Source organism: Neolamprologus multifasciatus, chromosome 7 (assembly GCF_963576455.1).
Source record: "Neolamprologus multifasciatus chromosome 7, fNeoMul1.2, whole genome shotgun sequence".
Lineage (NCBI taxonomy): Eukaryota > Metazoa > Chordata > Actinopteri > Cichliformes > Cichlidae > Neolamprologus > Neolamprologus multifasciatus.
Window position 1 is genome coordinate 53,259,908 of NC_140445.1, and position 119,041 is coordinate 53,378,948.

Here is a 119,041-nt window from a genome sequence, read left to right on the forward strand (position 1 = left end):
TTGATCGATAAATCAACATCGTGCCTGCCTGTAAAAGATTTTGTTGGTCACCAAAGAGGAAACCCTGGATTGTAAATGTCTTTTGTTTTTTTAAGTGGGGTTTCATTTACTCAAGCTTAAAATGTAGTTTTGTTTTTCAAATGGCAAATGTTGGAAAATGTTGCTGTGAAGTAAGGTAACACAGACGCTTAGCTTGAACTGTATGTGGATTAAAAGTACTTGTGTGCACAGTGAGCATGAAAAATCCCTGGTTATGTGAACTACAAATGAATCACCGCTTTGTTATTTTCCTCTTATGCTGTGCAAAGAACTTAGCGGATGAGCAGTGTCTCTTGCTGTGGACACTGCACACTGGTCCTAGTTGTTTCCACACAGACTCCAATTGTCATGATAAGACAGCGCAGCCACGCTATGGCTAGGGGTCAGATGGATCCTGGAGCAGACATAGCTGTGGCGTGTGGCTGAAGTGAAGTCGACAAAAAAAGCTGCAGGCAGTGTAGAGAAGGAGGAAGATGTCAGTTTTGTGGCTTTCATTTAATATTCAGTCCTGTTACTAACCAAATGTATAGCCACTTTTAAATTCAGCTTATATCCCCACTGCTGGCCGTGGCGTTAATATGCCTATGTTCGCGAGGAAGTCAGCAAGAGCAAAACAAAAGGAGCATGCAGCACAGTGGAAATGTGGGCGCAGTGTTGCTGCTCGGCGAGAAAACAGTTAAAGGAAGATGAGCGGTGGAGGTGGGTTGTGAAGTTGCCTGTGTTTGGCTCCAAGGAGCAGTGAGGAGAACGCCCAGGCAACAGACACCAGAGACAGCTCGCTGACCTGCTCTAAACCAATCCCCCCCCTTTCTTCCCTCTTCCACCTCTGGAGCAGCTAGCAGGGGCCTCAAGTCCACATCCAAACTAAACACACCAGACTGCAGCTGCATTCATGCCCTCTGTAAACCGAAACATCACCTCGTGCTGCGAAATGTCTCTGAAAGCGGATCCGAGGAATTCGTGATTTTGGTGTTGTGCAACTGTAAGCATTTGTACTTCACTAAGAAGCCCACAAGTCAGCAAAGATCTGAGACGGAAAAGCTTCGTTTGAGAGTCGTGACTCGTGACTGAGGGAAGTGATGGGGGAGGGTTGGTGAGAGGGAGAGGGAGAGAGCAGGAGAGGGAGAGAAGGCAGCAGAGTGCACATGTAGAAGCAGGTTGTGATTGGTGGATGAAGGGGGAGGAGAGAATGAAAGGGGAAATGGGAAGCATCCTTTTAAACCGAAGGCATTCTGTACCAAAAATAGGGCGCATCTTATCCACTGCAGACATATTTTATCTAGGTTTTTTTTTTTTTTTTCATAATTACTGTTTTAGCCTGCAGAGGGTTGAGCTTCCTCTATAGCACCTCAGGTTGACAATGAAAGCATGAAAAGCATGAAAAGGCATGAAAACATGAGCATTCAAGGACACACATGCTGCACAGATGTTTGGCTGGTGACAGAGTTGTTTAGCAGTTAGTAATCAGTCTGCATTAATGGCTAAAGCTCTCTCAAATCTACATTTACATTTATGGGATTAGTCTTGCTTTTTCATAACATGCTGATAATTTTAAGTATTAATGGCACACATTGATTTATTGTCTTTCATCATGTAAAACTAAACACATTTAAGTTTGTCAACAGGACCTTCTTATGGCAATATAGCTATCAAAGTTGAGGAGACATTTTATCAAACCTCCACTTTTACCAAAGACCTACATTGCTGTGCTAAAGTCTCGAGCCACCCCTCAGGAAATTGGAAATAGATGCAATGATTTGTGCAGCACGAATGGAAATACGGTATATTAAGCAAAAACAATTCTAATGAGCCTGAAAGACAATATTTGAGACAAGCAAATCCATTCTTTAATGTAACCTGAACTCAGTCAAGCTTTCTCGTAATGTATTTAAGTAGACTTCAGGAATAGTTCTCCAGGCTTCCTGAAGGACATTCAGAGCTCTTCTTTGGATGTTGGCTGCTTTTGTTACAATCTCAGTTAAAATGATCCCACAGTGCTACGATAATGTTGAAGTCCAGACTCTGGGGAGGCCAGTTAATGACTGATAGTGGTTCATTGTGTGTTTTCTACCCAGTTTTGCTTTTACTCCATTGTGATGCTAATTGTGTTCGATCAAAATCTGTCACTATTTTTCTGTATTAATAATTGTATAATTACCCAACACCACTGGCTGAAATGCAGTTCCGAACTATGGCAGAGCCTCCACCATGCTTTATAGATGACTGTAGACGCTCCCGGCTCCAACTCTCTCCTAACTTCCTCTGTACATTTTGATGGTGATTTGAACAAAAATTGTAAATATGGATTCCTCACACCATAAGACCTGTTGCTACTAATTTTCAGTCCACCTCTTGAGTCATTTTGTCATGTTCGCCCTGTTTTCCTTCCTTAAGAAGGCCTTGTTAACAGCCACCAGTCCACTGAAACCATTTCTTATGAGGCTTCAGTGATGCTTAGATAGATCAGCTGAGGGATGCATGCCACATGTCCTCTGTCAGGTCTTTGCTGGATTTTTTTCTAGTTCTTAAGGACATACCTTTTAGATACTGTTCATCTGCTGTAGATAGCTTTTTTTTAGGCCTGCATCTTCTTCTTTCTTTCCCCACTTGAGATGTGCTTTTTTAAAAAGTGTATCTGGGTTAGAGTGGAAATATTTATGCTCGTCTGTGAACTGGGATATACAGAGCATAATGAAGTATCCACAGACACCAGGACTGTAGAGTGTCACCGCCCATCTTTCACCAAAGCTTAAAAACCCATTTTTTGGTATATTGTCTTTCCATTGCAGGCATTTACATAATTTTCATCTCACTTTTGAAAGCACTAAACAATCAGAATAACCTTAATAGGGAGGTTTGAAAAACCTATGGCTGATTTTTAGTTTCAATGCATTTAATATAAGTTGCTTTGAGCAGAAGCATGCATATATATTTATACTTGTTGCCGTAACTTGCTACCAAAGCAAGTCCATGTTGTAATATTTGTAGAGGTGACATTGCTTCATGGTAACCTTTGAAATGTTTCTCATTCGGGCGACTTCATGACAGTGCTAGATGTGAACAGATCCTTTTCTGTTTCTTTACAGATATCCCCTAGCTTGACCTGACAACAGCTGGAACAAGTCAAGTGGACAGAAGATATTCCCGCTACATAATCCCACCCGGACAGCCGAACACTACTCTTAACAACAAACCAGCCAGTTAGCAGACGCATTAAACTTTGACCAGTCAGGGCTTCAGCTAAATGGCTGACAAGCAGATCAGGTAAGGTTACAGAGGTTTGGAGCTGTGGCTTTGTTTTTAATCTAGTGACCATCCACATTTGATATTTTTGTCTTTGTGTTTATGGTTGTTACCTTCATCCAGTTTGCCTGCCAAATTGATCAATGGGGGGATCGCTGGCCTAATCGGAGTGACCTGTGTGTTTCCCATTGACCTGGCCAAGACTCGGCTCCAAAACCAGCAAAATGGATCTCGCCTTTACACCAGCATGTATGACTTTCTTTTCTTTTTCCAGCTTTAATCCACAGTAGCCTTGTGTAGTGTCACTCGGCCTATCAGGCAGCTCTTCAACTGACATACCACAACTGTTGTGCTTGTGTTACAGGTCAGATTGCCTTATTAAGACCATTCGGTCAGAGGGATATTTTGGGATGTACAGAGGTAACGTGAAGATTTTTGACTTTGTATGTGATTAATGTGTAAACTCATTTAAATATAAGGTAATAATTTTTCTAACCTGTGTAGGCTTGTGTGCTTGAAGCACCTCCTGTTATGCGCGTATCAAGTCTGTTTGGTGTTCACTTAAACAATGTTTTAATAGTTGATGCTTTTTAGTGTAGTTGGCAGGGACATGGATATCTGCACAGAGCACAGAGCCTCACATTCACCCTCTGATGATGAAATTTATGTCACTCAGACCTAAGTGTATCTTTGCAGATGTGGAAAGTCTAACATGAGATAACATGGGGAGTGGTGGTTTTTCATGTGTCTTTTTTAAGACACAGATTTAAGAAACATAGATTTCCCTTTATTAGTTTTTACGTAGAAAATATAACAGTGTTTTTTTATTGATCCAAGAATAGAAATCCCATGTGGCAAAATAAGAACGACACAACAACCAATGACAGTCACACACATGAGTGAATAACAGTCACTCTTACAAAGGACAAAGGGAAACTGAGGCTATAGATACACACATGAGGTAATCAGGGAAGTGGAAACACTAGGGTAACAAGAAACGGATAAAACTAATTAAGACAGTAACAAAGGAAGTCAAACCTACAACAAGGCACAAGAGGAAATAACTAAGAAGGGAATTACCTGACAGAGATAAAGACTTAAAAAGTTACAGGAGGATGCTGGGAACGCTAGACTAAACAAGATCAAAACATAAACACTTTTAAATACCAGTGGAAACCAGGTTACAGTAGTAACATGTACTAAAGGCTAAACATACAGCCATTACAATAATCAAGAAAAACCTGGTACACAAAGTTAAACAACAACAAAACTCACAAACTGTAGAGAAAAAAGAGAGTACTTAAATACTTATTTTCTTCTTCTTCTTCTTTGTGTCTTACTTTCCTTCTCTTCTATTTTTATCCTCTCAGGAGCTGCCGTGAACTTAACGCTAGTCACACCGGAGAAAGCCATCAAATTGGCTGCAAACGACTTCTTCAGGCATCACTTCTCCAAGGATGGGTGAGAAATGAAAGTGCTGACAGGCAGATTGACACTTGCCCACTCCTCTAATTCCCACTGTAATTAACTGGCGCGTTTACTAGCATATAACCTGACATGTTAGCTGTCTTTAGTGTCACCAAGGCTCCAGCTAATCCCCCATTTTCTGTAATCTTCTCAGAGGCACCGAGCACTTCACACTGGCTTGTTAACCGTTTGGTTTCTAAATACAGAATTACATGTACGTGTGAAATATAATTGGCACACAGTGGAATCACATTACATACGCCAAAAACCGATCACAGTGCGCTGCTGAATAAAAAATCCACCACGAGCACTGTCTGTGCAGACAACCCTGGAGCTCTCTGGGGCATCCGTCTCCATCACTATGGAGACAAACATGTAGGCTGATGAATGATTGACTTGTCTGGCCCACCTGCTCGCCTTGTGAATTATTAATCTGCCCTTGTGCTTGACATGTTGATATGGAAGACAACGATTAGCATCACCAGCACTAGTGGTTACAACTCCTTTTTCGAGGACTGTGGAAATGAAGTTGTCTGGCTCTCACACTGTCAGTCTAGTGTCTGCTTTAATCTGATTGCGCTTTTACCTTTTGCTTCTCCAGAAAGATTACTCTGTTCAAAGAGATGTTGGCCGGTTGCGGTGCAGGTACATGCCAGGTGAGTGAGTGAGGCGCTTCTTTAATTGCATCCTCCTGTTCTCCATCTGGAACACCCAGCTTTAACACTGCCAGTGTCAGATCACATCCAAACTACTGGACCTCATTTGTCTCTGCCTACAGCTGGAATTAACCACAGCCACCTTTAAATGAGAGGTGGTAGTCATAAAACATACTTGGGAGTTTCTCACTGCAGATAGTGTTATCTGTGATCTGAATGTGACCTGTAATATTCCTTTTTAGTGAATGATTTCTAATCACTGAGATGCTGTCCCGTTAGCAGGCTATACTCTGGCAGCTAGACATGAGTGATCAGATAAGACTCTGTGAGAGTGCTCAGCCATGTGCGCTGAGTGAGTGAGTCAGAAGGAAATGCCTGTTGTCAATGAGGCCAAAGGCTTCAAGCCTGAGGAATGTGATTAGATTAAGTGTAGCAGACCTTGGATTAAGATTGCACCTGAGAACATGACCATCTCACCCGTAATCCAGTTAACTAGTTACTACTGTGTGGATTAGAGAGGAAAACAAGAGCTGGCATTTAACTAATGGATGAAATTAGATTTACACTGCACTTGTTTTGTTACCCCTCCACTTTCTGTATTAATCAGTCGTTTCAGATTAATTTGTTCACAGTCTGTATATGTTGACAGTTCATATGAAACCTTTATTTTGCTCTAATTGTAGGTTATTGTCACAACTCCTATGGAGATGTTGAAAATTCAGCTCCAAGATGCTGGGCGGATTGGTAAGAGGAGATCTAATCTAGCAAATACTGCGTTGTTTGTGACATTGTGTAGTAACAGTGGCCTCATGTGGTCACGTCAGAGATGACAACAGTCTTTTTTTCTATTACAAATCCAAAATGTTTGTTCATGTATACCTGCTCTTAGCATCGAGTGCTTGAACTTTTCTTTTAATGTTCCCTGCAATTTGTAGCTGCTCAAAGGAAGCTGATGCCAGAGACAGTGGCAGCAGGTACCGTGGAGACGAAATCCCCGACAGCCATGCAGATAACCAGACAGTTACTGAAGGAAAAGGGCATTGCTGGGCTGTATAAAGGCCTTGGTGCCACGCTGCTCAGGTAAAACAGATTTGGCAACTGTACTTTTGTAGTTTTAGTGAATTTCTCAGAACTTAATGTCATGGTTTTATTTCTCTGATTTTATAGGGATGTTCCATTCTCTATTATCTATTTCCCCCTTTTCGCCAACTTGAATAACTTTGGAAAAAGAGGCGCAGAGGGCCCTGCTCCTTTCTATGTTTCGTTTATATCAGGCTGCGTTGCGGGAAGCACGGCAGCTGTGGCTGTAAACCCCGTTGATGGTGAGCAGTGGCACTGAGAACACTGTTTCCGCAGTCTTTGCACTGATGTTTGATGTTATACTCACCTGAACTCACTGTGTTGCAGTTATAAAGACTAGACTGCAGTCGCTGACCCGAGGAAACACAGAAGACACGTACGCTGGAGTGACTGACTGCATCAGGTGACCTAATTATGCTTTTACAGCACGTGCAAAGTGCTATGTACAGTCACCCGCCATGTCTGCCGGTGCTGGATGTGTTTTTGGGTTAATCCAATGTTTTCCTGTTTGTTCCCCAGGAAAATCATGCGTAACGAGGGTCCATCAGCCTTCCTGAAGGGAGCCTACTGTCGAGCCTTGGTTATCGCTCCTCTGTTTGGCATCGCCCAGGTGGTCTACTTCCTGGGCGTGGGTGAATTTATCCTCAGCTTCTTGCCTAAAAAAGACAAATAAGGAGCACCTCCTTTCTGCCTTTCCCTCCCATAATGCATTACACCAACTTCGCGAAGATTCATCCCATACCGAAAGAAGTTTGTGATGGGTCCGAGCGTGACCACTAGTACAGATTGTTTTCAATTTTTTGTGTTGAATGTGTTCAAATCATTCAGGAGGGAGCCTTAGTTTGCCAAGCTGCCTATGGCGGCACAAAAAAAAATCCAGTTGGCAGGTTTAGCCAGCTCTCTGGAAATAAAGCCACAAATATCAGCTTGTTTTAAGTTTTAAAAAGAATATCGCTTTATAATTACAACATTATACTTATCTTTTTGAATATGATTGTTAAAGTTTTAAAGCAGATGTACTGCCCTCGGTTGCTGCAGTTCTGCCACCCAACAGTACCAAATTTTAGTCTTTAAGTGACAGATGAAATCTTACCAGTTGGTTTGAAACTATAAATTATAAATGATGATGATCAGATTAAAAATAAATGCACATTCCTTACTTAGGCAAGTAGAAGAATATTAGTCCTGTAAAACAAAACAAAACAAAACAAAAACACAACCTTCCCTTAACCTTATGTCTTAAAAGGTAACACACAACGAGTTACAGTAACACAGGCCTCTGTTTCAGACAAAGACCGAGGCAACGTGTTGATGTGATACCAGCACAATCGCTATGATCTTTCCATAGGAGCCACATCCCTTCCTGTAAGTGGTTGTAATGAACCCAGCCATTCAGCTCTGAGCACACTTTGATTGCCATGGCTTTTTAAGTAGATCAGGTTCCATCTGATGCGTTGCACTACCACAATGGTTCAACTGTTGCCCCCCCTCCACTACGACTATAGCTTTGTTTCGTGGCTGCACACTGGACTGAAGCACCAGTGTGAGAATCGGTGCTCAACTACAAACTACATGCGTAAACTTTGTTTGAACTTTGACGGAATCACAAAACAGCTGCGCCCTCACGCCTTTTTATGGGTCAAGCGCATCGCACTCCTGCCCACATCCCAATCACTGATGTCACAGCGGGGGTTTAGTTAGCCTTTGTCAGGCGACCGAAAACACCTGCTGTGACATCACTGATTGGATTGCGACCTAAAGTGCTGCTTGCTGCACTTTAGGTCACGTGATGCACGGTGGATTCAGACGGACAGCATAGCTGTGAACACTAAATGAGCTGAAAGTAATTCTAATGGAAAGCTAACAATCGGTCAGACCTCACCTCCTGAGATTTATGAATACAGTCATCCATTGTGGAGCCAGTAAGTCCAGAGCATTTCATCCTCACATCAGATGCAGACCAAATTATTTTTGTTTACAGATGAGTTCATATTCAGTTTGAATTCTTTATCCAAACTTGAATTCAATGGCAGGACCCAAAGAGCTAAAAATCCTATCAGAAAATCACACCAATGCGTTCTCAGTGCACTCGATGATTTTGTTTTTAACCAAACATCTGTTTATTTGCTTTAGAGGGTTTTGTTTGCTTTAAGCTGCGAGGGAAAGCAGCCCTGTTGTATCTTGTTTATGCATCACGACACTGAAGCGCTGCCATTGGTTTATCTCACCGGAGATCAAGGTGACTTTGAAGTGTATTATTCCAATCACATTCCCTCCTTGCTCCCACCGTTCAAGCAGCTCGTCAACTGCACTGTTGCACTGAAGATACACGATGCAACTTTTCAGTGTATTTAATTTGTGGGAGTGAGCTTTATTTATCGATATTCCTTTCTGTGGGCAGTATAGCACTATGTATTTGTGTGTTGTTTTTCTTTTCCTGTGTCAAAGTGTCCACCTTAACTATATTGTAAACATGCAGATGATATGAACTTGACGTTTTAGGATTTATTGTTTGTTTTGTAAATGATGGCTTTTTTGCACACCTACCTCTCCAGCTCCCCTGTCAATTCATGTTGTGGTGATTTTTATGTTTTATGATGATGTGCACATATCGAATGAAGGAATATTAACGCCGGACACATCATATGAACTTAAATGCAACATTTTAATGAGATTTTTTTCTTAAATGTTTGCAGTGGGGAACACTAGTGTAGTTTTTTTCTTTTTTCTTTTTTTTTTTTTTGGGGGGGGGGGGCATTTCTGCCTACTGTTATTGTTTAAGTGTGGGTCAGCCTGTTTCATCAACTAGGACCAAATGAAGCATCGGCGATAGAGGGAAGTGTCTTTCGTTTTAAGTTAACGACTCGCAGAAATACTTAAAGAGTTCTAAAAATTAAATGTGAAAGCCGACAGAGACCTGCTGGCATCGGATGGTAAAGAAAATCTGTCCGTTTTGAATGGTGCTTCTTTCATGAGGTGGCTGCAATATGACAGTGGCTGCACTAACGACCAAGGCCACACTGACTGAATCACTACGAGCTAATCTCAGCGTTATCAATGTCTTAACTGAAAGCCATAGGTCAGTGAGGAACATCATCTGGCACCTCCAGCCATGTTGGCAGATAATAAGATGGCCCGTCTGCTCATGTGAGCTTGGCTTCATAAAGTACCGCTGTAATTTTTCATTTTTTTTTCTTTTCCACATTCCAAGTTCATTTCGTATTTGCTGTTATTGTCATCATGTAATCAATGCCTACGTTTGTCTCGTCCAGATTTCCTTTAAAAGCCCACCCCTCCCTCGTTGTTCTCGGATTGTTCCCATCTGTTTTTTTGCCCAAACTTTGAACTCACTGCGCAAGTCAATTTTCTTTAACCCTGCTGTGAATTTAAACTGACCTTGTGCATTAGGTTTTTTGTGTGTATGTGCGTGTGTGTCTGACGGTGTAGTGGTGTAGTTGATGTGTAGTTGTTAGTGTGACACCGCGGTATTTTTCTCTTGATTCTCTTGATTGTCGGTCCAGTGCCCTCCCCCCTCCCGTTCTTTCTATCTGTTGCCCTCCTCTGCCATCCAATCTGTCCAGCATCTGTCGCCAGGGTGCGGGGCTAACACAGAGGAGCTTTTAAAACACCAAATGTACGACCCGGAGTGTATACAATCAAAGAAAGCACAAAGGATCATTAGGCACAAGAGACCCGCTTTGGATACTCGAAATCTTGGAAATCCATGTGCTGCTTTTGCAGACGTGATTTATTTAGTCTTGATTTATTTCTGTGCAGAAGTCTTGAATGAAATGAACATGTCAGCTTATGTATGTCTGTAAAACTGGATCCATAGGGCTGAGACAACAGGTCATTATAAGAGACCCAACGTGATGGTGTTCACTATGTCAGCCGTCACCAGTTATCCACAAATGTATATCCCGTACATATTCTAAATGAATCTAATATAAGAATGTAACGTAGATGAGATGTATTATGAATATAGTGAAGAGTTTATTATGTTTTAATCTAAAGATTTGTGCTTTACACATTCACCGAGAAATTTCACGAACCAGCTCACTGATATGCAATAAGTAAAGCCACACACACACACAGACACTCAGTAGGAAAAAAGTAAACACTGAACACCATCCGTCAGTCACAGGAAACACGGTGTATGAATAATGCAGCTGGGGGGACCTTGGAGGCCTTTTGGGGGGTCTGAGCTCATTTCACGGCCTCTGTTCTCTTCCTCCAAGAGGAATTGTGCATTATAGCACTTTAGAAATCGAGGACCCCCCACCCCCGCTGTCCACCTACAAAGTCTCTCTATGACATAGAGAGTGTTTATGAATATGTGGTGAATGACACGGTTGTTTTAGACATGGTTTACAATGCAATGGAAAATAAATAAATTGTGTTCCCTGTCACAATTCGCTGTTAAATAAACTCACTGTCCTGAAATCTCCTGTTGTGGTTGTCTGTGTGCTGAGTGTCACACTTTTTCCAACTCTCATTATTGTGGTCCGGCGGTCGTCCGAGAGAACACAGAAGAACTGACACAGCGTTTTTTTTCACGTGTAATACTGCTGTGAAGACTAAACAGTAGGACTATGTTTTGAAGACTACAAGGATGACATTGTGGCTCTTCGGGGCACGGGAGCAGCTGTGACTGCTGTTATGGTTTTTGCCCGATGAAGCCACCAGGTGTCAGTGTGGGGTCGCAGTAGAGCTGTGGTCCTCTAGTGGGAGTGGGAAGAGAGCAGAACAGCGCCTTATACTACAGGTGTATGCTAAGCTGGGGTGGTGTGGTAGAAAATCACGCGCTCCGATCTCACTCACTGTTTCAGCTTTCTTTTGTTAGTCTCTTACAGCTGTGGCAGAGCTTATAGGCAGCTGAGCCTCTTTTAACTGAGCTCTTTGTGGTTGCACTCGCTGAATAAGGTCTGTCTATGTGTTTAGAACTTGCATGATAGGAATAAGTGCATTTTCTTGTGCAATTTAGCCTAATGTTTGGAGTTTAGGATTCCTGCTTGTCTCAGCAGAACATATTCATTATTAATCCCTTGCTGTTTGCAATGAATTTAACATTTTGTTCATGGCATTAGTTCTCTGGGTGCTATTTTGCAGCAGCCTGCAGCATTATTACATCATAGCACTTTCATACAGCCCTGCATGCACACCACACACACCCCGCTCTCTCTTTTTCTGTATGTCTTTGTCTTTGATCTTATTTAGGCAGAGTTAGATTTCACATTGAATGCTGTTCCTCTCTGAGAGACTCCTTTCCTATCCACTCCAGTGTTTACACGCACAGCAGATTAGCTGAAGGCTCATTTTACCACAATGACAACACTTTGAAATACAGAAATAAGCACCAGCTACTGTTCTTTTCCTCACTCGAGTCCTTTTCATGTGTCATGACTAAAGCTTTCTACCGTGAACTATTATTAGCCTTTCCTGCTTTCTAACAAGAGGATGGGAGAAGGTGGAGGAAGAGGTGGTCTAAGTTGGGCTTGATGGGAAAGGATGATGAAGGAAAGAGGAAATCAGAGGTGGAGACAGCAAAGGACCATCTACAGAAGGAGCAGAGAGCCGGAGGAAGGGAGGGGATGACGGTGATGTGTATATAGGTCACTAAATCAATGGGAATCAGGTTTTTGAAGGGGAGAGAAGGGGGTATTTATAGATACCAGTGGAGACAGATGCATCAGTGACAGGCACAATGCTGCTGGGAGCACAGGGGCGGGGGGTGGTGGCTGTGGCGTGGGGCAGGGGGTGCGAATAGACTGTGGTCAAATTAGCCTGTGGAGAATTCTCCTAACAAATGGCAAAAAGATTCTCAGGTCGTGAACAAATAGCACGAAGCGCAGTGGAAAACAAAATATAATCAAATGGAAATCACTGCAGGATGCTCTGAGCAAATGACCTTCGCAGCTCTATTGACAAAACGCAGGCAAACAGTTAGTTGAGGTATTGCAAATGCACACAGCATTTGCATCTACAGTACAGCTCTTCTCATATCCTATTGAATTTCTAATCTGTGATATCAGAGGGCCACGTGACGGAATAGAATATTAGCTTTCTATTTTGCAGACTTGTGTGGGTAACATTCACATTTATTACTCAGGCGATCTAAGAGTCTCTGATAGGCTGTGAAGTACAATAACATACCGCAGGAGCTGCTGGGAATTGGTGACCAGTGTCCATTTTAATGATAATTTGTTTTAAGATTTAATGCCATGGATTAATTGAACTACTTCTATTTTTTTTTTTACAACATCTACTGAGTAGCAAATGTTTTGATGTGGGCTCTATGGTTTAGTTTTAATAACTGTCATGACTTATCCCATTTATTTTATAATGCTCCAGCTTCATGCGACAGGAAGTTCCAGCACAAATTGGAAATTTGCTCAAAGAAAGGGAAAAAAAATAATTGAAAATGTTTTAATTTGCTTTCTAACTGGCTTTTTCTAGAACTAAGTCAAGGTCATGGACAAACTGTTCCTTCACCACTTCCTGGGCTGCCAATGGGTGATGTAAGGCAGGCTGAATACCGAGTGGTAAAATAATCAACATCTCATTTCTGCATTTAGTAATGATTAGCATCACTGTTGATTAAATATTTACTTATAACTTAAACAAATTACATGGAAAATTAACATGTGATCAGATTACTTAAAGTCAGCATTTTGGGCATGAACTTTTTCCTGAGTGGATCCAATCAGTTAACGTTGGCATCAACGAATAAAAGCTTGAACTCTACTGGAGAAGGAGGCAGTTTTGCTTGATAAATGGCTTAAATGAGGATTTAGTTGTCAGCTAATCATTTCACCTGCATTTTACATGCACAACCTATGGCCATTCTAATAAAAGAATCATTGGGCATTTACATTTTTAACCCATTAATCTTCTGATTAGGATAATATATACATCTTGGAACCACTGTGGAAACCCATTAAAAAAGAAGTCTCCATCGGTGGGCTGTGACTGCACTCCCCTTTACGCGCACAGGCACATTTTTAAATATGATGAACACATGCAAAGCAAGCGAAATTAAAAAAAAAAAAATCACACGTGGCAGACTTCTTCACACTGCTGCAAAAGTCACTTTCCCCATTTTGTCCTCTGAGCCACAGCGCACGGTGGTTATTAGAGAGAGAGAGAGAGAGAGAGAGAAGGAGGCAAGGAGAGGAAGAGCGGGAGGGAGGGAGATAGTGAGAGTCTCAAACTGGTTAGCCTACCTATCCACTAGGAGGAGAGAGGAGAAGCTGTTGAGGAGAGCAACAAAAACAATAAACAGCTACTACTACGAAATCACATCCGCGGAGCTCACGGTACGCGCCGGAGGAGTACGCAAACAAATACCTGCGATCGCGTTTGCCTCTGAGTGAAGTAACAGCCATGTATCTGAACAGGGAAGAGGACAATAGCAAAGGTAAGATCCCGTCAAGAATTGTGCACCTCTGTGCGGAGGGAGAGAGCGTCCTGTGACAGTTTCAAGGTGTTTCATTTCTGACCGGCTGCTTCCTTTTGAGGTGACTGGCACGAAAAGGTGGTGGTGTTAGGGAATGAGAGAAGGGGGTGTACCCTCCCGCCACCCCCCAACCTCCTCGTTAACGTAATTCTTCTCAACAAGCCCCATCTCATCCTTTGGCATGGACCGGGGATGCTGGTGAGAAGTGTGGGCTGTCATTATGTAATATCTGTGCAGTTAATTGCCTCCTAGGAGAATCTTTAGCCCATTCCTGCATTTCTACCAGTGCACCATTTGAACCATCAATTGTGAACCTGTTGTAAGCACATCTACTTTGTCATATGCATGGATTTGCCAGCGTGCATTGCGTTGTGTTGTTGGTGCTTTCGGGACATTTGCAACAGCTACTTAATAAGGGCAGCATAACACAAGGTCAAAGCCCTTAGCTACAGTGAAACCTGTGTGCATGTATATGTGTATTTATGGTGTGCCTGACATCCTGCAAGAAAAAAAATTACTAATGGGCTGCAGCTTATTGCTTAACGGGGAGAGACAACCGTGCAGCCGCTAGAGGGTTAAAGGGGGTACAAAGGAGGAATATTTGAGTAATCTCTCCCACGTGTTTTTGAGGCGTGATTTCTTCTCTCGTCGGGTGCCCAGAAGCACACTCGACTCGCGTCCCCTGCCGTCACCAGCAAGCATAAATATAACTCTCCCGGGCTGAGAGGTAATGCTAATTACCACCTAAATCTTCAGGTTATACGGAAATAACACCTGCTGCTTTTTTATTATTATTTTTTACCGAGGACAGGGGGAGGGGAAGTGACGGGACGTGCTGAGAGGGGTGGTGGTGTAAAAAGAGCAAAAAAAAAAAAAAAGAGAGAGAGAGAGAGAAGAAGAAGAAAAAAGAAGCAGAGTGGGAGGGCCCGTTTTTTTGTTCATTTCCCTGTGATGCGAGATAATGTGATCCCCAGCACACATGCAAGGACCACAACACGACGTACTGTACGGGGATGTGTGGCAGCAGCATCGGCAGCACCACTGGGGACGGAGAGAGATGCTGGCTTTAGAAACAATGATGCAAGTGAGATCAGCGAATAAATGCGGTGTCAGAAACAGCAGAAATATGGGCTTGATTACACAGGACACCCCCCCCCCCCCCCAACACACACACACACACACACACACACACACACACACACACACACACACCGCCCACGCCTCAGAAAAAACCTTCAACACTAGACACTTTGGGGGAATCTGAGAAGACTGAAGCACCTTTAAAGTGATGTGTCTCCAGAAAAAAGAGAACTGATGATAAGTCACAGTAAAGCAATGTACGCCTCCCCACCTCAAAAAAGTCAAGGGGTCCCAATAGTGTACAAAAACATGTCGTTTTTTTGGGGGGGGGGTCATCTCACCTTTTTAAAATTCACACTGATGCAACAAAATTCACTGTTTTAATTATTCTTGCTGACATTAGCGTGGAGGGTTCCCAGTTGAGTGTGAAGCTGCTTAAGCATGCAAAACTGGACTGGACATGACTTTAGTGGCCAAACCTATTGACACCCACTGGTGAGTTTGGACCCTTTTTGGGGGGTGCCTAAGCACATCTAAATTTCATCATAGCACAGCACAGGTTACAGCTAAAGGCAACTCTATTACTTATGTCCAGATATATAAAGTGGCACTACAACTTTTTAAAATTGCTTAAAGTACAATGGACTAGCTTTGTGTGATTAAGATACTGACAAAAGCTATTATCTGCTTTACTACATATTGTTCTTTAACTCTGGAAAATTATGGTCAACATAATTGAGCCTTTGCCTCAGGTTTTATAACTGAAGTGCCCACCCCAAAACCAGTACAAGAACTGTGATTATTCATTCTGAGTCATTCTTAAACAGTACAATAAGTTGTGTCTTATTAGACTGCAGTTGAATTTAGGTTTGCAAAGGTATAAAGGAGGAAAGGAAGGAAAAGGTTTGATCCTAGAATTGCCCCTGCTGACAGCTAAAGGTGGTGAGTTTACATCTGAATTTCCACTTTGTTTATTTTGGGGTTGTTGTTGTTGGTGTATTTGTTTTTTAACTGGGGCTATAGTGTGGCTTTAGTGTTTGGATGCCAGATTGGATCCCTGCGGTACAAAATGAAATGTCTCAAGAACTACTGGTACAGATATTCATGTTCCCAAATCTGTTGATTTCCTGATTTTTTATTTCCAGAACATAAATATCTTGGCACCGTGAGTTCTAATACTTTGGTTTATTGTCAAAATCCATCATTTTAATAACACAATCAGTCTCTGCTGTGGTAATGTTTGGTGCAGAGCAAATGCTCGCCTGCTCACACACTAAACATTAAGATGGTGAACATTATCAGCTCAACATCAGCATGCTAGCACTGTCATTGTGAGCACATTAGAATTTGAGCTTAAAGCACCACTGTGCCTCTGCCTACGCATTTCTGCAAAGGGAAATCCAAACATCAAAAAAATCTGTAGTTTGGGGGCCACACGTGTCAGAGACAGGTTCAAGGCGAGCTTCTTAAAGTGAACGCTGCTGTAACCCGGCGTTAGACAAAAGAATGTTTTCAGGAATTAATGGACTGCAACTGAGGAAGTAAAGTTATGAGTACGGGCTCCAGACGTGACGGAGCTACTCTTCTGAGTGAAGAACTTGTGATTGACGCTTTTAATTCATTGAAACGAGTCGGTGTTTCCCCTCGCTGCACTGATGTGGCCTTTAAATTCACACCGCGTCTCAAGGTGGAGTGGCAGGGAGAGGGAGAAAGGTCTGCCGGGGACATATTGATTATGGCCTCAGAGGATTAAAGTGTGGGGGGTGAAAACAAACAGGTTGATCATATGTGAACCTGACAATCACACAAACTGTGACCGTCAAATAAACACCCGAAATAGGACTGAAAGTGGGCTGTGATCACTATAAGTTGAGAACAAAAGTCAATCACTGAAGAAAGCAAAGACTGAAGATTGATAATGTGGCACCCTGTTATTGTCTCTTCAGTCAGGCAGCTAAACGGTTCCTCATTTATGCCCATTGGAAAACATTCAGCAACTATTAAGAGTGTTTACTGATCAGAAAAATGCTGCAGTGTGAGCTCCAGGAGTGTTTGATAGTAGGCAGCATGCTGATGTTCCAACTCATTTGTACTTAATTCTCATTACTACTCGATATTCAGCACTCACTCATGCCAAACCACACCCGTTTTGAACTAGGCCTTCATTTTAGTCAGCTAGTGGAGTCAGCTAGTATAAACACCTGCCAGATCATGTGGCTGTTTCGGCACAGTCTCCACCACCCTACTTTGCCACATTGGCACATAAAAATACACAGAGACTCGTGTTTCATGGTTTCGGCAATATGACAAATGTACTTTTGAAGACAGGATGATCAGTACTGAAAATACAGAGATGGAAGTATTTGTTATTTAAACACAGAGTAATTGGAAAACAGCGGGTGGTGCTGTGGTGGTTAGCACGCCTCACAGTAAAATGATCCCGAGTTTAAATCCATCACCTGGCCGGGGCCTTTGTGCGTGGAGTTTGCACGCTCTCACTGTGTCTGTGTGGGTTCCCTCTGAGTACTTCAGCTTTGTGGGAAGAAGGTTAATTGGTGATTAGGTTAGGTTAACTGGTGACTCTAAATTGGCCATTGGTGTAAATGTGAGCATGAATAGTAGCCTGTTAGCCCTGCGACAGACTGGCAACCTGTCCACGGTGTACCCTGCATCTTTCCCAGTGACAGCTGGGATAGGCCTGAATTGGATAAGCAGATGGATGGAAAGCCAATTGGAAAGTCATGCACAGTGGCACTAATAGTCCTTAAATAACAGTAATCAGTTTTTTGGATTTCTGAGCTGCTGGGTGCTCTGAGAGTTCAGGTTTTCACGAGTTACTGATTCATAGTTTATTCTCTAAAAATTAAAGTTTCAGATTCCTTTTACGATACCCAGCAGTCCCAAGCTCAAAGATGTTCAGCCTGCTTTGAGAGAAAAACAGATAATCTTCATATCTGAGAAGTTGAAAACAGCTTCACAGCTGCTTTTTGTTTAAAAAGATGGCTATAGCGCTTTCTTTTAACTTTCATCCTTATATCTAAAATACAATCTTTAGGTTCCTTTTGAACAATGATTGTTTTAAACCAAAGCCTGCTGTATCCTAATTAAAGATAATTGTTGTAACTGATTTTCTATACTTAGGTAATTAGTCACTGGAATTATCTAGTGACACTGGCATTGTTCATCAATGGATTGGGTCTGTATGGGGCCTCACTGTGTGTAGTGTGTGGCTTTTTTTTCTCTTTAAAGATCACCAGCGAGTGTGAAAAATCTGTGAGGCATGCAGCATCATCACCCCATGCATAACCAGAAGACTGCCTCTACTTGTGAAATGTCTGTGCTACAATTCGACTCCCTCTTCAGCGGGAGGAACAGCAGTAGTCAGAGACCGGAGGTTTTGTTTCCAGTTGAAAAAGTGCATTTTTCAGCTTGTTGAAAAGCAGGAAAAGAGCTTTCCAGCTTCATCTATCGATAATAGATTTGTTGGACCGATACTGAGACATCTATTGATAGATTGCACTGAGGATACGCTCCGAGAGAGAGAACCTGTGGTTGACTGACTTCTTGTATTATGCACTCACCCTGCGTCGCTGACAGTAAGAGGTGAATCCCTAATATGTCTTCTTGGGGCAGGGTCCCAATTTGTCGGATGCGTGATTAAAACAATCCAGTTGACGGCAAACACAATTTTAGAACTATAACGTATAAAGCTGTACACTGACATTTTATTCTCTCTGCTTTCTGTGATGCATACCTTCTGGAAACAGAGTTTGTCCATCTGGGACAAATTGCCCTAAATATATTTGATGTGTGGTCCCAGACTTTGTCTGGCACCCCATACTACTTGAATATGATGTATAGTAATAACGTCAGGTTCACTATTGATTTAGGTTGATGCTGGCCTTGGTTTTGGGCTGGTGTCCAAACATTCGGGCAGGGCTACCAATCTAAATGACTTAAACTTGGCATGCAGGAGCTGCACTAAGATAGCTCTTCAAGTAGAGTATATATATTTTTTGGCTTCTTCATAGAATATGCAGCCTGTAATAAAAGTTATGCAGCAAGCAAATGGCATTATTTTAGAGGAGTAATATCATGACTGTGAATTATCTCATCAATTACTAGATTGGACGAGCTCCAGAAAATAAATGTTATAATTTTGATGATCCCATTATTTTTGAATGAAGCACCATTGTCAAGTTGCAATTTAATATGTCTATAGTACACTGGCTTATGACTCTTCACAAACAGATTCTGCTTATGAAAATGTAGCATATGTAGGTGAGAGACGTTTTTGGTGCAGGAAGTTTCCTGGTTTCTGTTTGCAGTCCACTTGTAGTCTGGAAACATAACGCTATTGACCAATCACGTTTGAGCATGGTTTAAGGAGCTCGGAAAGAAAGCGACTGGACTTCTTTAAGTTTCGTGAAGACGTCTCACCTCTCATCAAAGAAGCTTCTTCAGTTCTGAAACCAAATGGTGGAGAGTTTAAATACCTGGGACAGGGAACTGAAGAAGCCTGAGATGTCTTCACAAAAGTTAAACAAGTCCAATCACTTTCTTTCACGTTTCACATTTTTGAGAATTTTTGGGGGGCCACATTTTGGCACAATAATGATGATGATGATGGGTTTATACCATATTTTTCTTTAGTACTAATAATATTCCCATGTGCTTCAGCTTTTTTTAGCGAGTTTTTGCAGATGTTAGCATTCAAATGAGCCTGACTCAAATGGCGAACACGTTAAAATCAAACAGCCACCACATTTAGATAAAAGCATTGCTGTGCCTTAGCATGACCTCAGAGAGATTCTATATGATTAGAGATAAAATTATTAGCAATTGCTAGTATAGATTTCATTTTTTTGCTGTTCCTTTTTTATTTCTGGTTTGCCACCACTTTTCAGACCACAGGCAACATGCTGAAATATGCTCTTATATATGAACCAAAGTTGTGGTTAGAGTGATTTACTGTAATCACTTACCGCTGAATGAAAAGGCCCTCATTGTGCCCCGGGTGTCTCACCTTTCTTAGCGTGCATCAAAGGATTTTAAGTGCGAGGGAAATGAAAAGGAAAAAACGGAGGAGGTTTGTGGGGTGTCTTTAACACGGTGTGAAGTGTAGGTGTCAGCGGAAGACTGCGAGTTCCTAACCTCTTTGTTATTATTGCCCTGTAGAAATTGATGATGTCCCTCGACTTCATGGCTGTTTTACTAATGTTGGACGGGAAATTATTTTTGGGGGATTGCTGTGGCAGTCTTGTAATGACCATGCCTCTTAGAGCAAGATGAATTGAAAAAAAAAAAGAAAAAAGAAAGAACTGGATCCTGGGAGAAAAAGATGTCTGGCTTAGCAGGTGCATTCAACAAGTCTGCATTTGTGTGATCAAACTTTGGAGAAAGGTTGCTGAAGATATTTATTCACGAAGCCGTCTGTTTTCCCTTCTAATATTGTATAAAACATAAAGCAGCTGGGAGCTATGCTGAAGTCCTGTCAGCTTGCTGTATTAATTTCAGATGTAGATTAGATGAAAATGTCATATATTATAGCAAATCTGGAGTTAAATACATGAGCTTCAGTCTGCATGCATCAGATTGCTGAGCACAATCGTGGCAGAGACCTTAGATATGTGTAAGGTACATAAATTGGCACGGGAACAGTGTTATTGTACAGAGTGCTTAATCACCCTGTTTGACATTTAATGGATTGCTCTGTCAGCTGAGCTCACGTTTATTTCAGCTTTGAATGGATAGTCAAAGAGTTAACTGCTCCAATTTATGATACAGATGGGTGTTATGAGCTGAGCCATTGGGGGGAAAAAACAAAAACTCAAGGATGACTGGAGTACGAAGAACAGGTTCGGTTTCAGGCAATTAGATGCTTTTGTAGGAACACCTGCAACGAAACATGGATTTGGACCTGCTGCTTCACTGTTCCACTGAGAGGCGTCGTCATCCTCCCTGGTGGAACAGGAAGCCATATCAGCTGATTAGAGCAAAGTCTAATCACACTTTGAATCAAGCAATTTGCGCTACTGAGAAAATTTGTGGAGAATAGATTTATTTTTTGCTCCATTGATTAACCTGCACCCTTTCTGGGAGCATCAGTCATACATAACACGGAATCAGCCTTATGTAATGTAAAGACGTATTACATTTAATTATTTATTGTCTCGTTTACCCCCCTCGCTTCTCCCACTATCCTAAGCACCCTCCCGATTGAGCATTTAACAAGGACTTCCTCTTTACAGACATGTTTCATATTATTGCCACTACTACTATTGGCTGCTCTCTTAAACACAAGGGGTTGCCACAGCGGGTAGCTCCACATGTTTTGACACCGGATGCCCTTCCTGGCACAACCGCAAAAGGATCTGTGTCTCCTCTGGGGATCAAACTGGGGATCTTTCACTTCTTAGGTCAATGCATCAACTGCCTTCTTATATAGAAAAATTAGATTTGTTATCAAAGCATTGATAAATAAAACTGCATTAAGTGTGTTTTAAACCATTTTTTAAATATTCATATGGCTGCAATAGATGCTAAATAGGGGTAACTGCAATGTAATTGACCAGCTATTACAAATTATCCATGCAGGAAGTCCAGTTTTTCTGTTAATATAACAAATCAGTCAGTCCCTATATAGCAGACTTGTTGATAGAGCTTCTTAGTGCTGGAGTTATTTTTATGGTGGACTCTCCCAGCTGACTAGATTGCGGAGGAGGGGGAGGTCTTTCACTTCTCCATTCTCTGCCATCTTCTGTCTCTTTCTCCTCTGTGTCTTCACGAGGAGGAGAAAAAAAAAGAAAAGGAGAAAAAAAAAGGGGGGGGGGGGGGGGGGGGGTACCGGTTAGCATCAGCCGGCCGGCAGGAGAGTGATAGAAGGCAAGAGCTAGGGAGGCAGACGATGGAGTGGAGACGAGCGTTGAAAGATGGAGGGAACAAGAGAGACAGAGGGAGAGGGAGAGGCAAAGAACAAGCCCTGGAGTGCTAGCCAGTCAAGGTCACGCAGAGGAGAGGAGGCCTTGTGTGTATATGTCTATGTACGTGTGTGCAAAAAGGAAGAAGAGCGGGGATGGGAGGCATGCATAGTAAAGAATGAAGGGTAGTTGACAGCTTTAGTCTGGGATAGGGGAAGGGGAGAAAAGGAAGCAGAGGAGAAAAAAAGGCAAACTTGAAAAGAGCAATGTGACTTCATAACTGACTGGACCGGTTTAATGTCTAACTTTTAACATGGCTGACTCAAATTTAGAGGCAGCGGTGGGACATTTGTCATGTTTGCGGTTACTGCGCGTGTGTAGCGAACGTTTCTGTGTATGCTGTTGCGTAACCACCCAGTGCCGCTGTGCCGGTTCGTGTTCTCTTCGCAATCTCTTTTGCTTATTCTCCTTATCCCCCCTCCCCAACCAACGGCCACCACAATGACCTCCACAGTCTCATTGCAGCTCCCACTGTCAGTAGGTGCCATGATGCATTTGGTTAAGTGCATCCTACCACCTTTTTCCCTGTCCTAAAAGCAAAGAGGCAAGGCTGAGCGACTGTTAATCCCATCCAGGGAAGTTGCTCCACTTTTGATTAGCGATGGAGAAAAGGAGAGTATTGCATAATGGATAGCCTGGCGCTTGTCATCTTAGGATCAAGTGTTTTGAAAGTGGGATTGTGGTTTGCTGAGAATATCCTTTATTTGGTTATCCGAGCAGGATGCAAAGAGTCGTTTGGAAATGTGATCACTGCTGTCTCTTCAAACTTATTAGCTCTGTTTGCATCTCACACCCAGGAGAGATTACGTGTGCGAGCAGTTGCCATAGTGTTTCAGAGCACCATGGCGCTGATATGAAAGATCTGAGGTGGCTCGGGCGCTCTATGAGATTATCTCTCCAGAGGAACAGTGTCTGGAGTGTTGCTAATATATGATGGCTATGTTTGCAGCAGGTCAAGAGTTTGCCTAAGCCCCTTGAGGTCACTCCAAGCTCTTACTCTTATTGTTTTATATGGCCTCATCGGTAATGTAGTCGTGCTCTGTAGTATTTTGCTTTTTTAGAAAACATGCCCTTTTCCCTCGCTGCCAGTCTTAAATCACCACCACTAATCCTCGCATTAAACCTCCAGTGGTCGCACAATCGCATTCACTTTAAGGCTCAGAGTGAATTCTTTGCAAATTATCCTGTTGACAGACATCATTACCATTCCAGAGCATAATTAGTCTTTCCACACCACGATTTTACACAGATGAAGAGTAATAGCTTCTGTTATAATGGGTTCAAAGCATTTTTTCCAGCTACCAACTGTAATTTTGCTCATCTTAAACAGACCCTGCAGAACTGATCTGCAGTGTGAGCTAGCATAAATGACCCTGAACTTTTGTATTTTTTTTAATATATTGGGTAGCTGATGACTATAGACAGGAAACTAAGGGAGAGAGACAGGGGGTATGACACGCAACAAAAGCCCCCAGCTGGATCCACTCATCCACAAAGGTGTCCTCTAAAAGAAAACTGCCCAAAGTCATAAAAGCAATAGTTTGACATTTTGGGAAAAATGATTACTGTACTCCCTTTGTAACTGAGAGTTAAATGGGACGGTTGACTACAGGGTTTCTGTCAGTGTGCTGCAAATACATTGTGCTTGAGCATCCCTCCGGCTGGGCCTAAGCATCAAGGAATTTTTTAAGATGTTTTTTTTACACATTGGTTACAATAGAAAAAAGAGCATGCTTTAATATCTGTCTATTTAAATGATACCAGTTCTATGTGAGCACAGTTAACTGCAATTCTGTGCTCTCACACCAGAATACATTACTTTCTATTCATGCTGGAACTGAGAAATAAAATACTCAGAATGATTTGCACAAAAAAAGTAGCACATATTCATTTATGCTTTTCAGACTGCTCTGCTTTTTTCCTCATAGTATTTTTCTGATGCGTGTAGATAAGGGTAATGTTAATGTAGGTGTGACAAAGTGCCAGCTCATTGTAGATTATTATGCAGTATTATTAACCATTAGGGGACAACCGTGCTTATATATGGTGAGTACTACTACACGCCCATGCTGTAGTGTTTTGTCTGTATGTGCTCTTAGCAAACTGATATACAACCACACTGAGCAGAGTAAAAGTGGTGGTAGAGGTTGTTTTTATAAATAAACCTCAGACAAATACGAGACTCATAGCATGCTTATATATGATAAATTGTATTTACGTCTATCATCAAGGTTTTCACACCTGACACCTGTCCATTAAAAAAAAAGTACTACTACTACTACGGTGTATCTGATATCCCCGTGTTGGTGTCCTGCATCATCATAATAATGTTGATCCAGGACCAACATTACAACTGACCAATGAAGTTGCTGTGATGTCATATCTTTGGAATATGGAGGAAAAAGAAACAAAATGCCATTGTTTACATAAATCTCTTGTGTGGAAGTGTCTTTACTAATTTATATGATCAGGTTACTCATGTTGTTTTGCACGTGATAGTTTTTAATAGCATTAGCTAACTTCTTGGCTAATGCAAAATGAATGCCCAGACAAGGTCTGTTTAGTCAAATGACACTGAAGTCACAGTGTTATTATAATGTAGGAACAACACCTACATGAGTTTATCAGATCATGCCTACTGTACACCTCATTAAATGTAGAGTGAGAAACTGGTGTGCAAGATTTTGTTCAATCGAACATGCACTCATAAAGTAAAAGATGATTTTATAACTTAAAATCCAATATAGCTGCATATTTACATGCATCATGGTTTTCCCTATGCATGCCATCATGATGCACTCGACTAAAATGCATAAGATCACAGGCAGGAAAAAAGTTGGTTTTATATGCTGGACTAATTGACATGGCTTGAAATCCCATTGCCTTAAGTGCAGTTATACAGTTAATTATGCTACATGAACCTTGTAGGTGTCTAAAGGATTGGTAGGTGGTTGCTGGGTAGCATCATGTAGCATCATGTGAATCTCTTCCAGTGTAGAGTTAGTTTAATAGTACTTGTGTGCCAAGTTTGGTTCCTGATCTCCTGGTCGTGCTGGAGAACTCTGAACAGACACATGAAGAGACAGAAATTGTGCATCTTTTAATAGGATATACCTTAATTCACCCTGCTAGCCTAGGCTGATCAAAAGGCTGAAAACACTGAGAAAAAAGCTAACCTGCCAAAGTACAAACATCCCTCTATTACTTATCAGTTTAAAAATTTATATTACTATTTATTTAGTATGAAGGATCTTTTTCTTTTACCATGGTGAGATTTTGTAACCTTTAAATAAATTTGAGTTCCAGAGTGTATGCAAAACTAAGCAAACAGGCTACTAGCTGTAGCTTCATACTTACTGTACAGATAGCAGGGTGGTGTTTTTCTTCTTCAATAAAGTGTTTCTCTTAAAATGTCAGATGCTTCGTCAAAGGGAGACAGGGCAGCCATACACGTCACTGGAGCAAAATACAGCTCCTACACCAAAGTCACCGCAAGTTGCCATCGAGCTAACTTAATGCAAGAGATGACACTGTGTGCTAACAGGAAGAGAGGGTGAACCACGAATTGTGTGCGTATTTTGTTAAAGAGCGGGCGTTTAAATTGCAGTTGCATCATGCTGTTTGCTTCAGTACAGCATGTTCCACAACTTGGTGTGTGTGCTGGAGCCACAATTTTTATGTGTGTGTATGTGTGTGTGTATAGCCTCACTGTCTCTTGGTATTTAGCAAAAAGTGTGTAATTTTGTGTGAGCCACCCTGTATCTGGCAAGGTAGTCAGACTGACAGATTGGGCTGTATGACTGCCATCTCCTCAGCTTGGCTGGCCGAGTATTTCTCCCTCGTTCCTCGTTCCTCCGTCTCATCTCTCGTTCCTTCATTGGTGACCAGCCGGGCAAGGGATATTTTCCTTCATTCACCTTATCTAGCTGTATAGGTAAGCATGCTCCATGGATTAAGTCCCTTCACTGTTCCATAACTGTAGCTTCAGTAAATGCTGGCTCAGACGTCCTGGTCTGTCTCCCTCTGTGTACAAACCAGGGAGGTAGCTTTTGACTATGTGAGGTTAAAAATGCACAGGATGGCAGTGAGCACTCTCAGTGTGTACTCTCTTCCATTAGCAGGTTGCGGCCACATCAGGATTCGTTGGAAAGCACACATAAACTGTAAATTATGAAGTTGGGAGAGCTTTTGTTCTGCAGGACTGGGCCAGGTCATGAATAGGATTCAGCAGACTCATTGTCCCTGTGTGGGTTGTTTTCACACTTCTGCTTTTACTGCAACTCATAGACAGACTCGGAGCAACAGCTATCAGTATGTTTTTGCTTTGCTCTCTTCTCTATCCTTGTAAGTTCACTCATTTTCTATTAAAAACAAATATATATATATATATATATATATATATATATATATATATATATATATATATATATATATATATATATATATATATATGTATTATTTTGCAAAAAGACAATTTCAGCAAACGTGTTTACACTATTATTATATTTCACATCTGCTTTAGATTTATCTCGCCATTCTGAGTGTCTTCTAGGCAGTGTTGGGGAGTAACGGAATACATGTACCGCCGTTACGTATTTAAAATACAAAATATGAGTAACTGTATTCCGTTACAGTTACCGTTTAAAAAGGTGGTATTTAGAATACAGTTACTTTGTTGAAATAAATGGATTACACGGCGGTACTTCCCTGTTTCATATTGTGGCGATTCAGGCCTGTTTGGGTTTTGTTTGACAGCTACGTTCTGTTGTTCCAGGTGGCAGCGTTACGGTTGCCATGGTTACAGGGTGACGCTCTCTCTGCGTGTTTCCTGGGTGAGAGAGGCCTTTTTGTTGTTGTTGTGCTAAGCTAATAGGCAGAATGCTACAGGTATAGCTCTAAAGAATGTAGCATCATAGGCAGTGTAGTCCGTGCTGCAGGGAGAATGGACTGTCATACCCGTTATGTGTCTGTGAGCGAGGGAGGGAGAAAAAGGAAAACTACGAGCTGTCATTGAGCAAAAACGGGAGCTGGAAGCATGTAAATATAATAATAACCACTGCAGCCAAGAAGAGTGCCTGACGAGCCCAGTTGTAAGTAAGCTATTAAGACTCGACTGTACACCGTGTTCGTGTTTTCCTCCAAAAACAATAAGTTCTGTTGGAGCAGCCTTTCAACACCTCTCTCTGTCTCTCACTAGCAAAGTTGACCCAGACAACAAAGTAAAGCTAGTTTTTGGCTACGAGCCTGACACAGAACCCACCGTATTAGCCAGAGGTCCCTTTACTACGGTTCGGAGCCGCGGACCTTCAGTAACAGTAATAAATCACAGCAATAGTACATTCATGTAGTTGTAAACAGCATGATAATATATTAAGTAATCCAAAGTATTCAGAATACGTTACTCTGATTGAGTAATGCAACAGAATACGTTACAGAATACATTTTGGGGCATGTATTCTGTAATCTGTAATGGAATACATTTTAAAAGTAACCTTCCCAACACTGCTTGTAGGGAAAGGGACGCGCACTGGTGAGAGGAGGAGGAAGAGGAGCAGGCAGAACAGAGAGTAATGAGCCTGGGCAGGAGGGACAGATGATGTGGGAAAACCTGACATAGACAAAAGAAACACACAGTCCCACATCTCTAAACCCAAATATGGATTCACATGGCTGATTAGGGAAATGGGAAAATGTGTGTGTGTGTATACGTGTAGGCGTGTGAGGGCAGATTCTATATAATCAAGGGGCTTGGGTTCAAGTTATTTGTACCTGCTATAAGCACAAAAAGATGAAATTACTGATGCCACCATCTCCTCCTCGCCTACTCTGTCTCTAAAAATGATCTGATTACTATTTTCATCACCCGCTCCTTTGCCAAGTTAACTTTTTTTTCTTTTTGAGGTCACAAGCTTATCTTATATGTTTGCTTTAGTGACGCCATGAACTGGTACAGCTGGAAGAGCACAATGAATTGGATGCAAGCAATTGTGCATGCACGGGAGTGAGCTGAGAGAGCTCAGCCTCGGACTCGGCAGAGCTGAGACACGCCAGATTGGGCCGAGTCGTCCAAGCAGTACATTTCTGATTGGTCCGGGCTACAAAGATGAAATGTGCCTTTTGTGCCTCTGGTAAACACGTGTCTCTTTCTCTTTGTTTCTTTTTCTTGCTCTTCGCTCTCACGCTAAAGAACAGCAGCACTTCTCTACATCCACAGATCATATTTCACGTCCACAACAGTCATTGATTAATGCCAACCGCCCTGAGACCCTTCTTATGCTGATTATGGCTCTCAGACTTGGGAGGGGCTGCTGATACCCTTAATGAGTCATAAAAGGCGAATAATTATACACTCCAACAGTCTTGACATTGGGTGATATTTCAATATTTGGTCACTTACTCTCAGAGTCTATTTGCCCACAGAGTTGGCACGCGCTCAGATACCCTCAGACACGCATTTGCACAAGTAAACAGCGAAATCTTGACTTTCCAGTCCCGTGGTGTGTTCCATGCGCTCAGGATATTTGGGCACAAGCAGGATCCCGCTGCACAGCCCGGAAAAACAAACAGGCGGGTCAAACAGAGAGCTCACTGTGATTCAGCTCAGCTCACTCACAACCAAAATAAGCATGTTGATTGCATAATCAAAACAAGATGCCTGAATGCCTAAAACCACTAAATGATAATTGTCATGGTATCATCCAGTATGCTGAGTCTTACAGCGCGTCCTCCCTGTGGTGATAGTCCTTCCTGGGTGGTAATATTTGTCAGCTGCTACTGTACACAAGACTGATTGTGCTAAAATATGTTATCTTATATGTAATTTTCCTCTTGATAAGGACGGTGAATTGCTTGCTCATCAGTGACAGTCAGCACACTCTTAATGAGATGATTGAGATCTTCACTTGGTAAATAAGCTATCAGTGGGATAATGCATAGGACGTCACAGTATCTGCCTTTCGCACCATCTTTCCCTGGGGTATATCTGTTCCTCCCTTGTCTCTGAGTTCACTGCCCTCTACAAAACACTGCTTAATTAGAGAGCAACAGAAGGAGGAGGTAAGGACAAAGTGGGAGAAATGAGTAAAAGCAGAAATGGGAAAGCGTGTAACTAGAGGAAGTAAAATGCACGCATGGGAACAGCTGTAAGAAACAGACGCCAGACGTCAAGAGCGTTCGTAATTAGGATCCTTTTTTTGGTTTTTGGCGGAGCGTTGCTTAAAAAATGACACTTAATATTTGGTGATCACCGCAAATTGAGATCCTCCACTAAGCAGGCTCTGACTCTGAGGAAAACACACAATGACTGCACATCAGATGTCGCCGAGGATTGACAGGCGTGTGGCTCCCAGCTTCCTCTGACAAGTTTCCTCCTCCTTAAAGCGCCTGACAAACCTCATCATGCATGCAGCGTCCACTAATATGAAACACACCAAGGAAGCACGAAACATGAATTACACCAGGTCATAGGGCAGAACGTATAGATCTATAGGTCTCTCATGTCGGGGAATACGTGATGTATCTTTGCTGTATATTGTCTTGTGCCTTGAACTATGTTACATGTTGATTATTATGTGTAAAAATATAGGGCCCTGGTTCAGTAGCAGTAGCATATTATCATTCTGTGCAGAGATATTTTTGACACCTCTGTTTCAATCCAGATCTCAGAGCCCCCCCCCAGGCCCCTCTCCTTAACTCTTCTGAAATATTAATATAATGTAATAGCCTGTTGGTATTAAATATTTAATTCTGTGTTATATCTGCATCTCATATACTGCTGGTCAGTGTTACTACTGCCTTTGAAATGTTGAAAACTTGCAGGACGGACAGAGATTTGGGCCGGCAGAGGAGCAGATGATGGTTGGGAGAGGAGGGGATGTCACAGTGTCTAGTGTGAGCAGAGAATTGCTTCGGGAAGTTCAGTGAAAATGCATCCTGTGTCCTTTAGACTGCTCCATTTTCCTCTTCTTCTGCTTCTAAATGCGGCATGCCGTGCTCTGTTTCCCACTGTTTATTACCCACTGTTTGCAGCAGCACTTTGTGTAATGCGCTCCAGACAGATTTGACAACCTGGATGTGGACCATAAAATGCCTCCTGCTGGCGCGCTATCTACCAAGAGATCACAAACCCAGGTATTTGGAGTCTGTAAGGTTTAGGTAGAGCAGTGAGGAAAAGAGGAATTAATGGAAAGCAGGATGGGGAAGAAGAGGTTGGAATTAAGGTCGAAGATTCTTCCCTGACCTTAAAATCTTATGCAAAGTTGGATTCTCCACTGTAAATGGAGTTTAATTTTAAATATATAGCTCAATAAATGGTGCTTAATTCTGACTGTCTGATAATATCATCTCATTTCAGTTTGATGACGTATGTGGTAATATTCCAGCAATGACACACGCCCTGTTTTTAAAGTGGAACTTCAATCATGTGGCGATGTAGTTTCAGAGTAACCTGTCTGAATATGTATGAATGGTTTCTACTCGGGTCATATAGTGCTGACCTGAAGCTATTACTGTGTGCAGTGATGGAGAAGGAACATGCAGTGCATGCTTCCATTTACCTATAGTGTGTCCTTGGTCTAAGGTATTCTTTTGGAGGATGAAGCTGGAGCATGCATGCAGCTTTGCAGTCTGATTTAGAAACAGAGGTCTGCATGTGTGACTAATACAAGTATCCTAATCGGTTTCTCTGCTTTTCCTCTAGTTTTACTACCCTTGTTTTCCACTGAGTTACCATTTCTGTCACTAGTTTGCTAACTTAAAGTCTATTAGCCGCAGCCAACCAGCCAACTAGATGACGTCACGTTCTGTACTGGCAGAAGATGGCGCTAAACATGTTCTAAAAACTTGAACTTTATGCACTTATTTCTTAAATTCAGCTTCACAGACAGAATTAAATCTATCTCAGTGTTTGAGAGCAGGAATCCATAGTGTAAATTATCCTTTATACATCCTTTCATGAGTCTCTGATGGACTCCGCCATCTTGGACTTACAGCTGGTGACAGTACACGCTGTTAGCTCTGCACCCCTGGCGAGCTCAGCATAGCAGCACGAGTTTGTTGACTGCAGGCTCTGGTTTGAGTGGCCCTGCAGCTAGCATTGGATCTGCTCAGAAGAAGGACAAACTGAATAATGTCAAGGCCTATCGCATGCGCCAGCTTGTAGGAAGTACTGGGACAAGCTGGAAAAACCTGAATGTTCAAAATGAGAGCAAGGAGACTGTCCACTAGTAAAAATTAATCACAGATGGCGATTTTGTATTGGATAGATTAAAAAGTTTTTTGTATCTATCTATCTATCTATCTATCTATCTATCTATCTATCTATCTATCTATCTATCTATCTATCTATCTATCTATCTATCTATCTATCTATCTATCTATCTATCTATCTATCTATCTTCAAATTCAGCTCTAATATGAGTCCACAGCTGTAAAATAGCCTCTGTGTTTGTGCTTGTTATGACTGAGCCAATGCTACTGCTACTACTAAAGCTCTGTTTACATTTTGATCCAAAATGAAGCCTCCTAATACAGGTGTTCCTGCACCCAAACAGCTTTCAGGATCTCCTGCGATCAAATAGCTCAAACAACCTTCAGCAGTGTTCAGTGATGCATGTGACTGCATATTCAGTGTACTGTGAAAGCAAGCGCCTGTCTGACTGCATGTGAAGGCTGTGGGGTCATCCACAACTTTGTACGACATGCATACAGTACCACAAGTTGTTTGTTTGTGGCAAGCGGGGCGGGCTGTGTTTTGAAGACCATTCACGAGGGAACCAAACAGCATTTCCTGTCTCTACAGTAGATCTGTGGCTGAGGAAAACAAATGTGGTTTTTTTATCCTTTCAACATTATAAACATACATTAAATGTGTGCCAGGAAGCAATGTGGTCAGGCCAAGTGTAATTTGCAGTTTATTCTAGGCACATTCTGGATGCGTGTTTGTTTCCATGAATGGCTGTTCTCTGCAAGAATCATGGGCCACCAGCCACAGCTATAAGGCCGAGAAGAATTTTGAATCTTTATCGGCTGGCTAACCTGATGTGGGCAGGGAAGAAGAACAGGAGGAAGAATGACGATAACTATTGTAAACTGTAACCCATTTGGCAATCAGCACACGGGTAATGAAGTGCTGAGAGATTCAAGAATGTTTTAGGGATGACATTAGGAATAGGAGGAATAAATAAGCCCTGTATGGCCCTTTTTTGCTTTGCAGTGGGAAGCAGGCTAATAAAAAGCCCTGAGCATCTGTAGGCCTGCATGCCTATGCTCCCTCACTGTCTTCCTCCAGCCATCAGGGCAGCACAGCCACAGCCATACGCACAGTCTCCTCTTCCCCCTCCCCTTCCCCAGCCTCCAGCCTGCCAGGCCCCAACTAGCACAGCCTGGAGGTAGGGCATGCTGGCAGTTGTCTACGTTTCAGTTTTTTTTTTTTACTTGCTCTGGTCTAATCCTATTTTGGGTGCTGCTTTTTGAGCAGAGGTTTGCACAATCTCTCCAGCCCAGATGCATGGAGGAGTGACACCTTGGAACTCCTCCTCCCTTCCCAAACCTTTACATATTGTTACGTAATCTGCTTTATGACCACTCCATTGTTCAACCACACATCACCGTGAAAAGCACCGTGGAAGGGGCACTTGCTGTAAGTTGTTGCAGACTGGGGGGGGATACAGTGGTCCTTAAGGGAAGCCCAGATCTTTGCTTTGTCTGTTGTGTTCCCTCGTGTTTGCCTTCGTTATTCTTCCTCGTCTTAGATCCTATTTCAATGATGGTGAGCCCACACAGGAGTCCTCCAGAACAGCCTGGTGAATCACCCTGCATCCACAGGCACAGCTCAGCCACGTTCTGGCAATCACACAAATAAGCATGGACACATACCCACACACACACACACACACACACACACATCATACCCTTTGCTGAGCCTCACATTTCTTCCGTGCATCGTTTAGTGTTTTGAGAAGGTATTGTGCTCGCCACTTTAAACACTTCCATTAGATAACTAGTTCCCTTTCATCAACTTATGAATAGTCACCGATTTTCAAAATACCCACAAAGCTTTCAAGTGCTTCATTCAATATTTATTCTACTTTTTCCATCATACCTTCACGCTTTGACTTCAGGCAGGCCTTTGAGTCCCACTGCTGGTTTCTTCAAAGTCCATTTGCACACTTTGCAGGTTTAGGTAAATTAAAACAAGCTCTTGTGCGATTGCTCTGTTTGTGTGGTTCATTTGGATAAGTTTACATGCTGCCATAAAAACCTTGATGACCACCAAACATAAATCACTGATGAAAAATAAAAGCACAGCAGAAGTATCAGTTTAATTTACCCAACTGAGTTATTAAATTTCCTTCTTACTTTTGACCTTGGCTGTAGGTACTTCAGGTGTTAAACACACAGATTCCTTGTGTCTGCACTGCCTATATCTGTAAAGATTTTCTATATTGTCTTCATTTTCCTCTTGATGAAGATTGTCATCTAGCATGACATCCTCATGGTGGATTTCACAAAATATGCAAATATGATCTAAATCTGCAGATGTTATGTTTCTGTGGTGGGTTATGGGCTATGAATCATCAGCGTTGCGTTTAGGGGTTAACTAAAACTCTGGCATCATGAACTTTTCTATTCCAGCCAATGTTGATGTGCCCAAATTTCATCTCACTGCTACCTGCACTATCACAGAGTAAAATCTCTGTAATGACTAAAAGGCTAAACGAGTTGTAGGGCCTTGTTGTGCTGGAGGAGTCAAATATTTTTATGTATTTTTCATGTAGTGATTTCACGGTGACAGCTACAAACTCATGGGTGATCACAGAGGCAGCTATGATGCCAAAAAAAGATGACCAGCATATTGAAATTCCACCTTTCTAGCCAAACTCTCAACTCAGCAACTCTCTGCCCCACCAGCCGTGATCTCGGAAACAAAAACCAGACACATTAAGCAGAGTATCTTTTTAAACATACATGCTAAGCATTTACTTTCAATTTTATTGTGTGAGGAGTGGTCAGAGAAGACTGCAGATGTGTGTTGAGCTTCTCTTGTCATTTTGAAATTCTTATTAAACATTATTTAAATATCCAAAAGCAAACATGTGACCGGTAAAACAAAAAATGAGGCAAATGTTGCAAAGGCACAGTTAGACTCAGCTCTAATTTCAAATGCCACCAGCAGATAGAAATATCCACCTTCTGTTTTCTCTCTTTTGATGATAATGATGGATTGCTGTAGCTGCTTCCCACAGCATGAAGATGTTTTTTGCATGCAGACAATGTAACAAAAAAAATACCTCAGTAAGGTAAAAATCGACAAGAAAGTAACACATTTAAAGAGAAAACAGAATATAGAATCCAAATATAATAATAAAAAAAAAAGGTTAATATAAAATGTACAAATCTAACGAATAAGAGAGGTATTGTGAAAATTTTAATGGGGCAATTTAAATTTGTTTATGAATATCATAATGATAATATTAATTTATAGATCTAAAGATTAAATATTTAAAGATGCAATAATCTAAAGTTACCTCAACTGACAAACTAACCAGTAATAATGTCTTGATTTGACTACTTTACTACATATTGTAATTATCCATATTAATGATTGGTGGTACATACAGCTGGTAAAATGTAAAAGTACTGAACATCAATGTTCCCTCTAAGCTGCGTGCCTGCACAATTGCACAATTGCACACTGCTGGCACAATCTCTGCACACAGAAAATCTGCGTTGCGCACACAAAAGAAAATCTAACCTGAATTGAAATTAAAATTAAAACTTTAACAATTCTGTTTTGCAGTGTTAGTCAGTAAGTGACTGGCTGCTCCTGTATCGGATTACATTGATGACACCTTATCCCATAGTCCAGCCAATAATGCGATTCACATTCTATATACGCAGCTAATCAACGTGGTTGACAGGCTATGACAGTGTCCTTATGTGTTGACACCGGTGTTTTAGCTAGCAAAGCGGCGTGGCTGATGTGGAGTGAAGCCACGTTAATGACAGCGTGCACAACCATTGGAGATGCGAGCAGGATAGATGGAACAATTGACGGAAAAAGTGTGGACTATACCACAGGCCACGTAAAACCGGAGTTATAATAAAATATATGCAATGTTTGGTTTTCTTCCTGAATACTATCGTTGTTTATATTTACAGCAGGAAGAAACGGTAAAAATGACATTTTATAGGGAAAACGCTCGAAAGCTCTCTCCACCTGTGAGCAAAGACAAAACCAAAAAAACCCCACTCCTTCCTATTGGTCAAAAAATGTACCATGTCGACCAATCAAAAAATGATATGGCAACATGGCATTTAGTTGATTAGGAAGAGGGAAGTTTTAGGAGTGACGGTGGTGTGTTGAGATGTGACAGATTTGTGACGTTTAGTGCAAATCTTGTGTAGTTAGTGTGTAGTGTAGTCAATAGTGTTGTTGTGTGTGTCAGAACAATGAGGCGACTGCTGAATGTTACAGGTGTTACAGGAGTGATACATCTCCTGTTGTCAGACCTGCAGGTATCAGGCTGTTGTTCTCCTTTATCTCAGAGTGGACAGAAATAATTTTTTGGAGTGGCACAAATAATTTGTGTGGCATCAGATTTGATGCAGAACACCTGATTGTTCTGTAAATAGTGTGAAATGTTTATTTAAAAAAACGCCTTGGCTGCATTTTTAGGTAAACAGCTGCAAAAAACTTTGTTGTTTGCATAACTCAGATACTATATAACTATATAACTAATTGCCCAACATTGGTCATTATATACTGTATTTTGCAGACAGAGAGTTACAGGACTCTCTCCCAGACCACAGACTCATACTCATAATACAAGTCAGAGCTTTACAAAAAAAAAAAAAGGAAAGTTGTGTTTTCAAAATTGGAGTTCAAGTTTTTTTTTGTTTTTTTTACTTCCAATAGTGTTAACATGCTACACAGGTTATGAACAAGATTTTTTTTTTAAATTTTCATTGTAAGTGGGCTAAAGCAGTCAATTAAAAGTAGTCTAACATAAATTCTGTAATTTGATTATTTTAATAAACCATGTAACTTGGATGAATTCGATGCTGCTGTGACCACAGTGCACACGTCTGCTGTTGCTCACAGTGGTCCAAGGGACCGCTCAGGGAGTTTGTGTGTTCGCTCAGACACATGAAAAATTAGAGGGAACATTGCTGAACATGTCACCAACTTTCTAAGTAAATACATTTCTTAAGGTGCTATTTACATGAAATTCTCACCAAATCTCAGTAACAACCCATCCAATGCAAAGAATCAAACCAAAGATGTCCATGAATTAAGTTATGTGCAATAATGAGAAATGACACAGAGAAAAAGTATTGAACACATGAAGAAAGGCAAAAAGGCACCTAAAGTCATAACACCAGCTGAAATCTATCAGTGATTAGAAAGCAATCCTGCCACTTAGTGCAAAGTAATATCAGCTGGTTCAGTCCCACTCAATCGTCATGACCTGTCTGCACACTCACCACCAAAGACTCCATCGCTGAAGGAAAAGCATTTTGAATCAAGTTCAATTATATGAAGCGAGCACGCTTCATATAATTGAAGGAAGGATGAACAAGAAAATGTAGCGAGACATTCTTGATAAAAACCTGGATGATGAAGATGAGATGAAGGTGGATGTTTCAGCAAGACGATGATCTCAAACGCAGCCGGAGAAACTCTCAGTTGGTTTCATAGAAAGTAAATAAAACTGCTAGAATGACCCAGCCAATCATCTGACCTGAATCCAGTAGAAAATCTATGGAAGGAACTAAAGCTCAGAGCAATGCATCCGACTAGTTTCTCCTTACAGGAGGCGTCTTGAAGCTGTCATCTCCAACAAAAGCTTTTCTACGAAGTGTCAAATAAACTCCAGCAAGTGTGTTCAATACTTTTTCTCTGTGCCATTTCTCATTATTAAACATTCTATGTGTAATAATCTATGGTTGGATTTCTTTGCATGTATGGATGTGATGGGTTGTTTCCGACATCTGGTGAGAATTTCACGTCAATAGAAAAATATCTGCTTAGAAAATCGGTGACGTGTTCAGTACTGATTTTACCCGCTGTAAATATAAGTACATGGGGAAAATATGCTTGGTATGAACTGAATGCATACCAGTCAAACTAATTTCATTTGACCAGATTCTATGAAATATGCATTCTTTTCATGTAACAAAATTATATGGAAAGTTTACATATAATTAAATTACTTAAAATTCAGTTTGGGCATGAATATTTTTTTGAGTGCACTTTCATTTTATCAGACAAAAAGTAGTGCTGGCGCGTTCCTACACTCCTTCTCGGGGGGACCATGAATATTTGCTCTAAATTTCATTGTAATTCATCCAGTGGTCCCATCCAGCGTGTATTTCAACTGAGCAAAAACTGCCTTACTTAAAACCATGACACGAGCACTGTTAAACCTGTCCTCTGACTGAACCCGCTCCTATCCCAAAGAGCACAGCGGAGTGAGATCTTTTTTTAGAAACAGTAATGATCTCGAAAAATCTGTTCAAAGCAACCAGATCTGATGTAACGGGAACCACTGTTTTGGGGGCTTTTGGGAATCTGCCCCCGCCCCCTCGATTGGCTTAAAGGTCACGTTGCATACAGATCACACAACTGTCCCATTTGTCCTTTTAGTGCTCTAACAGACCTCATGGAGGCTGAGAGTCTGCCTTGATAGCATCGCTTGTTTTTTTTGTTTCTTTTTAAACGTTTCTTTTTTCTTCTGACCCATTATGCATGACGAGAACTGTAGCTCCTTGAAGCGACTTAATTAATCATCCTTAGATCAGGTTAGTTCAGAGCTTTAGCTTTTCATTCCAATTACAATAAATAACCGTCGCAGTGCCGCTTAGATTGTTTGTGACAACTCAGTTTACATGTGGTCAGCTCAGCATTGTGCGCCCTAAAGAGGGTTTCAAGTAAATTGAGACAGTGATGGAAAGCAGCGCACTGCCGCTTTCCACATTTAATTATATATTTCGAGCAGAAATACCGTGTTGCTCATTATTACCCTGCCAGAAGAGACGTCTACTGTGATTTCCAGTAATAACTTAAATCTCTTCTCTTTCTCTCTCTCTTAATTCCTCTCCAGCCTGAACTCACACTCCCTCTATTATTTTCTTCCTCAGTTATGCCAGCAATAGTTAGCCAAATGGCATCCTTGTCATGATGTTAGGGTGATAATGTCAAGTAGATATGAGAGCTCTGGGTGTGTATCGCTCTGCTTAATGACAGCCAAGCCTGCCATTAGTTCACCGCTGCCTCTGCCAGCCAGATGGAAAACTTTGCAGTATTGGCTGACATGACAAATAGTGACACGCACGGTACTGCGAGTAATACGGCCACTCCCAAGCTGTAACACAGAGGTGGTATTGACTGCAGGAGCAGGCCCTCCTTGTGAGTGTAAAGCATTGTCACAGCAGCTTGTATTAATATGCTAGTGAGGAAGAATTAAGACAAGCTGTTACAACGTGGAGCTGGGCTTGAAGTGTCCTCAGGTGTTGTATAATTGACTTAATGTGGAAGGAAAAATCACAGAGCACTCCCTGCAGAAGCGAAGGCCACAAGGACCGGTAAGCTGTGGAAAACTATATTTCCCATGAGCTCGACTGTAGCCTGCCGCATCGAGCAGCTGCGTGGCATCGTCAATAAGTCTCAGTCTGCTGGGTACTACCCAGCTGTAAATTGTTGACAGTTTTACAAGCAAACACATCAATGAGCAGTCAAGCAACAGACAGCAGCGCTGAAGGCCCTTCCTCGATGACCCTGTGCTTATGAAAATGAAATTATGTTTATATAGAGCTGTCTGTCTCCAAAAAAGTGAAACTTCACTCATTTAAATAATTAATTATCAAATGTGTTCTTCTTCTTTTTTTTTTTGGAAGAAAGCCGCTTTGAGTCAGAGGAAGAAGATACATTAAAGAGTCGCCGTTAAGAGAGGATACATTTCATTACTTTAATTTGTCCTTCCTTTGACATTGCCTGATGCTAATGGGGGTTATTTTCTGTGGTGTCACTCCAGCTGGAATCTAAATGCAGAGGGGTATTTAAATCTTCTCCTGACACGAAGCCAATGCAGTGCTGTCCCTCGGGCCTCCGCACATTTCGCAACAGTGTAGAGAACAGGATCAGTCGGGCCGTAGTGGAGCTTAACCATTAATGCACAGCCCTCTGACGAGAAAGGTCACCTGGGAATTCTCCGTTCCATCAGATGAGAGCAGAAGTCACTGAACAAATATAATGCACCCTATAGTGGTGTTGGCCTGTTCTCCCTTTGTGCTCCTATGACAGTGTAAATTACAGCTTGGCTGCCTGTTGCACATACAAAGACACCGGACCCATTTATTTTTCCTCTAAACGAACCTTTCACTCCGTCTCACTTAGCTGTCGCACACTTGCACATCCTCCTGTTGTCAGCGCTCCTGACACCAGCCGCCGAGAACATTGCGGTCACAGGAGAGGCAGGGTGATCACTCATCGCACCAGCTGAGGTTATCAGCTTGAGGTTTTGACTCAGTGGAAAGGGAACGCCACTTGCAGAAAGACCTACATTCAAGGTGGACGTACAGAAAGACACACACGCAAGGCTGGCATCGGGTCACCTAAGGTCTGCGTTTTAGTGGCTTTTTTATGGAGTCTAAAGGGAGATGACTTTGGCTGGGTTGTGGCCGAGTCAATACTTTAACCTCTAGCTAGAAGCTAAGGTTCTGGTATTTTACTGCCAAGTCTGTCCAGACATGTAATAAAGTGCGTTTTACAAGCAGCCTTTAATTGAATGAAGAAGGCAAAGGTAGCGCCCTCCAGGTAGCCATGAATCAAAATTAATTCATTTATGACAAATGGAGTCTGTCTGGCATTTTCATATGAACTTTGCTCTGTAGATGTGTGACCGTCTGGGACGAGAATAGTCGTGTGAATGCCTTAAGCTGAGCTCATTGTGTAGTTTGATGAGATTTTATATAAACCATAACGGATACGCGGAGACTAGGCCGCTTCACTGTCATTTAGCTGTCATTTAGCTGTCATTCAATTAAAGTTGCACTTGTCCTGCCAATACTTTAATTACACCCTCAATAATTGTTTTCCCACTTTTGAAAGACAGAGAATATTTAGGCTAATATTTTTTCATGTAAGTGTAGCACAGGAAGTTAGCCATCGATTAAAAAATAGCGCATACACACACACACACACATGCACGCACGTACGCACGCATACAAACACATGCCACGAATGCATGCAACTTGGTATCCTTAGGCAAATACAATTGACTTTGACTTGGATTAGATTTTATAATACCACCCACATAATACATCTGGAGCATCCGAAACCTCTTTGTCTTGGTTGATGTCACCAGCAGTGAGCTGATGATGTGGGCAGATGGGGACTGTAGGCCTGCATGCATATGCACAAGCTTCACAAATTGCTTCTCAATAGCATTACAGTTGAATCTCTCTTCCCTCACTCCCACTCTGCTTTTTCCTGCACTGTTCTCTCTCCACTTTTCTTGGTTTCTTCACATCCCTAAAGTGCATGCGTTCCCACTCATGTCATTGTGCTTAAGCTGTGTCAAGTGGAAGAATATGCGTGCGTTTTGGTGCGTGCAGCTTTGAGCACATGTGCACATTTTTAGGAGGGCTTCGGCTAAAAAACAACTTTCAACACAGATGGTGAAAAGCGATGCAGCTATAAATTAGAAGTTACAGGAGAGGCACACAGAGAAGAAGGTGGTAAAAAGTGAACGTCGAGTAGGCGTAGGAAGTCAGAGGAGCCAGGAAAAATGTTTGGCGCTAAAGACTATAACCATTTTGAGCTTTGATGACGATGACTATTGGAAAAAAATAAGAGAAAATGTGAGGGGAAAAATGATATAGGCTGTACCGGTGGCAGCGACTGTGTACAACCATGCAGTAACCAGGCACAGCAGCTCCGTCACGCTTTGCATTTCTCCACGTTATGTAAACATATCTGTAGTAATGCACACAGCATTTAAAGACTTTGAAGGATGGTGGCTCTTTTAAGCCTCACCACAGCCAAAGAAGGCCCTGATAAAAGTATAAGGAATGGATTAACCAGTGTTTACTGCTGTGATGTAAACATAACATTAACCAACTGCAAGAGCTAAATATTCAGTGGGATCACAGGGTGAATACATTAAGGGGAACTGGACATGAGATTACAAGATTCATTTAAATGAAAAGCTTCTCAGTGGTGCATATGAGAAAGTAAACACAAGGAAAAGAAGAATTTTCTATTTTAGTGACCTTTGTGGATCATTGACTAATAAGGATTTTGAATCTTTACCTTGAACCTCTATAACCAGATAGTCACCAGCTACTCTATTAAGTATACCTGTTTAATGGCTTATTAATGTAAATTAATGTCATTTTAGACATGTAAACATCAAGATAACCTGCTGAAGATCAAACTGAGCATCAGAAGGGGCAAGAAAGGGGATTCAAGTGACTTTGAGTGTGGCATGGTTTTTGATGGCAAATGGACTGGTCTCATTATTTCAGGAACTTTTGATCTTCTGGGATTTCCCCCCCACAACCATTTCTAGGTTTTACAGAGAATGGTCCTAAGAAGAGAAACTATCGAGTGAGCAGCAGTTCAGAAAGGCCAAACTGCTTCAAGCTGGTAGGAAGGCAACAGTAAGCCAAGTAACAACCAGTGTATACACAACACATTGAACCTTGAAGCAGATGGACTATGGCAGGAGAAAACCAAACTGGGTGCTTCTCCTATCAGCTAAAACCTAGCTGATAGCTATCGGCTCCCCAGGCCAGGGAGACAATAGTCAGTGGATTCCCAGATATAATTCTTTTATGATAAATGAACTTATGACATACATAATAACATAGACTAATGTGGTAATCTTAGACATACAGCTCTAACTATGAGAACCAGCCACATGCCGTTCAAACCTTTTGTTTTGGCGGGCCAAAAAAAGAAAAGGATAGTTTACTTAAAGGGAGGGTGGCCTTAAACTGAGAGGAGCTAAAGGAACAGGATAGGCTGAGCAGGAGGGCTCATATAGGATAAATAAAACCTGGCAATCGTGTAAAACTCCAACAGTGAGATTCTTCTACAGCTGGAAATGGACATAATAGGTCTCCTTTAACAAGTTCGCAGCCTGAGTAATAAGGAAAATGTGGGAAAAAATGGAGACACCAGGGGAAAAGTGTATCAATCAATTCAATAAACTGTTTATTGTGAGCCCTGACCCTCCTTAGAACAAATAGCATAGGGTATATAGAGGCAATTTAATGCCCTTCAACCTAGAATAATGGTAGTCATGGATGACTTAGTTTAAAGCTCAGACACTCATTACAGGGATGGACACTAGTCCACCTCCAGAGTATCAACAGCCACCACGAGGACTTAAATCAATACGTTCAAGGGCATCAGTGGGACTGGTGAATAATAGGTTGCTTGTAATGGTGTGAAGGAGCCATAACATCCTCAAGCTTAGGAGCCAAGAGAAGCTCATTTGGTTTGATCAGGCGTCAGTCCGTACGTAACAGTCATTTATCCCAAAATGACACCCAGGAGGGGAAAAGTGCGAAGAGTATTTAAAAGAGAGGAGAGAGGTCAAGTCTGAGGAAGGCGTGATGTTTAATCTGACCCGAGGAGCATCAGGTAAAGAGGTAAATTAATGAGAAAATGAAATAATTAAAAAAATGATTAAATGATAAATTGCAGTCCAAGCAGGCAGATGAGTTAACCTCCTTTTATGTAGTGTTTTTGTTTTTTCAGGCATCCTTCAACAAACAACTGTAATCCATTATTAATGTGCGTTTGATGCAAGGCAGACACACACTTACAAACACAAGTCTGCCTTCTCAAAGAGAGCGTCTTTGGGTCTTTGAGACTTACATATGAAAACCATTCATTTCAATCTGACCAGTTAATTCAGTCTTTCTGAGGCTGAGCTGGGGGAGAAAATTATAGCAGACACACTGATAGATTACGTGATAGATCAGACCTTGCAGACAGGATAAAGTCCTTATCAAAGACACAGAAGAAATGGATGTAAGCTGAATGTCAACTTTATCACAAAATTAGAAGTAGATAATATTCATTAACCCCTTGGTGAGATCACAACAACAAGGAGAAAGAAGAAATATTATAAATCAGTGTGTGGAGTTAAAATACAAATATATAATTTATTGATATCACACTGTTTCCTGCAGGGTGGTGTGGGCTTTAACAAAATGATAATCCAAAGAACAATGTGCACCCAAAGGTGTAACGAATTATACATACAGAAAGATTCAGCTGTTATTCTGACAGTTTATTACAGGCATATTTACCACACAGAAGTTAAGCTGTCAGTCTATTCTGTGAGCATCTGTCCATGAGCTGGCTGCTGCTTATTTATCACCGACGCTTGTGAGTATTTACTAGTAGCATACAGTAGATAAGAAAATCATTTGTATTATTGAGTTATTGTATTATTTTGCCAAAGGATAAATACATACATACAGATTCCTCCTGTTGTATTTAACACTACCTCATAAGGTTTGGGGATTCTAGTGGAGCTATAGAGCTATTCGTCTTGGGCATCCTCATGGGGACACACATGTGAGTGCTGTTTTGACACAATACACATTACTACGAAGGTGTCACACTGTTGGATTAATCTATAGATGTTGGTAATCTGTCAAAAAAATGCAGCGATGCACTGGTCGGCAACCACGAGGCTGAAAAATGTAGCCAGCACACAAGGGCCATGCAATGAAATGTGCTATATAAATAAAACTGCCATTGTCAAGGTCCAAAAGCTGTAGTTCTTTTAATGGGCATTTGAGGCTGGTTTAAAAAATATTAACTCTTTACCCCTTGCAGGTCTAGTCTAGGAGCAAGCTTTGAAGTTCTTTTATATAAGGAGTGGCTTCTGCCACATTTCAGGCCTGCTTATAGAACAAAATGACCGGGTGTGCATCAGAAGTTAATGAGGATGGTCTCTGCCTATCCATCTACCCTTGGAAAAACCCAGTTGTTCTAATGGTTGTCAAACTGTGTCTTTTTTGATATATACTATAGTGTCAAAACGCGTTACTATGGATACAGGGAAGGTTGTCAGATGTCGAGTTTATAGGGAAAAGAGTTAAAAAGTATGTTTATAAGCTTTGTACACATGTTTTTAACTTCTGTGGATAGTTTTTTTTCTAAATGCAACTCAAACAGGGGTGATTTTCATTTAAGAGTCATATATCTAGATACAGGCATTGGAGCAGGGCTGCTTTGATTGACAGGTGTGCTGATTGGAAGCTTTAGCCGATCAGTGTCTGCTAGGCCTCACTTCTACTACAGAATCAGTGAATCAGTGAACAGGCCAAATCCATTTGGCCTGTTTGTGCTGTTTGTGCTTCTTAAAGCATTAACGCTGTCAGCCAATAAGACAACTATTTGTCATAAAAGTGGATGTTAACAACGTCTGAGCGAAAGATCATATGTAAGGACACACTTTCGGGGTAGAAACACAATCTATGCTTCGAATCACAATTCATGCCCCCAGGTTTATTTTAACTCCTGTGACTAGTAGTATATATGATTAGCAACCCTCTGGCAACTACCAGTTGCTATGGAAAAATGTACAGTTCTCCAACTGGTTGTTGGCTGGTTGCTGAAGGTTGCTGGGAGAAAGTAAGAGAAACAATTCACTTTCAAAGTAAAAGTTTTGCCTTTTTAAATGTGTCACAAACAACGGTTGCCTTTTGCTTATTTCCCTTTGTTATTTATTTTTTGTTTATTTGATGCTAAGATCTACATGATTCCTCATAAAAGCAGATCATATACTAAAATTAAGATTATCCATGATATGAGATGTCCAGATCCTTCCCTCAGGGATACACATATTATGTGTATTGGTAACAGTTGATGTAAATATAAGTTTGTTGACAAGTAAACTCCACAGTCTAACTTTAAATGATATTTTATATAACAACTATACGGCATGATTGAGAACTTTATTTCATTCCCTTATAAATATTTAAACATTCTATCATAGCTCCAGCTCATTTTACACCCCTACTGCCCAGATTTTGTTGGATTTTATGGTTGATTCATCCGTTCACTGTCAGAGGTGCTAATAGGGTGATGGTGGCATTATAGGTGACACCAGGCATGTGCCACGTGATGCTTTGTTGGTCAAACTCCAGCTCAGATTGTCACTGTGCTTACCCTTCATCTGAGACAGACGTAGGCGGCTGTCCTCTTGCTGTGAAACAGGCTCTGTCATGGCACAACAGTGTTGCAGCTGAGCCACTGAGAGCATATATGGACAGAAAACTGGCACAAGTCCCTGTAGCCTACAGCGGATGCAAGAGACACTCTAACCACAGGTGCTCGCCACCTGTCACAACTTCACTGGTTACTTTACACATCCCAGTGATTGCAGCCCATGGGGCTCCAGGTTTCACTGTGAATTGGGATTTACATTATGCTGTCTGGTATGGTTTTGCACAGTTATCATCACCGCATACTAACATAAAGGGATGGAAAGCATTGACACCTGAGAAGCAAGAGTCCAGGGTCCAGGTACCAAAACCCTGAAAACACTTCTTTTAAACCAAGTGCTGTTGATATAAAATGACACGACTTTGGGGCGGAAAATTAATTCAGAAAGGATTTATCCGAAAAGGGAACGATTAGGAGATATTTGACATTTCCCGAAGAGCTGCTTTGTTTTCTGAATCAAATACCAATATGCACCCACCAACCGGCTCACATTGTTGTCTGCAAGAAGGATAGAACTGTCAATAATCTGCCGTCCGTCCTATTTGAAGTGGCGTTCTTTCGCGAGCAAATACCTATTGAGCCTCGCCAGACTGCCCGGCTTTACAATAATGTGATGAAACATGCCAAAACAGCAGGTCATTCTTTGAGCACTCTGCAGCATTTCCAGCATCCAGCTCTGTGCTCACTGTGTTAAATGTCACCTCATCAACTGCATTATTTACCTGGAACTGCAATCATTTTTCATTATATCCACGTCTCGTCTGCTGAATGTTTTTTAGACTCTTCCCACTCAAATTATTTTGTGCAACTGAGCAACAGGCGAAATATTTATTTTGTGTGCCTTCGTATGCATGCGCTGTTTACTGACATCCAGCCTTTTGTCTTGAGACGCCAACTGCAAACAATGGAAATTATCTGAGCTCCGAATTGAGCCAGAAGGTAGATAGAAGCAAATTGAAATGCTCAGTATTACAATATACCTGGAGGTAAATACCATTTCTGCTGTTACGCACAGATTCTGCCTCAGAGGGGACAGACTGTGAAGACATCTGAGTGACATCTAAGGATTACCCCGCAGCTCAGTGGATATAAAGAGGGCAGAGCCCAGGCTCAAGTACAAGAAGCAGGGACTTTGAAGTGGCAATTAGGCTATGAGCTTTGCACCTAGAGCTTCTAAGGCACTGGCCTCTCCACCTCAGTCAGTACATAAAGATGAGGTGTGGCAGCTTTGCTGACTGGATGCTGCTCCAGTTCCGCCTGTCCAATGAGCAATTTCTTCTCTCCCCCCCGAGGATTGGTCCCTTTCTGCCTGGCTTACCTCACTTCATGTGCACCAGATCTCCTACGTGCATTTTATCCCTCAATGCTGCTAGCCATACACTCTATGCAAAAGAGTCTGCGCTTTGATATTTCCTGCAAGTTCTCGTTAGCCGTCCACATTTAACCTCCTACACGAAGTGCTTTGTTGTTCTGAAAGGGTTTTTTATTGCAGGCTCATTTACAACATCACCGTCACCACTCACACCAGTATGTAGTGCCATTTATTTTCTCTTTTATGTACATATAAAAAGCGATCGCCACTGAAATCTCAAGCAAACAAGCGACTTTTAAGTTCAAGAGTGCTCTGACTTCTAAAAGCTTCTGATCAAAGGGTTCAATGGCTCGTTTAGCTCACTTGTCAGTTTTTACTGAGTGGTGCCATTTTCCACCAGCCTTCATTTAAAAAGGGTCTTTTCTTTCGTTACTTGGTTACATATGGTAAAGATTGCATTTTATGTTTGCTGCCCTCGTTTAACTTCAAGTGGAAACCTTATTTCAGTCCGGCATACAAGTTTTATCTTCCACCTCGCTAATGTATCGCCTGCTCGAGGATTTCAGGCTAAAAGTTTTGTAGTGTTCACGGGGAAAGATAAATTGAATTTCCTGAGTGCTGTGATAGCTGCGTGTTGTTCGGGCTTCTCTTACTCTAATGATGCTTCTTTTTCCTCCGCAGCCGTGGCACTGAAGATTTGCATATCTTCATAATACTGCAGAAGCAGTGCATTTCCTTCTCGTCATCCCTCAGCCTGCATGCTATAGCTGTCTATAGTGTTTCCCAAAAAAGAGCACATATCCCATGAAGTGGAAAGCAGAAGTCAGCTGTCCATTACTGAGAGCAGTAGCATGGCCTCTTTGGACTGCGTTTTAGTTGGAAGCTTTTTACTCCCTTAGCTCTCATGACTGACACAGCTCATAAAACACACACCCCCACACCCTCCGACCTTCAGAGAGAATACAGGACCCTACATCAGCTGCTGGCTTTCACAGATCCACCTGAGTCTCCAACCTCTTCCACAGTTCAAAACAGCCATCAGAGAGCCACTTAGCTCTGCAGCTACCACAAGCCGTAGCTGGACACCAGTTCAGCTCTCCTTATTTAAGATCTATCGCTCCCTTTGCTGATGTCATAGCATCTAATGGACTCTCCTTTATTGACTTCTCTGTGAATATACAGTAGCAGAGTACATAGCATCTATTTTCAAACCGCTATGAATAGAGATAATCATCATTCAGGATATGGGTGCGTTTCACTGACCCTCTCATGCTCAGAGGGGCATGTTTGCTCTTCTTTACCATTAGTAGCCTGTCTGTTGATAAAGACAAATGGATGGATAAAGACTATTATGCTGATTATATCTACTGTATCTGTACAATCAGTGCATGTTCAGTCGAGCTGGATCATGCCTTTTTTTTCCAGTCTGGGTCAGTCTCTGTGATCAGGAGATAAACTCAGGTAGTGTCTGTCAGGGTTCCTGGGTCGGTGACCCAGTGCTTTCCGTTTTGTTCATGTTCAGTTTATTTTGCCACTTCCTGTTTCATTTCCTGTTTGTTCCTGTGTCACCTCGTCTCGTGCCATTAGCCAGATTATGTTCAGCTGTGTACTCACCGGTCTCTCATTATCATCCTCATCAGTCTGTGTATTTAAGTCTTCTGTTTCCACTCGTGCTTTGTCGTGTCATTGATGATGTTTAGGTTATGTTGTTGTTTCCGCCAGCATTCGGTCAGCCAGCCAGTCAGTCCTCCTTCGTTCGTTCAGTCAGTCGTCCAGCCAGCCATGTCCTTCCTCTGTTCTGTGTGTTCATTCCGTCATCAATAAATCACCCAGCTTCACCTACCTGCGAGTCCTGCGTTTGGGTTCCTTCTTCCTCGCCTCCACTCCACAACGCCTGACAGAATGACACGACCCGTGCCACGAAGACACGATTGGGACCCAGCGGACTCGGACCTCAACGAGCAGCAGGTGGCAGCGCTTTACCGTTGGGCAGAGTTGGTCAGGGGAGAACAGCGGCTCTTCGCGGAGCGAGAGCACGTCTTCGAGGGGACTCGCCTGGCTCTGGGCGGGCCTCGGAGACGCCGCGTTCCCCCACCTGCTGCCACACCTGCTGCCACACCTGCTGCCACACCTGCTGCCACACCTGCTGCCACACCTGCTGCCACACCTGCTGCCACACCTGCTGCCACACCTGCCTCGGAGCATTTGCCGCGGAGAGCGGACGTTTCGTGCCGCGTTTCGGCCGCTCCCTCTCTCGCTGCTCCGCTCCTCGTTCGCACACCCGCCGCCTCATTCGCCGGACCTCCACCTTCGCCACGGCACCGCGGCTACGCCTCCCACCTCGACTCAATGGAGGCTAATGCGCCAGGGGCTCAGCTGTTTACCCCGGCCGCTTCCTCTTCCCGAAGAAAGCGGCGCACACGCCGCCATAATATGGACTATTTTCAACCATTCCCGGTGGTGAGTTCCACTAACTGTTTTCCACATCCATCGTCTGATTATTCACATAAAACACATAACAGATCCACCACCGATCCATGGGGGGATTTCCTCCTGGATGATGTAGACTGGGAAGAGTTTTTCTGCTGTGCTCCCGCAAAGACTGTAAATCGTGGTGGCAGAAAAAACAGACTGAACTCTGATAAACCTGCCAGTAGCACACACCCGGTCACCATTTCCACACCCGTCACTCAGCCATTCCCCACCAGCACGGCAGCCCAGATTTGGCCTTCTTCTTCAGCCATTTCACCTCCTCAGATGTCTAGGGCCCGGCCTACACCCACACCGGTGCCAGCTCCCAGGAGGAAGGCAGCTGCGACGCAGTCTACCTCCACATCCACTCTTGTTTCCCGGGTGGGGGTGACTGGTGTCCAGCCACCTCCCGTGCCTGTCCCAGCGCCCAGGCTGAGGGCAGCCTCAACCCAGCCTGACCTCCCTGGAGGCTTGGAAGAGCTAACCGGCCCCCCTACTGCTTCACCTCTTCATCCACCTCCTGATCCAACCTTTCACGCCCTCGCACTGTCCCTGGTTAGGCTAGCTGAGGTGTCCCCTGCTCAGGCACCAGCCTTATTAGCCCAGGCCGCCATCTTATCCCCCTCGGTAACTCTGTCATTAGCTCAGCCATTAGCATCGCCAACCTCTGTTCATCCCTTAGCTTCCCCACTCCAGTCAGTTCACTCACCTGCTGTTCAGCTTCCACTCCAGTCAGTTCACTCACCTGCTGTTCAGCTTCCACTCCAGTCAGTTCACTCACCTGCTCTTCAGCCTTCACTCCAGCCCCCTGTAGTCCAGTCTCCTCCCGTCCTCCAGCCCCCTGTAGTCCAGTCTCCTCCCGTCCTCCAGTCCCCTGTAGTCCAGTCTCCTCCCGTCCTCCAGTCCCCTGTAGTCCAGTCTGTAGTCCAGTCAGTCCAGTCGCCTCCCATCCAGTCGATTCAGTCCCCGGACCTGCAGCCACAGCACCCAGAGCCAGCTGTGAGCCCTCCTGCTCTCCCGCCAGGGGCCTCCGCGCCCGCTGGCCCGGCCGCTCTCCCGCCAGGGGCCTCCGCGCCCGCTGGCCCGGCCGCTCTCCCGCCAGGGGCCTCCGCGCCCGCTGGCCCTGCCTGTCTCCAGCCAGGGGCCTCCGCGCCCGCTGGCCCTGCCTGTCTCCAGCCAGGGGCCTCCGCGCCCGCTGGCCCTGCCTGTCTCCAGCCAGGGGCCTCCGCGCCCGCTGGCCCTGCCTGTCTCCAGCCAGAGGCCCGTGCGCCTGCTGGTTCTGTTCTGCGCCCGCCAGAGGTCTTCGCGCCTGCTGGTTCTGTTCTGCGCCTGCCAGGGGCCCCTGTGCCCGCTGGTCCCGAGACTGTTCTCGCTGGAGGGCCCGAGGAGCCCGTCCAGCCTCCTGTCCCGTCCGCTGGAGGGCCCGAGGAGCCCGTCCAGCCTCCTGTCCCGTCTGCTGGAGGGCCCGAGGAGCCCGTCCAGCCTCCTGTCCCGTCCGCTGGAGGGCCCGAGGAGCCCGTCCAGCCCCACGACTCGTCAGCTGGAGGTTCAGGAGAACCCAGCCAGCTTCCTGCCTCGTCAGCTGGAGGGCCCGAGGAGCCCGTCCAGTCTTCTGCCTCGTCAGCTGGAGGGCCCGAGGAGCCCGTCCAGTCTTCTGCCTCGTCAGCTGGAGGGCCCGAGGAGCCCGTCCAGTCTCCTGCCTCGTCAGCTGGAGGGCCCGAGGAGCCTGTCCAGCCGCCAGCTGCGGCCTCCGTGTCTTCATCCTCGCCAGCTGCGGCCTCCGTGTCTTCATCCTCGCCAGCTGCGGCCTCCGTGTCTTCACCCTCGCCAGCTGCGGCCTCAGCTTCACCCACGCCGTCGCCTGGTCCAGCTCCGGCTTCATCATCGTCGCCTGGTCCAGCTCCGGCTTCATCATCGTCGCCTGGTCCAGCTCCGGCTTCATCATCGTCGCCTGGGCCAGCTCCGGCTTCATCATCGTCGCCTGGGCCAGCTCCGGCTTCATCATCGTCGCCTGGGCCAGCCTCAGACTCAGCTTCAGCTTCAGCGTCTGCTTCGCCTGGTCCGGACTCGGCTTCAGCTTCAGCTTCGCCTGGTCCGGCCTCAGCCTCGTCGCCAGCCTCTGCTTCGCCTGGTCCAGCGGCTGCCGCGTCGCCAGCCTCTGCTTCGCCTGGTCCTGCGGCTGCCGCACCGTCGCCCCAGCCACGTTCTGGACGTCATCGCCGGCGCGGCCGCCCACCGGACCTGCTCAGCCGCCGCCGCCGCCTTCCCCGCGGCGGCCGCGGCCGCCGCCTTCCTCGCGGCCGCGGCCGCCGCCTTCCTCGCGGCCGCCGCCGCCGCCTTCCTCGCGGCCGCCCACCGGACCAGCTCAGCGGCCGTCGCCGCCTTCCTCGCGGCCGCCCACCGGACCAGCTCAGCGGCCGCCGCCGTCTTCCTCGCGGCCGCCCACCTGAACTGTCTCGTCTCGGCCGCCGGCCACGCGGCCGCCCACCTGAACTGTCTCGTCTCGGCCGCCGGCCACGCGGCCGCCCACCTGAACTGTTTCTGTTTTGGACTCCGTCCCTCCGTCCTGGGCCCCCTCCGCCCGCCCTGTTCTGGTTTTTCTTTCTTTTGGCCGTCGGGTGCCGGCCTTTGGAGGGGGGGTACTGTCAGGGTTCCTGGGTCGGTGACCCAGTGCTTTCCGTTTTGTTCATGTTCAGTTTATTTTGCCACTTCCTGTTTCATTTCCTGTTTGTTCCTGTGTCACCTCGTCTCGTGCCATTAGCCAGATTATGTTCAGCTGTGTACTCACCGGTCTCTCATTATCATCCTCATCAGTCTGTGTATTTAAGTCTTCTGTTTCCACTCGTGCTTTGTCGTGTCATTGATGATGTTTAGGTTATGTTGTTGTTTCCGCCAGCATTCGGTCAGCCAGCCAGTCAGTCCTCCTTCGTTCGTTCAGTCAGTCGTCCAGCCAGCCATGTCCTTCCTCTGTTCTGTGTGTTCATTCCGTCATCAATAAATCACCCAGCTTCACCTACCTGCGAGTCCTGCGTTTGGGTTCCTTCTTCCTCGCCTCCACTCCACAACGCCTGACAGTGTCTAATGTTTGAGATGTTTAGGATTCTTATCTTGCAGGCGATACAGGTGTAAAAGCAGGTTTCCATCAACCACACAGAGCAAAGTTCAGTTCCCGCTGGCGCTGGTTAAGGCACGTATTCTTTCTGTCGCTATAGTCTGAAAATCCACAGAAACATCTGCAAGCAGCTCACGACACAGAGCTGCTGAAGGAGTTGCGTGGTTGAGACTTTTTGTGCGTTTATTGTTTTCTCAGTTTACAGCTGATCTAAGAGTGGTAAGAACTTGACAAGAAATGCAAAAAACATTATTATTGCTACATAATGAAATTAAATGTGGCGCTGTATGAAATAGGTTCATTGTGTTAAAAGTCAAGGATGCCGACATTTTGTTTAGAAAGCACTGAATGTGAGCCAAATCTTGTTTCTAGGAAAGCTCCACAGAGTACACAAATCATTAGCTGGTCACAATGGTACAGAGACATATTTAAAAGTGGATCGACAGACAAACCGGTAAACAAGGATTTAAACTGTAATAAATGATATAATTTATTGGCTCCTGTTGAGAGTCTAAGGTGGCTAACACAAGCCAGCTATTGGCAGGTACAAAGAAGGACCTGGCAACACTATTTCTCATTTTAGGTTGTTTGCTTAGCTGAAATGAGGACAGTCAGCAGGAATATTGATAAAGGAAAAATAAAAGGACGAGATTACTTGTTATTTATTTATTTTATTTATAAGAGATGCACAGTCTGTGTTGCCTATATTTTCCCATCCAGGGTTCAAGGGTTTTTTTTCTAATGCGCAAACTAAATGATTCTTTTGCACCACAAAATAAAATGTTATAAGACAAAATAACCATCCTTTGTCCCACAAAGACTCGGTGTGTGGCAATGCTTGTGTGGTTGAGTTTGCTCTCTCTTTTCCGAAGTGGCCTCGGGTGTCTCAGTGACTTGAAAACAGCGGTTCAGGTTGAGGGAAAGCGCGAATAAAATGGAGATCCCATTCAGACTTTCCCTATGAAATATCACCTGCCACTATTACTCCTTTCTAGTCACATCAGTTCCCCGAGGAGATGGCAAGGTGGACAATAAGGCAAAAGATGTGACAGAGAAGGGAGATGAAAAGTAAGGATGCAGTGATGGTAAATTATGGGCTGATGCCAAGGTTTAAAATACTTTTTGGCTCTTTATTTTGGCTCTTTTATGTCAGGGACACAAAGAAATCTTTGTTATAAAGAAGTAATTCAACTGTTTTGAAGTCTTTTAACTCTTCTGTCAAAGGAGTTGATGTGCGGAGTGCTGAAGGATGGACCCAAATGCAGGACGTGGGATGTAAATAACAATAAAAAACCTTTTATTGAAGCCAAAGGTGCACAAGTTCACAGAGGAAGGCATAACAGACACTTTAACAGCAGACAAAGAGAAGATGGGACTATTGCCACGTTCCAGATACCTCAGAACTCACTCCTGAGTTGGTGCGTTCCAGAAAAACGTGTCGTCTCCCAGGATTGAAGCAGTGATTTTTTTTTTTGCTTGCAGATGTGTAAAGCACTACAATACAAAAAACTACCTGCTATACCACCATGCAGAAAGGCAAGTTTAAACTGCCTTTGAAAAGCCATTGCCAAGTCCAAAGGTCTCAGTGAGAGAGCTTTCCAGTGTTGCAAAATCTCTGTCTAGTTTTCAGCCTGATCACGTGACCTCAGAGACCTCCTGGCGATGCATGGATGTAAAGTTCTTGTGCTTGTCCATGCAAAACTCTAAAAGAAAAAAAAAGTCTGGAGTTGATGGAGAGTCTCTGCAGCTGAATTAGCAGCGCTGTGTCATGCGAGTACCTAGAAGGCAACCCGCAGATGCTCCAAGGAAGTTTTGTTAAGATGAGTAAACAACGAATTACAATAATCCAGACGTGACGAGATAGAGGGATGAATAACAATCTCCAACTCAGAGCGTGACACAAACAGGGACCAGATATCATAGTGCAACGATAAAACTAATCAAGCAAGAAGCAATGCTGAAAATTGCTAGAATAGTAATGAAATCAGAGTATAGTGAAATCAGAGGATAACTTTAATCCAAAACGTCAAACTCTAATACAATGCCTAAGATTTTAATCGCCTAAATCAACGGAAAGCTACCATGACATCTTCATCCCACTGTCTTTGATCATTAGGCCGGCACAAAAATTAATGCAACACCACTGCCATTACTTAATGCCATCTCATTTGCCTGTAGGCCTACGGCCAGTACCGGCCCCACGTCTGGCCGGTATATTGGTGTATCCCTAATGGAAAGGGCAGTTATGACAAGCAAAGGAAGGAAAGAAGACAGCAGCTGGGAGGAAGGCAAACCCAGTAACTGAAAGCCAAAGCCTGCCTGTTTGTCATTGTTTATCACTTGTGGGTGTGAAAATGTATCCTGACATCCATTTATCGCTGTATGTTTTAGAATCGGTTAGAAAGAAATCCTGAATTTGAATACATAGCCATCTTTCCTGCTGCGCAGATAAGAAAAGCTCAGTGAGGCCGTCTGTCCTCGTCCTGCAAAGTGAAGCCCATCCAGTTGTTTTAAATGTGGGAGAATGTGGAATTGAAAACTCAAGAGTGCTGATGTGTGAATCTATTCTGTCTCAGTCACACACTGAGACACATGTGAGCAGCAATAGATGATGTTTTTTTATGACTCTCTTCCAGAGCCACCTCTCTCGCTGGGCATCTACCGATACCCATAAATCATGAGCTCTCTTGTATTGTCAGCCTCTCCTCTCCTCTCCTCCTCCTCTCTCCCCCTCCTCCCTCCACTTTCAGACTGTCACTTAACAAGCTGTGACACAGTGACAGTGATGTGTGTACATCTGAGTGATGCCTGGCTCCACTCCTTATTGGAAAGGTATTGAAATGCTCCGGCATGAAAGGGCTGGTGATGAGATTGTATTTCTTAGGTTTTTATGAGAATGTAAAAAAAAAAAAAAAAGGAGCTCTGCTCGGCTATTCAATTAAACGTGGTGAGAGAAATCCCTGCTTTCTTTTGGGTTGCACCCTTTGACAACATGATGTACAATGTCCTCCATGTTTCTATTTTACACATGTTGAAGAAAATATCTCTATGTGTGCCAAAAGCCATCACTCACGTTTAAAATAAAATCTCTTTTCACCCCCCTGTATGTGTGTGTGTTTGTGCACAGGCTCAGTGTCCCTCAGTGTGTTCCTGGTCTCCCTTGCAGTGACAGTGTGTGCTGTTTGGCTGGTGGCTCTTTGTGGCGTCTGTGGTTGGTGTCAGCGCAAGCTGGTGAGTTTACACACACACACACACACACACACACACACACACACACACACACACACACACACACGAGCTTCACTAACAGATACACTGTAGCTTCCAGTCACATTTGTTGCCACCCCATTATCCTTCAGTAATCAGAGAGCCTTAAATAAACAGTGTGGGTTTGCTACAAAAAAAGACATTTCAGAGCATCATCAAAAAAGTATTTTAGTATAGTTTAGTATAAGCTATTGAGAAAGTCTGTGCAAATATTTTGTGCAGTTGAGAAATTTTGAACGCAACAAATTAATTGTGGACTGACAATTCAAATACAGCATTGCAAGTAGTAGTCTTGTTATTAACAACATCAGCAGCTAGCGCTACTTGACTGTTATTGTTGACTTTACTTCTAGCAAGTTGAATTTTCTTGTTAATCACTTATTATTATCTTTAATTGTCTAATTACAATATTCCTGTGAGGTTAGCAAGATAGCGAATCACGCATAAGTTCCCTGATTCAGAAGTGTCAGGAAACACAAATCCAACTTTTCCAGTACACGCACTAGTATTCAGCCCTTGCTGATCATAAGCCTGGTAAATGGGAGGATTGCATCTGGCATTGAAATCTGTGCCAAGGTATATATGTGGATCGATTTACTGTGGGAAATAACAGAGGAGATGAAAGTTGTAAATGCAAATTTTACATTACTAACTGGAACTGGAACTTTTTTTAAAATTCAACAAACATTTCTAACTTTTTTTGATGGTAGAAATATATGCTGCTGAAGCTATAATTTTACTGTTCACCTCACAGGAATATAATAATTAGCTTAACAACAAATTTGAGTTGCCAAAACTCTTGGAAACAAGTTTTGAAAACTCATTTAGCCTCATTATTTAGAGTTTTCTTATCACTTCCCCCCAAAACAGTATTATTAATGATTTTACAGTGTTTTGTATTAACTGCTAATCATTAATTAGTGTGTAAGTAGTTGAATCGCTGTATCTGGATTAGAATTCATTTTATCTAACTTTTTAAACAGCTATTCATAGATTCTTCTAGAAGTTTATCAGAAGAGGATGACATATATTTGCAGTGAATGACTCTTTGTTGTTCTGTGAATAATACAGCTTTTTTAAAACTCAAACAATTATGCAATAGAAAGTACTCTGTAAAAGGTTTAGAAAGAAACTATGTATCCAATGGGACCAACTTAACAACTTAAAGACATTTGCAAAATGACAAGGCCCTTTCTCCGTCTAAGGAGTCCCAAAAAGTTAAGCCAAAAGTTTAATCCCAAACAATGTTTGCACTGTTTTTCATAAAATGTTATTATGGAGTATAAGTAGTTTTCAATATAAATTTCAATTAGCATAGACACATAAAACACACACTTTTTTCACTGTAAAAAGCAGCATTATAGTGATTTCCAAATGGGTTATAAGATACATAGAAACATTATCATGTGTTTGCCACAAAAATACATTTAACTGAACAATTGAGTGGAACTAAACAGCTTTGAGAAGAATGGGTATAAGCTAACAAAAAGGATACCAATAAAGAAAACATAAAGGAACAGATAAAGGATTTAGGAATGACCATAGCTAGCTTAAACTGTGGCTATTAGTTAAGGCATTAGCTAACAGTACAGCTAAAACAAGGAAACTGTGAGCTAAAACTAATGGACAAACCATTCAGATAGTTTGCTAAATGTTATGATCACTTGTTAATGGAGTATTAGTTGTATTTATAGTTATGGCTATGGCTAAGACAGTTCGCTTACAATCCGATCAATATTTTCGCTAAAAGCAAACAGCTGAAAGTAATCCACATCCACTTTAACATGAATTCTAATGAGGTGCTGTTGATGAAAGGGTTGTTGAGTCCATCTGACAGCCTGTATGAGTACATTAGATGAAATAGGCTGATAAACACTGTAGTAGGGTACTAATTAACCTCCTAAATATGACCATCTAAGCATTTCTAAAGAGTGCTGATACAGCATCAGCACCAGTCCATTCGATGGGAAGAACCAGATCAAAAAGACTGACCTCTGACAGGGGGCATGTCATCGTGATTATGTGGTATGAAATGTGATTGATTAAAGGGAGGCAACCACTCTTTAGACAGACCGAGCGGTATGGGCTGGTGGCACTTTGGCTGACTGATTCTTTTTTTATTTTTTTATATTCACATGCCTCTAAAGTTAATTGGTTTCAGGTTCATCCTGTGCTTGTACAACCGAGGAACACGGGTCACCTATTTCACATTTATTGTTGGCTCCAACTCCTACTTATTTGAGCTCACCATCACGCCGCTGTTAAACTTACTGGTCCACAGATGGCAGAATTTGGCACTGCAACAGGCTCCACACACCACATGCCTCACTACATAATATCATTTGTATCGCCAGCAAGGTGACTGTATCTAGATTACTTCTTGATGCCATTACAACATATAGGGAGGAAATGATCTGTGCTGAAATGCAACAGAGGTACAACACAGGCTTTCTATTGTTTGCTTCAGTGGAACATCACATTATATTTGATATTCCACTTTAAAGTAAATGGAGCAGTGAATGACTCCCAGTTTTCTGCTGTGGATGGAGGTAGTTCTGCTGCCACTACCTTGGAAAGTCCCTTAGGTCCTCTCCAGAGCACTGCTGTAAATGGATCTTATTTCCATCCTGTGATAGTGCTGTGCAGCAGCCACAGAGGAGCAGGGGGCTGGGATAGGGGGCCGATCTTTCGGCCTTATGACCCTGTGTGGGCAACTGTCCTCACACCACAGTTATTATAGTTGTTTTTTTATAGTTCTTATTTGTATTGGTTTCAGGAGCTTATTTCTATCACTATGTTGGATATGTTATCATCTATAAAACAGAAAGCTTTTTTCTTCTTCTTGCAAATGTCATGCTTTCTAACAATGGCAAGAATAAAGAAGAAGGCAGCCAATATCACTGATTTATTTTAATTGGACCTGGTTTTGATTTAATTAAAAAATGGGGTAAATTTACATGGGGCGATTGTGGCTCAAGAGTTAGGAGTTTGCCTTGTAATCGGAAGGTTGCCGGTTCGAGTCCCGGCTTGGACAGTCTCGGTTGTTGTGTCCTTGGGCAAGACACTTCACCTGTTGCCTACTGGTGGTGGTCAGAGGGCCCGGTGGCGCCAGTGTCTGGCAGCCTCGCCTCTGTCAGTGCGCCCAGGGTGGCTGTGGCTACAATGTAGCTTGCCATCACCAGTGTGTGAATGGGTGGATGACTGGATATGTAAAGCGCTTTGGGGTCCTTAGGGACTAGTGAAGTGCTATATAAATACAGGCCATTTACATTACAATCAGGCTTTTAAGCTAATATTTGATATATATGAAAAGGTACATGCTTGTTAATGCCAGTGGCATAGCAGCAACTCATTTATACATTTAGACAACGTCAAGATGGGCTGGTCTGAGTATTTCAGAAAATTTTTCAGGATTTTCCCACACCAACATCTCTACAGAGAAAATGTTCAGTGAGCGGCAGATCTCTGGGTAAAAATAGCTTGTCAATGACAGAGGTCAGAGGAAAATGGCCAGACTGCTCCAAGCTGAAAGGAAGCTAACAGGAACTCAAGTCATCACTTGTTACAAATGTTTGCAGAAGAGCATCTCTGAAATCTCTGAATAGGACGTCAAATCATGAAACAGACTGGCTACAGCCACAGCAGACCACACTGGACACCAATGACTACAATTCACACAGGTGCAAAAAACAAAATAAAATATTGAATATTGAAAAGAAAAATGGCCTGATATGATGAGTCTTAATTTGTCCTTTAACATTCAGATGGTAGGGTCAGAATTAGGTGAAAACAGCATGAAAGCATGGATCCATCCTGCCTTATAGAAACTGTGCAGGCTGGTCATTGTCTAATGGTGTGCAATATATTTTCATGGCTCACTCTGGGTCCCTGAGTGGAAACTACCCGAGTACTGTTGCTGACCACGCCAATCCCTTTAAGACCAGTGTACCCATCTTCTTAAAATAACACACCATGTCACAAAGCTCAGATAATCTCAAGCTAGTTTCTTGAACATAGCAGTACTCTAATGGCCTCCAGTCACCAGATCTCAATCCAGTAAAGCACCTTTGAGGACTGGCTCCAGCCCCTTGTTTAATCTATGCAATGAAGAATTAAGATAGTTCTGAAGGAAAACAAATCTGTACCTAATCGTGTCTGGTAAGCCTACATCTTCAACAAAATTCAAGATCTCAGTCATTATGTTAAACCCTCCATTATGTTTTGTCATAGTGTCAATAAATATGGAGCCAAATCCAGGATTCAGGGACAAGAAACAACTGAACAGTATATTTGGACAGGAAAGTTGCCTCCTTACAGGAGCTTGGCAGGGAGAGCATGGGGTGGAAAATGGGCAAGCAGATTAGAAACTGGAAAGCATTTTTCCCTTAGCAGGTGGCAACCAGCTTGAGAGCGCAGGTGAGCCGAGTTTGAAGGAGTGGTCCAGAAACTTTCCACAGGGCAAGGAAATTCAGAGATGTGTTTCCAGCTGTCTTTGCACCAGGCAACTCACCAGAGAAACAGTACAGAAAGCAAGGTTAGGAATTTCACAGAGAAAGGAACCGTGAGAAACCACTACAAACCCTGATTACCACCAACAAAGAGGCAACAATTCTGCTTGAGCCGGTCTTTAATACTGCATCCTTGATGAGCTGATGAGAAACAGGTGCTCCAGAAAACTAGAAAAACCAGCCTACTGCTCCACCTGAGAGGTGCCAGGAAACCAGGTCTGACATGAGGGTATTTGGCAAGAGGAAAATAGGTATTATAATACTGTGCCATTAATTTGTGAAGGCTAAAGAAAACTTCTCAGGCTCATATAAACAACAAGACTTTGTCTAAACTGACAAACCTAAAAAAACTGTGCCTCAGACATCTCATTGAAGACACCAATTTGCGTACTTATGTTTTTTCTTATCTGTGCATCTTACACTGTTTACATCAGAGCGTGTGCTTTTGTGCGTGTGTGTGCTGTGGTGGGGGGTTATACAGAGTGGCATTAAGATATTAATTAAGGCCTTTGTAGTCTTTGGACCACTTATTTTGAGAAAAATGTCAGCCGCCCACCGGTGTGAAACCACATTAAACGCAGACGGTTGATGTACAAAATAATTAAGTGTGACTGAGATGAATGGCGGTCATTTGCATTGATGAGAAACTTGTTATTGGTAAAACAGCGCACTTTGACGAAGCACAAAAACTGCTAATCTTGTTCAAAATCATTTTCCCACGTTATCTTATCGTCTTCAAAATGCCTATTTTGTATATGGGGCTGACAACAATGAAGGCTTGGCAGCTATATAATCTGTTCTTCTAACATAAATTGCGCTACAAAAGGTTTCCGCATCCTCTCTTAGCTGGAGCTCTTTATCTCTGTTATTTTCCGTGGCAGCGCCGTATTGCCTGAAAGCATGAGTAGAGTGCACATACAGTATAATTTGCTTTATCACAGTAACTTCCAACTAAGCCCTGTTATTTTAAATACCTGCAATATATAGTATGATACAAAATCACACAGGCTTTTGTTTTTTTATTCACATGATACTGTCATTAGAAAAAAGCTCTCAGCATTCGATCATTTGATGCTCATTTTATCTAAAGCCACCACGGGCCAGTCCATGTCTAAAACTCTAATTCTTGATATTTCTGAGTGTACTCTTTGACAGTGTCAGCTTTCATAAAAACAAATGTTTGCCTGAAGCTTCACGTGTCAGTTGCGAGTGGGCCCATGCCACTTTCACTTATGATTCATAGGTTAATAGACAAGACATTTTGGGCGAGTGTTGCTTTCGGTGTTTTAGAGCTGGCAACCAGTGCAGTGGGTTTTTATTTAAAAAGTCCTCATGTGCAGTCATCCTGAAGCCTCCATCTTGCTTAGCTCTCTGTTATTTAAGCCCCCTGGAAGTATTACAAATTGAATGCTTCTTCTTAGGCTGCCTGTTTGCTCATGGCTGTTTATAAACTCGCTGGCATCAATATATATATTTTTTAATATTTGCTTTTTTTAGTCAAGTAATTATTCTGCGCTCTTCCATCCTGACAACTAAAGGAAGTACAGACGATAATGCAGTGATGAGCTCGTGCGTTGAGAAGCTGAGGACTGTCAGCGGGGGCTTGTGTTGTAGGTGTTGGGAGAGATTTTGAGATATCAGAGGTGATGCAGCTAACATCTGTTTGGGCAGCAGTGGCTGTTTGGCATTCAGAAACTCTCCGCCTGCTCCTGTGAGCCCTGTGTCGTTTGATCCATGACATAGTTGTGAGTGAGGTTGAGATTGGACCTGACCACAGTCGCAGCCTGATTCAGTCCCTGTTGGGCTTGTATCAACAACGTTCGGCACTTTGCTTGCATTAAGTGGGTGTCAGGAGTTCACAGTTGTTAATGGGATGATAGTAATTACGTTCATCGGAGGAGGGGGGAGATGTGAAAATTGATAATTGCAGAATTTCAAAAGGAGAATTGTCACAATCATCGGGAAAATTACAGTAACTGCACAGTATGTAAACGTTTGGATTCTTGACCTGTCACGTTCAATGACGGAAAGCGGTGTCGGTTCTTTCTGTGTCTTATCCTTCCACCATTACATACTTCTTCATGTCAGAAAATACTACAGGTACACATACGTATGTAAAAATGTTTTGACAGATGCTAAAAACTCAGTGATCACTTGATGATTTAGCAGCAGACGACCATTTTAATAGTGCACTCCTCTCTAATTATGGTGTGATGTGGGTAATATTGAGCGAGCATGTAGACTCTTGCTGCCTGCTAATTCACAGCAAACAAACACAGCTGGGTGTTGGAAGGCAGTGCAGTGCCAGCAGAGACAGAGAGAGTGGTAGTTTCACTCAGTCTCCTCTCATGTGTTCCTTCAAGAAAACCCTCAGCTTTACCCTGGGCAGTCCAGCATCAAGCCTTTGTTCACTCGTCTGCACTCACTTATCTGATGGAGCAAATAAAAGAAAACAAAGAGAATCGGCAAGTTAATAAGTAGTAGTTAATAATTCAGAATAGCCTGTACAGTCTTAATTCGCTCTGTTTTAGACAAAAATAAGACAAAAGAAGACGTAGCTTACTGAACAACAAGAAACAGCAAGTCTTACAAATTAGATGAGAAAACTCAGTTTTGGGTAAGGTGGCTAATTAAAAGGAGTAGAGTAGAGTAGAGTAAACATTGAGTCAATTATATCAGTTAAATCGATGACGAAAGTAAATACATGTGTCTATGTTTGTGTGTGTGGGCTGAATTAGTTTGTTGGTCATGTAGCTCAGACACTGTCTCTCAGCTGGCAAATTACACTATATTGCCAAAAGTATTTACTCAGCCAATCAAATTATTGAATTCAGGTGTGCCAATCCCTTCCATGGATACAGGTCTATGAAATCAAGCACCTAGGCGTTAGACTGCTTCTACAAACATTTGTGAAAGAATAGGTCACTCTAAAATCACAGAGTGGGGTCAGCAGATGCAGAGGTGCATAGAGGTCGCTAACTTTCTGCAGAGTCAATTGCTACAGACCACCAAAGTTCACGTGGCTATTAGATTAGCTGAAGGACAGTGTATAGACTGTGTATTCTTCATGGAATGGGTTTCCATGGCCAAGCAGCTGCATCTAAGTCTTACATCACTAAGCGAAATGCACAGCGTCGGATGCAGTGGTGTAAAGGACGTTACCACTGGACTCACTGGCGGGCAGTGGAGATGTGTTTTCTGGAGTGACGAATCACACTTCTCCATCTGGCAGTCAGATGGAGTAATCTGATTTTGGTGGTTTCCAGGGCAACGGTACTTGTCTGACTGCATTGTGCCAAAGTTTGGTGGAGCGGGGATTATAGTGTTGTGGTTGTTTTTCAGGAGTTGGGCTCAGCCCCTTAGTTCCAGTGAAAGGAACTCTTAATGCTTCAGCATACCAAGACGTTTCAAGCTCCCAACTTTGTGGGAACAGTTTGGAGATGGTCTCTTCCTGTTTCAACATAAGTGCACACCCATGCACAAAGCAAAATCAAGCCTTTTTTGCAAGTCTGGAGTGGAAGAACTTGACTGGCCTGCACAGAGTCCTGACCTCAACCTGCCAGAACACCTTTGGGATGAATTACAGCAGACTGCAAGCCAGGGTGCAATATCAGCATCTGATCTCACAAATTAGCTTCTGGAAGATTGGTGAAAATTCACATAAACACTCTCCTAAACCTTGTGGAAAGCCTTCACAGAAGAGTTGAATTGGTTAAAGCTGCAAACCCATATTTATTTAACCATTATTTATACAGGTATTCTCATTTAGACTCAATATCTCATTTACAAATGACCTGTTTCAGATGGCATAGTAACATTGCAACAGTAAAAAAAAGCAACAATAAAAACGCTCAAATTGTCTAATGTTTACATGGCCATATCACTATATTGAACCCTGAATATTGTATCATATAAAAACTTCTTCTCCAAAAAAGGGCATCCAGTGAGTTTTCAAGACATGATGAAACATGAAAGACTACATGTCTAGAATGAATGGTTAGCCAATAGTTGACATATTTGCTGGTTTTCCTTAATAAATTTCCCCAAATGTAATAAGTGACAGCTCAAAAACTAAAAAGATTGAAAGCCTTAGGGCTATAGATAAGAGTTACTTGGAACATTTTTGAAATTTTAATAAGCTTGCTTATCCTTGCTCCCCCACCCAGAGAGAAAACCACAGCAAATACTTACAATCGACGAATGAATAACAGCATCAGAAAAAGGAGCTAATGGCAGTGATTCTATTAAACCTGTTGTAAAGCTTTTAAATTCCAATTTTTGCAATATTTAATGCAACAGAAATGAATCATCCACATGAAGGTTATAAAAAGGGCAGCTCTTCATTAGGAATGAAAAACAAACTGAGGCATCCAGTATTGAGATGCAGTATTTTGCTAATGTCACCTGACTCAATTTGTTTTTTCCACTCACTCAAATTTAAACACATTATTTTGGCCTGATTTAAAGAACTTGCTGTCTTCTTATCCTGAGAGGCTTGCTTTAGTCCTTGATAAAAAAGACCTCCAAACATGGCTTCAACAAAATTATGTTTTATTTGCAGAATTGAGGGGACAAACTGCCAGGCGCTTGCATAATCTGCAGCAACATAAAGTGGCACAATAAAACTTAAAAGCACAATGCATCCAAAAAACTCAGGATTTAGGGCCCGCTGTCACTCATAATTTTGGAATATTCCAAAATTATGTTTCCATCAGTAAAGTTTATGAACACATTACTAAAACTAATTGAGACAGCTGAGAGAAGCCAGAGCTGATAAAGAACAAGACATTGCCTATTTATTCAACCAAAAGTATTATTTTACTTTCAATGCTGATTATGTAATATTTGAAAATGTTTGCTAATTGCCCAATTACTCTTTTTTTTGGAGAGCCTTGGGTTCTTAGTTCCACTACGTCCTGCTCTACAGCCCTTCTATATTCCAATAATTTAATTTGTAACCTGCTCTGCTGCAGTTTGATTGTTAAAACATATTAGTGGATTGTTTCTTTTTTTCTCTAAGTGGAGCCTCAGTGCAATTTGGGTATCTCTTATAATTGCTTCATCATAAGAGTTGGAACTATTATGAAGTAATGGCACAGAGCCAGACGCCACCCAATACTATGATCGTTGTAAACTCCCTGCCATTAAAGAAGAAGACAAAAAACACATTTTTTTTTCAGCCGCCATTTGAAATATTGACTTCATTTTCTTCATTATTTCTCGTCTCATGTCTGTGCCGTTGTATTCATCACTATTTTTGTAGCCTCCACACCTCCCATGAAGGCAGAAGCTGAGTGTTTGCCATCCATTCTTGTGAATGAGCTGAAGGAAGAGTGAAGAGGAGACGGATTTGAAGCTGTGCGTGTGTGTGTGCACGTGCACGGAAAGACAGATGTGTGTTTGTCACTCAGTGCCCACTGCAGAGTGTTCGACTCTTTCCTTGTTTTCACATCCAACCCGCTCGGGACTATCTGTCACTCATTGCTTCACTCAGTTCACTATTTGCACCTGTCCCCCCTCCTCCCATCTCTTTGTCTCTCACGCTGTTCTGCACCGCCTTTGTTTTCTCTCCTTTCTGGTAGCATCTTCTGTTTCTTTTCTTTTTTTTCAAATTTGATTTCTATTTTCAGCCCTCAGTCCTCTTTCTGTACTGGACTCTCACTCATCATCTGTGTCTTTCCACCTTCCTGAAAATTTCACGATAGCGTTGAATGATGCATGAGTTTCCTTTGATAGTTTGTCCTCGCTTCACAGAAATACAGACAGTTCTGCCTTCCCAGAAATGATCGTTCAAGAATACTGTGTTTGCCTATGTGCAAGTATTTGTATAGGGAATGGTGTAAGAAATCATAATCGCTGGTTTTAGGTCTCTAGCCAGCATGTCATATCAAAAATGTGCTTTTAAAAGTTCATGAATAGGCTGAGGACATGTGCTCAGTGCAGCTCTGTGTCTATAATAACAGCTACATACACCTCTTGTATGCAGCTGTTCAGCGAGTCATCCTGTCAGATCAGTCTTTACTTATTTGGGGACCTTTCCAATTTAGGTTAGCGCTGATTATACAATAGGCGAGTGGCTTTGTTTCACTGTGTGCAATGGATATTATCAGTAGAGCTGTGTGGGCTTTATCATTTTTTCTCAGCAGTGTTATTGTCAACACTGGCTTTGTAACTAGTTCAACAGGATCCAAAGCCACAGTGTCAGTTTGCCTGCTGGGATTCAGTATATAGATCCCGACACATTTGCATTTCCATATAGGCTCGCTTTGTCTGAGCATCGATCATGTAGAAGTGAGTCAGTCCAGAGGCAGTCAGAATATGTGGTTGATTTTTCCTTTGTGTTTTCTCTACATGTTATTAAGATCAAAATTATGATTAGTTTTGTTATTAAAGCAAATGTGATTTCAAAATGACTTGGAAAAATACACTCACCAACCACTTTTAGATCTAGATTTGATCTACCATGGTAGTACTGGGAACAGGACCCCCTTTTGCTTTCAGAACTGCCTTATTTCTTTATGGCATAGAGTTAACAGGTGCTGGAAACATTCCTATGTTGACACGATAACATCACATAGATTTGGGGAATGCATACCCATGATGATAATCTTCCTTTACTGATTGGATTGTGATCTGGTGACTATGGACTGATTTGAGTACAGTGTACACACCGTCACGTTCAAGAAACCAGTTTGAGAAGATCTGAGCTCTTTGGCATATTGTGCTGTCTTCAGGAGATGGGCCCACTGTGGTCATAAAGGGATGGACACGGTTAGTAGCAATACTCAGGTAGGCTATGGCATTCAAAAGATGCTCAGTTTGTACTAATGGATCCAAAGTTCTGCCAAGAAAATCTCTTCCAAACCAACAGACCACCACTAGCTTGAAATGTTGTTACGAGGCTGGACTGATCCGTGCTTTCATGCTGTTTACAGCACATTCTAACCCTGCCATCTGAACTGTTGCAGCACAAATGGAAACTCGCAAGACCAGACAACAATTTTCCGATCTTCTAGTGTTTTTGTAGTCGTTGGTGCCCAGTGTGGTCTGCTGCTGCTGTAGCCAACCTGCTTCAAGGTTCAATGTGCTATTATTTCAGAGATGCTCTTCTGCAAACCTTTGTAACAAGTGATTATTTGAGCTATTGTTGCCTTCCTATCAGCTCGAAGCAGTTTGGCCATTCTCCTCTGACCTCTGATGTCAACAAGACATTTTTGTTAGGATGCCTGGGTCGTTGACCCAGGGTTTTTGAGTTTATTATATTATTTATCATTTCTATTCTTTGGTTTCTTTGTTAGAGTTCTGTCTTATGGTTTGTCTCTGTGTAATCCTTAGTTGCTGTCTCCCCTGTCTGCTATATCCCCGTGTCCAGTCAGTGTCTGTGTCTGCCCTGGTCCCACGTCTCTGTTCCCTCTGTTGTAGTGCCTGCCTGTGAGTCTGTGTTTGTAAGTTCGCGTCTCTGTGTTATGTTTCCTGTTTTACTTTGAAAGTCTGTCTCATGTAAATGCATCTGGTTTTGCTTCCTTTGTCCCGTTAGGCCTGATTTGCCCCAGCTGTGTTTCCCTGCTGTTACCCATTCCCTGATTGCTCCCTCTGTGTATTTAAGCCCTGTGTTTCTCTGTGTCTGTGTCGTGATCTACCGTTTACGATGCTGTGTGTTCTGTCTGCTTGCCTGAGTTTATTTGGAGTCTCAGTTTTGTTACCTTTTTGAGTTCACCTTTTGCCTCTGAGTGTCTGCACTTTGGGTCCACCATTCCTGCCTGCACACAGCCCTCACATAACAATTTTCACCCAGAGATCTGCTGCTCACTGGCTATTTTCTCTTTTTTGGGAGATTATCTGTAAACCCTGGAGATGGCTGTCTGGGAGAATCCCATTAGATAAATGCTGAGACCAGCCCATCTGAAACCAAGAACTATGTCACATTCGAAGTCACTTCAATCACCTTTCTTCCTCATTCTAATGCTTAGTGTGATCTTCAGCAGGACGTTGACTTTACTTGCCTAAATGCACCGTGTTGCTGCTTTGTAATTAGCTGGGCTAATCTGGCTACCAGATTCTGGCTTTTCATGGCTACTAGAGCGAAATGTAACAAGGAGATAGGAGAATCCTATCCATCCTATCCTCAATGTGTATCAGAGCATCACTTTCAGAGTTGCATTCAATGTATTTTGTGGGATAGTGACATTTCAGACTGATCTCCCCCCTTATTCCACTTCCAGCAAAGTGTCAATAGTGCTTACCTTCAGTATGACATATGTGAAACACCTTTAACTGAAATGAGCTTTTCCAGAAGAATGCCCACAGCCGACCTTACTTTTTGGTTACTGCAGGTCATGTGCTAGCTATTTGAAATAAGGCTTTTGCAGGACTTTCAAGAGGCTTCTCTGCAACACCTAGCAGATTACCTTCAACAGGCAATTGCCATGTAAATTTTTAGGGTGGTGCGAATGATAGTCATAGTCAGGAATGGTTCTTCACTGCAGATTTGATTTGACTTTGATTAGTGTAATCAGTAGACCAAGAAGTAAAGGACCAATGGCACGGTGTTGCTGAGATAACAGGAGACGCATTCGCACTTGAAATTAGTACAGCAAAACCACAGCTTCAAAGGACAAATCTAAGCTAACCTTTTGTTTCTCTGCTTTCTGTCACCCCCTCCCTCCGCTTGGCTCAAGGGGGAGACGCATAAGCCAGGAGTGGAAACAACAGACACTCCAGTCTCATAGTCATAGTCAGAAATGGCTCTTCACTGCAGATATGATTTGATTTTGATTAGTGTAATCAGGAGACCGTGAGGTAAAGGACTGATGACACAGTGTTCCTGAGATAACAGGAGAGGCATTTTAGGACAGAAAAAAAACACGGCTTCAAAAGGAGAAATCTAACCTAACCTTTGATTTTTATTATTTTTCTGTCATCCCCCTGCTCTTGGCTCAAGGGGAAGAGGAATAAGCCAGGAGTGGAAACAGCAGACACTCCAGACTCGGCACGTGGGCGAGGGGAGAAGAAAGCCATCAAGTAAGTGCCTGGTAACTCGTATGGGTAGAAAAATCTGGTGATAATGAAGTCCATTTGGTTCAGCTTCAAGTCCCTCGATGTACACTACACAAAAAAAGAAAGAGAGCCCACGTTGTTCTATCCTGAAGAGGGCAATCTCTACAAGAGCATGTTCAGGAGGCATTAAATGAAAGGTTAGTGATTTAATCAGTAAAGATTAAATCTGCATTATCTTACCTGTGAAGCTTTTGGCTGGACGAGTCTGCTCCTGCACTTATCTTATTGGATGTAAGACAGGTCTCCTTTAAGTGCCGCACATCTGCATCACTTAAGACGGTTCAGGGTCAAGTAAAACAAGCGGGGACTCGAGCATTCACAGCGAAATGCTCAGGAGGATGTGTTTTTCTAACATTTCTTGCAGGGCTCAAACTAGTATTAAGGTATTTTCTGTTCTTGATAAAACAAGGCCATAGGTCAGTACCAGAAAATGTCAGATTCATAATTCAGAGTATTCCACTTTATTCCACAAAATGCCTCTGTTAACCTGCTCATCACTTCTTTTCTCCTGTAGCCTGATTTCGCTCCAGCTTATTTTTCCGTGTGTGCGCCGTGTTTTTACTTAACGTTTGAACGGTTTTGAGCACTAAAGACGAGCTTCTGTGAATGTATTCTGACTTGGGTTGTTTTAAACTCTTAATTTCTTGCATTTTCTCTCTCACTGGCTCCAGCAGCATCGCTGTGCTCTGTTGATCATTTCAGCTTTGAACTCCTTCTCTTTGTGTATCGCCTTTCTCTCCCGCTCTGTCCCCGCGCTGCAGCTCTGACCACTGCTGTGTGATTTGTATGACATCAGTGATTCTGCTCACCTTTTTCTCCCCTTCTATGACTGTCTGCAGTTTACCTCTCTGCCTTCTGTCTCATGTGTTCACGCTTTCTCACTGCTCACGCGAAGGACGGGGGCCAGACTTCTTAATGTTTACTCAAATGTCTCTCATCAGTGGTACCATGCTTAATGAACAGAATGTAATCACGTGCTGTATGTATTCATCAGAGTATAATTCTTCTCTTGCTCTATCTCCTTTTTTTCTGTCTCTGTGTCTTTGCTACAGTACATTGCTATGAAAAGCTTTCAGTGAATGCCTTTTTCCTCCAGGCTGCTGTTTCTTTTTTTTTTTTAATTATTATTTATTTATTTACTTTTCAGTCACACCACTATGGTGGCTTGTTTACTTCAGATAGAAAGAAATGAATCTGGACTTGTTTTGTTTCAAACTCCCATTTGACGCAGCTCTAAGAACAACCCTCTTCTTCGAACCGACCTTGCATCGTCTCCAAAACGAGGAGCGGCTGTTGGGAATGGTTGGTTGGTGCCGAGGCTGTCCATAGTTGTGTTGCTCTGACCTGTCTCTCTCTCTGGCCACAGTGATCTAGACAGAGACTTTTGGAATAACAATGACAGCAGCACAGTGCAGCAGAGGTGGAGCTCCTATCCGCCCAAGGAGTTCGTACTAAACATTTCTCCCTATGCCCCATATGGAGATCCGCGCCTCACGCTCAAGTGAGTCTTGGTCTAAAGCTGGTAAGAGACTTTCCCCTGAGCAGGGCTGTAATGAGGCAGGGGCAGTGCCACTCCAGTTTCCTTTCCTTTCCTTTCCTTTCCTTTCCTTTCCTTTCCTTTCCTTTCCTTTCCCTTCCACCGTCCCTGTTTCCTAGTTGTCTAGTCGCCACTGCTAGTCAATCATCAAATTGAACTGCTCGATGTGGCTGTTATCACGCATGACAGCTTATTAAATTCACCTACTTTTGTAATCTCCATTATGTCTCTGTTCCTTAGGCCCACATTTTCTTATGAATAACTGGGGCTGTTTAGCCAAAGGCATTTTTAAAAAAAGCCATAATCCATAAATGTCACAGTGTTGCATAAAATACAGGCTGCACATTTTAAGACCTGTTTTTTTTTTTTTTTGCTGTTGTTCTTGTTTAATCTAATTTCCACCACCAATAGTAATCCATCCAATGCTAGCACACCCGAGGGCTCAAAGGGTTAGTAATGATTACTCATAATCTGCCTGGGAAATGTGAGTGAGGGAAATGCCATACATGCACATTTCAGCATCCCGCAATGGCTGTTCGACTCCGACTGCAGCACAGCGGCGTAAACCCTGCAGGCTAATTTCTGCTGCTTCTCCTCACATCTTGTCACCTTTAAATGAACACAGAGGCGCATGTTCAGATGCCCCCCTACTCCCTAAAGCCCTGCCGCTAAACACTAACTCCGGACCTCTAACCTCTCTCCCATGGAGTGTAACCATGGAGACGGACAACCCTCGTAGTTCCCCTTAGCAAAAAAAAGAAAAGAAAAGAGATGTGTATACTTTAATCACCTTCTCTGTAATCTCTACTTTTCCTTGTGTTCACTAAAAATTGCTGGTTGCTGTTGTTGTTGCCGTGGCGGTGGAGGGTTGACCGTTAAACCAGGTTGCAGTTTTGTGCCAGTGTTCGCCTGCCGTTTACATCCATCTGTGGCTTCTTTCTGAATCCCATCAGTATAAAATCTAACATGTGCTGCTACTAACACTGAAATACTTGAACTGCATCTGTTGTTTATCTTTTTGGAAGTCATGGTAACACTAATTTTCCTTACTGCAATGAAAGCTCTTTTTTATTTATTTATTTTTCCATCCACTAGGCACTTGATTCCAACAAAGCATTGGCAAGGCCATGCCCCTCTGGGCACTCAGAGAGTTCACAGTTTAGACACCCTGCTACCAGGCATATGTCTGCTAAAGTGTTTAATAACTGGTCATCTTTACCAGACCTAGCCATTGAGGAGTGTGTGTTAAAAAAAATGCCTGGAGAAAGGAGGCAGCAATGTGTTTATGAACACAGTGGCTATATGCATTTGCGTCTGAAAAATGCCTTAAGATGATGGCTGCTGATCTCAAATTGCCACACGAATGACCCTCATCTTCGTTTCTTTAGAAGTTCACCTTCAGTTCATTTCAATTTTACTTACAGTGTATAGCGCAAATTCAATTCAACCCAAAATATCTTTTAAAGGTTTTTCTTGATTGCCCTTATAGACGTCTTTTCAGCTGGACTTGCTTTCACGGAACATAAACAGATGAACTTTTGACTTCAGTAATGGTTAAATAGGCTGTTTTCAATAACGCGTGAGCCAGTTTAAAATCAAAAACAAACACTCAATTAGAAGCTGAATAAATGATGAACTTATTTCTCCCAAGGAGAGATGGGTTGACCTTGTGACATCAACCAATAATATGCCTCTAAAGCCAACAGACAGCTGGGAAATCATTTCCTGTTTGAAACTCTCTTGAGATCAGCAGCTTTCAGTCTCTGTAATGACACTGAGCTTCATTTATCAAACAGGTTTCCTATCCAGCAGGATCGCTCTCAGTGTTTAAGGATTTATTGGATTTGAAGTTCAATTCTATCATTTAAAAAAAATAAAACTATACATTTTATGTCAGGAGCAGTCAGCAGCCACCATAATATCTTAGAAAAGTGGCTGTAGTCTGTTAATATCTTTCAAATTTATGAAGTCAAGCTTAGGGAGTGACTTTAATTAGACTCAATATTTTATCTATCTGGTGGCTTTAAAAACGGCTTTACTTCTTTTCTAAATCTCTTAAGCTTTCACTGTAGTTCAGTCAGAAACAGGATTGATGTCTAAAAGCTTTATACATCTGTGAATACTCTGATTCATAGCCCCACTTATTGATGTTTTCCTCCTGTTAATGAAAAGTAAAGGCGTCCCCCTTGTGCTCAGTTCGATAAATGAGGCTCATGTCTCCTGTGTTGACCGTTGCTCCAGCAGTGTCATCTATGTTGTTGTTGTGATTGATGACTTATCCACCAGCGCTGTCAGGTCAATTGGTCAGAGTTTCATGCGAAAGGTGACCTTTAAACAGGCACGGTGCAAGTTTCGCACCTCCTGTACCCACGTGGACTCACTGTGTTTTCATTACCTCATATATTTTGTCTTTAAGAGCAGGAGGACCTTGCATATTAATGAAATGTAGTCATGTCACCAGAGGGCACTAATGTTCTTTATTTTTGATCGTCAATGCTTTCACTGTAGGCATGACATGCCTTAATATGAACACACTGATTAATCACTGTATCTGTAGCCATTGTCATCTGATTGCCCTCCCGGTAATTTTGACTGTGGAGTTTCAAGAATTTCACTAATTTCTGAGTAATGTTACATACTCTAAATGAAATATGAGACATTGAGATCAGGACCAGATGCACTTAACAGAACTCATCCTCTAAGCTGCTGCCGTGAATATAATGCCATTAAAAAGTAGCATATCTCAACTCAATGACTAGTGTCTGCACACTGTTGCTGCCAGTTAGAGTTTTGGTCCTCCAGGCCCATAGCTGGGACTTTTTGCTGGTTTTCCATCCTCCACAGGCTCCCAGTAAATTCCTCTCCTCCTCCCCCCCCTCCTCCTCCTTCATTCTGTTCTCCTTGCCCCATTCCCTGCTTTTCTCCTCAATAGGTTCCAAACCTTTTTTATCCACCTGCCTCTCACTTGGCCTGGAAAATAGGCCTGCCCCTTCACACAGTCTACTGATCTGTCTCACCACCTCAGCCCTGTGGTTGCTCAATCTATTTCCCTGTGTGTGTGTGTATGTCTGTGTGTGTGTGTGTGTGTGTGTATGTGTGTTTGTGTGTCTGTGTCTCTCACTCACACTCTTTGGTCTTTTTCTCCTCTGCCTGTCGTTATTCTCCTCCCTCTATACCCTCTGTCTGCCATGGGATCCCTTTGCACCCTGTCTCTTTCTCTTAGTGGGGCAGTGTCAGGGGGTCAGAAGGGGGCGGCAACTGGCCATGGGGATACTGGGGGGGGTCCTTATCGCAGTGACAGCGTGAAGAGCATGGTGACAGAGGGAGTGAAGGCCGGGAGGTGGCAGACCGTCCAGGGCCACATGCAGTCTGGAGGACTGAGACCCAGCAAGTGAGTTCGGAACCCGAGCCGAAAAAGCAAACATTTCAGTCGCCGTGCAGCAGAATAAACACCTTTCCCCGGCACGTCATTTATTCTTACAAGTTCGCGCCTTGAATGAATCCATTCAAAATAGAAACAGGGAGAGCGAGGTCAAGTTCAGCAGGGGAGGAAGGTGCAGCTTCGATGACAGCGTGATGTAAGCGTGCGGGCACAGCGCAAGGTGTGAGTGCTAGGGAATGTAAACCTCATCATGAGAAGATAACAATAGTTCCTCGAGCTGTATCACACTGACTCAGGCCTCCAGCTGACACATGCAGAACGGCTGCACTGTACAGCTTTGTGCACAGAAATAGTCAAATTTTCGCACACTAACTGAAATAATGCACCACACGCTGGCAGCCCCCCCACCCTCACCTCCCTTTAATTAAAATTTAGGCTGAAAGACGAACTGTGTGTTGGTCACTGACTGTCTGTACCCACCAGCCATGACGCATGACATCACTGGGGGTCTATATTCAGTGTGCTGCAAAAGACGCAGCTAACTTTTGGTACTTTGTGATTTTTGCACCTCCGTTTGGCACTCCATGTGTGGGACTTCTTCCTCCACAACACATTTACGCTCATCACTTCCTCACTCCTCGTTCCCTCCTTCTCTCCTCTTCTCATCTTTCATTTTGCCCCTGTCTATAATTGGATTCTATTTTCAGGCCGCTGTAAGTGTCTATGTCTCTTGTGTTTGTGTCTCGCACCCCATTTTCTCCTCCATCGTCACCCTCTTCTCTTTTCGTTGCCATCTCCCTCTCCATTTTCCCTCTTACCATCTAAAGCCACTCTATGTGTTCTCTCTTTTATTTTTTCCCTTGTTCCGCCCTCAAAACATTGAACTCTTGCAACACCTTTCACTGACCTTTTTATCCTTTTATTCGTGACTGTTAAATGTGATGTGTGTCGTGCTAAAAGCTTTATGCAAAACTGTGTTAGGTGAAGTAATGCAATGCGGAGTAAACTGCCCCTAACTGATGTGAATAGCTCTCTCATGACCTAATTCTGGTAGTCTGGGTTACACAGCGATCTGAGAAAGAGGAGGATATATTTAGGGAGTAGAAGAAACTAGGAAAAAAAAGATGATGACATGTTTGTGACAATAGAACCGACAAAATATACAGTAGCAACGAAGTATGTATAACCTACTCATGCAAATACAAACATATATGATGTGTAACACATCTTTATGTTGTTTGTGACATTTTAGGAAAGGCAGTGAGCCAATTAAACCGCATTTATTAAGGGGAGGAGTGAAAAATGAGAGGCTGGCAGAGGGAGGGAGTCGTGCTGTAGAACTTGGTTGGCTGTTCGGATGTCTCTAGAGGTGCGCCGCATATTTAAAAGACGAAAAAGACTTAGAGAGAAAGGAGGAGAGTCTGTCAGGGATGGGAAAAAGTTGACTGACGAGTAGAGGAAATGGTGATCTCTCATCAGACCAAAAAACCCTCGCCGACGAGGCCAGGAAGCTGCAAAGCCACGACCCACCCGTCTCGACGCGGTCACGTGGCACAGAGCCGGTCCACGCCCGTGCGGACAGTGCACATCCGACCGCTGGCACCACGAAACACACCCTCATGCAAACAGCACGCTCAAACCTCGCGGACGTACAGGGTGCACACACGTCTGACTCAGACGCACAAGACTACCTCACAGTCTACACACTGCTGCCCGGCGCAGCCCCATGAGCAGTACACAGCACACAGCGATCACTCAGGCTGTACCTTCTACTGCTATTTCTGCTACTGCTGTTACTGCTGCTGCCTCACGTTGCTCTCTTTCTCTCTCCTCCTCCTCCTGTCTCCACCTCCCAACACTCCTCCCTCTTCCTCTTTGTCCTCTAATACCACTCTTCCGCCTTCCTCGTCCTCCATCCGTCCATCATCAACTTCCTGTTTGGATGAACTTTCCTGTATTTACCCTGATGTCAACCTGACTTCTCCTGCTGTGCCTCCCTACTGCCCTGTGCCACCTTGTCTCATCCCTGATGATTCTTTGACTTTCTTCTTCATCTCATCACCTGACATCACCACTTCTGACCAACTCACCTCCTGCCACGGCTCGTCTTCTAAATCTTCTCATTCTTCTTCTACCTCTGACTCCTCTGCCCCTCGTCATCATCCTATTCTGTGCCGGCCGTGGCCTTCTTCACGCTCTCTTTCCTCCCTGCTCCTTTGCCCTCCCAGCTTTGGGGATCCAGTCTTATCCTATGCTTCCACTTTGGAGCACTTACCCTCCGGGCTGGCCCGGCCTCGGACGCTGCTGCGCCAGCAGAGCCTTCAGCAGCCTCTCATCCACCCGTCAGGCCCTGGTCTCTGCCATCCCCCCACCACATCCCAGAGCTTGGGACAATTACACACTGCACCTGGACAGCCTGGGGGAGGCGGGGGTGCTGGGAGAGGAGAGGGAGGTGGCAGCAGTGGTGAGGGTGGGGATGCAGGTACACGAGGTGGTCCCCGGGGTGCACGGGGCGGTGCAGCAGCGGCAGGTGCGTCTCGCTATAGGGGAGGTGGAGCAGGAGGGCGCTCGCGTGCCAACCCGGGCAGCTGGGATTACATGATGGACCAGATCCGGAATCGTGGGCTGGATGTCAAGTCCTTCCTGTGAGTCTCTATAACTCTTCATTCATGCTTTAAACTAGCGTCACTCTGCTCAGGCCTCTGTCTAAGTGTTTTACAGTATACGCTAGGTCTTTCAGAGTTATTGTGTGCATTTGTGTTCTTTACTGCTTAAGACTTAGTGCCATTGAATAAAATTGCTTCTAATACATCAGTAAATAAGTAATAATTTAATCTACTTTTACCTTTATGAAATATTGTTCTCTGCCTTTTCCCTTCAGGTTTTTTCTTTCAGTCTGCATCTGATATCCAGGGAAGGATATTACTTCTGTCTGTCAAAATTTGTACACTGCACGTCTATATAAGCGTATGTATAAGTGGGTGTGAAACTGTGAGTTTCAGAGTCGAGTTTAATCCTTGCTTTCACTGCAACTTGTGGTAAATCTGACTGCTGACAAGGAGATAGTCTCTCTTTCTATATGTACATTTGAAAAGGCAATTCAGACAATGTTAGAGCTGATCATGCTAATGAAGCTTAATGCAGATGAGGAGACAAGAAATTGACTTAGATGAAAACTCTCTTGATCATGCTAATAAGGGGTACAGTTATGAATGTAAATAGCACCTTTTCTCTTTTTTTGCTGTTATGTATACTATGTGGCTCTGCAGGACATGGATCAGTGTATGTCTTTACCAAGTCATCCACCCACTTATACTAAAAACACATAGTACATATTATTTATTGGGTACATATAGTAACTCGATATGGCTCCTGAAAATCCTAGAATAATGAGTCTTCTGATCATGTAGGCACAATATTTCACCCCTCGGTTGTAACAAATTAAAAGCTTTTTATTGTGCCGTTTGTTAGAAAACTATTATTCTAAATTTAGACTGAATGCCATGTGCAAGAAAAAATAGCAAGGAGGTATGACATATTGGAGGCCATTTCGCTCCCATTCTGTCGCAAAATTGTTAAATGTTTACGCTGCATGCTCTGCTAAACAGTAACATCTGTTTGGATGGCATTCAGCCTGTCTGCTGCAATTGTGGTTACAGGACAGCGCTGCTGGTGCTGGTTCAGAACATTCAGAATTTGGTCTCATTAAAAAAGTCACAATATTTTTTACATTCACTCCTTCTCACCCAATTAGATCATGCTATTTCTGAGCCACCCTTTGGATAGCTGTTAAATATCTGGTTTTGGAGACACACCAGTGGGCCTAATCCATGTTTCATGAGTGTTTGCAGCTAAAATGGTACCTTCTTTTTCTTTCATCATCTCTGTACAACTGCTGGTTGTGCTGCCAGCCTGCTCACGTGTGCAGGACCGTGTGTACATCACACAGCCCACATGTCACTGCAACACTATAAGAACAGGGGTTAAGGAGCTGTGTGTAGATTTGTGTTAACCCTGAAGCATTGATCCTATGTCACCAGGCCCATTTCCTCTACAACATATTGGTACTTGATGGGGGGGGAGATGAAGGGATGAGCAAGGGCACTGCCAAAGTAACATGTGTTTAATGTCGACTGAATCAGTTTTACACTAGCCTTTCATCTTCTGTTTCTTTCTTCTTTAAAAAAAAAACATGTTATAAAGCCTTTCTGGTGTTTCAGTATAACACTAGCTAACGGAGCACCAGCAACGTAGCACATGCAGGCACCAAGGTCACTGAGAATATTGCTCGTAATAGTCAGCTATAGGACTCATCGTTGCTAATGTGACATTGAGGTCATTGTCGTTGTATCTACTTTGCTGCAACAGGAACACCTCCTATGGTTGATGACAGAGCGGTCTGGTAATAGACGTGACCCATTGTTCAAACCGGTTAATTTCAATCTTGGCCAGAATCCTTGTCCTGATGAATCATTGCTGAATGAATGCGTTGATGTCATCGACACAGATAGTTGACTTTTGGAGCCGTTTGACCACATGGCTTTTTTGTTGCTTTAAATCGATCGTTTATCCTAGTGTCTATAATATCTTTTCTAAACGGTCTCTCTCCTTCCCAGTGCTCAATGGCTCAAGCAAAGTGCTTTAACAATATTGCCCATACAGTACTTAAAAGTGATGAGAGTAGAGAGATCCAATAGACATCATACCTACAGTATCTACAGTATTACTGCATAGACCATGTTATATTATTCAGTGGTTCTCAATGAGGAGTACAGGTTAATTCTGCTGATAGTTTGAAATATTATGACAGGGACTCTTAGCTTTGTATGCCTGGACTGCAATATTTATATCAGAACCACTATAGACAAAAGAAGACTGTACACTCGCTAGCCACTTTACTAGGGACACCTTGGATTGGGTTGGTCATTATTGAAATAACATTTTTTTAATGTGATTATAAAATAACTTTTAAAATACTGAACATTTTTATTGGAAAAATGCATCCAGAGCCACCTTATTAGGTATACATTGGTAGTACTGGGTTGGACCTTGTTTTGACTTCAGAGCTGTCTTAATTCAACTTGGAATAGTTTCAACAAGATGCTAGAAACATTCCTCAGAGATTTTGGTCAATGCAGATTTGTCGGCTGCTCATCCATGATGTGAATCTGTAGTTTCACTGCATGCCAAACGTACACTACCGGATTGAGATCTGGTGACTGTGGAGTACAGTGAACTCATTGTCATGTTAAAAAAAAACAGTTTGAGATGTTCTGAGCTTTGCGACAACTTGCTGGAAGCAGCCTCAGAATAATGGGATGGACATGATCAGCAACAATACTCAGGCAGCCTAGGGTGGTTAAACAATACTCAGTTGGTACTAAGGGGCCCAAAGTTTGCCAAGAAAATATGCCCCACACTTTTACACCACCAGCAGCCTGAGTTAGTTATACAAGGCAGAATGGATCCATGCTTAATGTTGTTTAAATTCTGATCCTACCAACTGAATATTGTAGCCTGAGTTTCCTGTTTTTAGCTGACAGGAGTGGCGCCTGGTGAGGTCTTCTGCTGCTGTGAGGTCATCTGCTTTATGGGCCCTCTGCACGCCCTAGATAAAACAATTGGTTATTTGAGTTGTGCTTGATTTCCAATCAGCTCAAAGCAGCTTGGCCATTCTCCTTTACGCATGACATCAACAAGGCATTTTAAGACACTAACTGGATTTTTCTGTTTTTCAGATCATTCTCTATAAACATTAGAGATGGTTGTGTAGGAAAACCCAGTAGATTGGCAGTTTCCAGCCCATCTGGCTCCAACAACTATGAAATATTAAAAGTCACCTTCTTCCCCATTCTGATGCTTGGTTTGAGCTTTCAGTAGGAGGTCTCTATGATATCTAAACGCCTGATGGGGTTGCTGCCACGTGATTGGCTGATTAGACATTTGTGTTTATGAGAAGTTTAACTGATGTACCTAATGAGGTGGTCAGTGAGTGTTTATTTGGGAGGATAAATTCCATCTAGGATGCCCCCGCCCTTCCACTTGTACGAGACTAGAAGCAAGACCCCCATACAGAACTGAGCAAGCATGACATTAAGTCAGGCAAAGTATAAAAAGGAGGATTTAGGAGGAGGTGGGCTTGGACTTCTGCAGCAATCGTAAGCAAGGTAAAGCAACTTAAATAATGTTCTCTGAGTTAGATCTGCTAGTATGACAGATATAGCAAAGGCACTGGCTGATGTGGGCACACTTTGAGCTACCACGGTGTAACGTGAATTACAAAAACAATCAGAGGCGAGTATCACCAGATAACGAGGTACCTCAGTGGATCTGAATAGAATAATCTAGAATAACTGATTTAAGTATATTCAAAATATTCATATTGAGTGAGCTGTAACGCAGAATGCAAAATGTTTAAGCTGAGTGTATATAAAACTAGCAAGAAAAAAGGCAGAGAGGTTGAAGCAGCCAAAATAATAGTTATTATAGAAATAGAAAAAAAAATAGCAGTAAAAGGAACTGATACATTTAGCCAGCAGTAAAGAATATATGAATTGAAATCACTGCAATAAAAAAGGAATATGAATACACGTGTGACAGATGGTGTCAGGAACTCATGTTAATCTGAAAAGGGTTACTAGACATAAAAGTTTTGAAACTACTGGTGTATAAAAGGGAGATTATTAAACAGACTTTATGGTCCTGCAGTAAAAGCCTTCGACGGTATGCGAGAAAGATGAAATTGTGAAGTTTAGGGTGATATCTCTCTGCGGCTTGGCAGCCCCATATTTTTCTTTGCTGAGATATTGTAACACAGCGAGAGGCTTAAGCTATAGAACCGTGGGTGTGGATGACAGGAAGGAGGCAGTGATGAGGAGTCAGAGAATTAAGTGCAGAGGATAGGGGTGAGGGGGGATATGGTGGGTGAGGGGGGATATGGTGGGTGAGGGGGGATATGGTGGGTGAGGGGGGTGGAGTAAAAAAAAAGGGCGAAAAAGGGCGGGGGGGATTTGGTGAGAATCTGTAGCACAGTAGAGATGATGAAATGAGAAGAGTGCAGCAGTGAGAGAGCCGTGACCCAGAAAACGACACACACCGTGCACCTCAAGATACTGTATCGCTCAAATAGAAACAATTAGTCCAGATCTTCTTAATGAGGCTTAATTAAATCTTAACTCTGGAGAAAGACGCCTCGCATGTTCAGTGGGAAAGGTGAATGTGGAGGAAAAGCAGGAGGCAGGTTAAATCACTAGATAAATGACAGTGTGTGTGTTGGGGTAGTGTTTTTTACCTGTGTGACGTGTGTGTGTGTGCGTGCACCTGTAGACACCTTATACATGCGTGGAAGCTGACGTGCAAACTCCTGAATATCACATCCATTAACAATCATTACCCAGAGTTTCCTGATGCATTTGCCTGTACCCGCTCCCTTTGAAATCATTAGATTTTTATCAGTTTGGCCTTTCACTTTAAGGTGTCCTCTTAATATCCTTCCCTGGACTGTGCGCTTACTTTGTGGGGTTTTATGTGGAGTTTCAGAGTTCCTCTTTTATGACCATTTTCTCCGTCACCGCTTCTGCTGTTTGCTCTCGTATGATCTGTTGTTGTTTTCTCTGCCTCTGAATTTTCAGCCCTCGCTGTCACCTAAAATGACCTCTCCTTTTTCCTCTCTCTCCCTGCACCTTGCCTTTCTTTATGCTCGAACCTTTTGCATCTGTTCTCTTTTTCCTTGCCTCTCTGTCTCTCTACCTCTGTTTCTATCTATTTTATTTTATTTTATTTTTTTATGGGGAGCCAGTGAAGGAAAGCTGGTGGTCCTGGCTTTGGCCATTGGTGTGGCAGAGCAAGATGACTTTGCCAATATCCCTGACCTGCAGGAAACAGCGCAGGCAGCACCACCACCACCAGCCAATCAGGAACCGCCCCCTGAGAAGAGGTACCAGACAATGTACTAGAGCGCTTGTTCTGTGTGTGTGTGTGTGTTTGTGTGTGTGTATGTGAGAGAGAAAATTGGCTGCAAATGAAAGGATGTGAAGGATATGCTATTGAAGAAAAATGAGAGGTGATTTCAGAATCTAGGTAGAGGAGGGTAGTTTTGTTTGTCAGTGTTTTTGGTGAGTCACTGCGTTTAAGTCTATTGTGTCATAGACCTGTGCCTGAAATAGCACCAGAGCTCAACATACTGCTACAGAAATAAAAATGAGCGCTAATTACGAAACCAAATGTAGAAAATTTTGCCGTAATGCTTTGATGAGTGAGGAGATAAAACAATTTGGGTGTTAGCTGGAAAGCAGTAATGAGCTCATAAATCACAGCAGTGAGATGCTCACTGGTACTCTACTCTTTTTCTTTTTTATTCTTTGGCTTTTAGCGGTAAAATTTCAGCCAGTCAAATCAAACAGTGCTTTCTCATGCCAGTGTACTTTTTTTTTCCTTTTTCCCCTGACCATGATAATTATCTGCCTTATTGCATTGACATTTTTCAGCACCATTTTCATCTCTGTTTGCTTGTCTTCTCACTCCTGCCTTTCAGAGACCTCCCATTGGTAATTGTCTTATTTCCTTTGTATTTTTATGCCTTCACTATCCAAGTCATTTCTGCCCCGTGTTCTTTCTTCCCTCCTGCTCATTAGCTGCCTTCAATCACCCTCTGTCGCTCTGAGAGTTTCGTCTCTGCAGCTCCACCGAGGGCCCAGAGAGCCTCCTCATTATTCCACAACATGTTAGTCACTTACATAAACATGCTGCTAAAAATAACCGCTTTCTTTGCCAGCCAACTTAGACACTAGAAGCCAAAATATTTCCACTCATCTATAAGGATCCACCAGCCTTGCTCACCGTCCCCCAGTCTCTTGAAATAATTGGGTTTGCATTCTGTTTAGGAATTGGACCTACTTTTGTGAAACAATTTAAGGCTAACAAATGAGTACAGTGTGAAACAAGCAGAGCGTTTTCAGTCGTTGGACGGCCGTTTTCGATTGTTCACAACAGTGTCACAGAGAAATCCTTGATTTGGTCCAGCTTTAGGCAGACGCGACACACTCGATTTCCTCTGCAGTCCAATTAGGCAGTTTTAACCTCACTTTGATTCTGTGACAAATGGGCGACAGTGTGCAGATGCATAATATGACACACACCTTTAAAAAAAAAAAAACAGCAGAGGACAGCGGACAAATTCTGATGTACTCGTCACACCAATTATTCTTCATTCACAAGTGTTTCATCAATTTGACACGTGATTTAAAACTAGAGCTCCATTACAACACAGATGGTAACTGTTTTCTTATCTGGGCTGCACAGCCGCAGTGCAGACATGCACATGTGCACCATGCAACTGCTGACATTTGAAGGACCTCTTGTGTCTTCAGGGTAGGGCTGCCACAAACGATTATTTTGATAGTCGACTAGTCACCGATTATTTTTGCGATTAGTCGACTAATCAGATCCATTGGATCCATTGGACATACAGCTTATTGCAGCATGCATCTGCTCTTATATAACTATCATTAGCTTACAGCTTTAAGTGTTTAAGGTATGTGCTAACTAAAAATAAAGACAAGGTGATAGTTTATTACATTTTAATGAAATTTGCAGATTGTTTTGGTTAAGTTTAATAAACTCAGCTGTCTGCTCCTTGCTATCTAAAATATAACGGGACACCGGAGTATATTCTTGAGCATCTCACACTTCTGATAATCAGTTGTCTGCTTGAGGTTTATTCAGCTGTGTAAAAACTATAACTTTAATCTCAGCCAAACCGATTTACTCAGGAACAAATAAAATACTACAAAAAGCCAAACAATAACATTTTTAAGTTATCTAAGTGACTTATATATGTTTAACCTGAGTAGCGAAAGACAGCGGTGGGTTTGAAAACGATTTGCCGGGAGTCTGGTGTTCTCACGGGCTCTAGTGAGCCTTGCCCCCAGCTAGCTATCGAGCTAGTGGGTAACAGACGTCTCCGAAAACGTCGGAGCGCTTTTGAAAATATGTGGTGTCTTGATAAACTGAGCAGATATTTCAGGTTTACACAGATGCATTCTAGCCTGAAAATATGTTAAACGTTTATTTTGTGACCCAGAAAGAATAATAAGAGTAATATTAAAACTAACTAGCTGCCGCCATTGTTGGAAACTGAGCTGCGCCGCGCTATGAATTCTGGGACAGAGCTACTTCTTCTTCTTCGGGGTTTAACGGCAGCTGGCATCCTTGTACATGCAGTGCTGCCATCTTCTGTTTCAGTCCGTTATTACACTCTTAAATTCTACTACTTATTCCTGCGTCTTTTGTGATCTTACAAAGCTTCAAACGACGCGTCAACTATTAAATCAGTCGTCGACGATTCTGATAGTCGACGTAATCGTGACTAGTCGACGTAATCGTGGCAGCCCTACTTAAGGGTCGTAGAAATAGGCCTCCCTTAACTAATAAGTTCCTTTATTTATCATAAGTTTGCTTTTAGACCTACACTAGCCACCAGCTGCTTTGTCTACTGGTTTTGTTTTTTGGCCCTGAGCTTTCTGCGACCACAGAGTTACAAACAACCATCAAAGTATCCTTTGAGAAGAAATGTTGCTTCTTTTTTACTAATATCAAAAGTCTCCGCATTGTTCACAATTATAGCCTGAAACGCAGCGAGCCGCAGAGGAGAATGACTTCCTCTGTAATTTGTTGTGTGCATTGCGTCTTGGCTTTTCAGCTTTTTGTGTTCACACCTCTTTAAATGAGTTGTGAAATCCACTAAGAGACCAAACAGCGTGTTTGTCGCTCGGGCCAGCATGTGGTCAACAGGATCCGCCTTTATTAGCAGACTGCATTGTGCTGTTTCCTGGATTTAATTTCTTTCACTCAAATAAGAATGACTGGCAACTTACAGCCTGTGAACACTGGAGAACTGGAAGCAAATAAACAATTTGACTGTAATTGAAGCTTTAAAAGTGTTGACCTTTTAGTGAGCCTTCTGCTGATATATAATCTAATTCCACTTGAGACTTTCATGGTTTTGTTTATTTCGTGTAAAATTGCAAATTGCAAATTTTAATGAGTGATTTAGCCACACTCTAATTGGCTGCTAAATTTAGAAGCTTGAAAACCCCCCAACATACCTCAACAGTCTATTAGAAGTGCAAGTTGTAAGCTTGCTGGGAGTGTATAGTTCCTGGTGGTGTTAGTGCTGACTTCACAGTAAACGTGATTGAATCAATCACACTCCTGGCATATTGCTCACTCTGAAAGGGGTTCTCAAGCCAAAGACAAAGGCACGCTTTCATTTGTCTCTCTTACCCTTCACACCCGGTGTTTCATCACAGTCTGTGCATTTAAACATGTGCTCGTGTCCATCACTCATCTTCACCTGCATTACTCATGCTACCCCGCATGAATTTATTTACCTAAGATCTGAAAAACATGTCACTGGCAAATGGCTTCAGCCAAACATCGAGCCTCTGAAGTTAATGTGAATATTTTATATATCCGTCAAATGGTAACGGAGTCAGTGTTAGCATCAAAGGGAATTCTTTGTGCTCCCAACGAACAGAGAAGAGCTGCCGTCTGCACAACTGATATTTCATGCCCTACATTAATGAACCAGTCAGTTTTTCAGAGCAACTACTGTAAATAAATGTACCCGAGTAGAGAGCTACTTTCGACTGCTCCCTTGTTCTCAAGGGGTCACCACAGCGGGTAGCGCTGCATGTCTGATTTGGCAGATTTTACGCCGGATGCCCTTCCTGACACAACCCCACGGGGATTTGTGTCTCCTCCTGGGATCGAACCAGCTAGAGCTTTAATTTTGTAGACTCTTGTTTGTTTGAGTAATCTTATTTTACGCTGCTTTTAACATACAGTAGATACACGGCCCTATAAAAGGTTTTCTTTTTTTTAAGGCCTGCTTGGCCACAGACGCATGTGAGTTGTTACTACTTCCATCAAAATTGCAATACATCTATAAAGTTTTTCTATAAAACTATAAAGTTTTATTTGAATAACTGTTTGAAATTAAAATGGGGAAAATGAATAAATATTTTTAGATATAAAATTTAGCTCAATTTATTTAATTGTAATACTTATTTAATTGTATGGATTTAGTTGTTTTGCTTGTTCTAATGCTGTTTAACTGGGACCTCGTTACGTTTTGTTCCCTTTTCGGCTGCCTCGTGTATTGGAATGACAATAAAAGATTCTATGCAGTCTTTTGGAAAACTAAGTACACCCAATGATTCAGTAACTTGTAGCGCCAACTTAAAAAGCAATATTGAAGCAATGGTTTTCTGTATGACTATCAGTCTTTAATGGAAGAACATTGGCCCACTCTGTACAACGTTACATTCCTTCATTGAGGTTTTTGGGCATTCATGTATGCACAGTTCTCTTAAAGTCCCATCTGAGCCTCTCAGTCAGGTTGAGGTCTTTCATTGAACCTTGATTCTTTTCTTTTTCTGATCATTCTGTTGTAGATTAACTGCTATGCTTGGGATCATTGTTTAGCTAAGTTTTAGCTGTCAGACAGATGGCCTCACGTGCTCACGTGTCACTCTAGAATACTTTGGTGTACAGAGGAGCTCATGGTGGACTCAATGACTGAAAGGTGCCCAGGCCCTCTGGTTGCAAAAAAAATAAATAAAAAAAATCCCAAATTATTACCCCTCCACCACCTTGCTTCACATCTGATATGAGGTGCTTGATTTCCACCGTTATGGCTAAGAATACAACTAAGAGGATTTCTTCTGGCAACCCTTCCAAACAAGCCACACTTGTTTTGTCTTGTCATGAAATTGAACATTTAACATGCTAGCTGAGGCCTCTAGAGTCTGAGATGTAGATCTTAGGTCTCTTGTTTTTCTCTGAGAACTGCACAGTCTGACCTTGGGTTGAATTTTATCTGGGGCGTTCACTCCTTGGAAGACTGTGTGTTAACACACACCTGAATGCTCCAGACCAGGCAACAGTTAAAACTTCTGCTTTCATAGTACTCCTCACAGTTGCTGATGATCAATTAATCAAGTGCTTTAATTAGCAGCACCTGTCTGCTATTTACAGAACCCTATTCATTCCTGTGGAAGCAGGAATGGTGTACGTAGTTTTTCACAGGATTGCAGAGATTCATTTGAAATTTAACTTTTTTGTAAAATAATGGATGGCCAGTAATTGGAAGGTATATGTACAAGTAGTCACTTTGAGCCAAAGGCTCAGGCTTCAGATTCTAAATTTGGTACTCTTAGTTTTGTATTATCTCACTAAGAGTAGATATCCCTAATACACTCATATGAGGCACACAGATCTGGCTGTGACTAAAGGAAGCCCCACGTCCCACTGTTCAAACCTTCTGTTTGCAAGGGACAGCCAATTAGAAGAAAATTGACTTGAATGGGATGTGAAAGGCAGTCAAATGTGCATTTTTCTCACTGTGAATAGGCTATGAATCATGTGAATCAATCAATAAACTGTAGAATAAAGCTATCCCACTGCCGTAAATGAATAAAAATAGGGGGTTGGAAATGGGTATAATTGATGTATTTAATCACAAGCCTTTAATTGTACTATTTTTCTTTTAAGTGACCCAGTCTTTAAAACTAAGGTTTAGAAACCTTACACAAAATATTTCAAATTAGCCAGCTACAACCGAATGAAAATGTTTGTGCTTCACTATCAAATAATAATGTGAAAGGTTAAATTGCTCGCATACTATATTTAATTAATTAAAAGATCCAAGTGCTTTGTTCACCACTTTAAACAGCAGTGCTCCTGGTCCTGCAATGCAGTTAGCCAAGCAATCTTATTAATGGTAAAATGTATCTAAAGTACTTAAGACACAAACATTACTGAGGCTTTTCTTTAAGCCATCAGCAGTATGTTAACGGTCCATTTCTGCTTGAAGGCAATCCAAACATCCCACTGGCCATGAGAAGGTGTTGAAGTGTGTGAGCTTCTTAATGCTTCCTCACTGACCTTGTGTGTGCGATGGCTTGATGAAAGTGTTCTCCGTGGCCATTTGTTTATGAAGTGTGGCAGGAGCAGAATGAACTGCACCACAGCTGGTGTTAGTCATGTGGACTTTCAAACCAAGGTTGCAGAACAAGGCAGGGAAAGAGGAAGTAAAGGTTACACGATAGACTAGCAGAGAGAGCAACTACAGGTTTTAAGATTGAGTGTTGCTTTAATTTTGGGGCGAGAGGAGGTCGCACATGCTGAGATGTTTGCGGTCCAGCCATCCATAGGTTGGACTTCTAAGAAGGCTTAATTAGGATGTTAGAGTGGCTTGTTTATGCCTCATTGGTCTGCACTCACAATTCATTTGCGACTCAGTGAACATATACTGTAGGTTCTCCTCCAGTGTTGCTATAAAGAGAAGGCACAATCCCAGAGAGCTTCGAATCTAGATCTCTCTCTGAGCAGCAACTGCACAGCCCAATGAGGATGGAGGCTCAGGATAAAGGGGGTGGGCTTTACGCGTGTGCCACATTAACATTCAATCCACTTGCCTGTGGTCCTTCAATTATTCATCCATGCATGTTACATCATTTTGTGTAAGCCAGTGGAGTTGTCTTTTTTTCCCTGAAAACATCTCTCTGATATTAATAGATATAGATGTGTATTTCTCTGCCTTAAAGACACGATGCACTCAGTGAGATTCTGAGTCTCTGTTAATTGCCAAGTGGGCTATATATATATATGTACATATAACTTCATAATTTATGAGCTTATTACGTTGCTTAAATTGACATAAAAGACAAACGCAGTGGATGGCGGTTAAGACCATTTACCCAAATCAATATAAGTGTGCGTTTGTTTGACGCTGTGAGTGTGTGTTTGTCCTCTAACCGCATTAGCCAGAGTGGGAAGAGTTAAATCTTTATGTGGTGGAGGATTGTGTGTGTTTAGGCTAATGTAATGACAGGGCATCCCGAGGTCACAGTTTATCATTTTAATGGTCGTTATTTCAGGCCTTGTTTTCTTAGAAAAAAAAAAAGATATTACTATAATTCAAGATGATATAATGTGCACGTGTGTTTGTACATAAACATGTAAATTGATTATGCTGCGCTCTGCTAGTCTGACACAGTGCTCCTCCTGTGACAAGGGCTTTGCAGACCCAACTAATCAGCACAGTCTTCGGGGGCTCTGGCTAAGACTGTCCCCGAAGCTTTGGCTCCCTGCGGCCACTGTGCTCATTCATGCATTACAGGGGGAATGTAGAGATGCATTCAGTTACATGCTGGGAGGGGGGGAGTCAATCGCGCTAAGGCAAAACTCCCCCCAAAAAAACCCCAAAAACCACACACACACACACACACAAAAAACCCAACTCAGTCACAAAGAGATGAGGAGGGGTACTTTCATCCATCCATCCATCCATAGGTCAAGGGAGGATGAGAGAAAATTCAAAGTGAAAATCCATCTTCCTTCAATGAGAGTAGCAGGAGGGAGTACTTATTGTACTGAAGGCAGGGCTGAAGGCAGCACTCTCGCCAGCAGGTACAGGCTGTTACACATGCTCATCTCATTCATTCAGATAGATGGATGGCATTTGGGGAGACGAGCTATTAGGAGCATTAACCTGGGACTCTTGTGTTCTGCCTCAGAACAGGTGACACATATGCGGCAGCCTCCACCTCAGAAGCCAATCTCCGAAGCTAATCGAAATTTTAAACATTTGGTAGATTCATGTTTGAAGTTATAATGGACCGTTAAAGCGGTTTTATTATTTTGTGTTGCTGATATTCCCTGGATTGATAGATTAGTTGTTTTAATTAAGCTCTGAGGCATGAATACTAAAATTGCTGAGAGTTTTGGGATGCCATAAAGGGAACCGTGGACTGTTATAGGTTAGGTAGAGACTAGGCTCATCTTTCGATTTGAAAGTAATCATGTTTGCCAGTTTTTTAGTACCTTCAGCACTTTATTGAACATTAAAAAGAGAGAAACTGAAGCTCGGGGAAGTAGCATGTTAAAAAGTCAAAATAAAATACATATAAAACAGTACTTACTTAATAAAAATAAACATTTGGCAGTGAGTGAGTGCCTTTGGGTTTTTTTTTAAATTTCCATTTGGAATTCAGTGAAAGAAGCAGAAGGCAGTATTTAGTATTTAGCACCTCACTTGTTGCTCATTCCTGAAATGGGATTTCAGTAAATGATGCTATTTTAGGCTAATTTCTAGTTTCAACATGCAGGAAGTAATTAGTCGTCAGTGAAAGCATCCATATTTATGAGACTTTTTGGTTGTAGCTTGAGGGAAGAAGCAGGGCCCATATGGAATAGAAACAACAGAACAAACTTACACTAAATGTTTTAGTTTCACATGTATTTTATGTCTTATGAGAAATAAATGTCTCATACCATGATTTACTGATGAAAGAGTTCCAGTTTATGGAAGACCAAAGCTGCTTAAAAGAAAAACGAATTTATAAAATGCAGAATAAATTAAATATTATTTTTTAAATTTCCTTCTGTATATTTATTCATCTATTAATAGTTATTTCTCTTTCATTTTACTTATTCATTTAATTTAATTTATTATTTTTAATCCATTACTTTATTCATTATTAATTCAAACTTTTTTATTTCAGTATTTTCATTTCTTGATTTCTTTATCTATGCCATGCTTCAGCATGCAAATATGGAGGCTTAAAAGTGTGCCAAATCTGTCCCTAGTGGTTGACCAGCACCAACAGAAATGTTAATAAAATATTTTATGAAAATGAAAATAAATATATGTATATGAATTCTAATTATATGTTATATATTTTAGTGCATTTACTAGAATTCTTTTTTAAATATCAAACTATTTTATTTTTTATTTTGGCAGTTCTGATCCTCCACACTCTTTTGCATTTTTTTTATGCAACACAGTTATAAACAAACAGTATGCTGTGCAGGAAAAATGAGAAAGCAGCCACTTTCATGAGTAAATGATAGTATGCGGCATATAGTTTTTACAACATTTTCTTTTTCACATAGGGGACGAGTGGCTGAGTCTAGTGTGAATGTACCTGTGTTTCATGTGGATAATGAGTTATGTAAGCAATGCATTGTTGTGGTTTTGACTGTGACTGAGCCTGGAAAGTATGCCCTACCTGTAAAGAATGACAGATGGCGGCTATGAAATTGAGCATAGACATTGAAATACATCACTTCATGGTTTCAGACGAGCGTGTTTGCTTGAGTGTGACATGTTTGCAAAGGGGTGGGGAGTCTGAATGTTTAAAAAAAAAAAAAAAAAAGAGGGGCTGGGCTGGGCTCTCTTTTTCGCGTCTCTCTCCAGCCTAGAAGTGGAGTGTCTTTCCCCCCCTTCCCCCTCTCTACGAGCTGCTGGCCCTCGGTCAGGTAACAAAACAGGATAGTATCACAGGACGGTGAACCCAAAGTGGCCCCGCCTGCCTCCATACGTCTGTATGTGAATGTGTGTGTCTGCGAGGCTCTCACCTGTACCTGTCATATATCCTATACCTTAACTTCTTTGTTCTCAGTGTGTTTGCCTGTTTGTTGCACTCCTCTAAACACACCCTTCCCTTGCGGCCACTCCTAACATCCTCTTGTCACACACATCCCAAACCCTCATATGTATGGTCTGTGTTTCTGGAGTCGTTGCTATGCCAACAGCCCACTTTCTGTGTCTTAGCTGTGGGAGAATCTGATCTGAGTCTACTCTGCCCCCCACTGGATACTGTAGACAACTGCAGGCTTAAATCATGTTAACCACATCAACCCCCATGGGGTCAGAGGGAAAAAGCATTGGCACCAAAATGTATCAGTTGTAGTAATGCCATCTGCCACATTTAATATTGCCTTGCTAGAAATTGAATAAACTGAAACCAATCACTTTCAATACACAATGAGATGTACAATCTGGAAGCGCTAACCGATCCGCAGGCCCAGACATTTCTTTAAAGCAGCCTGGTTGCAGGGAGCAGAGGACCACCTCAGGTGCTGTAGAGCAAGCCTTATAGAGCGGCCATTCCCCTGACAGCAGTAGCTCTTACCTGAGAATGCACTGAATCCCTGAATGAAGCATGAAGGAGAATGAATAATTGAAGACGTTCACTCCCCCATCGATAGTTGGGAGGTGGAGGAGGAGGGAGGTGCCTTGCTTTACTTCAAGCTCTAAGAGTCTCCCTTTGCTTTAGACTTCTTGAGTAGATGCTCATGTTTTAGGTGTAGTGTTTTGCGCAGCTTTTTGCTTCTCTCAAACTCATTGCCTGCAGTTTAGAGCCAGTGCAGAATAATAACAATAAAAGCAATAATAATCAGGCAATATGGAAATGCAAATACCTCCCTTGGCGACTAATACAACTAACAGAAATTCATAAGCGTCCCCTTCCCCTCCTGAAATGGTTAACATCCCTCCTTCCCCCCCGTCTCACTCCGGTTCCTTTGCTGGTTGAAGTGATTGTTTGCTTGTCTTGTTTGCTCGCCTTTTCTGTCTGTCTATTTGTCAGTATATTTTCCTCTAGTTTTGTCCGTGTGTTCTGCAAAAATGTACACATTATTGCATTCAACATCAATTGTCATCCAAATTTGAAGCTTAGTGGGTCCAGAAAAACAAACAAACCAAAAAACATCCCTCGAAACAAACTTGGTGAAAAGCGCGACAGAGAATGCTGGCCGGACAGACAGACTTTCTATGGGCTCCTTGTCTACTGCCTGTTCAAGGCATTGCCTTCACTCTCCGAGTGACAACTACTTGCATATAACATATATGCACATGTAGCCAATGCCAGTTTGTGCTTTGGCCCCTGTGTCCCTGGTCCACACTTTTAGAGTGTTGCTAAATGGTTGAAAATTCAGGTTCGTCTTAAAATCAACTTTTATCATTTGTAGTTCTCAACTTAATTTCTATCAACACCCTCTTTTGTAACACTCTAAATGTGCTTTTCCTACTACTTGTTCCTTTTTGTGTTTTTGGTGGTATTATCATTTCGTGTGGTATATCGACTCCTTATTTCCCCTCTCTCTATATTTTTTGGTTCTTCTATTGATTATTTTGAGCTCTCCATGCAGAGAATAGTGCTTCTTGCTCTCTTTTTCCTGAAGATCAATTGTATTTATTGTCTTTTTCTTTTACTCTCTGTGTTCTCTCTCCTCTTTTTTAGCATGTATGCCCCTTTGTCTCCTGTTAAAGATATTACGTGTGCATAGCCTTCTTTTTTTTGTCTCTTATTCTTTGATACTTATCAGACTGACCAAACTAAGCCTCTCTTGTGTTTCCAGGCTTTCCTTCCTTCATTCCCTATCTTTTCTTGCAGCTCTCTATTTCTCTTTAATGTGCTGGTGTTTGTTATTTTTTTCTCTTACTGTTCATACTATTAATACTTGCTATCTCTTCTAATACAGATAAATAATTTTCAGCTTGCTTTTTCTATTTCTCACGTTCCCTTTTGAACCTTCTGTCTTATCTGCAGTCCTTATGATTTCCATCAAGTGTTAGTGTGTGTGTCCTCTCTGTGTCTGCTCATTGCTTTTCTCTTTCTCAGTGTTTCTGTTCTTGTTCTTCTTCTCTATTCACTGTTTGTTTGTTGGTGTTTCAGTGTTCAGCCTCTCCATGTGCCTTGACTAGTCATTTATCCAGTGCTGTTTGTCCAATGCGTCATGTTATGCAGGACTTTTGCATCTGACTCTCTTTTCTTGTGATATCTGTTCACACTTATTTTAATCTTAAAATATTTATTCTCTTTAATTTTTTTGTCTTCTTGTGCTAATTTCCTTTTTTTGGTCCACTTTGTGGTTCTTGTTTTCTCGATGTATGAACATAGTGATTTTTCTCCCAGAATGTTTATCCCACATGTTTTTTTTTAAACAATACCCATGAGAAGGAACTAAACTTCACATCTATTAACATCTGGATCTAAGAACCAGCTGTTCCATGGCAGATTTCTGCACTCACCTTTGTTTTTATAAAACTTGTGATGTTGGTGCAACTGAGGGAAATTTAAACACGCAAAATACTTTACAAAGCCGTCTAATGTCTGTCCTGTTAAACATCTGGTCGTCTTCATGTTGCTATATATGTCTGTCTACTGTTTTTAAAGTAATGTCATGTGGCTATATATGTCATTATACATGTGTGTCCTGTTAAAGTTGTCATTTGTTAGTTGTCAAAAGACTGAGCATAATTTCTACCAGGATGATTAACTGGGTTGTGTCAATAAATTTAGTGATTCTGTTTTATGTTTTGTCTGAAAATGTCTTTGTTTTTGGGTTTTTTTTGGTGGAGGTAACTTTCTTGTAAAGATGTGGATGTTTGCCAGGGTGGAGCTCTCTATATATAGTCGTCTCAGACTCCAGTTTTCCTCAAACACCACTTGCCGCATCAACTGTCCTCAGTTCTAGCGCCCGCCATTAATCTGTGGAATCTTTGGCACATTTTACTTGGCTTTGCTCATGAAAACTACAGAAAAAGCAGCTTGAAGTGACATCTATCCAAAGTTAACTTGGACCACCATCGGTTGTTCCAGATAGGCAGGTTTCAAGCGTTAAACAGGTGGAGGTTGGACTCCCTGGGTGCTCAGACATTCTCTCTTTCTGTAGATGAATTAGCTTCACATGTCCTCGCTGTCTTTTCTTGCTTTCAACCTGAGCTTTTCTTTGCAGAGGCAACAAGCCAGCCAACAGCCCCAAGGGCCAACCTCCTGATGCTGATGGCCACTCCTCTGTAACCGACCTGGCCAACTCTCTCACTGGAGACATGGTGATGGTAAGACAATGTCCCACTTCAAATCCATCCTGCTGTCTATGATATGATTGGTCTAACCTGACTTTTACTGTTTAGGCTGCTAATTTTCAGTGAAAGGAAGTAGATTATTTTTTCCACCATAGGACAAGTTAGCTGGTTTCTACTAAAGATGTAAAAAACTCCCATAGAAGCTGAAACAGCTGGCAATGTTATTATTAATAATAATTATTGTACAAGCTCAATTTATATGGGACTGAGTGCCTGAAAATCATACTATAGCAAAACTATTTTGGGCAGTGCAAAAAAGTAGCCCATTTAACAGTGTCAGAAAAACAATACTGGTGTAAAAGTAAGCTATATCAGCATCCATACACTAATAAGTAGGTTTTTCGCTGTTAGTTTGGGGCTTTTAAGTAAAGACCTAGATTGGATGCAATTTTAAAGGTGGATCCTTTGGTTTTTGCTTTGTTTTAAGGGTTGGTAGTAGACAGTTTTCATTTCATGTTACAGGCTTTCTATAAAAGTGGTAATCTGCAAGCACCGTTTGAGAAAGGGATGCATTATCCCCTGTTCTAGTTTCATAATTTTATTCTGTAAAATATCTTTGATCAGTTCACTGTCCAATCCATTCAATCCATATTTATCTTATATTAGACTTAGCACAGATCCTCATATCATCTAATGCCTAAAAGAAGCGGTTTCAGCTCATCCCCCTTTAAGGCCAACCTCCCTTTAAGCTTTTTCTGATTGGCTGTCTGATGCAAACCGAAGATATGAACAGCAGATGGGTGAGGCTGCTGCGCTTGCAGTCAGAATTGTGCTGCTGAGATGGTTATATTATATTCTTACTGATATTGTGCAAAGTAAGGAGTAAAAACATGCTCTGAAACCAAATCCATCATCCACTTATCCAAAGTAAAGAGAGCAGTTATGTTACAAGTTTGGTTCAGCCACATTATGAGCAACCTGATCTTGGCATCCCAATTCTTGTTTTGTATTGAAGAGCCTCATTAGAGCGGTCACCTGCAAGAGTTTTGATGATGAATCAGAAAGCTGATATGAGTTCTACCCAATGTTCCCTCTAAGCTGCGCACGTGCGCAATTGCGCACTGCTGGCACGGTCTCTGCGCACAGAAAATCTGCATTGCGCACAAAAAAAATCTAACCTGAATTGAAATTAAAATTAATACTTCAACAATCCTGTTTTGCAGTGTTAGTCAGTAAGTGACTGGCTGCTCCCATTTGGGATTAGAACGATGCCACCTCATCCCATAGTTCAGCCAATAATGCGTATATACGCAGCCAATCAACGTCATTGACAGGCTATGACAGCGTCCTTATGTGCCGACACCGGTGTTTTAGCTAACAAAGCGGCGTGGCTGATGTGCAGTGAAGCCACGTTAATGACAACGTGTACAACCATTGGAGATGTGAGCAGGACAGACGGAACAATTGACGGAAAAAGTGTGGACTTTATACCAGTTTTTAAATTGTGTTGATAGGCCACGTAAACCCAGAGTTATGATAAAAAATTATATGCAATGTTTGGTTTTCTTCCTGAATACTATCGTTGTTTATATTTACTGCGGGAAGAAACGGTAAAAACGGCGTTTTATAAGAAAAAAGGCTCGAAAGCCTGTGAGCAAAAACAAACCCCACCCCCCTCTTCCTGTCCTATTCGTCCAAAAAAGTACCATGTCGACCAATCAAAAAATGATATGGCAACGTGGCATCTAGTTGTTAAGAAACGGGGTGAATTTTTAGGAGTGACAGCGGTGTTTTGAGATGTGAGAGATTTGCTACGTTTAGCGCAAATCTTGTGTAGTTAGTGTGTAGTGTAGTCAATAGTTTTGTTGTGTGTGTCAGAACAATGAGGCGACTACTGAATGTTACAGGTGTTACAGGAGTGACACATCTGTTGTCAGGCCTGCAGGTATCAGGCTGTTGTTCTCCTTTATCTCATAGTGGACAGAAATTATTTTTTTGGAGCGGCACAAATGATTTGTGTGGCATCAGATTTGATGCAGAACAGCTGATTGTTCTGTAAATAGTTTAAAATGTTTGTTTAAAAAACCGCCTTGGCTGCATTTTTAGGTAAACAGCTGCAAAAAATGTTGTTTACATAACTCAGTTACTTTTTTGAAGAAGTAACTACATAATTAATTGCCCAACATTGGTCATTATATACTGTATTTTGCAGACAGAGAGTTACAGGACTCTCTCCCAGACCACAGACTCATACTCATAATACAAGTCAGAGCTTTATAAAAAAAGAAAAAAAAAGAAAGAAAGTTGTGTTTTCAAAATTGGAGTTCAAGTTATTTTTACTTCCAATAGTGTTAACATGCTACACAGGTCATTGACTAGATTTTTTTTATTTTCATTGTAAGTGGGCTAAAGCAGTTAATTTAAAGTAGTCTAACATAAATGTAAATGCTGTAATTTGATTATTTTAATAAACCACGTAACTTGGATGGATTAGATGCCGGCGTGACCACAGTGCACACATCTGATGTCGCTCACAGGGGTCCAAGGGACCGCTCAGGGAGTTTGTGTGTTCACTCAGACACGTGAAAAATTAGAGGGAACATTGGTTCTACCTTATCGGTCCAAGTGAGTGTCTGACATCGTCAATAAAGATGTCCTTGAAGATTAAAGGAGTCTTCATGGTGTCTGTTGTTTTGAAAGGAAAAATCAAAATTCTTTAATATTAGGGTGTCCAAGTACTTTTGGCCACATACCCAGACGGTAATTCTCAGTCACCAGGTAGGGCACGTGTTGCAGTGCTATGGTAAATCCATACACAGGTTAATCTAAAGCTGGCAGTAAGGGAGCTGTAATAGAACAACATACAGGCAGTTCCTACAGTGACAATCAAACGAAAAAGGCATGCAAGGTGACTCACGCTGTTTGATAAATTAGACTTGGAGTATTTCACACTTTCTCTGCTTGATAGTCCATAATGCCATATTGACATATTGCTGAGTGAGTCTTTGTCACTTTGAAATTGTAGCCCTGGCCTCGGGGAGCAAAATCAACAGCTTCAAATAATGCTCAGTAAGACTTTGCCTGCATAACACAGCTTTACTTTTTGTTAGAGGTAACGGCTGCACATAGTGGTTTTAATAAACTGGTGGTTGTTTATCGCCACTCAGAGTTCTCAGAATTCTTTGTTCCAATTTATGTTATTGTTAGAAAGCGAGTGGGAACAGGAGAGGAAAAAATAAAGGACAGAGGCAGAAGGTGGAGCTGCAGGGAGAAAAGAAATGATTGTAAAGACAGCTGCAAGTGCAGAATGCCAACCTTGAGCTTTGCTTTCCTGCTTGTTCTCTCCAAGCCTCTCACACAATGCTCCCTCTCTCCTCCTCTTTCTGTTTGTCTCCCGCTCTCTGCTCCCCTCTCTCCGGCCGTTGCTTCCATCAGATAGTGGCCTTTTAGTGCACAGCAATGATAAAGCAGTCAGAGTGGCTGTGAGAGAGAATGGGTGGTCTAAAGCTCCCCTATCTCCAATCTGAGCACCTCCTGCCTCTTAAGAACATTAGTAAGGAAATTAAGCTCTCTCAGTCTTCTTAATGTCAGAACAATCCCTGCCTTTGAGCAGCTGCTTTAGCACACCGTGATAGAAACGCAGCCCTAAAATCTCCTCCCCTCACAGCTTCTCTCTGTCAAGGTCTGTGTGTGTGTGACACCAGATCTGTGCCCTTGGATTGAGCGTTTTATGTGAGTGGCTGCTGCTGCTGAATATCTGAGCATTATAATTATTTGTCTGTTTTTGTTGCCCTGCAGCTGTCCCCAGGTTCGGAGGATGATGAAGGGCCCATCAGTGAAAAGCTGGGTCGGATCCAGTTCAGCATAGGCTACAGTTTCCAGAACACGACCCTCACTGTCAAAGTTCTCAGGGGCCAGGACCTCCCGGCCAAGGACTTCTCTGGCACCTCCGACCCCTTTGTTAAAATCTACCTACTGCCTGACAAAAAGCACAAGCTGGAGACCAAGGTCAAGAGGAAGAACCTCAACCCCCACTGGAACGAAACCTTCCTGTTTGAGGGTCTGTGTTTACATACTGGATTGTTCTCACTAAATATTTTCCATCACGTTTTCTCGTGTTATCCAAAGTTTTTCCAAATATGCTGCCATCTGTGGTTTGATTGGGACATCATTGCTTTCAGTTTGATAGCCTGAAAGAACAGAAAAAACTATAAATCTGTCATGTGAAATAACCAAAAGTATTAACACTTTTAATTGCGTGTTTATGTAAAATCATATTGCTCATTTGTAAGAAGCTGAGTCAGATAACAAACAAAAGCTAATCAAATATAACCGTCATGGTCCTGGGTCTGTGACCCAGTGTTTATGTGTTTTTGGTTTAATTAATATTCTTTGATTTAGTTTTATTTATGGTTCAGTTTTCATTGCTCTTCCTAGTCTAGTCATTTATATTTCTAGTTCTTAGGTTCTTGTTCATTTAATCTGTCCCCTTGAGAATAACACATAAATAAAACAAAGCAGAGCAAACAAGTTGGAACATGAAGTACGAGTCTGTATACACACTGGGAAGTGACTCCTCAATAGGACACGATTGGGGACTGACCACAGCTGGAAAAGATGGTAAAGTATAACTAGCTTTCAAATTAAAACGGGAAATATTCAAAAGATGCAAAAAGCTAAATGAGATGTAAAAAGGGGGACAAAGGCAGTAAAACATAGAAAGATTTGCAAGGCAAGACGGCGAAACATTGATGTTGCTATAAACTCTGGGAGGAAAAGATAAAATCCAAACAGAAATTAAACCTAATCAACACAACAAACCAATGCTCAAAAACATCACAACAACCTGGGACCATGACATTTGAGGGGGATGAATTCTATAATTAGGGCTTTGGATAGCTGTAAACCAATTTAAATCAATAACTGAACATTTAGGGAGATTTGGACATTTGCTTTCTTGCTGAGAATAATGCTAGAAGATTGAGACCACTTAATACTTATGCAGCCAGGAGCTGCTTCGCTTTGCATAAAGAACGAAAACAGGCACGAAGAGATAAATTCAAAAGCTCCATTTTAAAATGTAAAACTATTGCTTCAAGAATATGTGTCTTTTTTAAATAGTCACGGCAAAGGATTCAGATTGCGCAGTGCGATTACCAAGCTGTGACAAAGAGCTGTCTCTCAACACAAAAAGAGCATTGTGGGAGATGTGTGAAAACACATAACATGTGAAACTGCAACAACATTTTTTGCATTGATAAAAGCTCCAACTTAAGAAACTGCGGAAATCATTCTGATTCGAATAATAACGAATGCTCTTGAACACTGCAGAGGTTTCGTAGCAGTCGCGTAGATGGCAGTGAAGTGTCTCATTCCTGTATGATTTGAATTGCTTGTGAAATGGTAAAACAGCCAAAAATAATGTTCAGAACATTTTCCAAAATCAGAACAATGACCTGTGCTCTTGGAAAAATGAATGAGTTGGGTGTTTGTTTTTTTTTACTGGAGCCTAATATTACTTCTCAGCCAAAACCATCCCTCTTTGCACTGCTGCAGATTACACTGGCCTTCTTCCCTCTCTGTGGTTTAGCCCTCACCCTTCAGTGTTTTCTGTTTCTGTCTCTGTTTTAGGCTTCCCTTATGAGAAGGTGAGAGAGCGCACTCTCTACCTTCAGGTGTTGGACTATGACCGTTTCAGCAGGAATGACCCCATTGGAGAGGTGTCAGTCCCCCTTAATAAGGTGGAACTGGGCCAGTTAAAGACTTTCTGGAAGGAGCTGAAGCCCTGCAGTGATGGCAGTGTAAGAAAGGGAGGGGTGACCGCGGGGTCGAGCCGCGACGTGCGGCTTTATTAAAGCACGTGTGACAAATTTGTTGACAGTTTTCAGCATGTGAGCTGGATTGACATATTTTTATTTTTGGGGGGTGAGCCACGTGCTCGCCCATGCCTGCCTAGGTGCTGGATGGTGTGTGTTTGGCACAAGGAGGTTAGAGCAGAAAGGGCAGTGATATAAGATTACACAACAAGCTAGTGAGTAGCCTGGAGTTTGATATTCCCTGATGAAATCTGATATTGGGCTGGGTGATTCATACTCCGCTGTGTTTGTTTGCATGCGTGTGTGTGTGTGTGTGTGTGTGTGTGTGTGTGTGTGTGTGTGTGTGTGTGTGTGTGTGTGTGTTCCTCAGGGGAGACGAGGAGACCTGCTGGTGTCTCTCTGCTATAATCCCACCGCCAACACCATCACTGTGAACATCATCAAAGCACGCAATCTCAAAGCCATGGATATCGGGGGCACCTCAGGTATACACTCCCCTTTGTTTGTTTAGGCTCTCTTTCTCAAAGCATTTCTCAGCAGCTGGAAGTCCTTCCTGACTTTGGAAGCTCTGTGCTTCACACAAGGCTTTGTCTCTGTGTTCAAACACTCACCAACTCGTCTGCTAACAGGACGGTTGCTGGCCACCGTCGATAGCTACAGCAGCAAGGTGACATTACTTGAAGCGTCTCTCCATTGACCTCCCTCTTTCCTGTCCTCTCTTTCTGTATATCTATGAGGATCTTCAACCTCCTAGCCAAATCTGTGTCAGCTCAGTCTGGTTGCTGCTAGTTTTTAAAGTGTCCTGTCTCGCTGTGAAATGCTCTCTGTGGCATATTTCTTGTACAATTACAGCTTCCCGCAGTAGTAGGACTGGTGGCTGGTAGTACGACAGAATCTCACAATGCTCCAGAACTAGTAGTACAGATCCCAGGCCCTATTTCCATAAATACTTCCTCATTTGTATGTTTCCTCGCTTGGGGGATAAGTTGACCTTGAGCTCAAACGAGGTATCTGCTTCCCTGCTGCCTTTTCTGACTTTTAACAATTAGGAGGGTAATTGCAAACCTGACCCTAAAAAAAAAAAAAGAATAAGAAAAAAAAAAATCACCATCCATGTGCATCTTCATCGCCTCGCTCATGTAAACCACCGCACTCTGCTTCCACGCTGCAGATCCCTATGTGAAGGTGTGGCTGATGCACAAGGACAAGCGTGTAGAGAAGAAGAAGACGGTGGTGATGAAGCGCTGTCTCAACCCCGTCTTCAATGAGTCCTTCCCCTTTGACGTGCCCGCCCATGTGCTGAGGGAGACTACCATCATCATCACCGTCATGGATAAGGACAGACTCAGCCGCAACGATGTTATTGGCAAGGTAAGGTTTCACAGGTGCCGTCTGTTCAGGGCGTACAAGCCTCCTTGTTGCAAAGTCTGAAACTGCAACTGATTAAAAGTACTTTCCGGGAACAAGCAGTCGCTACCGAGGTAGGTCAGCTTGTCATTGCAGTTTACCCTGTGACCACGGCAATGACAGAGAGCACACCAAGGAAGATAATACAGTAATTAATGAATGAATTATACACTCATACATTATTCACTAGCAGCGAGCAAAACAATCAATAAGGAGAAATCATCCAGGAGCATAATGAGCTTCAGGCTTTGATTATCTGGTGAGGATCGAGTCACCCTGCTGGCCGTTTTCCTCTTAACGGAAGAGCTGTTTTTTTTAGCTAATAATTCACTCTCTGGGTAAACAGATGAGAAGACTGTTACCACTCTCATGTCTGTCCTTTGAAAATATAGCCACCAGATGGTTTAGTTTAGTTTAGCACACAGACTGAAAACTACGTGCCATTTTGATGTGGATTTATGTGCCAGATTAATTTCATAGCGGAGCTGAGAAAGTAGCAAAAAAAAGGAAAATTTGCTAATTTAGGCAACAGCAAAATGCATTTTACCTTCATCAGTTATGCAGCCTGTGTGAAAGCTGAGACACTGTTCTTTCTTCATTTCATTAGTTTCCAACTCATTGCAGCTTTCCAGGCTCTCCTCGCATGTGGTGCATGTCAGACGTTGCATGCACAGAACGGCTCTCTTTGCAAAGGTGTTGTCATGACTGAGTGAAGCCATGAGAAACTTGAACCCAAAATGCACGTGAGAATGACAAAAAGCCATTACTTTAAGATTTATTCCCTCATCAAGCCTCTGCCTCTTTTCTTCCCCTCTCTCAGATCTACCTATCGTGGAAGAGTGGACCAGCGGAAGTGAAGCACTGGAAAGACATGCTCGCTCGGCCGCGCACTAATGTCGCCCAGTGGCACGCTCTCAAGGCCTGATCGCACTACCCAGCTTCCTTCATGGCCCCTTCCCGTCTCCTACCCCTCCCTCCTCCTCCTCCTTCTCTCTCTCTCCTCTCTATCTCTCCCCTCCTCCCACTCCTGTCCTTATGCACAAGACTGACTTGCTGCCAGGCTGCGAAACACGGGTACAATTAGCCATCTGCTCTCTTAAACCTTTAAAGTCCTTTTCTCTTTTCTTTCAAGGATCTCAAATTTTTTCTCCCCGACCCGTCTCTTGTGTTCCCTCCTCTCATACAGCCCCATCTCAGTTTCCGTGTCTCACCCCTTTGCCAATGGTTCCCCTGTTTCTGACTGTCTGTATGTCCGTCTGTCCGTCCTTATGCACTTTGCCTGTGGAGGTCTGATAATCAATTCCTTTGCCGATCCCTTAGTTTTGAACTGCACTGCAGCCAACCCATACAAGGTGCCAGTCCCGTGGGATCACAGAGAATCGTCAGTAATGATCTAATCTCATATAATCCTGTTGTATGAATATTCCAGGTATACAATACTATACAGTATGTACTGTATGTACATATACATATGAATATATTAGGTGTATAGATTGGCAGAACTCCCCTATACACACGACTAGTATACAGTATGTTACACATAGGTCGCCTGCTGTTTCCCATCTCTTCCGTTTCTTCATTTGCCGCCTCGTCCTTGTCATCTGTCTCAAGAGTACTATATTTCCCCTCCTTTTCAGTCCTTCCTCCTTTTTACTCAAAAGTGGTTTAATGTTCAGCTGAAGTTGTTGAAAGCAATCAATATATGGTGTGTAATGAAACCAGCTGAGCTCAAGATGGAATTGTTGATACCGCTGTCTCTTCTCTCCTCTTTTTTCTTCCCTATGTCCCTTTTTTCTCTCTTCTTTTCCTCCTTTATTGTTCCCAATTTCTCTTCCCCTGGCACAATATTAGCGAATTCCTCCCCCACTCCCCCTTTCTGGACGTCCCTCCCCCTCTTCCTCCCCCATCGTCTGTGTGCTGTGGGTGCTGTGCTGTAGCTCCGACAAAAATAGAGATTAAAAATTAAAAAAATAAACTGAACTTTCCGAAGCTGGGAAAGCAGGGACACAATGAACTTGTGAAACGGAGCGCTCCTGATGTTTTCCAGACAAAAAAGCCCCGACACGGAGAGAGAGAAAAAAGAAGATGAAAACACAAACAAGCAAACAGATCCTTCCTCCCCCTCAAGATACTATGATGTCATTTTTCACAGCATCACCAACTGAGGAAACGAGTTTAAAATCTTCTTCCAACGTTAAGATGAGAGCAGAGGCAAGAGGCCACGTTTTGTGCAGTTTACGCACGTGCACGTGGGTTTGCGTGTGCACACTTCCGTCTGTTTAATGATGCTCTGAATTCTTTGTGCTGCCCCGTGCTCATGTTTTGCGCTGACGGGGGTGACGATCTCCGTCCGTTTTGACTGTGCGCTGTGCTGCGGTGATGTGTGCCTGTTGGTGTGCGTTTGTTTTCACAGGAGCCGTTCTGTAGAAATCTTCTCTTTTCTCTTTCTCATGTTGCGCTCTTCTTGCTCTTCTTACTGCCATTGTTTCCCCATCTTCTACTGCCCTGCCTTCTGAACGAGGGCACGGGGAAGTTCTATCTGCACTTTTTGGAAATGTAATAACAATAATAATGATGATGATGATTATAGTGATGGTGAAAAATTAAGGGAGGAGTGTCTGAAAGGGCGAGCAGAAGTTGGGGAGAGGTGACGTCTTCTCTGTGATTTCAGGGCTTGGAGATGTAGGTCATAGAGGATGCAGGGCTCTCATCCTCCTCTTTTTATTCTTTTTTTCTCGATGTACGTGCATACACACGTGCATGTGTGTGTGTCAGCTACCACACTCCTGGTGGCAGACTGCTGGTGTCTGAAATGTCAGGCCGGGATGGGGATATCAGGCTTGTCTTCTTGTCACGTGGAAGCCGGCCAGCACAGCAGTGCTATTTCACAAAGCGTCGATCAACAACAAGAGCGTGATCAGAGCTCTAACCAACAGTCTGTCCTGTATTCCTCGCCTCAAAATGCCGAACAATTGTTAGGCATCTAAAACAGTAATTTCGATGTGCATTTTCCCAGTTTCCACACAGGAAGGAAAAAAAAAAAAAACCCAATAAAACATTCTTTGGGTTTTTGTTGCACTTCAAGGAAAAATGAGCAAGCGTGTATCGCAGACAATAGGTGTGATATTAGACAATGGCCTGATCTGCCACCGCGAGATACCGTAGAAGCAGATTAGACATTATCTCTTCACTGAGTGCTAGAGAGGACCGTAGAGTGTACCATTGCCCTCTTTGCCCGGCACATTCAACACAGCTCGATATTTCTGTAACGTAAATAAAACTGTCATAAAGCAGAAGCAACTGGAAAAGCTGTCAACTATTAAGAGCTACTTAAAAAGAAATCTGCTTTCTTAGTGTGCGCTTTACTCCAGCCTGCCTGTGTGGGGTTTTTTTTTTTTTTTGCATCCATGAAGTCTTGACAAGCGAATCATGTCACCTGTTCCTTTCTTTTCTTCCAGCGGCTTAATTTTCTAAATGAAAATCCTCATTTCAGGAAACTCGCAAGTTAAACAGACTTTGCAAGTAAATATAATCAGCTTGTTTCTTCGCTGATACGTAACCATTTTCGTAATGCAGCGTGAGTAGTTTTGAACTAACTCGGCCTCATCAAAAAAAGCTGTGGGCCCTGCAGTGGATTTTATTTCCTCGCATCATGCAACAATTTGACAGTATCTTGCATTTTGGTGTTTATTTTCAGTTATGCCAACCAGTTCAACACTTGACAGACAGTATGAATTTGCAGTTGTGTAAGCGTGCGTTACTCCTTGTCCAGTAGCTCTCTAAGCTGGTCTTGGGCAGCGCACGGTGTGCTCAGTGTGTTCTGGGTAGTGTGGTTTGTGTGAGCCTGGCTGCCGCGATGCGCTGATCCAGTCCAGCAACCTTCAGAACAATTGGCCAGCCGTGGAACAGGGCCCACTGTTTTGACAGCCACTGCCTGCAGTGTCACAGCACATTACACTCCCATTAGGTGGTCAGAAAGGAGAAATATCTGCCTCCTTGGACCTGGGGGACTCACGATTTGCAGAGGTATCAGTTGCTAAGAATAAAAGAAAACGTGGCAGACTCTCATTAGTTACCATGTTTGTGATGGACAGGGATAGAGCTCGTCGGCGAAAAAATGGAAATCAGTGGGTGTTCGCTGCTAAAGCTGTGAAAAGCACACGTGCAGGCGATGAGTCAACACAGTACCTCTGCTATTTCCTTTTGCCAAGATTCCTCGTTGCTCGAAAAGTGATAAATTGCTATGCTACAGGGGCTTACAAAGCTTAGTCATCAGTGACCCTGTAAACTTGGGGATACGGCTTTATTTATAGAAACATGAGGCACCGTGTAATGCTTCTGATCCTGACAGGTAGGACTGGAAGCTGAAAGGATACAGGGTCAAGCTTTTAAAACTTACAGCTTTTGAATACAGATGATTTCTTACATGGAAATTCAGTGTGTGACATTTTCTCTTTTCCTCAATTGGTGGGCCAGCAGATAATTAGCCAGAGACACTTTAATACTTTCTTTGAGCACGTGTTAGCGAGCGAACCGGAGACGTGAAAAGCTCAACATGCAGTTTAGTCATTTTGGCTTTACTTTCTCGTTTGTTTGTACTCCCACAGACCACACTGGTACATTGGCGAAAATTAAAAGAATCGCAAAACAACAATTTTCCCCATTTAAATCTCTGCTTTTGCTTTTAAGTGGTAACAAAGTGAGCTTTCATCATATCGCAAAGCTGTTAAAAGAAAGAAATGTTTCAGTACAAAATCTTTCATTTTGATGTGTTAGATGAGTTATGCATAAACAGTTATACTGTTTTTTTAAAGCAATCCCCAAATGAGAAACTCACGATGTGTTATGTCTCACAGTGAGTTAATTTGAGTAAGGTTTTAAGTTAGTAAGAGGAAAAACATTAAAAACAGCTTCAAGAGCCTGTCATCAGTTCAAAATCATGTTTACAAGCCATTCTCATAAAGTTGGAATAAGTCACAACGTACCGAGCTGATGAAACACCGTTAAGCGTATTTGTTTAGCTGCTGAAGAGGGTCTCAGCTCCCAAGCAGAGCATTCTGTTTAAACCAAGAGCTTGATACTTGCAAATGTTAAATATGCAAAGAATTAGACATCAATTATGTTCATTTGTTTCGGTTAAAACAGAGTACATATGCTGGTAGTCAGGGAAAAAAAGTCCATAAAGTTAACCATTACTTCTACATGTGACAAGGAAAACAAAATCCAGGTGTGACTGTAATATTGGGTGTGCACAGCAGTATCCCAACTATCCAGGAAGTTGCTCACTCCATTAAAATAACCAGGAGTCCTGAATATTATGTTGTCTTTGCCAGCAGTCAAACAGCAGCACTATTAAAATGGATGCTGCGCTCAGAGCCAAACAGTATAAAGGAGAAAGCAATTTCCAAATCCTAGTTTTATTATATTGCCACCTGTCTCACATCTCTAAACGTATTGCCTTTTGTTGGCACCAACACCGTCGGCAATGACCTTCAACAATCCTAAGCACATGAATGCAGCATGGCAGCGGTGCAGATGCTCCCAGTCGAGATTCTTTTCCTTCTTTTTTTGGACCAACTTCTCTCTCTGTTCTCGCTCTCCTTGTGTTCAGGCTCGGCTCCGTCTTTCATCATCTCTTCATTCCCTGGCGGAGCTGGCGGGTAGGTGCAGGTGTAGATAATTAGTGTTTGATTACAAAGCTTCAATTCAAGATGACTGACACAACCATCACTGACTCCAAGTTTCCCCGAGAATAAAGGCTCTTCGAGGTGATTTTTGTAGTTTGTAAATTTTTCTTTCCCTCTGATGTTTTTCTTTCTCTCCGTTTCAGTTAAAGTCTCATTAACTGTTGGAAGGATGTTCTTGGATTTTTGTGCAGGCATTCATGTTGCCCTCAGGGTGAACTGGAACCTTTTTAGGTTCTTCTCTTTTTTTCTCTGGTATTATGATTCAGTCAAAACCTTTTTAGTGCTTTGGTTTATGCCCAAATACCTACAAAACCGAACACCAGCTGTGATCATGCTTATTTAATATTAATTGGTAAATTCTGGCATGATAACTAAACTGCCATTACTCATTACTAAACTCCCATTTAACAGATATTCAGTGGCTCACTTAAGAGTAAGCAGTAAATTTTAATTTCGCCATGCCTGTATCACATCATTATGCTAGCATGCTGATGCCAGCCTTTATTGTCAAGGTAGAGTACACGGGAAAAGTCTTGAGCCGCCCCTCATTTCTTTATATTTTGCTTACTGTCAGCTTGCAGGTTTTCGTAAAGTGGTCTCGAGTAATAGTTCTCCAGGCTTTCTGCAGGTCTTACTATGATTTTCTCTTGACATTGACTACATTTTCAACCATTTTCAGTCCAGTTCGTAACCCTTTTGAAAGGAATGTTTTTTTGTTTGTTTATTTGTTAATTCGTTCATCACTGACCTATGAGTCATTCAAACATAACAAGGCACCTAACTCAAAGGATGAATCAGTGTTGTGTCTACACAGACAACTTAGCAAAGAATCAATTTTTAATTGCATCTTTAGGCAGTTTGTTACTTGCAAAAACACATCAATTTACAATTTCTTTAGTTGAATTTAAAAGTGGGAAAGAGGACACAGTTTGACAGGAATAAAATAGCATTCTTGTATCAACAAGGTGATTCCCAAAGAGCTATAAGACATAAACTTAGTATCTCAGAATGGTGTGCTGTGTGTTCTTACAAAGTGTCAAGGTGCCACAAGAAGAACTGACAGACCTAAAAAACTATCTGCAGCAGGATCTGTATCTCCATCTACTGCTCACTGAAGCTTCATCAGAAATAGTCTGACGAGGAACCCCATCTGAAGGAAGGAAAACTGAAAAAACGGCTAAAGAATGACAAATAACAAAAGAACTGGACTGAAAATCAGTGGCAAAAGGTCTTATGGATTGCTGAATTCAAATTTGAAAGGTTATCATCAGAAGTGGTCAGGAGAGAGGTACAAGAGTGAGTCTCTACAAATATTCTGTAAAACACAGTGGAGGCTCTGTCATGGTTTGGGGCTGCATTCCAGCCAGTGGTGTTGGGGATCTTTTCAAAACTGATGGAATTATGAACGCAGAAAAATACTATAAGATTTTGATCCACCATCTGGAAAAAGATCTGATTGGCAACGGCTTCGTTTTTCACCATGACAATGATCCCAAACACACTGTCAATGCAATAATAGCAAAGCCGGATACAAAAACACACAATGGGTCATTATTGGTTATGGAGCTCAACGTTTTTGAAGCAGGGTGGGATCGTCTTGACAGAGATTCAAACAAAAGGCAGCCAACATCCGAAGAAGAGCTTTGAATGTCCTTCAAGAAGCCTGGAGAACTATTCCTGAAGAGTAGTTAAAGAAATTATAGGAAAGCTTGCTTAGTAGGGTCCAGACTGTGTTGAAGAATAAAGGTGGTCATAACTGTAATACCTGTTTTTGCCTTATATACTATATTTCTGTATGTTTGCATGTTTCAGTAGATTGAATCTCTAGATAGATTTTTCGAACACAATATAAATAAATGACTGGTGGCTTAAGACTTTGCACCATATCTTTTAGGTTTTAGAGAACAGACCGGGATCCTCATTAGGGATCCTTATAGTGCTGACTACTGCAGATTCTAAATTTGGCTGTAGAGTCAGGATTATACTCGCTCGCAAACATAGACATGAACAGCTGAGGACATCATGGATGACTGGTTTCCATCTCTTCGTGGTTCCCTTTTAGTTTGGTGCCTGTGCCCATCCTACACTTTGTATATCTATCTACTGTGTCCTCACCTAATAATTGTTGACTCCACATTTTGCTACAGAAACATTAGCATTTTGGGCCATGTTGGTTTTTGTAGACAGAAGTGATCGTTCGTGGAAGACAGCATGAAATGCAAAGATATGAGCTGAGGCTATCAAGCCTGGTTGGCAGGATGCATACACTCACTGACCAAAACTGAAACCGAAACACCTTGAACAACAAGCCATATTATTTCTCTGATAATTCCACAGAAATGCTCCTGAGGTGGAGTTCAGTGACTCAAATTAGCAGAGTTGAGATGAGCTCCCAGCTGCAGGGACACCTGTTAACCACAACAGCCATGCCCATCATCTTAAGCCTTAATAAACTCCAAATGGGTGAGTTTTTAAAAAAGACCCCCAGTGCAGTAGTTATAAAGGGGAAAGTTAGCTTTAGCAACCAAAAGCATTTTTGTACCAATCATAGACTCATTCAGGTCCAGAGGTTGCTGAACGGCTCAGTCACATCCATTCGCTCACAACAAACTTTGGCAGGCCTGTGGACGCCCACATTTAGCCTCACGTCCCCCATTTAATGACTCTCTCGGACCCTCTCGCACTAGCTGATGCGGAAACTAGAACACTGCCACGAGTCCTGTTATCAGCTTGGCGTTGTGAAGCATATGAGTCATTCCTGGACTCCTATCTTTGAGATGTTTATTCTTGGTTGTGCATCCCAAATTTATCATTGTCACCAGCAGCCTTCCCTCCTCTGTTTACTTTCTAAATAACTTAAAGCTTTATTGGCTGAAAGGGTCACATCTGTTTGCCAAAGGATTAGTAAGATATTCTTCTGAGCCTGATGATATTGTTTGTCCTTGTCATACTCTCCTGCACCATTTCTTATTCTTAAGCAGTTTTCCTTGATGGTTATGGCTTTCTTCAGATGAGCATCAATGAGTCACTCTATTGGAAAGGTGCCTGCTTTGCAGTAGTTTTTACGATATTAGATTAAGGGTACAGTTATTTTACGTCTTAGAGGACTTTAAATGTGTATGCACGGCTTAAAATCAGGCAGTTGTCGTCATAATCTCATTCTAGAGGATCTGCAGTTGACGTTTTATTTTTCTGACTCATGTTCTGACAGCTGAGTAAGCCCCGAATCCCTCCGGGTCACCTTTGTCATTTGTCCAGTCATTTTCTGTGTGCGTCGCCCTGTACAGACAGACCTCGCCTCCCCTAACTCGCCCTTTCGATTGTTTTAAGCATATGGTGAGAACCAATGTGACTTCTCCTAATCAGGGTTTAAGTAAGCATTATTTGAATAGTAACAAATGGATATGAAAAACAATAATGAGTAATAATATCTTTTATTTCTTTCTGTTTGCATTTGACTGTTGGTCAGTGTGTATGTATGTGTGTGCTTGGTGTTCTTGTGTTGGGGTTTATTTCTTTCCGAAACCGTGAGAAGAAAAAGCTTTCTGTTTTTCAAAAACTTCATGTAAATATTGTTGGTGAAAAATTAACATTTGTTGTACGCTGAGTTTTCATTTGTCACTCGAAATGATGACAAAAACAACGATATTCATGAATAACAGTGGTGATGTTGACGATACTGAAGCTGATTATACCTGCCCTTCTTGAAAAAGGGCTTTTGATGTCTGCTGTATTTTTGTTGGAGGTGTCGTGTGGTCAGGGCAAGAGAAACAAAGGGAAGGAGTGATACCCAACACATCCCGGATCCGCCGTAGCAACACTGCCACATACCCTTTACCCTCCCCCACACCTCCCGGAAATTGTGCGATATGTGGCGCTAATCGTAGCCTGTGTTTCTCATGCCATAAAGCTTTGTTGCGTTTGTGTTGCAAACACCAAAACCAGCAGCGCCCTGCTTTTCAAGCGAGCTGCACGCCTCCCCGTGGAGCCACTCTGTCCTGGTTTGCTTGGCATCGCATCTCACCCTGTCTGCTCACAGGCTTGGGGATTTACTGTAATGCCATTGTGTTAGGCAGGATTGGCCCTGTTCTGACACCGATGATGCCTTCTTCATTGAATTTGCAGTCATTATTTTCTCTGTTGGAGGCCATGCATGGGGATGGGCATGTATGAGGACAGAGTAGAAGGACATAAACCATCCATCTGACCCCATAAAGACAATTTTCATGCTTGTGAGTCAGCCTCTTATTCGGGGGTTAGACTCATGGTTAAGCACAAGTGACTGACATAAACTTGCCACATTATAGGCCCATCTTGTGCTTTTCCTTTTCTTTCTTTCTTTCTTTCTTTCTTTCTTTCTTTCTTTCTTTCTTTCTTTTTTAAAGAATTCACAGTCTTGAGGAAGAAATAAGAAATAAGCTATATAAGCTTATCAAGTTTGCCATATGGCAATAATTATTTTTAATCATTAAAAAAAAAAACAATTTAAAAAATAGGACAGACTTTTTTCCAAATGTCCAAAATGTGCCCTGTGCCTTCTTGACAGACATATTCAGCCCACTGCTTTATCAAATATATACATAAATAACTGCACAGGGCTGTAGTCCAGTTATTTTCACTGCAGGTGTCAGTACACCCACTTCCCTATTTTTCATATGTCATTGCCTTATGTATCTGGCTGGGCCTGTCTACAGTGCTGAGATGGAGCTTATCAGTTTCACTTTTAGGACCATCTCTGCCAACAGACATGATATGGTACAGCAGATACTCCCAGCAGCCTTCTGCAGGAAGGACAGTGGATACAGTCTTGCCTTCATTTGTAACACCATCCTGTAGAGGGAGTCCCACAGGGTCAGAAAGTCCACAGACACACTAAAAATAAAATTCCCCTAAACCCAGATCCGTCAGAGCGCGCGTCTCTTACTTTCCTCGCTGGTTGTAAATAGACTTGATGCAGTTAGAGCAGCCTCTAACTCCTGCCATAATGTGGACATTTTTAATCAGGTAGGTAATAAGCAATACACTTAACCGATCTAATGCCATACTCCGAAATGTTACTGACAAAGTGTGATGGTGACTTCTTTGCGTTGAGGGATGTCGAGGGTAACACTCCTGTTTCTTCACCTCCTTTTCTCGACTCGCCGTGGCCCAACTCTTCAACAAAGAGTGCTCTAACTTAAAACACACAGTTGTGATGTGTACAATCTAATTTAATGTATTTATTTATGTATTTTTGCCAACTTTGTAAAGTGTATAAATATCTATAAATATATGAAAAATGACAGTACTGTATAGATTTTAGCTGCCTGGTAAGGTTAATAGTATATACTTGGTAGACTAAAAGAAAAAGCGTAGAGCTGTTCAAAAGCCAGTTATTGAGAAAAATGCTTTCTGTAAAACCCAGTGCCACTGGCTCTTTTTATATTCTAAGTTTCGTTTCTGGTTTATTTTTTTATTCTAGCCAGTCGGATCCAAAGTGTGTGTTCTTCTTTCCGTTTGTTTGTTAATCGGTTATTTTGTTGTTTCATTTCTTTTCTTGACAAAGACACAGCGAGGTTCTGGCAGCCAGGAGAGTGCGGTGGAACGCAGACTGGGACCCTGTGCAGTAGTGTGTATGTGTGTGCGTGTATGTTAGGTGTGTGTCCGTCCATGGTAGTGCTAGTGCTCTCTGTGCAGTGCCTCCCTCCTCCCTCCTCTCTCTGATGTAGTTTGTCATGTGATGCAGTGTGCATTAAGGTGCAGGATGACTGTGTTTTCTGAAGCTGGCAGCTGCCCGGTCTCTTCCACCCCCACCCCCTCCACCAATGTGTGTCTCCTCCTCATGTCCACTCTTGTTTTTTTTTTTTCCACCGCACTTCGTTTCAGTCGTCCGCCAAGTATAGATTTCCATTCTCGCTGCTCAATTGTTCATTTGCTCTCCCATTCAGCTGGTAATGTGCACACCAACGGAGTCTAATTTCACAGTAATCCGTGCTCCCCGATCTATCTGTGATCCTTTGACCATTAGCATCTCTCATTCATCACCCTCCACATTTCTGAAGACCACCTTGTTTTTCTACAGAGCTCTGTGGACCAGAGAATGATTTAGCACAAAAAAAGAGGGCACGCTTATAACTCACCCCAAATCTCTTACCCCCAATCATACTTCTTTTTCTTTACCCTCCTGATGCAAAGTGTGAGGAGATGGGTAGCTGTCAGCTCAGCATGCAGAATCACAAAGCAGCCATATTCAAAGTCAAGCACAGACTTAAATCTATGTTTTGGTGGCTTTACTGCTGCCCGTTTGTAGCAAGAGCAGGAGAATAGCCTTAAAGATTGGACCAACTGCACGAAAAAGTAGAGGGATATGTGCATTCGTAGTGGACTATTATTACCTCCCCTTTCCCACACCAGATTTATTACTCAGTATTCCAATGTGTTGCTTGGTTGCTCTGTACATATCTGTATAGTACTTCTGTTGATGTCCCTGTGTTAGTATAGTAATGGGTTCTTACTGGGCGGCCTCCGCAGACGTCCTCTCTCTCCTGCCCTTGTCTCATTTTCTCAGAAACTTCAAAACATTCCATCTGAATCTGTAGTGAACAACAATTTAAAGCTGATTAGATTCCACATATACTCGGAGTAAAACAGCTGGAGGACTGAACCACAGACGTTTCCACGGCGAGCCATGATAATAACCAAGACGCCTTGCTTCACGTCCCTCTGAGAACTACACACCCACAGCTTGCAGCACACTCAGCGTAAACGACCTTCACACGCCCCTTTGCTCCTTCTAATCCACCTCCACGCTGACCTCACCCAGTTTTTAGAGGTCAGTGGGTCGTCTGTGTTTGCGAGGAGCCTCTGACCTCCTGAGGGTGGAGTAGAGGAGAAGGTGGGAGAGCCCTGGGAGGCAGCAGAAAGGCGTGTGCACGTGGTCACATCCTGGGTCAGGAGGGAAGGAAGCCAGGGCGTCTCGAGGTCAAGCCCAGTAGCACTTTGGTTTTGCGTTCCATGTTTTTTTAGCCTCTCCTGTTTTTTGGCCGAGCAGACTGTGATCTTACTGGTTGATTTTCTCGTTCTCCTCCACCCATCAGTGTTATAAAGTGTGTTGGGTGGATGGAGCCTTGGAGCTGAGCTCTGATTTTGTTCCATATTAAAGAATCATTTTTACTACACCTGTGTCCAGAGATTCATTGTCGTCTTTATTGCCTTTCATTTTACAAGGTACTTCCAGGAGTTGAGATGCTGCTGTAGCTGATCACTTAACCTGCAAGAACTTTTGATTTTCTGTTCATTCAGAATGGAGCCCCTTTAGTGCAGAGTGAAATCTCAGCAACTCTTAAATAGATTGATTGACTTAAATAGATATTCATGGTTCACAGAGGACGAGTCCTACAGAGCTGCATGAACTCGTTCACCTATTTGTCTTAAAGTGAAATGGAATACTTGAAATTTGTTACGAAATTGAGTAATAACTTCAACAAGAGCTCTGGAACTTAATTTTTTTGCATCATTATTTTATACAACATTTAATTTGTTGAAAATACAAGTGTTGTGCAAAAGTCTTGATCCATCCATAATTCCTTTATATTTAGTTCAGAAACTGGGAAATGGGCGGAACCATATTACACAGTACGTGGAAATACAGCATAAAGGTAAAAACTGAGTTAGTACAATTCTAATAAGCTTGGAAGTCAATATTTGGTCTTCAGGAATAGTTCTCCAGGCTTCTTGAAGGACATTCAAAGCTCTTCTTTCGATGTTGGCTGCCTTCATTCCATTCTCTGTCAACATGATCCCACACTGCTACTTTAATGTTCAATAATGTTGAGGTCTGGGCTCAGGGGAGGCCAATCCATGACTAAGAGTGCTCAACTGTGCATTTTTCTATCCAGGTATGCTTTTACTGCACTGGTAGTGTGCTTGGAATCATTGTTATGTTGTCAATTAGATGCTTTCCAAATAATATCACAACACTTTTGGATGAAATGCAGACCCAAACCATGACACAGCCTCCATTGTGTTTCACAGATGTCTGGAGACACTCACTGCTGTACCTCTCTCCTGACCGCCTGCTGTATATATTATTGACCATTTGCACGAAAAACCTCGAGCTTGTTTTTATGTTTTTGTATTTTAATTTTCATTGCCTTTTCTCTCTATTTCCCTTTCTTAAGAATGTCTTCTTGTCAGCTAGCCTTACAATGAAACTATTTCTAAAATAATCAGCAAAGATGGATCGATTGAATCCTGTGTCAGGTCTTTACTGGATCTTCTGTTTTTAAGGACATGACTTTCAGATACTGTTCATCTGCTGTGGATGTTTTTTTGAATCGAAATATAAAGGAAATGTCTCAAAACTCATACAGTACATTACTTTGCTAATCAAATTTGCAAAGCAGTGCCTTTCCCATCTGCTTAAGCTCTACCTTAATGCTGATTAATATGTGTTAGCATGCTAATGTGGAAAACTGAAAGTGGAAATGATAAACATTCAACCATTAATTTTCCTCTGCTCATCCAATTTAGGGTTGCAGTGGGGCATTTTAGAACTCCACACAGGCAGGTCCCAGATAACCGACTCAAACCCACGACCTTCTTGTTGTGAGGCAACAGTGCTAACCACTGCATTCCTGTGGTGCCATGTAGACATTCCCGTTACAAATAAATGAATCAAAAAACAAAAAACCTCCTGTTGCTTTTTGGACCTACAAATTTAATCACAATGACAAAACTTAAACCAATTTTTTTCACTTGTTTGTCTACTTTTGCGTTTGATTTTGAATTAACTGACATTACTGAACTATGACACTCAGAGTGTGTTTTGAGTCTTTAGTCTTAATTAAATTTGATGTCATTTTTTACATGCTGTCACTTACATTTACAGTCACCACAGGGAGCAGACTTTTGTACACACTTTGATTAGTAGCGTCCTTGTAGCAGACTAGCCTGATAAATATCTGCTGCTGATAGCTCGCTTGCTAACACTAGCATCACTACTAGCACTGAGGTTCACAGCTGACGCCTGACTGGTCCGACCACTTTTTCTGTTTAACAAACGTGGTGACCAGTTGACCATTGAGAGCACGCCATAAAGATACTCATAAAGTATGCATACTTTTAAGTGTAAACATCTATCCATCTATTCTCTTCCTCTTATCCTTTCAGGGTCATGGGTCTGTTGGAGCCTATCCCAGCTAGCATAGAGAGAGAGGATGGGTATACACCCTGGACAGGTCATCAGTGTAAACATACTTTTGCAACTTTGGAAAACAGGTTTTCATCTTTGATGATGTAAATTTCATACCATATAGGATATGACATTTCTGAAAATGTTTCCGAATTATATTTTAAGTGCTTCAAAAAACCTCATGGCAGAAATTTTTTCTTGTCACAGTAAGATAGGCATAGACTCAGTTCCATCGTGTGTACTGGTAAACCACAACTGCATCCAGAGAAGAAAAACTTAACCAAGTTACCCTTTTCATTAATTTTCTAGAAAAAAGGTTTACAGGGTGGACCATTTATATGGGAATGGTTGGTGATATTAAAGTCCTGTTTGTGGCACATTAGTATATGTGAGGGGGCAAACTCCTCAAGATGGGTGGTGACCATGGTGGCCATTTAGAAGTTGCCATCTTGGATACAACTTTTGTTTTTTCAATAGGAAGCGGGCCATGTCACACATCAAACTTATTGGTAATGTCACAAGAAAAACAATGGTGTGCTTGGTTTCAATGTAACTTTATTCTTTCATGAGTTATTTACAAGTTTCTGACCACTTATAAAAGGTGTTCAATGTGCTGCCCATTGTGTTGGATTGTCAATGCAACCCTCTTCTCCCACTCTTCACACACTGATAGCAACACCGCAGGAGAAATGCCAGCACAGGCATCCAGTATCCGTAGTTTCAGGTGCTGCACATCTGGTATCTTCACACCATAGACAATTGCCTTCAGATGACCCCAAAGATAAAAGTCTAAGGGGGTCAGATCGGGAGACCTTGGGGGCCATTCAACTGGCCCACGACGACCAATCCACTTCCAGGAAACTGTTCATCTAGGAATGCTTGGACCTGGCACCCATAATGTGGTGGTGCACCATCTTGCTGGAAAAACTCAGGGAACATGCCAGCTTCATTGCATAAAGAGGGAAACACATCATCATGTAGCAATTTCAAATATCCAGTGGCCATTGATGAAGAAGGGGCCCACTATCGTTGTACCCCATATACCCCACCAAATCATCACTTTTGTTGTTCCAACAGTCTTGGAGGGATCCATCCAATGTGGGTTAGTGTCAGACCAATAGCGGTGGTTTTGTTTGTTAACTTCACCATTCACATAAAAGTTTGCCTCATCACTGAACAAAATCTTCTGCGTGAACTGAGGGTCCTGTTCCAATTTTTGTTTTGCCCATTCTGCAAATTCTGTGCGCCGATCTGGGTCATCCTCGTTGAGATGCTGCAGTAGCTGGAATTTGTAAGGGTGCCATTTGTGAGTAACTAATATCCGCCAAAGGGATGTTTGACTAATGCCAGTGACATGCGGCGAGTGCTACGCTGTGGGCTCTTGCTGAATTAAGCTAGGACAGCCACTGATGTTTCTTCATTAGTGACAGTTTTCTTGGTTCTACATTTTGGCAAATCCAACACTGAACCAGTTTCACGAAACTTAGCAAGCAGTTTGCTAACTGTAGCATGGGAGATGGGTGGTCTCGTAGGGTGTCTTGCATTGAAATCTGCTGCAATGACCCGGTTACTGCGTTCACCAGATATCAACACGATTTCGATCCTCTCCTCACGCGTTAACCTCTTTGACATGTCAATGGCTGTGAACAAAGAGAAACTTGTAAATAACTCATGAAAGAATAAAGTTACGTTGAAACCAAGCACACCATTGTTTTTCTTGTGACATTACCAATAAGTTTGATTTGTCACATGGCCCTCTTCCTACTGAATAAACAAAAGTTGTATCCAAGATGGCCAACTTCTAAATGGCCACCATGGTCACCACCCATCTCGAGGAGTTTGCCATTCACATATACTAATGTGCCACAAACAGGACTTTAATATCACCAACCATTCCCATGTTATTACGGTGTATCCATATAAATGGCCCACCCTGTATTTAGCTGTAAAGGCATTACTGAAGTGAGGTGCTGATGTTAAGCAATAAGAACTGCTTCACAGCCCAAGCTACAGCTCTTATAAAAAATGCTGAAAATGATTGAGAGCTGTGTGCAGGCTCGTCAGGCTCTTCCACGCTGAAGTAATAAACTGTTTCCTTTATAAAATGTCAAAACAAGTCCGAGAATGCTGGAAACAAATTTTAGTCTAATATGTCATTTTAGGTATTGACATTAACAAGTAAGGCCAAGAAAAAGGGGGGGAAAAGCCACTCAACAAAAGGGGAAATTTGTGTCTACACCTACACCTAATGCCATATGGTGTGTATCTGTGTGCTGAATTTAAATCGGGAGAACGTGCAGTCAGTGTAATTAAACTGTATTATAAATAATTAGAAGCTAAAATGACACTATTTCAATTTAACACGTAGCTGAATGCCATTTGCTCAGAGAGGAGG

At 42.4% G+C, this 119,041-nt stretch overlaps 2 protein-coding genes across 5 annotated transcripts; both read left to right on the forward strand.

Moving 5' to 3' along the window:
• The first annotated feature begins 3,162 nt into the window (after positions 1 to 3,162).
• On the forward strand, positions 3,163 to 10,928 carry slc25a22a (solute carrier family 25 member 22a). The gene is made up of 10 exons (XM_085167939.1): positions 3,163 to 3,303; positions 3,406 to 3,531; positions 3,647 to 3,702; positions 4,653 to 4,743; positions 5,351 to 5,405; positions 6,089 to 6,149; positions 6,341 to 6,485; positions 6,573 to 6,727; positions 6,813 to 6,888; positions 7,005 to 10,928. Exons 1-10 carry the CDS (start codon positions 3,284 to 3,286, stop codon positions 7,156 to 7,158), a joined length of 939 nt encoding a protein of 312 aa, XP_085024065.1. The 5' UTR covers positions 3,163 to 3,283; the 3' UTR covers positions 7,159 to 10,928.
• A 2,708-nt stretch (positions 10,929 to 13,636) lies between these two features.
• Positions 13,637 to 114,629, forward strand: syt7a (synaptotagmin VIIa). 4 transcript variants are annotated; one of them, XM_085167924.1, is made up of 13 exons: positions 13,637 to 13,902; positions 55,282 to 55,385; positions 68,871 to 68,950; positions 70,353 to 70,487; positions 73,747 to 73,914; positions 76,134 to 76,550; positions 81,704 to 81,841; positions 94,495 to 94,597; positions 98,363 to 98,624; positions 100,196 to 100,365; positions 100,751 to 100,865; positions 101,552 to 101,751; positions 102,608 to 114,629. In XM_085167924.1, exons 1-13 carry the CDS (start codon positions 13,869 to 13,871, stop codon positions 102,710 to 102,712), a joined length of 2,031 nt encoding a protein of 676 aa, XP_085024050.1. In that variant the 5' UTR covers positions 13,637 to 13,868; the 3' UTR covers positions 102,713 to 114,629. The 4 variants fall into 4 exon arrangements, 3 of the variants coding, with proteins under 3 accessions (XP_085024050.1, XP_085024048.1, XP_085024049.1); XR_014875271.1 differs by lacking the exons at positions 13,637 to 13,902; positions 55,282 to 55,385; positions 68,871 to 68,950; positions 70,353 to 70,487; positions 73,747 to 73,914 and having other exon boundaries at positions 73,921 to 76,550; positions 102,608 to 102,861; positions 103,639 to 114,629; XM_085167922.1 differs by lacking the exons at positions 13,637 to 13,902; positions 55,282 to 55,385; positions 68,871 to 68,950; positions 70,353 to 70,487; positions 73,747 to 73,914 and having other exon boundaries at positions 73,921 to 76,550.
• Positions 114,630 to 119,041: the final 4,412 nt, after the last annotated feature.

Coding starts and splice junctions, on each gene's coding strand:
- slc25a22a (XM_085167939.1), top strand. CDS start 3,284: ATGGCTGACAAGCAGATCAG. Junction 5,406..6,088: donor GCGGTGCAGGTACATGCCAG/GTGAGTGAGTGA, acceptor CTCTAATTGTAG/GTTATTGTCACAACTCCTAT. Junction 6,150..6,340: donor CCAAGATGCTGGGCGGATTG/GTAAGAGGAGAT, acceptor TGCAATTTGTAG/CTGCTCAAAGGAAGCTGATG.
- syt7a (XM_085167922.1), top strand. CDS start 75,367: ATGGTGATCTCTCATCAGACCAAAAAACCCTCGCCGACGAGGCCAGGA. Junction 98,625..100,195: donor CGAAACCTTCCTGTTTGAGG/GTCTGTGTTTAC, acceptor TCTCTGTTTTAG/GCTTCCCTTATGAGAAGGTG. Junction 101,752..102,607: donor GCAACGATGTTATTGGCAAG/GTAAGGTTTCAC, acceptor CCCCTCTCTCAG/ATCTACCTATCGTGGAAGAG.